At 48.2% G+C, this 132666-nt stretch overlaps 1 protein-coding gene across 1 annotated transcript; it reads left to right on the top strand.

Annotated features, from left to right (window-relative positions):
• Positions 1-11001: 11001 nt before the first annotated feature.
• Positions 11002-82177, top strand: MLYCD (malonyl-CoA decarboxylase). Its single transcript, XM_063945968.1, has 5 exons — positions 11002-11642; positions 23239-23351; positions 28837-28993; positions 32254-32403; positions 81374-82177. The coding sequence occupies exons 1-5, from the start codon at positions 11079-11081 to the stop codon at positions 81905-81907; spliced, it is 1518 nt and encodes a 505-aa protein (XP_063802038.1). The 5' UTR covers positions 11002-11078; the 3' UTR covers positions 81908-82177.
• The last annotated feature ends 50489 nt before the right edge of the window (positions 82178-132666 follow it).

The raw sequence follows: 132666 nt of genomic DNA, 5'->3' as shown, positions 1-132666 counted from the left end.
TCGCTCGCTAGCTGCTTTTAGCAGCATTGCACACGCTAGGCCGCCGCCCTCTGGGAGTGTATCTTTGCTTAGCAGAATAGCAAACGAAAGATTAGCAAATCTGCTACTAAATATTTCTTTGCAGTTTCTGAGTAGCTCCAGACCTACTCCTAGATTGCGATGAGCTCAGTCCGTTTAGTTCCTGGTTTGACGTCACAAACACGCCCTGCGTTCGGCCAGCCACTCCCCCGTCTCTCCAGACACTCCCGCATTTTTCCCTGACACGCCTGCATTTTTTAGCACACTCCCAGAAAACGCTCTGTTACCACCCAGAAACGCCCATTTCCTGTCAATCATTTACCAATCAGCAGTGCGACTGAAAAGCGTTGTACAAACACCAGCAAAACTGCAAAATTTTGTGTTAAAAAACTTAGCGCATGCGCATTTAGCAGCAAAATCGCAGCATAGCGAAAATCGGCAACGAGCGAACAACTCTGAATGACCACCAATGTTCTATATTATTCTCATATGCAGCTAGCCTCCCCCTTATCGCAGCAATAAGGATACTGTTTTTGGTGAAATGTATTAATATTAATCACCGGGACACAGGCAATAAGAGCTCACCCCAGCAATCAGTAGAGATAACGTTATCATATTTGCAATCTTCTGCGTTCTGGCTGCTTTGTATTCGTGGCTGTCCAGCTGCATATGTGCAAAAGGGGACGCAATTCGCACTGGGATCTCTTCTAGCCCACCAGAGAGGGATCGCAAATTTCTTCCCGTCATGGTTGCCCCATTAAAGGTAATGGGCTACCGTCCTCTGAAGACGGCGTTAGCCCATGCATGCATGAACTGTATACACGCTGCAGATCTTGTTAAGTACTGTCAACGTGGAAAACTATAGGGACGGCTGATGGGAGGACTGGCGGCCAGAAAGCAGGAGATAGCTCTGATGTAGCCTAGTAGTACATTTTAGGGAGGCCTTTAAACTTGCAAAAACAGCAGTTTCTGTATATGTAAAGGGCAGAATTAATAAATACGTCCCTTAAGTGTATATATGTCTACTATATGTCAGATGTCAGAACAGCTCTGCTGTTTGAATCTATGGAGGTCATTCAGACCCGATTGCTCGCTGCCGCTTGTCGCAGCGGTCGGGTCGGAACTGCGCATGCACCGGTAGCGCAGTGCGCCGGCGCATGGCAGCTTTCATTGCCTAGCGATCGCCTCTGAGACAGAGGCGGTCGCTGGGCGGGAGGGGGCTGAACGGCGGCGTCAAGCCGCCATTTAGGGGGAGTGGTCCGGCCAACGCAGGTGTGGCCGGACCGTTGGGGGGACGGGCCGCGGCGGCTGCGTGACGTCACATGCAGCCGCTGCGGCCAGCGGCAGCGACAATTAACTCCCGGCCAGCCGCAGGACCTGCGCTGGCCGGGAGTTGCTCCTCAAATACAAAGGAATCGCCGCTGTGCGATGCTTTTGTATTTGTGGGGGGGGGGGGGGGCGGCACTGACATGCGGGGCGGACTAGCCCTGTGCTGGGCGTCCCCCCGCATGTCAGGGAAGATGATCGTAGCTGTGATAAATTTAGCACAGCTACGATCAACTCGGAATGACCCCCTATATTCACTATAAGGAGACATACACACAGGCAAATGCACCGATATACATATCAGGGGTACACACCCACCAACGGGCTCGCAGTAAATTGGCCGTTTGCTCTAACCCCTGTCCTGTTGCCTCTTGAGAGATATCTCTCTGCAGCAGTAAGTCATTTTATGCCCCATAATTGTGCCGTAGTTCATATACTGAACCCTAGTAGTGCCCCAGTTAACATTATGCCCCATAGTAGTGCCCTAGTTTATGTTATGAACCATCGTAGTGCCCTAGTTTACATGATGTTAGGTCTGCCAGTACACATTATGCCACACAGTACCCCCAATTCACATGACATACAGTGTCCCCAGTTCATATTATGCCACATTACAGTGCCCTCCAGTTCATACTGTGCCACATTACAGTGCCCTCCAGTTCATACTGTGCCACATTACAGTGCCCTCCACTTCATATTGTGCGAAATAGCAGTGCCCTCCACTTCATATTATGCCACATTACAGTGCCCTCTAGTTCATATTGTGCCACATTACAGTGCCCTCCAGTTCTTACTGTGCCACATTACAGTGCCCTCCAGTTCATACTGTGCCACATTACAGTGCCCTCCAGTTCATATTGTGCCACATTACAGTGCCCTCCAGTTCATACTGTGCCACATTACAGTGTCCTCCACTACATATTGTGCCACATTACAGTGCCCTCCAGTTCATACTGTGCCACATTACAGTGCCCTCCAGTTCATACTGTGCCACATTACAGTGCCCTCCAGTTCATACTGTGCCACATTACAGTGCCCTCCACTTCATATTGTGCGAAATTACAGTGCCCTCCACTTCCTAGTATGCCACATTAGAGTGCCCTCTACTTCATATTGTGCCACATTACAGTGCCCTCCAGTTCATACTGTGCCACATTACAGTGCCCTCCAGTTCATATTGTGCCACATTACAGTGCCCTCCAGTTCATATTGTGCCACATTACAGTGCCCTCCACTTCATATTGTGCCACATTACAGTGCCCTCCACTTCATATTGTGCCACATTACAGTGTCCTCCTGTTCATATTGTGCCACATTACAATGCCCTCCAGTTCATATTGTGCCACATTATAGAGCCCTCCACTTCATATTGTGCCACATTACAGTGCCCTCCAGTTCTTATTGTGCCACATTACAGTGCCCTCCAGTTCTTATTGTGCCACATTACAGTGCCCTCCAGTTCTTATTGTGCCTCATTACAGTGCCCTCCAGTTCATACTATGCCACATTACAGTGCCCTCCAGTTCTTATTGTGCCACATTACAGTGCCCTCCAGTTCATACTCTGCCACATAGCAGTGCCCTCCAGTTCTTATTGTGCCACATTACAGTGCCCTCCACTTCATATTGTGCCACATTACAGTGCCCTCCAGTTCATACTCTGCCACATTACAGTGCCCTCAACTTCATATTGTGCCACATTACAGTGCCCTCCAGTTCATATTCTGCCACATTACAGTGCCCTCCAGTTCATATTGTGCCACATTATAGTGCCCTCCACTTCATATTGTGCCACATAACAGTGCCCTCCAGTTCTTATTGTGCCACATTACAGTCCCCTCCAGTTCATACTCTGCCACACAACAGTGACCCCCAGTTCCTATTGTGCCACATTACAGTGCCCTCCACTTCATATTGTGCCACATAACAGTGCCCTCCAGTTCTTATTGTGCCACATTACAGTGCCCTCCAGTTCATACTATGCCACATTACAGTGCCCTCCAGTTCATATTGTGCCACATTATAGTGCCCTCCACTTCATATTGTGCCACATAACAGTGCCTCCAGTTCTTATTTTGCCACATTACAGTGCCCTCCAGTTCATACTATGCCACATTACAGTGCCCTCCAGTTCATATTGTACCACATTACAGTGCCCTCCAGTTCACATTGTGCCACATTACAGTGTCCTCCAGTTCATATTGTGCCAAATTACAGTGCCCTCCAGTTCATATTGTGCCACATTACAGTGTCCTCCAGTTCATATTGTGCCACATTACAGTGCCCTCCAGTTCATATTGTGCCACATTACAGTGCCCTCCAGTTCATATTGTGCCACATTACAGTGCCCTCCAGTTCATACTGTGCCACATTACAGTGCCCTCCAGTTCTTACTGTGCCACATTACAGTGCCCTCCAGTTCTTATTGTGCCACATTACAGTGCCCTCCAGTTCATTCTATGCCACATTACAGTGCCCTCCACTTCATATTGTGCCACATTACAGTGCCCTCCAGTTCATACTATGCCACATTACAGTGCCCTCCAGTTCATATTGTGCCACATTACAGTGCCCTCCAGTTCTTACTGTGCCACATTACAGTGCCCTCCACTTCATATTGTGCCACATTACAGTGCCCTCTACTTCATAATGTGCCACATTACAGTGTCCTCCAGTTCATACTGTGCCACATTACAGTGCCCTCCAGTTCATATTGTGCCACATTACAGTGCCCTCCACTTCACATTGTGCCACATTACAGTGCCCTCCAGTTCATACTATGCCACATTACAGTGCCCTCCAGTTCATATTGTGCCACATTACAGTGCCCTCCAGTTCATATTGTGCCACATTACAGTGCCCTCCAGTTCATATTGTGCCACATTACAGTGCACTCCAGTTCTTATTGTGCCACATTACAGTGCCCTCCAGTTCATATTGTGCCACATTACAGTGCCCTCCAGTTCCTACTCTGCCACATAACAGTGCCTCCATTTCATATTATACCACATTAATGTGCCTCCACTTCATATTGTGCCGCATTACAGTGCCTCCATTTCATATTATGCCACATTAAAGTGCCCCCTTACCAATATAACATCCACTACATACTCCTGTCACTGACAATGGCCCTAATTCCGAGTTGATCGCTCGCTAGCTGCTTTTAGCAGCCGTGCAAACGCTAGGCCGCCGCCCTCTGGGAGTGTATCTTAGATTAGCTGAAGTGCGAACGAAAGGTTAGCAGAACTGCTCGAAAATCTTTTCATGCAGTTTCTGAGCAGCTCCAAACCTACTCCTAGCTTGCGATCACTGCAGACTATTTAGTTCCTGCCTTGACGTCACAAACACGCCCTGCGTCCGGCCAGCCACTTCCCCGTTTCCCCAGGCACGCCTGCGTTTTTACCTGACACGCCTGCGTTTTTTAGCACACTCCCGGAAAACGGGCAGTTACCACACAGAAACACCCACTTCCTGTCAAATACTCACCAATCAACAGAGCGACAGGAAAGCGTCGCTCAACCTTGTGTAAAACTGCATAGTTTTGTGTGAAAGTACTTGGCGCGTGCGTACTGCGGCCCATACGCATGCGCAGAAATGCCGATTTTTAGCCTGATCGCTGTGCTGCGAACATCGGCAGCTAGCGATCAACTCGGAATGAGGGCCAATGTACTGTCACACAATCAGGCTGGGCAATGAATCAGACCCAACTGCTTAGCAGGCAAATCGGGGAATTTGGAATGCAACTTTATAGACTGGGTCCAGGCCGCCTAAGCCTCTGTGCCCCATAGCAGTGGTACCCCTTCACCCACTATAGTTAGGCCCATGGTGCCTGTTTGTGTATATTGCCCTCATTCCAAGTTGTTCGCTCGCTAGCCGCTTTTCGCAGCAGTGCACACGCTAAACCGCCGCCCTCTGGGAGTGAATCTTAGCTTAGCAGATTTGCGAACGAAAGATTCGCAAAATTGCGAATAGAAATTTCTTAGCAGTTTCTGAGTAGCTCGACACTTACTCTGCCACTGCGATCAGTTCAGTCAGTTTCGTTCCTGGTTTGACGTCACAAACACACCCAGCGTTCGCCCAGCCACTCCCCCGTTTCTCCAGCCACTCCCGCGTTTTTCCCAGAAACGGCAGCGTTTTTTCACACACTCCCATAAAACGGCCAGTTTCCGCCCAGAAACACCCACTTCCTGTCAATTACACTACGATCACCAGAACGAAGAAAAAAACCTCGTAATGCCGTGAGTAAAATACCAAACTTCTTAGCAAATTTACTTGACGCAGCCGCAGTGCGAACATTGCGCATGCGCAGTTAGCGGAAAATCGCACCGATGCGAAGGAAAAGAACGAGCGAACAACTCGGAATGAGGGCTATTGTCTGATCCGAGCATGTGACACCAGAGTGAAATCTCACCATTTACACTGTGCAAACTGGCGCGGAGTACGTACTCTCCATCAGCCCCATTGTTTGCACGCAGGGCAGTACGGATGGTGTAATGGTTAGCATTACTGCCTCACAGCACTGAGGTCATGGGTTCGATTCCCACCATGGCCCTAACTGTGTGGAGTTTGTATATTCTCCCCGTACTTGCGTGGGTTTCCTCCGGGTACTCCGGTTTCCTCCCACAATCCAAAAAATATACTGGTAGGTTAATTGGCTCCCAACAAAATTAACACTAGTATGAATGTGTCTGTGTACATGTGGTAGGGAATATAGAATGTAAGCTCCACTGGGGCAGGGACTGATGTGAATGGGCAAATATTCTCTGTACAGCGCTGCGGAATATGTGTGCGCTATATAAATAACTGGTAATAAATAAATAAATAAATAAAATGTTGTATGTTATCTATACGTGTCGTGCTGCTCTGCTGTCTGTCATAAAGCCCGTCACTCTTCCAAGACTAAAGAACAGAGACGGCGTCAGGCAGGACGGTATTCTCCTGGATGTATGAGGCCTTTTACTGCAGAGCGACGTATAATAAGGCTATTTAGAAAATGACAGTTGTTTGAGGAGTATACGTGGATCAACTCTCTGCTAAATTGCCTTGGTTATTGGATCTTGTTGACAATTTTGTTTCTACGAAATGTCAGGAGGATAAAAACAAAGGACTCACCGAGCGGATTTACTGGAAATTATAGAAAAATCATTGCAAACAGGCCCGTTGTTCAGATATGAGAAAAAGCATGTTTCAAGGATCACAATATATGTATGAGATAAAAAAAAATTCAGATATCTCAAATGTATTTATTTTCTCTCCAAAGGTAATGGTGAAAGCTATTTGCTATCACGCACTTCGCAATTTGGAGTGGGCGCTGTTACTGTGTATTGTTTTACAGTAATCAGAGTTTTTACAATTATGGTACCTCACACAAATGCTGATATATGTACAATATATAAAACTCCCACGAACCCAGAGATTAAACACACTTTAGGTGCATACACACTTGCCGAGAAAATGAGCGCCGTCGCTCATTTTCACCCTTCCTGGCCGACGCCGCTCATTTTCTCGGCAAGTGTGTATGCCGCCGCCCACCAGCGATACCCGGCCCCTCGTTAACGACACTCGCTGTCGGCCGTGCAGGCAGATCTATTTGGACTGTCGTCCAAGAGCTGCCTGCCCGGCCACAGCGTGACGTCACTGAGCGATATGAACGTCATATCGCTCAGAGTGTATGCCCGGCCGCTGACTGCTCCGGCCCGGGAGGGGGAAACACTAGGCGATGTCACTCGTAGAGCACGTCGCCTAGTGTGTACTCACCTTAAGGGGTATTATACTATAGCCCATTTTTTCAAAGCAGTCTATCATCAGCGACTTTGACCAACAGTTTTAAAACGGCAAAAGGAAATACGCTAAAGCAACTTGTTTGGCATACTGTATATTGGCGCTTTAAAACTATCGGTCAAAACATGGGCGCATTAAGACCCTCATTCCGAGTTGATCGCTCGCTACGGATTTTCGCTGCGCAGCGATTATGGCAGAATGGGGCTAACCTGCGCATGCGTATGCACCGCAATGCGCACGCGCGTCGTACAAGTACAAAGAGCTTTGTGGTTTTGCACAGGTTCTCGCGACACTTTCAGTCGTACTGGTGGACGCAAGGAGATTGACAGGAAGTGGGTGTTTCTAGGTGGCAACTGACCGTTTTCTGGGAGTGTTTTGAAAAACGCAGGCGTTTGCGGGCGTTTGCTGGGCGGGTCAATACCGGGACCTTCGTCGCAGCAATCATCGCACAGAATAAGTAACTACAGGGCTGGTCTTGTTCTGCACAAAATGTGTTTGCTGCCGCTCGGCTGCACAGGCGTTCGCACTCCTGCAAAGCAAAAATACACTCCTCCCGTGGGCGGCGACTATGCGTTTGCACGGCTGCTAAAAGTAGCTAGCGAGCGATCAACTCGGAATGAGGGCCAAAGAGAGGAGGAGGCTTGTGTGCAGTCTCCATCTGGGCCCCTCCTCTCTAGCCGGCAGAGAAATAGACTCTGGGCACTATGGTCACTAAGAGACCCTAGCGCTGTCCCCGAGTCTAGTGCGCATCTGCAGGTCTCCAGGAAAAGGGCGCGGCAGACATTTTCCAAGTGATTTTCCTACTGCTCATGGGTGAAACGCCGGGAAAATGGCCGCTGCACCATATTCCATGTTGTTTCTGAAGTGCTACTGCTACCGACGCTGGACTCCACAGAGTCAGCATCAGAAAAATGGGTGCACCCATTAAAGATACGCCAGTGGGTCAAAACCATTGATGATCGACAGCTTTGAAAAACCGCGGCATTGTAAATATACCCTTGATATTAGATTTATTGTAGCAACATTATAGTCTTCACATTGTATAACATTAGAGATGGAAATCAAAGCTAGGAATCATACAGTATGGGGTGTATTCAACAGATGTCGGATCTTTTCCGACGGAGAGAATCCGACATCTCAGTATTCAATGTCTGATTTGGCCGTTTCCAACAATACCAACCTAACTTTTTTTTAAAGTCGGATTGACATTGTCGGAACCGGGGCCAAAACCTGTCGGATTTGGTCGCGGAATCTGACAAAACACGTGGATCCGCGGCTAATCCGCCGATCCACGTGTTTTCCCCCGAAGTCAGATTTGCCGACTTGTCGGGAAAAAAAGCGGGGGCATTGAATAGGTCAGAACCCCTTCTGACCTAAAAAGTCGGAAACTGACGACTTTCCGACAAGACGGCAGTTTCCGACTTCAATTGAATACCCCGCTATGTTGCAATATCTCAGCCCCCATCTCGCCTGTCGGCAGGATTCTCATGCGGCAGGTGCTGGCATCGCATTTTATAAAACTGGAGATTCTCAAAGCATTACCCTCATTATTATATACTATTGATTTACTTATTTATATGTTTGGATTACTTGGTTCTTTTCGCCAAACTAGCGCAAGTTCTAATTTATCTGATTGGCTATCCAAAACACGTGAGTCAGATAGCCAATAAGAAGCCATTTTAAGATCACAACATAACCGAGTTAATCCGAACGGCTCATCTCTATTCAAAATACATTATTCATAATTAGTGACGCTTCTGCTTTAATGACATTGAAACATTAATAGTGGGCAGGTTTCCTATAGTGACTGTCACGAGTCATCTGCCTAAAATATCTTGTTATGGAGAGGGCAGACTGACCGCGTCGTGTTCTTGTAAACTTTCCTCTAGTGCTGCGTCCTGCCAAGTAGGCTAAAGGCAGTCAGCAGGGTAATCTGTAGCAGCAAAAGCAAACGTACTGACGTAGAAAACATGATGCAAAGTCTAGCACACATATAAATGGTGATATGTACCTTACTGATAACAACTACATTTTCATCATTATTATTAACCTTCTGTTATATGTAATTATCTGTGCCAGCACGGCAGCCAGATGTGTGGGACTGTGTACAAGGGTGATCATTCCGAGTTGACCGCTCGCTAGCAGTTTGTAGCAGCCGTGCAAACGCTAAGCCGCCTCCCACTGGGAATGTATTTTAGCTTAGCAGAAGTGCGAACGAAAGGATCGCAGAGCGGCTACAAAGTTTTTTTGTGCAGTTTTAGAGTAGCTCAAAACCTACTCAGCGCTTGCGATGACTTCAGACTGTTCAGTTCCGGATTTGACGTCACAAACACGCCCTGTGTTCGCCCAGCCATGCCTGCGTTTTTTCGAACACTCCCTGAAAACGTCCAGTTGACACCCAGAAACGCCCACTTCATGTCAATCACTCTGCGGCTAGCAGTGCGACTAACAAGCTTCGCTAGACCTTGTGTGAAACTGCATCGTTCGTTGTAATAGTACGAAGCACGTGCGCATTGCGCCGCATACGCTTGCGCAGAAGTGCCGTTTTTTTTGCCTCATCGCTGCACAGCGAACGAATGCAGCTAGTGATCAACTCGGAAAGAACACCAATATCACGACCGGGCAATAAGAGAGACTATTGATCACCGCTTATAACAGCTATAGAGAATATTTTCTTCGCCAAATTTGCCAATTACAATATTGCCGGGGCAGCTGTGTGCTTCTCAGGTTCCCAGTATTACTGGAGGGCAGTGGTAAGGAGGGCACAGAGAGGGGGTGCCCCAGATTCCCCAGGGGCCCCTGGATTTACCCTATGGGGTCGATTCAATTCGGCAATTTATGAATAGTGCCGGGAATTAGCTCCTGACGCTATTCAATTCAGCTGCTAGTTACCCGCAATTGTCGGGAATTCTTCTCTCATCCCCGGGGGGTGAGAGAAGAAAACCGACAAAAGTGCTGCTGCGCAGCCGGCGCGAGGCTGATTCTGTTGGGAATCAGCATCGCCGCGGGTAGTTAAGTCGGAGAATGCCCGTTCTCCCGACAAAACTACCTGTTAAGTCGGCGAGAACGAGCTTTCGCCAACTTAACTTTAGCTGAATTGAATAGCGACGGGAGCTAATTCCCGGCGCTATTCATAAGTTGCCGAATTGAATCGACCCCTATAAGTGGAAAAAATATATATATTATAATATATTTCAGTGTGGATGGCTTGGTAAATAAGTAGGAGCCCCACATCCAATGAGATTGTTATTGTTAACTGTCTTTGCATTTTGCAATTGTAATGTTAAAATGTATGGTATATAATTGTTTTAACAATTTGTCAGCCCGGTTGACGTAGTGTTCGGCCTTACCGCCTCACAGCTATGAAGTCACAAGCTCAGTTTCTGACTAAGGCCTCTCTGTGTGGAGTTTTCATGTCCTCCTTGTGTTTTCAGTGTGCTCCCTTCGTCCTCTGGGTTATGTATACTGTATGTATAACATATAAACACGGATTAAATAAATAAATATATATATATATATATATATATATATATATATATATATATATACGTATATATATATATATATATATATATATATATATATATATATATATATACGTATATATATATGTGTGTGTGTATATATATATATATATATAAACATAAAAACTCACACACCTATATCTCTAGTACAGATACATAGATATTTGCATGAAAAATATATATTTCTATTCACACACCATATATATTATACTCGCATATGTATAATATAAATGTTTTTTTAATTTAGCTGCCACACTCAACATGGCGGCCTTCCCCGGCCGCTGACGCACAATACACCTTCCCCCGCGATTGGCTGCCCAGCTCATGCCACTGACGTCAGGCGCGTCACCTGACCGCCCTCGACCTCTCGCAGACCCCGGTCCCCAGCTGTCGCTGGGGTAACCCCCCCTGGACCGCGCGCTGCTCTATCATGCGACTGTCGCACCTCCTCCTGCAGCCGCGCGTCCTGCAGCAGGGAATCGCAGCCGTATCGCGCCGCTGCGGGCGGGGACCGTCCTGCCGCCGCTCTCCCGGGTCTCCCGCTAGCCTCCCGTGGAGGAAGGTCAGCAGCTCCTCGCCCACAGCAGCCATGGAGGAGCTCCTGAGCAAGTCCGTGCCCCCTCTGCCGCCCTACGAGACGAAGGAGAAGAGCCCCCCGCCTCCTGAGCTGCAGAGCTTGCACTTCATCCAGTGCTACGGGTCCCTGGAGAAGGGGGAGAGGGCGGTGCTGCTGGGGCAGCTGGCTGCTGAGTTCGGGGTGGACCATGCCCAGGTGGCAGAGCTCAGCAGCAAGCTGGTGCAGGCTCAGCAGAAGAGGGACCTGGGCACTGTGCTGCAGGTGGAGGACAGGCTCAGGTACTACCTCACCCCCCAGTACAAGGTGCTCTTCAGCCATATTAGTAAGCTGGAAGGGGGCATGAAGTTCCTGGTGGACCTCAGAGCTGATCTGGTAGAGAGCGTGGCGGCCAAGCTGGCAGACGTCCCTCACCTTAGGGTAAGATGCCTTGCGTATGTCTAGTTGCGTATTGCATGGGCCGTTCTTGGGTTTGCCCTCTGCAGGTTGGCATTGCCACCGGGTTACTTGATGTATGGGTCCTGATAGAGGTGTCCCAGCTCGGGCCAAGCTGGCAGACGTCCCCCAAGCTTAGGGTAAGATGCCTTGCGTATGTCTAGTTGCATATTGCATGGGACGTTCTTGGGTCTGCAATCTGCAGGCTGGCATTGCCACCGGGTTACTCGATGTATGGGTCCTGATAGAGGTGTCCCGGCTCAGGCCAAGTCGGCAGACGTCCCTCACCTTAAGGTAAGATGCCTGTGCGTATTGCATGGGCCATTCTTGGGTTTGCCCTCTGTAGACTGGCATTGCCACCGGGTTACTTAATGTATGTGTCTGATGGCAGTATCCTGGCTCATGCCATATAGAATGACCATCTGGCAGACGTTCCTCGCCTTAGAGTAAGATGCTTTGCATATGTCTAGTTGCGCATTGCATGGCCCGTTAGTGGGTTTGCCCTCTGCAGACTGGCATTGCCACCGGGTTACTTGATGTATGTGTCTTGATAGTGGCCGTATAGAATGACCATCTGGCAGACGTTCCCCACATTTGGGTAAGATGCCTTGCATATGCCTAGTTGCACATTGCATGGCCCGTTCGTGGGTTTGCCCTCTGCAGGCTGGCATTGCCACTGGGTTACTTGATGTATGTGTCCTGATAGAGGCCGTATAGAACAACCAGCTGGCATCTAGAACCATTGTGTGGACTGCTAACACTTACTTTTATACATATATGACTACTATAGAATAAGCCAGTGGTTCCAGGGCTGGTGCATCGGGGCACATGTAGAGTTGCCCTGGATTGGTGGTCTAGGACCAATTTAAATTACCGCATTTATGGTCGGTGTGCTAGGCAAAACCAGTGCTTGTGGCTTCCCATCATAAAATATGTGGACAAACAGCAGCGAGCTCTGTCCCTCACCACATAACTGAACCCAAAGCTGGGTACACACTGGAGCGATGTGTACCTGGACGATATGGCGGCTGACGTGTCGACACTTCGTATCTGCGGTACACATCAGAACGATATAATAGAGGATCTAACGACACCTCGTTCCCGTCCTTCAATACACTGCAGCATGGCCGACCGGACGCTATCGCATGGGAGCACGCAGAATGGCCGTACGCACTGAGTGATACGTCCGGAATTGAGACATCGGGCTTAGATCGCTCCAGTGTGGACCCCGCTTAACATTGACCTATAAACCAAATTTCCGTAATAATAATTTTTTCTGAATTTCTCAACAGGAATCTTTTGGCTTAGGGGATGCCTTGAAGCAAATTCAGGGACTCTAGGGTGTGGTGAATCAAAAAAGTGTGGGAATAACCGCAATAAGTATTTCAGGGAGAATGTGAAAGCAACACCCGGGTGCGTGACGCTGAAGAGTGCGTGCGCAGTTGTCACGGTGAAAAATAAACCCATGGCTACAGAAAGAGCCCGCACAGATGTAGCCAATAAGTCCCCCCCCTTCCTGCCATTAGCCCACTAACGTGAGATTATTATACAGTAGGTATTAGGGTGGCCAATCCTATATACCTGGATACCTATACCTGGATACCCGGGATTGGCTATTTTACTTTGTCTGCCCGTCCCCGCACCGCCCGCACACATAACTCGCCTAACTGCTAGGGCGGGAGGGTGTAAATCTTCATCCAGCTTTGCGGCGGGTGATGGGCTGGTGACTGCGTAGTGTGACCTCAGAGTCAGAGGTCCTGCTGCGTAGGGGGAGGAGGGAGCCAGGCAGTGTTGAGCGTCCTGAGGACGCACAACGCTGCCTGACATTAAAGGGCCACGTGATCCCGGAATCCCTGGGATTGGAGCTTCCAATCATGGGATTGAATCCTGGCCAATTTGTGGCCTAATTCCCGGGATTGGCCACGCTAGTAGGTATGACTGTGCATGAATCATGAGTCGTGGTACTATTTTCCAACCTCTTAAATCCCCCCCTTTCCTCTCTCACTTCCTCCAGACTTGTGTAATCCGTCACATCCCCCAGTAATTCAGCACATATCCTCGGGCACACAACCACTTGCCATCAGCTGGAGAGTGGCAGCCATTTTCTTGCTTATTCTCCCCACTGATTTCTCCATGGTGGGTGGTGATAACGTCACTGGTCTATGCACACCTGACATCGGGGAGATTGCTGGACTCTTCAGGGAGTTGGGGAGTTCACCACTATTCAGGGAGTTTCCTTGACTGGGGGAGTCGGCCAATTTGCTTTCATAACTGGAGCATAGGGCCCGATTCAGCATAACTCGTAAAAGTGCTGAAATCCCTATTTGGCGATTGCAGCACTTCTGCGCATGTGCGAGGACTTAAACCGTGATCGCAGTCTTAGTCCTGACGGGCGCAGGGCTTTGACGCAGCGTTTTGTAGGGATCGGCACGCTGATCGGTAGCGCGGTACGGACAGCGGAGGCGTGCTATAGAGGTGAGTTGTAGTTTTGCGATTTCTCGCCAAACTACATCTGATGCAGAATCGGGACCATGTTACGAACGTGACCTAGGTACGTCGTGTCTATGAAGTTCCAGGGGGGCTTAAGGGGGGTACTCGCTGAGCGATCGCTGCTTAAAATCTAAGCAATCTTACTAGATTTTAAGCCTGATAGCTCCGTGTGTACCCCCCGCAGCGATAGCGATGCGCAGCCCCGCGCAGCGCTATCGCTGGTGTTAGATTGGCCTGCCGTGCAGGCCTATCTAGCGGGTTGCTCATTTCTCCCGCTGGGTGAAATGAGTGGCCCGCACGCTCGGCACACATCGCGCTGCGCTGAGCGGTGGGAGAGATGTGTGCTGAGCGGTTCGCTCAGCACACATCTCTCCCGCATCGGTCAGTGAGTACTGGCCTTTAGACTATATAGGATCCTTATTTATACAGTATATTAAACACCTTTTATGTGAATGACTGAAGTGTACTCTGTACAGCCCTGAGGAGTATGTGAGCGCTATATACGTAATGGGTAATGATAAAATTATGCCGCTACAGTTTCCATGGCTCTGCCGGGGCTGGGTGGCTTTTACCTTTAGAACGCGGGTATGGACATCTTCAGTGAAACAGGTTGGTGGTCTGATGTGTGTGTGTGTGTGTATATATGGAAGCACCTAATTATTTCCATTATAATTTTCTGTTTAATATTCCAACTGTTTCCGGTTTCATGTGCGTGTTAAATTGTCCATTAAAAAGCTTTTTAACCTGTTGTTCACAGCTTGAGACACTTACTAATGTGCACTTTAGTCTGAGCTGCACTTCACAGCACAGCGGGCGGCTTCCCGTATAGGTGTATAATCCTGATAATAGAGCCGACAACAGTTTCTTTCAATATCAACAATTTATATTCAAACTATAAGTTACGGAATGAGGCAGAAAGAAAAGTTGAAGAACTATGTGACAACTAAGAGGGTCATTCAGACCTGATCGTACGCTAGCTGTTTGGGCAGCGCTGCGATCAGGTCAGAACTGCGCCATGCACCGCAATGTGCAGGCGCGTCGCCCCACAGCGGTGGGGATCGCTGGACAGCAACGGGATGAACGAAGAAAGCGATCGCAAGAAGATTGACGGGAAGAGCCCATTTGTGGGTGTCAACTGATCGTTTTCTAGGAGTGGCCAGAGAACGCCAATACCATGTAGTATGTCCGTTCCATGACGGTGGATAATATTTGTTTTGCTGGTCATACATTTATGACCAGATTTCCCATTCTGCTGACGAATATACGATCCGCCAATCCGCGATCCGTTGGGAAATCATCAAAAATCAGCATTTAAATAATTCCTGACTCCGAACCCCATCAGCTTTTGTTCGGAATTGAGGATTACACACGTGTTCGATGTTTTCGATTCCCCTGACCTCAGGGATCAGTAGAACGGGGAATTGCCCAAATATTCCCCTAATATTTGGGCCCCATTAAACCTATTAAATCTCTAGAGAGTTCTCCATTATGTTCACACTAAAATAACATTAATGGGAGATCTGTTCTATCTGAAAAACTGTCTGCAAGAAAAAATAATTCTATCATCTTCACAATTACTTCTCCCAAATATTTAATTGCTACCATCTGATATCACAGCGCTTGTCGTTTTTCCCCGACATGCCACATTGAGAAGTCCATTATAGCGCACACATAGCTAATATGAAATCTAAATTGGATGCATTGACAGTACCAATGGGGCTAATTGCTGTGGAGTTGTGTTATTCCCACACTATAAGAATACAGTCGGTATACGGCTAGGCGGTTGTGTTATTCCCACACTATAAGAATACAGTCGGCATATGGGTAGGTGTTTGTGTTATTCCCACACTATCTGCTGGGGGCCTCACATTCACACACACATACCCCGACCTGGGGGTCGCCATGGGGGTGGTGTTGGGGTCCTTTTACCTTCTAGTTACTCCTACCAACTCATACCACCAGAACCATTCCTTACATTCTCTACATTTGAGGTCTATGCCATATGCCTCTTCCAACCAGTCCATCTTAGAGTAGCTGTCATTTACCGCCCCCCTGGCATTGCTTCCAAATTCATCGACAACTTTGCTTCCTGGCTTCCTCACTTCCTCTCTTCTGACATTCCCCATTATCCTAGGCGATATCAACATCCCTATTGACATCCCCACACAATCCCCTGCCTCTAAACTCCTTAACCTCACCTCTTCACTTGGTCTCTCCCAGTGGACCTCCTCACCCTCCCATGTGAATGGGAGCTCACTGGATCTGGTCTTCACTCACCGCTGTGATATTTCTGATTTTTCAAACTCCCCATTTCCACTCTCTGACCACCACCTGCTTTCCTTTAATCTGTCTCTCTCGGCTTCCCCATCTCTACCTCCTAAGGCTACCATCACTAAGCGTAACATTGAGGCTATTGACACCACATTCCTTCCCTCCCTGTTTGACTCACTTCTCTCTCCTATTCTCTCTCTCTCATGCCCTGAACAAGCCACTTCCACATACAATGCATCCCTTACTTCTGCTCTTGACTCTGTTGCTCCACCAACCACTATTCACCCTCGCAAATTAACACCTCAACCCTGGCACACCAAATGCACCAGATATCTGCAAAAATGCTCACGTACTGCTGAGCGACACTGGAGGAAATCACGCTCTAAGGCAGACTTCCTCCATTTCAAACTTATGCTCTCATCCTTCAGTGCTGCCCTTTCTCTTGCTAAACAGTCATACTTCAAGAACCTCATCTCCTCCCAGTCTTCCAACCCCCGGCGCCTCTTTGCCACTCTCAACTCATTCCTCTGCCTACCTCCACCTCGTCTCCCTTCCTCACTCTCTGCTCTTGACTTTGCCACTTACTTCACATCCAAAATTGACTCCATACGTCAGGACATCACACCAGACCATCAGTAACCAGCTTTCTCCCATCCCTTACCAACCCTCCCCATCCCTCGCACCTACTCTGACATCTTTCTCCCATGCATCTGGAGAGGAAGTCATGGCCCTCATTCGTTCCTGTCCCCTCACCAACTCCCCACTTGACCCTATCCCCTCCCGACTCCTCTGCTACCTCTCTCCTTCTGCTTGTTCCCATCTTTCCCACCTTCTCCATCTGTCCCGCTCATCAGGCACTGTCCCCTCTGCCTTCAAGCATGCACTCATCTCTCCTATTCTTAAAAAACCTACACTTGATCCAAACACTCTCTCCAACTACCGACCCATCTCTCTCCTCCCTTTTGCCTCCAAACTCCTTGAGCGTATGTCTACAACCGCCTTACTGCCTTTCTTTCCTCACACTCACTGCTTGACCCATTCCAGTCTGGCTTCCGTCCTCTCCACTCCACTGAACTGCCCTTACAAAAGTATGCAATGACCTCCATGCTGCTAAATCTAAGGGACACTACTCTATACTTATTCTACTTGATCTCTCTGCTGCTTTTGACACTGTGGACCATCCTCCCCTACTGTAAATTCTTCACTCCATTGGTCTGCGTGACACTGCCCTCTCTTGGCTGACCTCCTACCTTTCTGACCGTTCTTTCTCTGTCTCCTCTCATAACCCCCCCGCCCCCCTCACTTCCACTAACTAACTGTAGGTGTACCCCAAGGTTCTGTCCTTGGTCCTCTTCTCTTCTCTCTCTCTCTATACATCCTCACTAGGTAAGCTCATTAGTTCTTTTGGTTTCCAATATCATCTCTATGCTGATGACACCCAAATCTATCTTTCCTCTCCAGACCTCTCCCCTACTCTCCTCACTCGTATCTCCAACTGTCTCTCTGCTACCTCTTCCTGGATGTCCCAGCGCTTTCTTAAACTTAACATGTCTAAGACCGAGCTGATCATCTTCCCTCCATCCCGCATAACCTCACCTCCTACAATCTCATTATCTATTGATGGCACTACTATCTCCTCTAGCCCCCAAGTACGCTGTCTTGGAGTAATCCTTGACTCCTCCCTCTCCTTCAAACCACACATTCAGCACCTCTCACAAACCTGCCGTTTTCATCTAAAAAATATTTCCAGGATCAGACCCTTTCTGACCCAGGATGCTACTAATACTCTTATCCACTCACTGGTCATCTCCAGACTGGACTACTGTAATCTGCTCTTGACTGGAATTCCTGACACATACCTCTCTCCAATCCAATCTATCCTCAATGCTGCTGCCCGGCTCATCTTCCTCACCAAACGCACTACGTCCACCTCCCCCCTCCCTCAAGCCCTTCACTGGCTCCCCTTCCCTTTCAGAATCCATTTCAAGCTTCTCACCCTCGCTTACAAAGGCCTCACCCACTCCTCTCCCATCTACATCTGTGACCTTCCCTTTACACTCCCACCCGTCCTCTTCGCTCTGCTAATGCACTCCGACTCTCCTGCCTACGGATTACTTCCTCCCACTCCTACCTCCAAGATTTTTCACGTGCTGCACCACTTCTTTGGAATTCCCTACCTCAGACTCTCCACCTCTCTACAAAACTTCAAACAATCTCTCAAGACCCACTTCTTCACCAAACCCAGCCATATCTCATCCTAAACCTCTGTTCTACACTCTCTATGTACCCCATCTGTGTCACCCCTGTCTGTCTACCCCTCCCCTTTAGAATGTAAGCTCTCACGAGCAGGGCCCTCTTCCCTCATGCGCTTATCCTTTCTTACTTTAATAATCTTCAACTGCACCACATCCAGCAGTCTTCTGCCACCTGATGCTTATTCCAGTGTCATCTGCTGATCTATCTATGTTTATTTACCCTGTACTTGTCCTATATTGTCATCAACTGTAAGTTGCTGTTTTCCTGTTTGATTATTTGTTTATGTACTCTGTAATTGGGTGCTGCGGAACCCTTGTGGCGCCATATAAATAAAGGAGGATAATAATAATAAGAATACAGTCGGTATACGGATAGGCGTTTGTGTTATTCCCACGCTATAAGAATACAGTCGGCATACGGCTTGGCGTTTGTGTTATTCCCACGCTATAAGAATACAGTCGGCATACGGCTTGGCGTTTGTTATTCCCACGCTATAAGAATACAGTTGGCATACGGCTAGGCGTTTGTGTTATTCCCACGCTATAAGAATACAGTCGGCATACGGCTAGGTGTTATTCCCACGCTATAAGAATACAGGCGGCATACAGCTAGGTGTTATTCCCACACTATAAGAATACAGTCGGCATACGGCTAGGTGTTATTCCCACACTATAAGAATACAGTTGGCATACGACTAGGTGTTATTCCCACACTATAAGAATACAGTTGGCATACGGCTAGGCGTCTGTGTTATTCCCACACTATAAGAATATAGTCGGCATACGGCTAGGTGTTATTCCCATGCTATAAGAATACAGTTTGCATACGGCTAGGTGTTATTCCCACACTATAATAATACAGTTGGCATACGGCTAGGTGTTATTCCCACACTATAAGAATACAGTTGGCATACGGCTAGGCGTCTGTGTTATTCCCACGCTATAAGAATACAGTCGCCATACGGCTAGGTGTTATTCCCACACTATAAGAATACAGTTGGCATACGGCTAGGTGTTATTCCCACACTATAAGAATACAGTCGGCATACGGCTAGGTGTTATTCCCACACTATAAGAATACAGGTGGCATATGGCTAGGTGTTTGTGTTATTCCCACGCTATAAGAATACAGTCGGCATACGGCTAGGTGTTATTCCCACACTATAAGAATACAGTTGGCATACGGCTAGTTGTTGTTCCTGCGCTATAAGAATACAGTCGGTATATGGCTAGGTGTTTGTGTTATTCCCACGCTATAAGAATACAGTCGGTATATGGCTAGGTGTTTGTGTTATTCCCACGCTATAAGAATACAGTTGGCATACGGCTAGGTGTTATTCCCTCACTATAAGAATACAGTCGGCATACGGCTAGGTGTTATTCCCACACTATAAGAATACAGTCGGCATACGGCTAGGTGTTATTCCCACACTATAAGAATACAGGTGGCATATGGCTAGGTGTTTGTGTTATTCCCACGCTATAAGAATACAGTCGGCATACGGCTAGGTGTTATTCCCACACTATAAGAATACAGTCGGCATACGGCTAGGTGTTATTCCCACACTATAAGAATACAGGTGGCATATGGCTAGGTGTTTGTGTTATTCCCACGCTATAAGAATACAGTCGGCATACGGCTAGGTGTTATTCCCACACTATAAGAATACAGTCGATGTATGGCTAGGCGTTTGTGTTATTCCCACACTATAAGAATACAGTCGGCATACGGCTAGGCGTTTGTGTTATTCTCACACTATAAGCATACAGTCGGCATACGGCTATTCCCTCACTATAAGAATACAGTTGGCATACGGCTATGTGTTATTCCAACACTATAAGAATACAGTTGGTATACGGCTAGGCGTTATTCCCACACTATAAGAATACAGTTGGCATACGACTAGGTGTTATTCCCACGCTATAAGAATACAGTTGGCATACGGCTAGGTGTTATTCCCACACTATTAAAATACAGTCGGCATATGGCTAGGCGTGTGTGTTGTTCCCACACTATAAGAATACAGTCGGCATACGGCTAGGCGTGTGTGTGTTATTCCCACACTATAAGAATACAGTCGGCATAGGGCTGGGTGTTATTCCCACACTATAAGAATACAGTCGGCATACGGCTAGGCGTGTGTGTTATTCCCACACTATAAGAATACAGTCGGCATAGGGCTAGGTGTTATTCCCACACTATAAGAATACAGTCTGCATACGGCTAGGCGTTTGTGTTATTCCCACACTATAAGAATACAGTCGGCATACGGCTAGGCGTTATTCCCACACTATAAGAATACAGTCTGCATACGGCTAGGCGTTTGTGTTATTCCCACACTATAAGAATACAGTCGGCATACGGCTAGGCGTTATTCCCACACTATAAGAATACAGTCTGCATACGGCTAGGCGTTTGTGTTATTCCCACACTATAAGAATACAGTCGGCATACGGCTAGGCGTTTGTGTTATTCCCACACTATAAGAATACAGTCGGCATACGGCTAGGTGTTTGTGTTATTCCCACACTATAAGAATACAGTCGGCATACGGCTAGGTGTTTGTGTGTCTTTTTCTCTGCGCCTCTGTAATCTCCGTACTGTATTGTTCCCTGGCCATTTACATTCTGACAATGACTACCATTCCCGTATCTCTCCTCAGAACGCAGCCTTTTGATGTGAAAGCACCCTAAGGAACACACAATTAAATCTTTTTTTAATTCAGATTTAATTGAGCCCAGGAATACATAAACTGGAAAGTGAATCATACAGAGACTGACACATTTGCTTAGTTATAGGCGAGGTCGGCCGGAGACGCGTGGGGGCAAGTCAGTGTTGGGGGGGTTTGCCGCTAAAACGTCCTTGCCATAATGAAGCCCATGCACGCTCCAGTTGGGCAGGCTGCATGCAGTAAATGCTGTCCGGCCGTGTCCGCTGCGGCAGCGCACAGTTTTTACCGCAGGTTGTCTTGTAAGTTTTGAGAACCAGCACTACTTTCCTATAGAGATTTGGAGGATCAAATAGTGACAGCTCTACCACAAGTATATACAGTATATACCACCTGCAGTTCACCGTTATGTCCCACCCCTATTGAATAACCATGTGTGTGTGTGTGTGTGTGTGTGTGTAGGTGTGTATATATATATAATATATACATTAGGTGATTTATCGTGCCCTACGGGTGCTTTTCACACAGTCGAAAGGGCTACGCCCCGTTAACCCCTGCGTGCCTCTGAACAGACGCAGGCCGGTAGATAACGGGGGGGGGGGGGAAATGTACAGAAACGTGCGATCGGTAAAGGCTAGGGAGAGGCAGGGTGGTAGCGAGAGGTTAAAGAGAGGCAAGGTGTTTAGAACATACCGTTGATACACAGTGGGCACGGGTAGAAAAGCCGCTTATCCACACAATACCCACAGGTAGCAGAGATGCTTATACACACAGTGCCCACAGGTAGCAGAGGTGCTTATACACACAATGGGCCCAGGTATTAGCGCCACTTATACACACACTGCCTACTGGTAGCAGCACTGCTTATACACACAATGCCCACTGGTATCAGTGTCGTTAATATACACACAATGCCCACTGGTATCAGTGTCGTTAATATACACACAATGCCCACTGGTATCAGTGTCGTTAATATACACACAATGCCCACTGGTATCAGTGTCGTTAATATACACACAATGCCCACTGGTATCAGTGTCGTTAATATACACACAATGCCCACTGGTATCAGTGTCGTTTATATACACACAATGCCCACAGGTGGCAGTGTGGGGGGCCGTGGATGAAGGAGGCAGGGGCATCGTGAGGCGGTGCCACACATGCTGGGTGGCCTTGCCCTGTGATTGGCGGCCCCCAACATGTGAGGACATGGATGCAACGATCTGCGTCCATCTCTTAATTGGGGGGGGGGGGGGGGGGCACACCCACCCTAATTCCAAACACAGTGAGATGTGCTATCATGCTGAGACTTGTATTTCCAGACAGAAAGAGAATGCAGATGCACACAGATTATTATGATTCTTCTTATTAGCAGAGCTTGGTGCTATACAGTGTGCATCTGCATTTCTCTTCTTTCTGTAAGAGACTAACTCCATGCAAGATCACTTTGACACTGAAATCCATTATCTGGTTTCTGTTATGCTCCGCCCGCTGAGTGTATGATGTCATGATGTTGCAATGCATGACGTCATTACATTGCAGTCCATTTTTAGGTGTATTTATAAAAATACACATTAGGGGAAACGTATAATAAGTACAGGCCTACGTTCCTCAGAGCATTCTATCTTTATAGAAATAATTTCATCTATATCTCCATGTCAGTCCTTACAAAAGGGTTGTCTGACATATTGTTCCTTTAGGCATCCGTCATCAGAAGGTGTTTGGCCAAACTGGACAGAGCAAACTGTTTGTTGCTCGGGGAAACGGCTGGTGCACGTTGGGGGCAGTTAGGGCTGCCGGTTTGTGGGGCGAGAAATGATAACCTTTCTATGTATTTCACTTTGCTAAACTAGAGATTTATGTGTGTTAAGGTCCCTGTCTTTTGTGCTCCTGCAGGAGATGAATGGTGTCCTGAGGAACATGCTATCCGAGTGGTTCTCTGTAGGGTTCCTCCACCTGGAGAGAATAACCTGGCAGTCTCCCTGTGAGATTCTACAGAAGATTAGTGAGTAAGTGCTCTGAATCTAGTTGCTTACTTTAACCATCTGCCTCTGCAATAACGCACGGGTCAGGGCTACCGCGTAGACGGAGGTTGTAAGAGACGCCCTGGGCAGCGGCGACTTTAGTAAATCTTCACAACTGACCCTAAGGATGACAATTAAACACAATTTACTTACCGTATATACTCGAGTATAAGTCGACCCGTATATAAGCCGAGGCACCTAATTTTACCCCAAAAACCTGGGAAAACTTATTCACTCGAGTATAAGCCTAGGGTGGGAAATGCAGCTCTAGCCGTACACAGCCCTCAGTGCCAGATATGCCCCCACAGTGCCAGATATGCCCCCACAGTGCCAGATATGCCCCCACAGTGCCAGATATGCCCCCACAGTGCCAGATGTGCCTGATGTGCCCCACAGTGCCTGATGTGCCCCACAGTGCCTGATGTGCCCCACAGTGCCTGATGTGCCTGATATGCCCCACAGTGCCTGATATGCCCCACAGTGCCTGATATGCCCCACAGTGCCTGATATGCCCTACAGTGCCAGATGTGCCTGATATGCCCCACAGTGCCTGATATGCCCCACAGTGCCTGATATGCCCCACAGTGCCTGATATGCCCCACAGTGCCAGATGTGGCTGATATGCCCCACAGTGCCTGATATGCCCCACAGTGCCAGATGTGGCTGATATGCCCCACAGTGCCTGATATGCCCCACAGTGCCTGATATGCCCCACAGTGCCAGATGTGGCTGATATGCCCCACAGTGCCTGATATGCCCCACAGTGCCAGATGTGGCTGATATGCCCCACAGTGCCTGATATGCCCCACAGTGCCTGATATGCCCCACAGTGCCTGATATGCCCCACAGTGCCAGATGTGGCTGATATGCCCCACAGTGCCTGATATGCCCCACAGTGCCAGATGTGGCTGATATGCCCCACAGTGCCTGATATGCCCCACAGTGCCTGATATGCCCCACAGTGCCTGATATGCCCCACAGTGCCTGATATGCCCCACAGTGCCAGATGTGGCTGATATGCCCCACAGTGCCTGATATGCCCCACAGTGCCAGATGTGGCTGATATGCCCCACAGTGCCTGATATGCCCCACAGTGCCAGATGTGGCTGATATGCCCCACAGTGCCAGATGTGCCTGATATGCCCCACAGTGCCTGATATGCCCCACAGTGCTAGATACTTACCTTCCGTCGCTCCCGCGCTGTCTTCTGAATGAGGGACATGGAGAGCACAGCGCGCGGCTCTCCTGTGTCCCTCCTGCATCTCGGGCGGCAGCGGCGTGTGTTAAAGGAAGTGCCGGTACGTGCACTTCCTTTAACACTCAGACGCCGCTGCTGCTGGAGATGCAGGAGGGACACAGGAAAGCCGCGCTCTGCGCTCTCCGTGTCCCTCAACGCTGACTCGATTATAAGCCGAGGTGGCTTTTTCAGCACAAAAAAACGTGCTGAAAAAGTCGGCTTATAATCGAGTATATACGGTAATTTAATATTTCTTTCTAAATTTCTCAATCAGAAAATTTGGCCTAGGGGTGGCGTGAAAATTTTTTTGATACTCTTGGGCGCCGTGATTCAAAAATGTTTGAGAACCACTGATCTAGGCTGTGACCGTTTTACACTTGTACTTTGGCTGCAAGGGCCCACTAAACATGGCGAACCGTCTGACATGATTGATCTTGGTTTCAAGCTTTACACCACCTGTAATTGCTGTTCTGTGCGGGTGTGTAGACTTTTTATTGTCACTCTGGTGTCATTCCGACCTGATCGCTCGCTGCAATCGTCGTTGCCTAGCGATCGCCACTGAGGCGTTTGCCCGCCATTTCGTGGGCGAGGTCCGGCCAACGCAGGCGTGGCCGGACCGAACGGGGGGTGGGCCGCAGCGACTGCGTGACGTCACACGCAGCCGCTGCGGGCCGGGGAGCGACGAGTAGCTCCTGGCCAGCATGCCAAAGCTCTTGAAGTGCAAAGGCATCGCTGCTGTGTGATGCCTTTGCACTTCTGCGGGGGGAAGTATGGCACTGACATGCGGGGTAGACTAGCCCTGTGCTGGGCGTCCCCCCGCATGTCAGTGTGAATGATCGTAGCTGTGCTAAATTTAGCACAGCTACGATCAACTCGGAATCACCCCCTCTATCTGCCCCCCTGCTATCGGCTGACTGAGATTCCCTATCTGAGTAACATTCTCACTTACAGTGCCTGAGACAGAAGGGTGGGCCAGAGGCTGCCACCAGGGAACACTGACCCTGTGACGCATCAGATGACTAGTAATTAAACCCCGTTATGACGGCTGTCTATCTAGAGCAGGCATGTCAAACTCATAGTCATCCAGCTGTTGTGAAACTACAAGTCCCAGCATGCTTTACCAGCTGATCGGTGGAAGGTATGCTGTCAAAGCATGCTGGGACTTGTAGTTTCACAACAGCTGGAGTGCCACGAGTTTGACACGCCAGCTCTAGAGTGTAGCCTGTGTTTTCTATACTCAGTAAGACTTATTCTCCAGCCTTAGCGCGTTCTCCTGGGAATATGACAGTGACGAGTATTCTATCGGTAATTGTAACTGCTGTAGTAATGAGGATAACATTATGACCGTCCATCAAATGATCACGTGCGCAGCCCATCACATCTGGAAAGGTTACACTGACAGACGTGTGCTCCAGATGCCTGTGGAATATAGCCCCCTCCCTCCAAAAAAGAAAGAAAAAGAAATCATGCATTTAATACTTAATTTTTCTTTTCTCCTTTTCAAACCGGGTAAATAGTACGTTGATTTGCCAATGCCATAGGGACTAGTGACATTACGGAGGTGAGAGGCACAAAATGCCTCATACTGTACTTCGTTCAGTTGTGTCACTAGTATCTGGTGGACTTAGTGGCTACCTTTTTTATTGTTATGTAAAAAGGCTACATCATGGGGAAACTGAAGCGGCAGGAGGGTTTGGTCCCTGGGTAAGGGGGAGCTGCAGCCGTTTGGCACTGGGAAACCGGACCTTCTTTGGAGGGGTGTGGGCCCTGGGGGAAGGGGAGCTGCATTGAAAGGGAGGGAACACTGGAAAGGAGAGCTGCAGCGAGGGGGCAGGGCACTGAAAAAGAGCAGCTGCAACAAGGTGTGTGTGCGGCGGGGGGGGGGGGAGCTGGGAAAGGGGAGCTGCAGCATGGTAGGGGCTGGGAAAGGGGAGCTGCAGCGAGGTGGGGGAGCTGCAGCGAGGTGGGGGGCTGGGAAAGGGGTGCTGCAGCATGGTAGGGGCTGGGAAAGGGGAGCTGCAGCGAGGTGGAGCTGGGAAAGGGGAGCTGCAGCGAGGTGGGGGGCTGGGAAAGGGGAGCTGCAGACAGTTGGGGAGCTGGGAAAGGGGAGCTGCAGCGAGGTGGGGGAGCTGCAGCGAGGTGGGGGACTGGGAAAGGGGAGCTGCAGCCAGTTGGGGAGCTGGGAAAGGGGAGCTGCAGCGAGGTGGGGGAGCTGCAGCGAGGTGGGGGACTGGGAAAGGGGAGCTGCAGCCAGTTGGGGAGCTGGGAAAGGGGAGCTGCAGCGAGGTGGGGGACTGGGAAAGGGGAGCTGCAGCCAGTTGGGGAGCTGGGAAAGGGGAGCTGCAGCGAGGTGGGGGGCTGGGAAAGGGGAGCTGCAGCGAGGTGGGGGAGCTGGGAAAGGGGAGCTGCAGCGAGGTGGGGGAGCTGGAAAAGGGGAGCTGCAGCGAGGTGGGCTGGGAAAGGGGAGCTGCAGCGAGGTGGGGGAGCTGGAAAAGGGGAGCTGCAGCGAGGTGGGGGAGCTGGGAAAGATGAGCTGCAGCGAGGTGGGGGAGCTGGGAAAGGGGAGCTGCAGCGAGGTGGGGGAGCTGGGAAAGGGGAGCTGCAGCGAGGTGGGGAGCTGGGAAAGGGAAGCTGCAGCGAGATGGGGTGCTGGGAAAGGGGAGCTGCAGCGAGGTGGGGGTCTGGGAAAGGGAAGCTGCTGGGAAAGGGGAGCTGCAGCTAGGTGGGGAGCTGGGAAAGAGGAGCTGCAGCGAGGTGGGGGAGCTGGGAAAGGGGAGCTGCAGCGAGGTGGGGGAGCTGGGAAAGGGGAGCTGCAGCGAGGTGGGGAGCTGGGACAGGGAAGCTGCAGCGAGGTGGGGAGCTGGGAAAGGGGAGCTGCAGCGAAGTGAGGGAGCTGGGAAAGGGGAGCTGCAGCGAAGTGAGGGAGCTGGGAAAGGGGAGCTGCAGCGAGGTGGGGAGCTGGGAAAGGGGAGCTGCAGCGAGGTGGGGGGCTGGGAAAGGGGAGCTGCAGCGAGGTGGGGGAGCTGGGAAAGGGGAGCTGCAGCGAGGTGGGGGAGCTGCAGCGAGGTGGGGGAGCTGGGAAAGGGGAGCTGCAGCGAGGTGGGGGAGCTGGGAAAGGGGAGCTGCAGCGAGGTGGGGAGCTGGGAAAGGGAAGCTGCAGCGAGGTGGGGAGCTGGGAAAGGGGAGCTGCAGCGAGGTGGGGAGCTGGGAAAGGGGAGCTGCAGCGAAGTGAGGGAGCTGGGAAAGGGGAGCTGCAGCGAGGTGGGGAGCTGGGAAAGGGGAGCTGCAGCGAGGTGGGGGGCTGGGAAAGGGGAGCTGCAGCGAGGTGGGGGAGCTGGGAAAGGGGAGCTGCAGCGAGGTGGGGGAGCTGCAGCGAGGTGGGGGAGCTGGGAAAGGGAAGCTGGGAAAGGGGAGCTGCAGCGAGGTGAGGGAGCTGGGAAAGGGGAGCTGCAGCGAGGTGGGGGGCTGGGAAAAGGGGAGCTGCAGCGAGGTGGGGGAGCTGGGAAAGGGGAGCTGCAACGAGGTGGGTGTCTGGGAAAGGGGAGCTGCAGTGAGGTGGGGGTCTGGGATAGGGGAGCTGCAGCGAGGTGGGGGGCTGGGAAAGGGGAGCTACAGCAAGGTGAGGGAGCTGGGAAAGGGGAGCTGCAGCGAGGTGGGGGAGCTGGGAAAGGGGAGCTGCAGCGAGGTGGGGGAGCTGGGAAAGGGGAGCTGCAGCAAGGTGGGGGGCTGGGAAAGGGGAGCTGCAACGAGGTGGGGGACTGGAAAAGGAGCACTGCAGCGAGGGATGGTGGGCTGGGATCCTGGGAAAGGAGCACTGCAGCGAGGGATGGTGGGCTGGGATCCTGGGAAAGGAGCACTGCAGCGAGGGATGGCGGGTTGGGATCCTGGGAAAGGAGCACTGCAGCGAGGGATGGCGGGCTGGGATCCTGGGAAAGGAGCACTGCAGCGAGGGATGGTGGGCTGGGATCCTGGGAAAGGAGCACTGCAGCGAGGGATGGTGGGCTGGGATCCTGGGAAAGGAGCACTGCAGCGAGGGATGGCGGGCTGGGATCCTGGGAAAGGAGCACTGCAGCGAGGGATGGTGGGCTGGGATCCTGGAAAAGGAGCACTGCAGCGAGGAGGCATCCTCTGTCCTGTTATATTACGGGGAGTTCAGTGGAAATCTTGTTGGCACTGGTTCTGTGGTGTATGTTGTCTTACTGAGCAGAAGGGTAAATGCTGGTGTCTCTGTAGGTACGAGGCGGTGCATCCCGTCAGGAACTGGACAGACATGAAGCGCCGAGTCGGCTCGTACAGGAGGTGCTTCACCTTCACACACAGCGCCATGCCTGGTGAACCCCTCATCGTGCTACATGTGGCTCTGATGCAGCACATCTCAAGCAGTATACAGGTGAGAGAACTCGCAAGTGAGCAGTGTACTTCATATGTACAGCATGGTGGTACAGTGGTTAGTACTACTTCCTTGTAGTGCTCTGTCTGTAGAAGCCTCATCTGAAGATATGATCGCTGGAGTGGGCATGTTCTCCCCGTGTTCTTGTGTTTCCTCTTTGTGTTGTAGTTTCCAACTTGCGCTCCAAAGACATTCTGGTAGGAAGGTAAAAATCTTGAACAAGTTTTCATGCACCTCTCTCATACCATAGGTAATGGAGAGGGGGGGGGGGGGGGGGGGAGTTTTCAGTATAGTGAACTTTGATTGACAGATTAAGGGTACTCCTGTTTATTGGGTAGCCGCCTCTGCGCATCGCCATAGAATCTGATGACTTTGTTTGCGGCATCCTCAGCCTTTGGGGGCCATTCAGTTAGCCACAGGATTTACTTTGGGCTTTTTGCTGCCAGATAAGGTGCCCGGAGTGATTCACATATATCCTGCTGTAAACCCTGCGGCTTATGCGCAGTAAAACTTAAATTACAGGATAAGTGGCCGGAGCTATTCAATAACAGTTTGTGGTTAGCCCTGCGGGTGCACTTATTACAGATTTCTGTTCCCAAACAGAAATCCACGTTAAGAGCACCCTGTGCACTTACTGCAAATTGTAATTGAATAGCTCAGGCCTCTTAACCTGGGAGTTAAAAGCCTGTGGCAAGTCCCGCAGCTAATTGAATTTCTCCCTTTGTGTCCCTGCTTTTCTCTGCACTGAATGTGGCTCCTACCATTGCTGCGCTTACCAGTCATTCCAAATCCCTTTTATTGCCAAGAATGAGAGGGGCGATCGTCATGAGACAGAGAGCGAGGGTGCCAGGGGATGGGGGCCAAATAGTTGATTGCGAGTGGAAGCGCGGCTAAATTCACATCCGCTAAACGTTTGATGTGGGAACGTGGATTGAACCAGTGCAATTATCCGTTCACCTCACTTAGGAACAATTATTTTTTTTAATAAAAAGACACCGGTAACCCTACTTACAGTATTATAAAGGGATGCATGTTTATGTGACGGGCATGGATTTTGCATTTACTGTCAGAATCAGATGCAGTAACGAAAGGGACTAATTGCGTGAAATAAACCAGCGGCACACTCTAATTATAGCGGTGGGATACCTGTGGATAGCGACTGTCACTCAAGCATCTAACTTAATAAGGAGCCTTTGAAAGATAATGAAAGGAAAGTGGCAGTAATTTGCTGAACGGGCACTTCACAACCGGCGCCCCTGGAAGTTTGGAGAGAGCCCACTGTGTGGCCCCCGGCTCTGCAGAAGGAGCCCAGAGAATAACTGCAGTACACAATTGCTTTATAAGAATAGGAGGTCATGACCACTTGCAGAAGAGGACTCCGCTACTGCCGCGTCTGTAATTGCGGGAACAGGAGCAGAAACCGTGTAGACTGTCGCCTTAATGATTGCATAGGAAATTACAGAACTGGGGATAGATCAGACCATGAAACATTTAGGGGTTGCAAATGTACAATAGATATCCTAAATAATGCATATTGGGGTCATTTTCATCACAAGTCTATAGTTCAGCTGGATAACTAGGCAATTATATACCTGGGGATAGATTATCCATACAGTGAGATGTTTAGCATTTGCTAATGTTCTATTGTTATCCAAAACAGGGCGTAAGGCGCTTCATTTCATTGCACGTGTATATAGATTAACTATAGCCATCATTAGGGCCAGCGGAGAAGAGCAACTTTAATCAGAGGTGGACAAATACTAAGGGGCCGGTAAAAATATAGCAACAGGCAATAACAAACGTTTTCCCAGTACCTATCCCCTGCCGGTCAGATCAGAGGGTCCCTGACATTGAATGTAACAGTCAAAGACCAGTAATCTTCTGTTCTACTCCATTTATAATGGATGGTCTGGTCCGTGAGGTCATTAATATAATGTCCTATATATGATTTTCTGTGTACCTATTACTCCTTAGTCTCTGCTGTGTTCCATCAGTTACTGCTTTTAAGATTTTACATTGGCAGTAAATTGTTGGGAGATGGGTGGGTGGGGTTTATATATCCGTGGCACAGATCTGGGACTCGGGGTTGACAGTCTCTAGGTGGACACACATTAGGTCGACACCTATTGGTCGACAGTGAGTAGGGCGACACTGGAAATAGGTAGACATGAAAAAAGGTTGACATTAGGTTATTGTTTTTTGTGTCGTTTTCTTCGTAAAGTGACGGGGAACCCCAATTAGTGCACCGCATCCTCTCGTATGGCTCGCTGCGCTCGGCACAGGTTAACGTTCCTAATTGTAGTCCACGTGGATCGTAAAGTATGTAAAAGTAAAAAAAAAAAAAATGAAAAACTCATGTCGACCTAATTGGTGTGTCCATCTATTTCCAGTGTTGACCTACTCACTGTCGACCAATAGGTGTCGACCTAATGTATGTGTCGACCTAGGCACTGTCGACCCAGAGTCCGGATACCCTGTGGCACAAGAATCCCTCTTGCTGCCTTGATATCATGAAAATGCGTGGATTTAAAGCAACGTGGAGTCCAGGGCGGTGAGGGGGCACAGGGTCTTTAGCGCTGTTCCTATCTATAATAAAAACGTAAATATGTATTTTATATTGAGGTGATATATGTTAGTGCTCAGGCCCATAAGTAAAGACATTCCTGTACTTAGAGGGGTGCCACGTCCAGATTACGCCACTTTGGCAGCTGTTAATGCGCTTTTTACCTTGTGTTTTATAATGTGTTCCCACTGTTACAAGCTTTTCCACGCTGCCATTATAACAGTTTATGCTGGTAAAAGCACAATGCTGTAATACGCATACAAGCTGCATTCATTACACCGCTCTAAGGGCCTGATTCTGATTTGGAAGTAAAGCAAAAAACAAAGTAACTTTGTGTCTGGGACAAACCATGCTGCCATGCAAGGGGACCAAATTCACTTATATGTTTTCTGTGCAGGGTGAATACTGGCTGTTTTTGCATGTAGCCCAAATGTTAGACGGCTTTATTTTTACACTACAGTTTAGATTGCTGTTTGGACACACCCCACCCAAATCTAACTCTCTCTGCACATGTTACATCTGCCCCACCTGCACTGCAGCATGGTGTTGCCTAGGTGCAGTTCCTTGCCTTTTTTTTTCTTTAGCTTTACTTCCAAATCGGAATTGGGCCCTAAAAGCACACATTATACTCCACTCGTTTACCTTTCAGACCCTTATGGTTAGATTTTTACTTACATTTAGGGTTTTTGTTTTCCAGGAGATTGTGAAAGAGAATCCTCCGTCGGAGGCAGAAGATGGAAACAAGGTCAAGTCGGCCATTTTCTACTCCATCAGCCTGACACAGCAAGGCCTGCAGGGAGTGGAGCTCGGCAATTACCTCATAAAGCGGGTCGTGAAGGAGTTGCAGGTAGGTTACATTAATTAACTGTTAACCCTCCCTTTACCGGATTTGGAAGGTCAATATTCCTAAACTGAAAAAAAAGAAACCCTATTATAATATATTTTTAGTGTGTGTGTATATACTGTATAATATACTTGTGACGAAAAAGTAGCAGAGACGTCTCTCTCCAGTGCCGTTCATGGCTGAAGTTCAAGCTTAGCTGCTCCTGGCATCTGCCAGTGCGTGCGTGCCAGCCCCTCTGTAGGCAGAACTCCTGTGCCCATGAAATCCTGCATGGCTGTACAGCTTCTACGTTACACAATGTGCAAGCTCAGAAACCATTGGCTTACGTAATCACCTTCTGCAACCACAAACTGCCATGAAAGCGTACGTCTGTCACAGCGTTTTTCATTTTGAAATAAGCACTGTGGGGTATATTCAGTTAGGCGCGGGGTTTACTGTGTGGGGAAAATCTCTGTGTTACACGCCTGGAGTCATTACATTATTTAGCGTTTACCCCGTGCTGTGCGGTAACCTACAGATTCTGCATATAATTCCGAATACAGATGTATGTTCTGATTAGGAGCAAACTGAGCATGCATTGCACATTACAAGTGATCCTGCGTCATACACGTCTGTCGCTTCACACCGACCGCTGAAAGGTTGTTGCTGGGCGGCAGGGGTGTATATACTCCATACTCATCACTGTCATATAATACTAGATCAGCATCTGATATTCACATAGCACTGCTGAAAGACACAGCTCTCCTTTCTAAAAAGCCGTTTGCCTTTTCTGAAAATTGCACCTGCAAAGGCTCTGAGTTCTTCACTTTATTTGGATATATGACTTGGTCCTGTACAATCATTTTAGGGAGGCTGATGCATTAACCTTTTGTGCCCTGTCTGCCGTCGTGCCCTGTCTGCCGTCCCATTGGCTTTTGATGTACACACTGCTCTGCAATAAGGGCTTTGCTCCGCTGTAGGAATTTGCAGAGACAAACGATCCATACCCCGCTCATTCGGCCCATTTACAGCAAACAATAAATGCTCGTGTGATCTCCTCCCCGTTATTCTGTACACAAAGTGCCATTTATTTGTTTCTCGCAGGCACGTTTCCCAGTACATTTGTGATTCGCTTTTAACAAAATGAGCCAATTCTTGCTGCTTGCATTTGTGCTGCCTAATGCCACCCTGATGTACTACTGCGCGTAGGATATTACCGTAATGTACTGCGCTGCAACACAATCTGCAACGGACACACTGAGGCTGCTGCACATCTGTTTCCTTTCTCTGGGGTTCATACGTGGCTCAACAGGAAAATAAATTCTTACGTTTTCATTTTTGTCCTTTCCAAATGCAGATTCGCAGTTGTTTTGCCCACGGAGACTTTCTTTCTGGGAACCTGCCACTTGTGCTGCTTTATACTTATACCCCCCTTCCACACATACACACACACACACACACACACACACACACACACACACACACACACACACACACACACACACACACACACACACACACACACACTGTCATCCTTTGTCTGCTGGTTGTATGTTCCCACTGTCTCTTGTGTGTCTCCTTCATCCCCCTTGTTATTTATGTCCAGATACAGTACTGTATCTCCCGTCTATTTGCTGGAGCAGCAGTGTTGCCTGTTTAGTACATATGGGAGCAATGACATTATGCAGCTAAGCCCAATAGCATTTGCCAACTCTGTTGTCAATTGGGGGGGAATTTGAGTGGTTTCTTCTTACCCTGTGTACAAAAGAGAATCCCACAAAAATCTATGGAGAGCCCTAGAGCAGGGATGGGGGAACCTTCGGCCCTCCAGCTGTTGTTGAACTACACATACCAGCATGTCTTGCTACAGTTTTGCTATTTGGCCATGCTAAAACTGTTGCAGGGCATGCTGGGATGTGTAGTTCAAAAAAACAGCTGGAGGGCCGAAGGTTCCCCCTACCTGCCCAGGAGCAATACTCCCAATTTAAAGGTCTCCATGATATTGGAATATATACTGTTGCGTTGCAGGTGTAGCATTTATGAGCATAACCTTACTAGAGCTTCTGGCGTACCAACGTACTCAGCAGGCACTGGTAATTCCTGTATGGAGATGTGGCTGTATCTGCCAATTCCTCCATGACAGTCTATAAATCTGCCACAAGGCGACGCCGTCAGCTGCGCTGTGCTGCCAGTGACTGACGTGCTGGGTCTCCTTTCTTTAGGCAGGATGGGAGGATTGGGAGACTTCCCTGAGTATTGATTTGTCACATAATGAAACATCTAAATACGGGTCATATGTGCTGGTCCATATGCCTGGTGCACACTTACCACATTTAATGGGGACAGACCAGTCTCAAGTAAGTTGTGCGGCAGTCATGGGTGTTTGCACAGAAGCGCAAGTTCTTGGGGTATCATCCTCTGTCATCAGCACTTTTCCTGCGAAGTTATGTGTAACCGAAAGCTAAATACAGAACGAGCATAGCTATTACAAGAGGTGGTATATGTTACTTTCTCTTACGTCCTAGAGGATGCTGGGGACTCCGTAAGGACCATGGGGTATAGACGGGCTCCGCAGGAGACATGGGCACTATAAAGAACTTTAGAATGGGTGTGCACTGGCTCCTCCCTCTATGCCCCTCCTCCAGACCTCAGTTAGTTCCTGTGCCCAGAGGAGACTGGGTGCATTACAGGGAGCTCTCCTGAGTTTCTCTGAAAAAAGAATTTTGTTAGGTTTTTTATTTTCAGGGAGCACTGCTGGCAACAGGCTCCCTGCATCGTGGGACTGAGGGGAGAGAATCAGACCTACTTAAGTGATAGGCTCTGCTTCTTAGGCTACTGGACACCATTAGCTCCAGAGGGAGTCGGAACGCAGGTCTCCCCTCGCTGTTCGTCCCAGAGCTGCGCCGCCGTCCATCTCGCAGAGCCGGAAGATAGAAGCCGGGTGAGTATAAGAGGAAAGAAGACTTCAAAGGCGGCAGAAGACTTCAGATCTTCCCTGAGGTAACGCGCAGTGGTAACGCTGCGCGCCATTGCTCCCACACACAACACACACTGCAGGCACGGATGGGTGCAGGGCGCAGGGGGGGCGCCCTGGGCAGCAATATTACACCTCTAGGACTGGCTAGTACATATATAGGCTGCGGAGGCAGTATATATTTAAAATCCCCCGCCAGTATTACAAAATTAAGCGGGACCGAAGCCCGCCGCTGGGGGGGCGGAGCTTGATCCCACAGCACTAACCAGCGCCATTTTCTCCACAGAGCACTGCAGAGAAGCTGGCTCCCCGGACTCTCCCCTGCTGAACACGGTGACACGGGGCAGAAAAGAGGGGGGGGGGGGCATTTGTAAGGTGCAGTGATTGTATTATATACAGATAATTATATATAAAAGCGCTATTTATCTGGGAATTTTGTTTCCAGTGTGAGTTGGCGCTGGGTGTGTGCTGGCATACTCTCTCTCTCTCTCTCTCTCTCTCTCTCTCTCTCTCTCTCCCTCTCTCTCTCTCCAAAGGGCCTTATTGGGGAACTGTCTCCATATAAATACACTGCTCAAAAAAATAAAGGGAACACTAAAATAACACATCCTAGATCTGAATGAATGAAATATTCTTATTAAATACTTTGTTCTTTGCATAGTTGAATGTGCTGACAACAAAATCACACAAAAATTATCAATGGAAATCAAATTTATTAACCTATGGAGGTCTGGATTTGGAGTCACCCTCAAAATTAAAGTGGAAAAACACACTACAGGCTGATCCAACTTTGATGTAATGTCCTTAAAACAAGTCACAATGAGGCTCAGTAGTGTGTGTGGCCTCCACGTGCCTGTATGACCTCCCTACAACCCACACAAGTGGCTCAGGTAGTGCAGCTCATCCAGGATGGCACATCAATGCGAGCTGTGGCAAGAAGGTTTGCTGTGTCTGTCAGCGTAGTGTCCAGAGCATGGAGGCGCTACCAGGAGACGTGGAGGAGGCTGTAGGAGGGCAACAACCCAGCAGCAGGACCGCTACCTCCGCCTTTGTGCAAGGAGGAACAGGAGGAGCACTGCCAGAGCCCTGCAAAATGACCTCCAGCAAGCCACAAATGTGCATGTGTCTACTAAAATGATCAGAAACAGACTCCATGAGGGTGGTATGATGGCCCAACGTCCACAGGTGGGGGTTGTGCTTACAGCCCAACACCGTGCAGGACGTTTGGCATTTGCCAGAGAACACCAAGATTGGAAAATTCGCCACTGACGCCCTGTGCTCTTCACAGATGAAAGCAGGTTCTCACTGAGCACATGTGACAGACGTGACAGAGTCTGGAGACGCCAAGGAGAATGTTCTGCTGCCTGCAACATCCTCCAGCATGACTGGTTTGGCAGTGGGTCAGTAATGATGTGGGGTGGCATTTCTTTGGGGGGCCGCACAGCCCTCCATGTGCTCACCGGAGGTAGCCTGACTGCCGTTAGGTACCGAGATGAGATCCTGAGACCCCTTGTGAGACCATATGCTGGTGCGGTTGGCCCTGGGTTCCTCCTAATGCAAGACAATGTTAGACCTCAAGTGGCTGGAGTGTGTCAGCAGTTCCTGCAAGACGAAGGCATTGATGCTATGGACTGGCCCGCCCATTCCCCAGACCTGAATCCAAGTAAGCACATCTGGGACATCATGTCTCGCTCCATCCACCAATGCCACGTTGCATCACAGACTGTCCAGGAGTTGGCGGATGCTTTAGTCCAGGTCTAGGAGGAGATCCCTCAGGAGACCATCCTCCACCTCATCAGGAGCATGCCCAGGCATTGTAGGGAGGTCATACAGGCACGTGGAGGCCACACACACTACTGAGCCTCATTTTGACTTGTTTTAAGGACATTACATCAAAGTTGGATCAGCCTGTAGTGTGTTTTTCCACTTTAGTTTTGAAGGTAACTCCAAATCCAGACCTCCATGGGTTAATAAATTTGATTTCCATTGATAATTTTTGTGTGATTTTGTTGTCAGCACATTCAACTATGTAAAGAACAAAGTATTTAATAAGAATATTTCATTAATTCAGATCTAGGATGTTATTTTAGTGTTCCCTTTATTTTTTTGAGCAGTGTATATCCCTGTGTGTGTGTGGGTGTCGGTACGAGTGTGTCGGCATGTCCGAAGCGGAAGGCTCATCAAAGGAGGAGGTGGAGCAGATGATTGTGGTGTCTCCGTCGGCAACGCCGACACCTGATTGGTTGGACATGTGGAATGTTTTAAATGCAAATGTGACCTTATTACATAAAAGGATGGACAAAGCAGAGTCCAGGGAAAAAGCAGGGAGTCAATCCATGGCTTTGACTGTGTCACAGGGCCATTCAGGGTCCCAAAAACATCCTCTATCCCAAATAGCAGACACTGATAACGACACGGATTCTGACTCCAGTGTCGACTACGATGATGCAAGGTTACACCCAAGGGTGGCCAAAAGTATTCATTATATGATTATTGCAATAAAAGATGTTTTGCATATCACAGATGACCCCTCTGTCCCTGACACGAGGGTGCACATGTTTAAGGAAAAGAAACCTGAGGTGACCTTTTCCCCATCTCATGAGCTAAACGAGTTATTTGAAAAAGCTTGGGAAACTCCAGATAAAAAAACTGCAGATTCCCAAGAGGATTCTTATGGCGTATCCTTTTCCTGCACGGGACAGGGTACGGTGAGAATCCTCGCCCAGGGTGGACAAGGCTTTAACGCGCTTGTCCAAGAAGGTGGCGCTACCGTCTCCAGACACGGCAGCCCTCAAGGATCCTGCTGATCGCAGACAGGAAACTACCTTAAAATCTATTTATACACAGACGGGTGCTTTACTCAGGCCGGCAATAGCATCGGCATGGGTATGTAGCGCAGTTGCAGCTTGGACAGATACCTTGTCAGCTGACATTGATACCCTAGATAGGGATACCATTTTATTGACCTTAGGTCACATTAAAGACGCAGTCTTATATATGAGAGACACTCAGAGAGACGTTGGGCTGCTAGGTTCGAGAGCCAACGCCATGGCGATTTCGGCTAGGCGAGCCCTGTGGACCCGCCAATGGACAGGTGATGCCGACTTAAAGAGGCATATGGAGGTTTTACCTTACAAGGATGAGGTTTTATTTGGGGAAGGTCTCGCGGACCTGGTTTCCACAGCTACCGCAGGTAAATCTACTTTTTTGCCTTTTGTTCCCCCACAGCAAAAGAAACTCCACAATATCAGATGCAGTCCTTTCGGTCGCATAAGTCCAGAAGAGGTCGGGGCTCATCCTTCCTCGCCAGAGGTAAGGGTAGAGGGAAAAGAACGCCTGCTACGGCTAGTTCCCAGGAGCAGAAGTCCTCCCCGGCTTCCACTAAATCCACCGCATGACGCTGGGGCTCCACTGAGGGAGTCCGCACCGGTGGGGGCTCGTCTTCGGCTCTTCAGCCAGGTCTGGGTTCTGTCAGACGTGGATCCTTGGGCGCTGGAAATTGTGTCCCAAAGCTACAAACTGGAATTTGAAGAGGTGCCTCCTCGCCGATTTTTCAAGTCGGCCTTGCCAGCTTCTCCCCCAGAGAGGGAAATAGTGTTAGCTGCAATTCAAAAGCTGTGTCAACAGCAAGTGATTATCAAGGTTCCCCTAGTCCAACAGGGGAAAGGTTACTATTCAACCCTGTTTGTGGTCCCGAAACCGGATGGCTCGGTCAGACCCATTTTAAATCTAAAATCCCTAAACCTGTACTTGAAAAAGTTCAAATTCAAGATGGAATCGCTCTGGGCAGTGATCTCCAGCCTGGAAGGGGGGGATTTTATCGTGTCACTAGACATAAAGGATGCATACCTTCATGTCCCCATATATCCTCCTCATCAGGAGTACCTGAGATTCGCTGTACAGGACTGTCATTACCAGTTTCAGACGTTGCCGTTTGGGCTTTCCACGGCCCCGAGGATTTTCACCAAGGTGATGGCGGAGATGATGGTGCTCCTGCGCAGGCAGGGAGTCACAATTATCCCGTACTTGGACGATCTTCTGTTAAAAGCGAGATCGAGAGATCAATTGCTGAAAAGCGTGTCGCTCTCCCTGAGAGTGCTACAACAGCACGGTTGGATTCTAAATCTGCCAAAGTCTCAATTGATTCCAACGACTCGTCTATCATTCCTAGGCATGATTCTGGACACGGAACAGAAGAGGGGTTTTCTCCCAATGGGAAAAGCCCAGGACCTCCAGAACATGGTCAGAGACCTGCTAAAACCAAAAAGAGTGTCTGTTCATCAATGCACTCGAGTTCTGGGAAAAATGGTGGCAGCCTACGAGGCCATCCCCTACGGCAGGTTCCATGCGAGGACATTTCAGTGGGACCTTCTGGAGAAGTGGTCCGGGTCCCATCTACAAATACATCAGAAGATAAGCCTGTCCCCCAGGGCCAGGGTGTCTCTCCTGTGGTGGCTGCAGAGTGCTCACCTTCTAGAGGGTCGCAGGTTCGGCATTCAAGACTGGGTTCTGATAACCACGGACGCGAGCCTCCGAGGATGGGGAGCAGTCACACAAGGAAGAAATTTTCAGGGACTATGGTCAAGCCAGAAGGCTTGTCTACACATCAACGTACTGGGATTGAGGGCCATATACAACGGTCTACGACAAGCGGAGAATCTTCTTCGCAACCTACCGGTTCTGATTCAATCAGACAACGTCACAGCCGTGGCTCATGTAAATCGCCAAGGCGGGACAAGTAACAGAGTGGCAATGGCGGAAGCCACCATGATTCTGGACGGAAAATCACGTAAGCGCTCTGTCAGCAGTCTTCATTTCCGGAGTGGACAACTGGGAAGCAGACTTCCTCAGCAGACACGATCTCCATTCAGGAGAGTGGGGACTTCATCAAGAAGTTTTTGCAGAGATAACAAGTCATTGGGGACTTCCTCAAGTAGACATGATGGCGTCACGCCTCAACAAGAAGCTTCGGAGGTATTGTGCCAGGTCAAGGGACCCTCAGGCAGTAGCGGTGGACGCCCTGGTGACACCATGGGTGTTTCAGTCGGTCTATGTGTTCCCTCCTCTTCCTCTCATCTCAAAAATATTGAGAATCATAAGACGAAAAAGAGTACAGACAATACTCATTGTTCCAGATTGGCCTCGAAGGGCCTGGTATTCAGATCTTCAGGAAATGCTGACAGAAGATCCGTGGCCTCTTCCTCTCAGGGAGGACCTGTTGCAGCAGGGGCCCTGCGTGTTCCAAAACTTACCGCGGTTACGTTTGGCGGCATGGCGGTTGAACACCGAATCCTAGCTGGGAAAGGTATTCCGGAAGAAGTCATCCCTACGCTGATAAAGGCTAGGAAGGAGGTGACGGTGAAACATTATCACCGTATCTGGAGGAAGTATGTATCTTGGTGTGAATCCAAGAATGCTCCTACGGAAGATTTCCATCTGGGCCGTTTTCTCCACTTTCTACAGACAGGAGTGGATATGGGCCTGAAGTTAGGCTCCATTAAGGTACAGATTTCGGCCCTATCTATTTTCTTTCAGAAGGAATTGGCTTCTCTCCCAGAAGTCCAGACTTTTGTAAAGGGAGTGCTGCACATCCAGCCTCCTTTTGTGCCCCCAGTGGCACCATGGGACCTTAACGTGGTGTTACGGTTCCTAAACTCTCACTGGTTTGAACCGCTTCAGACGGTTGAATTAAAATTTCTCACTTGGAAGGTGGTCATGTTGTTGGCCTTGGCATCTGCGAGGCGGGTGTCCGAGTTGGCGGCCTTGTCTCACAAGAGCCCCTATCTGATTTTCCATATGGATAGAGCGGAGTTGAGGACTCGTCCTCAATTTTTGCCCAAGGTGGTTTCATCATTTCATATGAACCAACCTATTGTGGTGCCTGTGGCTACGGGTGACTTGGAGGACTCCAAGTCCCTGGATGTAGTCAGGGCCTTAAAAATCTATGTAGCCAGGACGGCTCGGGTTAGGAAAACAGAGGCACTGTTTGTCCTGTATGCAGCCAACAAACTTGGCGCTCCTGCTTCAAAGCAGACTATTGCTCGCTGGATCTGTAACACGATTCAGCAGGCTCATTCTACGGCTGGATTGCCGTTACCAAATTTGGTAAAGGCCCATTCCACTAGGAAGGTGGGCTCTTCTTGGGCGGCTGCCCGAGGCGTCTCAGCTTTACAGCTTTGCCGAGCAGCTACTTGGTCGGGTTCAAACACTTTTGCAAAGTTCTATAAGTTTGATATCCTGGCTGATGAGGACCTTGCGTTTGCTCAGTCGGTGCTGCAGAGTCGTCCGCACTCTCCCGCCTGGTCTGGAGCTTTGGTATAAACCCCATGGTCCTTACGGAGTCCCCAGCATCCTCTAGGATGTAAGAGAAAATAAGATTTTAAACCAACCGGTAAATCTTTTTCTCCTAGTCCGTAGAGGATGCTGGGCGCCCGTCCCAGTGCGGACTGAATCTGCAAGGCTTGTATATAGTTATTGCTTACATAAGAGTTATGTTACAGTTGAAATCAGTCTTTGCCTGATACTGTTTTGTTCATACTGTTAAGTGGTTGCATATATTCCAGGTTATACGGTGTGGATGGTGTGGGCTGGGATGAATCTTGCCCTTGGATTAACAAAAATCCTTTCCTCGTACTGTCCGTCTCCTCTGGGCACAGTTCTCGAACTGAGGTCTGGAGGAGGGGCATAGAGGGAGGAGCCAGTGCACACCCATATCTAAAGTTCTTTATAGTGCCCATGTCTCCTGCGGAGCCCGTCTATACCCCATGGTCCTTACGGAGTCCCCAGCATCCTCTACGGACTAGAAGAAAAAGATTTACCGGTAGGTTTAAAATCTTATTTTTGACAGCGTGTTAAATATTTCTCCATGCAGACCGATGTAATTATTTCCTATTGGTGCCTATTAGCTGCGTTATGTGGGATAATAAACATTCATTAGGCTGCAGCCTGTAAAACGACCGCAAAATTGTGTTTTCTGAGTTTTCAACAGGTGATTTTAGACCTAAACGTTATTTTAAATGCCAAGTCTTATTCCATAATATAGAGCCCACCATAATGATATTATGTGGCATCGTTTCTGAGTGGTGTTGCCCTTTCAGGTGGAGGGGTGAAGGGAACTCAAAAATACACAAAAAAAAAAACTTTTTAAAAAAAATATATAGTCTGCATCAATATTAGTCTCTGTTGCACACGTTTATATCTTTAAGCTTTCCCATTTACCGTCTAGCTACGTGGCGGGAAGGGGTAATTCATGTCGGACGTGTCTCATTCTTCCCACCAGACTGGCAAGGGGCAAGGTTAGAGGGGCAGGAGGAGATCTATTGCAGGCAGGAAATATTACTCTCAAAAACGTTTCACATGAGGATGTCACTCCACACTCGCACAGAGAAACGCGGTGCGGGCAGAGGTCTCGCTGGCATGGCTTTATTTTCTTCACATTTTATTATTTTGATTATTATTTTTTCTCTCCCATACGAACGTAATCGTTGATAAGAGTCTTTCATCAAGTCGCAGACACTCTGTTCTTCCCCCTAATGCTTATCTGCACAGGACACAGGTGTTGCTGAATCAAGATGCCTTGTGAATAGCTTTTATATCTTCACAATAACATGCTTTTCTTCTTTTGAATTCATTTTTTCCAAGAATGATTTGATGCGTTCCATTTTTTATTTTTTATTTTTAATCCTTTTTTTTTATTTTTTATAAAGATATTTATATAATATGGCCTTACACATTGCCTAAGCTCATCCTGTTTTCATATACGGTTCCTGGGCTCCCTCCTAAGTCCTTAGTTGCAGCTCTCATGATCACAATGTAAGTTATGTCTGTTGAGCATCTGTGTAGCACGGTTAGTATTCCTGTCCAAGGTTATCAGTGTGTAGTTTGTATGTTCTCCCCCATGTTTGCATAGGTTTCTTCCGGGGTGCTCCGGTTACCTCCAACTCTCCAAAAACATACTGTTAATTGGCTTCTAACAAAAAAAATAGCCCTAGTGTGAGCGAGTGTTTCCATGTGACAGGGAATATAGATTGTAAGCTCCCCGGGTGCAGGGACTGATGTCTGATGTTCCCTATAAGGCACTGTGTAATATGTGTGCCCTATATAAATCACTGTTAATAAATAAATCTCCTATAGCTCATGACTGATGAGAGATGCGTTGAATGTGTATTTTACCCATTGTTATGGCCCTCTATCCTAATGCGTCACACTAATGACTGAAAGACTGAATGCTAATGACTGAAAGACTTTTAGCGTTTCCAGCTTCAAAAGTAACTTTTAAATGTGGACATTGTTGTTGATGTAACTCTTGCTGTTTGTGGCTTGAGCTTTTAAAGTTACTGCCGTGGCTTTATAGCTTCTACTTTATAGCTATGGATTATATATAATTATAAATACAGTTCATACAAATGAAAGTTTAATGACAGATGTGCACAGATCTTGATCTTTGCAGTTCATTATTTTGCTTATCCACTGATTTGAACGGGGGGGGGGATTATCTCTACCAATCAGTGAACTCTGCACCGTAGAACTTGAAGTCTCCTTTATCAATATTGTGCTTATGAAGCAGTAATATGGAGGCTTTGCAGTTAGAATCGACACTTGCTTGACTGTAAATAAATTTTGCGGCACCCCCTTGAGGTGCAATTGAAATTGAGCATCTGTACCTTGTACAGATGTGTACTCTTACATACTTGCTGCAGTCACGCTAAACAGCACTTCAAGTTGCGTCATGCCGTGGCAGGACTCGGCGCCGAGTGTGTTTTTTTTTGCGTCTTAGATGCAGTGGAATGTAACAGGACGCACATGCAGCTTCTGCTGATTAAAATAATATGCAGCATGCCTGTATTCTGTGTGTGACTGCGGCTGTATCTGCATACAAAATGCTCTGCTACAGTACTTTCCTGGAAAACACTAACGTTTCATTTCAGATGCAGAGAGAGCCACAATTACACACAGAATATAGGCATGCTGCATATTAGCTGCTCGAGTATTATGTTATATTACATTGCGTCTAAGACGCGTTTTCGCAGCAAAAGACGCAAAAAAAAATGCTCTGCTAAGGACTCACACGGCACTCACGCGTTATGTGTAACACGACTTGTAGTGCATAGAGCAAAGTTGTAAGAGGGCACATCTGTATTAGAGGTTTCATTTTACATAAATTTAAGTGCTCTGGGGAACTGTTTTACTTACTACAAGCAATATGTAATTGGTGAAATATTGCAGCTAAAGGATTATTTGCTTTTTGTATTACAGGTTGAGTATCCCATATCCAAATATTCCGAAATACGGAATTTTTTGAGTGAGAGTGAGATAGTGAAATCTTTGTTTTCTGATGGCTCAATGTACACAAACTTTGTTTTATACACAAAGTTATCAAAAATATTGGCTAAAATGACCTTCAGGCTGTGTGTATAAGGTGTATATGTAACATAAATGCATTCTATGCTTAGACTTGGGTCTCATCGACATGATATCTCATTATGGTATGCAATTATTCCAAAATATGGAAAAATCCCATATCCAAAATACTTCTGGTCCCAAGCATTTTGGATAAGGGATACTCAACCTGTATACTTAATGTTTGTTGACTAGGCCAGTGCATTTGTCTGCGTATAATGGCCCTCATTCTAAGTTGATCGCTCGCTAGCTATTTTTTGCAGAGCAGCGATCAGATAGTCGCCGCCCACCGTGGAGTGTATTTTTGCTTTGCAAGTGTGCGAACGCTTGTGCAGGCGAGCGGGACAAAGTTTTTTGCAGTTTGAGTAGCTCTGGACTTAGCCCTTGCGATCACTTCAGCCTGTCCGGTCCCGGAATTGACGTCAGACACCCGCACTGCAAACGCCTGGACACGCCTGCGTTTTCTCTACCACTCCCAGAAAACGGTCAGTTGACACCCATTAACGCCCTCTTCCTGTCAATCTCCTTGCGATCGATTGTGCGAATGGATTCGTCGCTAGAAGCATTGCACAGCAACGATGCTGTTTGTACCCATACGACGCACATGCGCATTGTGGTGCATACTCATGCGCAGTAGTAACCTTATTGCTGCGCTGCGAAAAACGTCAGCGAGCGATCAACTCGGAATGAGGGTGTTAATATGGTCCAGGTAGCTCAGTGAGGACCATTTGTGATACCCCATCCAGCAGGATGGCGAGTTGCTGGAATCTGGCATCTACAGTACTACCTGCTGTCTGAGCTGTCCGGGGTGCTGAAGCATTGCTGCATTGTGACTGTATTTCTCTACATTACCAACAGAATTAGATTTATTTTTAAAGCCCGTCAAATTTAAAAAAAAATACTTTTTGTCCCACTCGTCATGCGATTGACATGCTTTAAATTGTTCCTAAACCGGGCGTATGTCGTCTTCACCCACCGCTGTATAACTGTGTGGCAACAGGGTGTTTGCACACAGGAGTGTCCCTTGGGCATGTAGACTGTGTTGCAACGGATTCTGAGCATCTGCAGAGGTCACGCCATTCTCAGTTGTATTGTATGCACGAAGCGTGTGGTTGATGTAGGTGCCTGATATTAGAGCTGATGGCTGACGGGCGACCCGGCGGCGGGGGGCAGGTGACGGAGGTAGTGAAGTTTCTTCACTCCCCCCGTCACCCAGCTCCATAGCAGTGCATGCTAATATGGACGAGCTTGTCCATATTGGCCTGCATGCATAAGCGACGGGGCACCAACGATGAACGAGCGTGGGGCCGCTCATTGTTCGTCGTTAAGATATGAACGAGTTCTCATTCATTAATGAACAAGAACGTTCATATCGTTCTGTGTTATCTGCCAGTGTGTAGGACCCTTAAGTCATTTTTCTGCTCTTTAGGGTCTCGCTGGATGTACCATAAGAATTTGTACATTGTGAAGTAGCTTTGAACTATGGGCCAGATTCCGACTTGTACACAAACCCAATGGTTTACGTACAAATCCGATGTTTGAAGAACCGCGCACTCCAAACCAGTTCCTGTGTGATCGATTGTAGTCGTCTGCCCCTGCCGCCCCCACCGGGTGCGGGTGAGTCAGACCGTTCCACAAAACAAGGGCGTGTTGAGCTCAGGGTCGGTGTCGTTGGACTTCCTGGACCCGGCAGATTGGTTTCTGACGGCCAGTCTGCGCAAGCTTCTGCTTACACAGACTGCTCGAAGGCTGTCGCAATGGTTTTCCTGCAGACTCTTCTTGCGGCATTAGAATATTTGTGGTATTTGCCGCTGCCTTGCGACTATGCCGTACTAACCACATCACGATTACGCTCTGTATTTCATTTCCACATTAAATATACTAGTTGTTATTTTAATTCCATTTTGAAATGTTCTCCTGTGTAACCGTAATTCCTGTTTTTTTATTTTAGAATATCCCAGCACCTCGGTGTCCCAAACAATAGAATGACTGACGTGTTGTCTGTACTCGGGTGTTGGCTTTGTACCGCTGCGCCGAACATTCTACTTTAGAATTTTCCTGTGTCCAACAACAGTGTGAAACGTTAACTCTTCTTTGGTACGGGGATTGAGCGCAGTAAATCCGTCAGCGAAAGGGTTATTACATTTCCTTTGGTAAAAAGTAATCTAGCGCTGACATTTGCAGTTGTCGGCACCACTAGAACATCAAAGCGCTGCGTCTGCTGTCATTTCTCTCTCGGCTATATAAGTTATTTAGTGTCTGATGTGCGTTCTAGCTTGGTAACTCCCTCTGGTCTGCTGAAGGCTTTATGTGCTAGTGTTTCCCTGCTGAATGCCGCCTTAGCAGCGAGGGCGGAGGGGTTTAACAGGAATAAACAAAGAACTGCACCACGTCTCAGTAAATAGCGCTGGACAATGCCTATCTCTCGCTAGCAGCTGTTACAGTAGCAGATTCGACGGACTCTGCAAGACCCTTTTTGAAGTTGATGAATTTCCATGTGAGATAAATAGTATTTTCTGACTGTTTATAGCTCAGCCCGTTGTAGGACGCATCCATCAGAAGACGCACTCTTATATTTACATCACCATTGGCTGGACGAGCAATGATGTTAATTTGCATGTAGGATAAGTCCTGGTGGTTTTACACCACCGCAAGGTGAGAGATTTGGAAGAAGAAAGCCAGTTACTTGGCACCTTGGTAACACACCATGCTGCGCTGCAGGTGGGGCAGATGTAATATGTGCAGAGGGGGCGTGTCCTAGCTCAGATCTAACCTGCAGTGTGTGAATAAAGCTTGCCCCGCATCTGTAGGCTACATGCAAAAGCAGCCAGTATTTACCCTGCATTCAGAAACAATAAATGTGTTTGTACCCCGTGCTTTACAATATTGGGCCTAATTCAGAACTGATCGCTGCTGTAAAAAATCGCAAGGTGGCCGATTATCGAATGACTGCGCATGCGTTCGGATCGTAATGCGCAAGCGCGAGGCCAGATGGTGAAAAGACATCAGTGTCTTTTTTTGATCTCTAGGAGAACGCAGTCTGATTGACAGGAAGAGGACGTTTAGGGTGGTAACTGGCTGTTTTCTGGGAGTGTCAGAAAAAACACAGGCGTTTTCAGGGCGGGTGTGTGATGTCATCTCCGGCCCCGATCAGCCTGATTTCTATCGCGCTGCAGGAGTAAGTCCTGGGCTACGCACACACTGCACAGACTGGAAAAAACATTTGATGGTGAGTGAGTTGTGAACGGATTTGCAGCTGGACGGCGCTTGCAAAGCTTTTCGCACGGCGCGCGCAGACTTCAACGGGGCGGGTATTCACTCTGTCTGGGCGGTGACTATCCGGTCGCAAATTCGCAAAGGAGCGATCAGGTCTGACTTAGGCCCCATGGATTGTTCCGTGTGTAAACTCAGGATCAGTCTGATGTCCCGCCAGTCTTTTTATTATTATTATTATTATTATTATTATTATTATTATTATATATATTTTTTAAATAATTATTAATAATAAAAAATGGAAGAATTCGTTTTTTCGGTCTCTGGACAATGGCTCTAGTGATTACTCTTCCCAGGCATGTGTAAGCAGATTCTGGTAAAGCCGGTGATTTTTTCCAGCACCCTTTCGGTAACAGAAAGTGACTGGATTGTCCCTGCTGACGGGGTCAAAGTTCCAAGTTACGCCAGTAATTTATGAACTAAAATCTGATGAGTTTTGTTTTTAAGTACATTTAATATTTGTAAAATGTTAAAATATTCGTTAAGTAATGATTATATTGTTTCCCAAGACTCGTTGTTAAAGTTATTAGTGATGAATCTACGGGGGAAACGGAGTCATGTGGTGCCGCGCATCTCTGCGATACTGGTTTGCCCGCACATCGGCTAGTTCTGGCACTGCTGACATCACAAATTTCCCTGTGGTGTGTGAGACAGAACTTGCGATGTAGCTGAAACGGCACCTTGCGGCCATCACTTTGAAGTGAACGGTCCGTGCACCTTGTACAATTGGGATGTAGTTGTGTTGCCTGGGTTTTGATGTACGGCTATATAATTATATTATCCCAGGAAGCCTTGTCAACAATTGTGTTTTGTTGGCTGTAAAGTTGTGTATACTCCTGTGTCTCTCTTCTGCTAGAAGCACCTGCCAAGGTAACCTGCACAAGAAGGTGAGACAGTAGTTGCTTTTAAGACCATGTCCACTCAATGGTGGTCATTCCGAGTTGTTCGCTAGCTGCATTCGTTTGCTGTGCAGCGATGAGGCAAACAAAACGGCATTTCTGCGCATGCTGCGCAATGCGCACGCGCATCGTACAATTGCAACGAACGATGTAGTTTCACACAAGGTCTAGCGAAGCTTTTCAGTCGCACTGCTGGCCGCAGAGTGATTGACATGAAGTGGGCGTTTCTGGGTGTCAACTGACCGTTTTCAGGGAGTGTTCAAAAAAACGCAGGCGTGCCAGGAAAAACGCAGGCGTGGCTGGGCGAACGCAGGGCGTGTTTGTGACGTCAAAACAGTAACTGAACAGTCTGAAGTGATCGCAAGCACTGAGTAGGTTTTGAGCTACTCTAAAACTGCATAAAAAAACTTTGCCTCCGCTCTGCGATCCTTTCGTTCGCACTTCTGCTAAGCTAAAATACACTCCCAGTCGGCGGCGGCATAGCGTTTGCATGGCTGCTAAAAACTGCTAGCGAGCGAACAACTCGGAATGACCACCAATATCTCCAACTGCAGTATTTCCCAGGTGTCTGCAGCTTAGAGGGAGTCTTTCGTACAAGGAAAAATGTGTTCATGGTACACAATCCAGCACCTACCAAACATCATTATCCTCATGTGATGTCTTCAGTGTCTATTTCACTAAACGCAACTCGTGTTGTGAAAGAATATTGTAAAGTACCAACAACTGTGGATCTCATAAGATGACTCGGGAGGTTTATGCCGTGCTTCTTCCAGTTTATATGGAGATGCCTTTGAACTGGTGATCACTGATCCATGTGAGAGAGTGCGCCCTGGACACGCAGGCTGCTTAGCATAATGCAGAACTGACGCTGACGTGAACGCAGAGTGCAAAGTCCACATGCGTCTTTATGCAGAGGTGGCTTCGGGCTTCTTAGGGATTAATTATTCCTCAGCTATGTCACCCATTCATCTGTCTTGTCTCCCGGACATAACCCAACGGTCCATGTGCAGTAACCCTAGGAGTAATCTCCAGGGCCGCTTCCTGAGGGATCACTGCTTTTACTACTTGTGCAGGAGACCTCCATAGGATAACATGTCAAGTAGCCAAACTCGAAAGCATTAAGGTTATTCCAGCCCTTGTCCATTGTTGGGAAGGGAATAGACATGAGCCCGAAGTAACAGGCACGGTGCTTTCTGTGCCGTATTACACCCACATGCTATTTAAGTGTTAATGTATGCTGCTATTTTTATTCCCTGTTACTCTGTTTATACATCAGTAACTTTGCAGTGAATCATTCGCTTCTGTGTGCGCGGCTTCTATCCGGGTGTAATTAAATAGAAAGCCTGAGTACCTTGTCACTAATACCAATCTCCCGTGCGCTGTATAGAGAAATGCCACTTATCACCAAGCTGATGTCTAGATGGTGACAGTCATGGCTGAAGGGCGGAGGTGTCGCTGGGAACAGGTGGCGTATGAAGCAGAGAGCTGATATACGCAGAGTTACAGGGGTAAATGCAATGTAATTCTTTATATAGACTAATTTATTAATAATCAAGCACTACAGTATGTCAGATCACATTTTGGGAGTATTCGTAGTTAAGGGTAACACACCGTTTCTCTGTGAACGGATCCTGAACTTTATCACTAAATATCTATTACTAGGTGATTCATCGCGCCTTACGGGTGCTCTTCACACCGTCGTAAGGGGCTACGCCCCCTTAACCCTTGCACACCCTTGTGGCGTGCAATATTTTTATTATATGGAGTATTACCTCCAATCATAATTGTGTGAGTGGTAAATAATGCACGGACAAAGGGCGTGCAATGGTTAAGGGGTGGAAGCCCCTTGCAATGGCGTGAACAGCGCACGCAGGGCCTGATGAATCACCTAGTAGGTGCTGTGGTCTGGGGAGTGGCGGGTGCGGGGGAGACGCGGATGGAGGAGTGGGCCCGGGGGTGCTGCGGGGAGTGGAGGGTGCGTGGGTGCCGTGGGTGGGGGAGGGGGTCCGGAGCCACCACGCGTGGGGGAGGAGTGGTTGCAGGGGTGCCGCAGGTGGGTGAGGGGCGGGTGCAGTGGTGCCGCAGGTGGGTGAGGGGCGGGTGCAGTGGTGCCGCTGTGGGGGAGGGGCGGGTGCAGTGGTGCCGCGGTGGGGGAGGGCCGAATGCAAGGGTGCTACGGGTGGGGGAGGCTGTCCGGAGCCACCGCGGGTGGTGGAGGGGGTAGTGTGGGGGTGCTGCGGATGGGGCGCGGAGGTACTGTGAGTGGGGGAGGGGCGGGTAATGCTTCTCCTGGAATCAGCTGAGCTGCTGTCCTCCCTTTGGCAGTGGCTCTCCCGGAGACTCGCACAGCAGCCAGTCACTATTGTTAGCGCCGGTGTACCAACGCGCTGCATTACAGGGAAGAAGATGCACTCAATAAACTACAGCTCCCAGCAGCCCTAAGGGCCAGAATGCTTGGGCGCTAAGGGCTGCTGGGAGCTGTAGTTTATTGAGTGCATCTCCTTCCCTTTAATGCGCTTGGACACCGGCGCTAACAATAGTGACTGGCTGGCAGAACTGAGTGACTCGCTGAATCAATGTAAAAGGTAAGAGTGCAGTGTCAGTGACACTGCACACCCACTGCACTGGACAGCACTGTCACCATTTACATTGATTCAGCGTCCAGACATTACCCTCCGCGATATCACCCACTCTATCCGTTACATTCGCCATCTCGGGGCTTCCAGGACGGCAGCCCAGGTGCTGTGTTGCGGAGTCAGGGCCTCTGGGGATCTGGGTGCGGCTGTGGCAGGGAAGCAGTTCTGTGACATCACACGCAGAGGAGGCTCCGGGGCTCAGAGAGTATGCGGTGCAGGGAGGGCTATGAAAGCTTTCCGCTGCGCCGCTTTCATACACATCTATGCCAGTGGCCGCAGCAGCTTTTCCACCTGCGCCACGGCTAGGGAGTGGGGATTGTTGATGGCCCAGGGGGCAGGCGGACTGGCAGCAGGACATAGGACGCTGCAGTAAAAGGTTTTTCCCCCTATATACAGCGCAGAGACTTGCTGCAGATGCAGTGGCATACCCTCCAGCTGCACCTTTTTGGCAGGTACAGTACCTTTTCTCTTACGTCTTAGAGGATGCTGGGGACTCTGTAAGGGCCATGGGGTATAGACGGGCTCCGCAGGAGACATGGGCACTACAAAGAACTTTTAGTATGGGTGTGCACTGGCTCCTCCCTCTATGCCCCTCCTCCAGACCTCAGTTAGATTTTGTGTCCAGAGGAGATAGGGTGCATTACAGGGGAGCTCTCCTGAGTTTCTCTGAATAAAGACTTTTGTTAGGTTTTTTATGTTCAGGGAGCACTGCTGGCAACAGACTCCCTGCATCGTGGGACTGAGGAGAAAGAAGCAGACCTACTTAACTGATAGGCTCTGCTTCTTAGGCTACTGAACACCATTAGCTTCAGAGGGAGTTGGAACGCAGGTCTCACCCTGCCGTTCGTCCCGGAGCTGCGCCGCCGTCCTCCTCGCAGAGCCGGAAGATAGAAGCCGGGTGAGTATGAGAAGAAAAGAAGACTTCAAGGCGGCAGAAGACTTAAGATCTTCACTGAGGTAAGCGCGCAGCGGTAGCCATTGCTCCCACACACTACACACACAGAACAGGCACTGATGGGTGCAGGGCGCAGGGGGGGTGCCCTGGGCAGCAATAAACCTCTGGACTGGCATTTATGGGCTATTAGGCTGCGGAGGCAGTAAATACAGTTATCCCCCGCCATTTTGTGAATATTGAAGTGGGACCGAAGCCCGCCGCTGGTGGGGGCGGAGCTTGATCCCTCAGCACTAACCGCCATTTTCTCCACAGAACGCTGCAGAGAAGCTGGCTCCCCGGACTCTCCCCTGCTGAACTCGGTGACAGAGGGCTGGAAAGAGGGGGGGGGGGGGGCACGCTATCTGGGTTTATTCCAGTGTCAGTTGGCGCTGGGTGTGTGCTGGCATACTCTCTCTCTGTCTCTCCAAAGGGCCTTATTGGGGAATTGTCCCTTTATAGTTATTCCCTGTGTGTGGGGGGGTGTCGGTACGTGCGTGTCGGCATGTCTGTAGCGGAAGGCTCATACAAGGGGGAGGTGGAGCAGATGAGTGGTGTCTCCCCGTCGGCAACGCCGACTCATGATTGGATGGACATGTGGCATATGTTAAATGCAAGTGTGGCCTCATTACATAAGAGACTGGACAAAGCAGAGTCCAGGGAGAAAGCAGGGAGTCAATCCACGGATGAGACTGGGTCACAGGGCCCTTCATGGTCTCAAAAACGTCCCCTATCCCAAATAGTAGACACTGGTACCGACACGGATTCTGACTCCAGTGTTGACTACGATGATGCAAAATTACACCCAAGGGTGGCAAAAAGTATTCACTGTATGATTATCGCAATAAAAGATGTTTTGCATATCACAGATGACCCCTCTGTCCCTGACACGAGGGTGCACATGTTTAAGGGGAAGAAGCCTGAGGTAACCTTTCCCCCATCTCATGAGCTTTACGAGTTATTTGAAAAAGCTTGGGAAACTCCAGATAAAAAACTGCAGATTCCCAAAAGGGTTCTTATGGCGTATCCTTTCCCTGCACAGGACAGGGCACGTTGGGAATCCTCTCCCAGTGTGGACAAGGCTTTAACGCGCCTGTCCAAGAAGGTGGGGCTACCGTCTCCGGACACGGCGGCCCTCAAGGATCCTGCTGATAGCAGACAGGAGACTACTTTAAAGTCTAATTATGTGCATACTGGTGCTTTGCTCAGACCGACAATTGCATCGGCATTTGTATGTAGCGCAGTTGCTGCGTGGACAGATACCTTGTCAGCTGACCTGGATACCCTGGACAGGGATACCATTTTATTAACCTTAGCCCACATTAAAGACGCAGTCTTATATATGAGGGACGCTCAGAGACGTGGGGCTGCTGGGTTCCAGAGCCAATGCCATGGCTATTTCTGCGAGACAAGCTCTATGGACCCGCCGACTCAAAGAAACATATGGAGGTTTTACCTTACAAGGGTGAAGTGTTGTTTGGGGATGTGCTCGCGGACCTGGTTTCCACAGCTACCGCGGGTAAATTTACCTTTTGTTCCCCAACAGCAAAAGAAAACTCCACAGTATCAGATGCAGTCCTTTCGGTCGCATAAGTCCAGAAGAGGTCAGGGCTCCTCCTTCCTTGCCAGAGGTAAGGGTAGAGGAAAGAGAACACCTGCTTCGGCCAGTTCCCAGGAGCAGAAGTCCTCCCCGGCTTCTACAAAATCCACCGCATGACGCTGGGGCTCCCCTAAGGGAGTCCGCACCAGTGGGGGCACGCCTTCGACTTTTCAGCGAGATCTGGGTTCTTTCAGACGTGGATCCTTGGGCGATGGAAATTGTTTCCAAAGGCTACAAACTGGAATTCGAAGAGGTGCCCCCTTGCCGATTTTTTCAAGTCGGCCTTGCCAGCTTCTCCCCCGGAGAGGGAAGTAGTGTTGGCTGCAATTCAAAAGCTGTATCATCAGCAAGTGATTGTCCAGGTTCCCCTGGTCCAACAGGGAAAAGGATATTCTCCAACCCTGTTCGTGGTCCCGAAGCCGGATGGTTCGGTCAGACCCATTTTAAATCTAAAATCCCTAAACCTGTACTTGAAAAAGTTCAAATTCAAGATGGAATCGCTCCGAGCGGTAATATCCAGCCTGGAAGGGAGGGATTTTATGGTGTCACTAGACATAAAGGATGCATACCTTCATGTCCCCATATATCCCCCTCATCAGGAGTACCTGAGATTCGCTGTACAGGACTGCCATTACCAGTTTCAAACGTTGCCGTTTGGGCTTTCCACGGCCCCGAGGATTTCACCAAGGTAATGGCGGAGATGATGGTGATCCTGTGCAGGCAGGGAGTCACAATTATCCCATACTTGGACGATCTCCTGATAAAGGCGAGATCAAGGGATCAATTGCTGAAGAGCGTGTCGCTCTCCCTGAGAGTGCTGCAACAGCACGGTTGGATCCTCAATCTGCCAAAGTCACAATTGGTTCCAACGACTTGACTATCATTCCTAGGCATGATTCTGGACACAGAACAAAAGAGGGGTTTTCTCCCATTGGAAAAAGCTCAGGATCTCCAGAACATGGTCAGAGACCTGTTAAAACCAAAAAGAGTGTCTGTTCATCAATGCACTCGAGTTCTGGGAAAGATGGTGGCAGCCTACGAGGCCATCCCCTTCGGCAGGTTTCATGCGAGGACTTTTCAGTGGGACCTTCTGGACAAGTGGTCCGGGTCCCATCTACAAATACATCAGAAAATAACCCTGTCCCCCAGGGCCAGGGTGTCTCTCCTGTGGTGGCTGCAGAGTGCTCACCTTCTAGAGCAGGTATTCCCAACCACGGTCCTCAAGGCACACCAACAGTGCAGGTTTTAGTGATATCCAGGCTGCAGCACAGATGGTTAAATCAAAATAACTGAGCTACTAATTAAGTCACCTGTGCTCAAGCCTGGATATCACTAAAACCTGCACTGTTGGTGTGCCTTGAGGACCGTGGTTGGGAATGTCTGTTCTAGAGGGTCGCAAGTTCAGCATTCAGGACTGGGTTCTGGTGACCACGGACGCGAGCCTCCGAGGATGGGGAGCAGTCACACAAGGAAGAAATTTTCAGGGACTATGGTCAAGCCAGGAGGCTTGTCTACACATCAACATACTGGAATTGAGGGCCATATACAACGGTCTACGAAAAGCGGAGAATTTTCTTTGTGACCTACCGGTTCTGATTCAATCAGACAACGTCACAGCCATGGCTCATGTAAACCGCCAAGGTGGGACAAGGAGCAGAATGGCGATGGCGGAAGCCACCAGGATTCTTCGCTGGGCGGAAAATCACGTAAGCGCTCTGTCAGCTGTCTTCATTCCGGGAGTGGACAACTGGGAAGCAGACTTCCTCAGCAGACACGATCTCCATCCAGGAGAGTGGGGACTTCATCAAGAAGTTTTTGCAGAGATAACAAATCTCTGGGGAATTCCTCAAATAGACATGATGGCGTCACGCCTCAACAAGAAGCTTCGGAGGTATTGTGCCAGGTCACGGGACCCTCAGGCAGTAGCAGTAGACGCCCTGGTGACACCATGGGTGTTTCAGTCGGTCTATGTGTTTCCTCCTCTTCCTCTCATCACAAAAATATTGAGAATCATAAGACGAAAAAGAGTACAGACTATACTCATTGTTCCAGATTGGCCTCGAAGGGCCTGGTACTCAGATCTTCAGGAAATGCTCACAGAAGATCAGTGGCCTTTTCATCTCAGGGAGGACCCGTTGCAGCAGGGGCCCTGCGTGTTCCAAGACTTACCGCGGTTACGTTTGACGCCATGGCGGTTGAACGCTGAATCCTAGCTGGGAAAGGTATTCCGGAGGAAGTCATCCCTACTCTGATAAAGGCTAGGAAGGAGGTGACGGCAAAACATTATCACCGTATCTGGAGGAAGTATGTATCTTGGTGTGAAGCCAAGAATGCTCTTACGGAAGATTTCCATCTGGGCCGGTTTCTCCACTTTCTACAGACAGGAGTCGATATGGGCCTTAAGTTAGGCTCCGTTAAGGTACAGATTTCGGCCCTATCTATATTCTTTCAGAGGGAATTGGCTTCTCTCCCAGAAGTCCAGACTTTTGTGAAGGGAGTGCTGCACATCCAGCCCCCCTTTGTGCCCCCAGTGGCACCGTGGGACCTTAACGTGGTGTTAAGTTTCCTCACTGGTTTGAGCCTCTTCAAACGGTTGAATTAAAATTTCTCACGTGGAAGGTGGTCATGTTATTGGCCTTGGCATCTGCAAGGCGGGTGTCCGAATTGGCGGCCTTGTCCCACAAGAGCCACTATTTGATTTTCCATGTGGATAGAGCTGAATTGAGGACTTGTCCTCAATTTTTACCTAAGGTGATTTCTTCATTTCATATAAACCAACCTATTGTGGTGCCTGTGGCTACGGGGGACTGGGAGTACTCCAAGTCCCTGGATGTGGTCAGGGCCTTAAAGATTTATGTAGCCAAAACGGCTAGGGTTAGGAAAACAGAAGCACTGTTTGTCCTATATGCAGCCAATAAGGTTGGCGTTCCTGCTTCTAAGCAGACTATTGCTCGCTGGATCTGTAACACGATTCAGCAGGCTCATTCTACGGCTGGATTGCCGTTACCTAACTCAGTAAAGGCCCAGTCCACTAGGAAGGTGGGCTCTTCTTGGGCGGCTGCCCGAGGCGTCTCGGCATTACAGCTTTGCCGAGCAGCTACTTGGTCGGGTTCAAACACTTTTGCAAAATTCTACAAGTTTGATACCCTGGCTGATGAGGACCTCGCGTTTGCTCAGTCGATGCTGCAGAGTCATCCGCACTCTCCCGCCCGATTTGGAGCTTTGGTATAAACCCCATGGTCCTTACTGAGTCCCCAGCATCCTCTAGGACGTAAGAGAAAATAAGATTTTAAACCTACCGGTAAATCTTTTTCTTAGTCCGTAAAGGATGCTGGGCGCCCGTCCCTAGTGCGGACTACTTCTGCGAGACTTGTATATAGTTGTTGCTTACATAAGGGTTATGTTACAGTTGAAATCGGTCTTTGGCTGATACTGTTTTTTGTTCATAATGTTAACTGGTTATGTATATTCCAAGTTATATGATTGGTGTGGGCTGGTATGAATCTTGCCCTTAGATTAACAAAATCCTTTCCTCGTATTGTCCATCTCCTCTGGGCACAGTTCTCTAACTGAGGTCTGGAGGAGGGGCATAGAGGGAGGAGCCAGTGCACACCCATACTGAAAATTCTTTCTAGTGCCCATGTCTCCTGCGGAGCCCGTCTATACCACATGGTCCTTACAGAGTCCCCAGCATCCTCTACGGACTAGGAGAAAAAGATTTACCGGTAGGTTTAAAATCTTATTTTTTTAATGGTCTGTACCGATTTTTGGCTGTCCAAACTTCCATTACAAGTATAGGAAAAGGGGCGTGCCCACATACCTTTACCTGTGGCCACGCCCCTTTTCAAATTTGTAGCAGTTTTTATGTGTAAATTGTTGGAGGCTATGTTGCTGCAGATGCAGCGGGCCTATTCTGGGGTGTGGACCTGGAGCTGCAGCTCCATCAGCCCCATTGTTACTCCTGCTCTGGGAACACACAGCAGCCAAAGGGCAGAGCCTCCCATTGGATGTAATGTGTGTGGGAGGGCGTTTCTCGCCTAATCAGCTGTGGACTGGGTGTGATAGATCTGCTGCTAACCCAATGAGAGCTCCTAGCCACGCCCAGCGTTATACACACAGGCACTCTGGACTATTATATAGGAGATTTCAATTATCACTTTGTCCAGGAGAGGGCGATAAGTCCCAGGCATGATCTTCCTGCTGCAATCACTGTGAAGAGAGCTGCTAAGCAACTTGCTGAATGTGATACAGTTTTGTGAATGATGGGGTCATTTTAAAGTATGGTAATGGTGTATTTTAGTGCCTTCTGGACCTACGCATGGATAATCTCAGATCTTTGCGAATGCGCTTGTCATCTACATTGTTCACAAAATATTTTAAACTCTTCTTTTAAAACCACAACGCCATTCCTTATATTACTTTGGCTCTCCGCTGATTGCTGTAAAAGGATCCCGCCAATCTATTACATCCAGGACCTCTTCCAACCGCCTTGTGACGCTGCCCGTCTCATCCATCGCATGAGAGATGAGGCGGAGGAGTGTAAGCACTTCCAGCCAAGAGCTGGCTTTTACTATTGAGCTGCCGAGTCAGGGCTCCTGCTGCAGTGAGAGAGGGGCGGATGATGATCGGCAGAGGGGGACCCTGCTAAATGCAGCGGTCGGGGGGGGGGGAGCCTTCCCAGGACACAGACTGAGACCAAAGTTAATGTTATAAGAAAATAATATTTAAGGTTTTTATCATTATTCATATTTATAAAATGCCAGTCAAAACACAGCGCTATACAGAGAATATTTAATCATGCATCATTTAGGTTATATTAAATAGCGTGCATATTCCGTAGCACTTTACAGACTACAGAATGTCGGTCATTCACATTGGCGTCTGGCACAGTGGAGCTTGCAATCTATATTCACTACCACATGGACGCGCAAGCAAGCTAAGATTCATTTGCCTTTTGATTAGAAGCTAATTTACCTGCCAGTATATTTTTGGAGAGTGGGATGTACCCAGAGGAAACCCACGCAAACATGGAGAGAACGTACAAACTTCACACATATTTAGCCTTGGTGGTAATTTAACACAAGACCTCAGTGCTGTGGTGCAGGAAGCTAATCATTATGCCACTGTCCTAATTCACAACAGTCCCTGCCCCAGTGACCTTTGTAATCTATAGTCCCTGACATTCAGAGACACCAACGATAGGGTTAATTATTCATCAGAAGCCAATTAAACTGTCTGTATATTTGCAGACTGAGAGGTAACTGGGGGAAACCTGCACATGCAAACTCCACACTGGGCCCTGGTTAGAGTGGGACCCTTAACCTGTGCAATTTGTGGCAGAAATGCTAACCACTGTGCCCCTGTGCTGCCCCTTCTACAATTTCCTGCACAGTTAACCCTGCAATATTACAGCAAGGGCCATGATGTCAGAGGGAGACAGGGCAAGTAGAGACGGTCTTGACTCTGTGCCATTCCTTTTTCAGCCCTTTGCTTGCTTCTCCAAACTAATTTTATCTCCGCGTAATTTCCCTGCATGCCATGGTATATTTTGCAGTCGGCATTTTCTGTGACTTCCCGTTTCCAAATCATTTGGGGGAAGTGGACAAATGCTCCTTCAAGTGGAATTATGTATAAAATGGACCAATCGCAGCTGTGCCACTCAGTAGCAGCGTCAAGTAAACAATTACATCTCATACGTTTCAATGCAAACATTTATGTATCCCGTAATGTAGTACGGGGCTTTCAACGTAAAGTTTAATGGCAGCACCTGCTCGGCGGCTCCGGATCATAAATGACTTGGCACAGATTCCTGTCCGTATTGAGTATCATGGCTACGGATCCAGCTGAACCTAGAGGCTACAGAGCACGTTCCTTTATAAAACTTGCATGGAATTTTTACACATTAAATGTTGCTTAGTCCCAGGGACCCAGCTCACAATTATGCAATTAACGCCTTCCCTGAGTAGTGTCAGACCTAATTAATGTGCATGTAGGTGGATTGGGAGAGCAGCAAACCGCATTGTTTAATCACTGGAGACCTCTATTTGCCTGCAGGGTTTGGGGTTGCGTTCCTGTAGAAACACAATGTCTTACTGTATTTAACCAAGTGTGTTTTTCTCTTGCTTATTACATATGGTGTTTTGTCCTCTCTCGCTGCTTGCTTATCTGTCTTCACTTTCTTTAGCGCTGCTTCTTCTCCCGTATGATCCAGCTTAATGGCGGTATAATGCATTCTCTTCAATTACTATAAAAGCCTCAGTCGCCCTTTTTTCCTGGCAAGTTCCGGCAGTTCTTTTTCTAGCATAGACAATCTAGCGTGTCTTCTGCTTGCGTTCTATTACGGATACAGAGGAGCCCCAAGTTTAAAAGTACAGCTGGCTGATCAATAGTTATGAAGAGGAAATATTGATGAATTTTAAGTAGCGTATTAAGTTCTTGAAGCAACGGCATTAAAAATAAGGTATGCATTACTAGATGGCATGTAGAATTTGGTATTCTTCTGCAATTAAGTTCTCTGCATGGTTAAACCAGTTTTTAAGGCGTTAGTCTGTTTTCATCTGCACACACAGATGACCCCAAATTTAAAGGAGTTGAAGGAGGGGGTGTAAGGCGAGCGACTGTATTCCCTGCTAAAAACAAATCTTGGAAACAGTGCCTATATGAGAGGGTTGTCAGTCAGTGCACGGCTGTCCGGAGGCTGACTAAAAAAATGTTTTCTTGGTATTTGGGTCTGAGAACAGAGTAGCCGAGGAGGGGTGGAAGATGTGTATTATTCCTTCCTTGTTGGGGCTGTGCTGCCTATTGCTGTGATGTACTGTATGGCATTCACTGCAACACTGTGATGTACTGTATGGCGGTCACTGCAACACTGATGTACTGTATGGCGTTCACTGCAACACTGTGATGTACTGTATGGCGGTCACTGCAACACTGTGATGTACTGTATGGCGGTCACTGCAACACTGTGATGTACAGTATGGCGGTCACTGCAACACTGATGTACTGTATGGAGGTCACTGCAACACTGTGATGTACTGTATGGCGGTCACTGCAACGCTGTGATGTACTGTATGGCGGTCACTGCAACACTGTGTGGTACTGTATGGCGGTCACGGCAACACTGTGATGTACTGTATGGCGGTCACGGCTGTGCTGACGCTACTATAGAGGGCCTCTGGCCGTCGACGTCACTTTTGGGGGCGTGCCCAGCACCTCCGTCGGTGCTGGGCTTCCCCCAGCTCTCTCCCAATGTGTGAATGGATGCCGCGCGCATGCGCACGGCATCTTTACACGCTGGGAGGGCAGGAAGCGGGCGGCTGTTCTAGCAGGGCGCCGCAAAAGGGGCAGGGCAGGTTTTGCCTTCTAAAAAACGGGCAGGGCGCGGCGTCCTGCTAAAACAGCCTAGAGTGAACACTATTTATAGTACCCACTCTGGGTTATGTAATTGCTTATTGTTATGCTACACAATAATAGCACATACAAAAATGTATGTGAATTGCAAATATATGCAACTAATATCTCTGAATTCTCTATTATCATGTAGTGTTCATTTATTTATTATCAGTTATTTATATAGTGCACACATATTCCGCAGCGCTTTACAGTGAATATTTGCTCATTCACATCAGTCCCTGCCCCAGTGGAGCTTACAATCTATATTCCCTATCACATGTACACACATTCACACTAGGGTTAGTTTTGTTGGGAGCCAATTAACCTGCCAGTATATTTTTGGATTGTGGGAGGAAACCGGAGTACCCGGAGGAAACCCACGCAAGTACGGGGAGAATATACAAACTCCACACAGTTAGGGCCATGGTAGGAATCAAACCCATGACCTCAGTGCTGTGAGGCAGTAATGCTAACCATTACACCAGGCATGTCCAAACTGCGGCCCTCCAGCTGTTGTGAAACTACACATCCCAGCATGCCCTGACACAGTTTTGCTGTCAGAGAATGCAATAGCTGTGTCAGGGCATGCTGGGATGTGTAGTTTCTCAACAGCTGGAGGGCCGCAGTTTGGACATGCATGCATTACACCATCCATACTGCCATGTCTTATTACTGGTACTACTTGGTGTGCTGGGGGAAACTTTTCTCTAAAGTTCTGTAATTTGTTGAATGTTTTCTTTTTTTATTTTTACTGGCTTCTATGCAGCACAGGAATTTGCTGCCATTTAAAAAAATAAAATAATCTGCTCTCCACATTGTTTATTTAATAAAAAAAAAAAAATATTTAATTTAAAACTGGTGGTTAACACTTGTGGTGAAAACGTTTAAAGTGGAAGTGGTAACCGCAGCAACCATTAGACTAAAGTAAAAGTTAAGTGCAATATGCCATTCCCATTAGCTCCTGCTCGGGGTCTTATTAATGCAGCTGCTAATGAAGGCATGTTTTCTCCTCACTCGCAGTTATTAGTGATTTAATGAAAACAAGTTGGACACTGGAGAAAAGGCAGAGTGTGCGCATACGGTGCCCCTTTGTAAATGGAGCCTAATAATGTAGGCGCAATGAAATAACTAAGTTGATCAGCGTGTGCTTTGTCGAGGCCATTAGAGAAATAGCTTCACTTTTATTCGCCGTAACTATTAGATGATTGTTCAGTGAAATGAGAACTTTCAGCAAGATACATATATTAGGTTAGGGACCATTCAGGCGGCATGGTAAGTGGGATACACAGTGGGGGGTACAGATGTATCCTCATAGCCTGTTATTCGTCTTTCATCCATCTGGGGGACGCTGCGTCTGTACTGATGGGTTAGAGTGTGTGGGAAGGGAGCTTTGGCACAGAACCTATAAAAACAAGCTCCTCCCCCCCTCTAACCCCTCCCATCTCCAGCCTGACTAGCAGATTACCTCCGGATCGGCCAAGTTACATCGTATGCTGTCCTTTTGCATACGATGTATCTTGGGCGATCCCAGTCATGCCTACGTGGTCAGACATGATCGTTAGTGCAGCACGGTCAATCTGGAGGATCAGATCCGATGCTCACGGGAACGCGCATCAGATTGGAAACTCCTCCAAAATGCCCGATTTCATCAGATATATCGGGCCGAATGCAATCAGGCATTATCGTCCTAGTGTATGGGGCCCTTAAGTTTTGTGCCTGGAGAGTGCAGGCACAGTTCCTTACTATAGATTTTACTTAGGTTTTCTTTTCTTTGATTTAATTTTTTTGAACATATCCTAAGTCCCTGGTTACAGGTGACAGGTATATTTTGAGTGGGGAATAGTTAGTAAGTTTCTCTAACATCTTAGAGGATGCTGGGGACTTCGTAAGGACCATGGGGATAGACGGGCTCCGCAGGAGACATGGGCACTTTAAGAAAGAATTTAGTTCCTGGTGTGCACTGGCTCCTCCCTCTCTGCCCCTCCTCCAGACCTCAGTTTGATTCTGTGCCCAGAGGAGATGGGTGCTTTTCAGTGAGCTCTCCTGAGTTTGCTGATAGAAAGTTTTTTGTTAGGTTTTTTATTTTCAGGGAGCTCTGCTGGCAACAGACACTCCCTGCATCGTGGGACTGAGGGGAGAGAAGCAGCCCTACTCTCTGAAGCTAGGTCCTGCTTCTTAGGCTACTGGACACCATTAGCTCCAGAGGGATCGGTATGCAGGATCTCACCCTCGCCATCCGTCCCAGAGCCGCGCCGCCGTCCCCCTCGCAGAGCCGGAAGACTGAAGCCGGGTGAGTATGAGAAGCAAGAAGACTTCACAGGCGGCAGAAGACTTCGTGATCTTCACTGGAGGTAATGCACAGCACTGCAGCTGTGCGCCATTGCTCCACACACCTACACATACTCCGGTCACTGTTAGGGTGCAGGGCGCAGGGGGGGGCGCCCTGGGCAGCATTTGGGACCTCATTCTGGCAAATGATCACATATATACAGCTGGGCACTGTATATATGTAGGAGCCCCCGCCAAAGAAATAAAATTTAAGCGGGACAGAAGCCCGCCGCCGAGGGGGCGGGGCTTCTCCCCCCACCAGCGCCATTTTTTTCTCCACAGCACGCTGAGAGGAAGCTCCCCAGGCTCTCCCCTGCTGATACACGGTAGAAGAGGGTTGAAAAGAGAAGGGGGGGGGGGGGCACATAATTAGCCGCAAAAAAGTATATAAACAGCAGCTACTGGGTTAACATTAAGTTACTGTGTTATTCCTGGGTTATATAGCGCTGGGGTGTGTGCTGGCATACTCTCTCTCTGTCTCTCCAAAGGGCCTCGTGGGGGAACTGTCTTCAGAAAGGACATTCCCTGTGTGTGTGGTGTATCGGTACGCTTGTGTCGACATGTCTGATGTGGAAGGCTATGTGGGAGAGGAGCGGGAGCAAATGAATGTGGTGTCTCCGCCGACGGCGCCGACACCTGATTGGATGGATATGTGAAAGGTTTTAAATGATAATGTAAATTCCTTGCATAAAAGATTAGACAAGGCTGATGCATTGGGACAGTCAGGGTCTCAACCCGTGCCTGATCCTATGTCGCAGGGACCGTCGGGGTCTCATAAGCGCCCACTATCCCAAATTGTTGACACAGATACCGACATGGATTCTGACTCCAGAGGCGATTACGATGATGCAAAGTTACAGCCAAAGTTGGCTAAATCACTCCGATATATGATTATAGCAATTAAGGAGGTTTTGCACATCACAGAGGAAACCCCTGTCCCTGACACAAGGGTTTATATGTATAAGGGAAAGAAACCTGAGGTAACTTTTCCCCCCATACACGAACTGAATGAGTTATGTGAAAAAGCTTGGGAATCTCCAGATAAAAAACTGCAGATTTCCAAACGGATTCTTTCCCGCCAACGGACAGGTTACGATGGGAATCCTCCCCTAGGGTGGACAAAGCTTTAACACGCTTATCCAAAAAGGTAGCCCTGCCGTCCCAGGATACGGCTACCCTCAAGGATGCTGCTGATCGCAAACAGGAGGGTACCCTGAAGTCCATTTATACACATTCAGGTACCTTGCTCAGACCGGCAATCGCGTCGGCCTGGGTCTGTAGTGCAGTAGCGGCATGGACTGATACCTTATCAGAGGAGTTTGATACCCTAGATAGGGATACTGTTTTATTGACCCTGGGGCATATTAAAGACGCTGTCCTTTATATGAGAGATGCTCAAAGAGACATTAGTCTGCTGGGTTCTAGAATAAACGCTATGTCGATTTCTGCCAGAAGGGTCCTGTGGACTCTGCAATGGACAGGTGATGCCGACTCAAAACGGCATATGGAGGTTTTACCTTACAGGGGTGAGGAATTGTTCGGTGAAGGTCTCTCGGACCTGGTCTCCACAGCTACGGCTGGAAAGTCAAATTTTTTGCCATATGTTCCCTCACAGCCTAAGAGAGCACCGCATTATCAAATGCAGTCCTTTAGTTCACAAAGAAACAAGAAAGTCCGAGGTGCGTCCTTTCTTGCCAGAGGGAGGGGCAGAGGAAAGAAGCTACACAATACAGCTAGTTCCCAGGAACAGAAGTCCTCCCCGGCCTCTGCAAAATCCACCGCATGCCGCTGGGGCTCCACTGGCGGAGTCGGGGCCAGTGGGGGCGCGTCTTCGGAATTTCAGCCACATGTGGGTTCACTCCCAGGTGGATCCCTGGGCAATAGAAATTGTGTCTCAGGGTTACAAGCTGGAATTCGAAGAGGTGCCTCCTCGCCGGTTTTTCAAATCGGCCCTACCGTCTTCCCCCCTAGAGAGGGAGATAGTGTTAAATGCAATACAAAAATTGTATCTTCAGCAGGTGGTGGTCGAGGTTCCCCTCCTTCAACAGGGAAGGGGTTGTTATTCGACCATGTTTGTGGTTCCGAAACCGGACGGTTTGGTCAGACCCATATTGAATTTAAAATCTCTGAACCTATACTTGAAGAGGTTCAAGATGGAATCGCTAAGAGCGGTCATCGCCAGCCTGGAAGGGGGGGATTTTATGGTGTCACTGGACATAAAGGATGCGTACCTTCATGTCCCCATTTATCCACCTCATCAGGCGTACCTAAGATTTGCGGTACAGGACTGTCATTACCAATTTCAGACGTTGCTGTTTGGTCTCTCAATGGCTCCGAGGATTTTCACCAAGGTAATGGCGGAAATGATGGTGCTCCTGCGCAAGCAGGGTGTCACAATTATCCCGTACTTGGACGATCTCCTCATAAAAGCGAGATCAAGAGAGCAGTTGCTGAACAGCGTATCTCTTTCACTGAAAGTGTTACAACAACACGGCTGGATTCTCAATATCCCAAAGTCGCAGTTGGTTCCTACGACTCGTCTGCCTTTCTTGGGCATGATTCTGGACACGACCCAGAAAAGGGTTTATCTTCCGATAGAAAAAGCCCAGGAACTTATGACTCTGGTCAGGAACCTTTTGAAATCAAGACAGGTGTCCGTGCATCATTGCACTCGAGTCCTGGGAAAGATGGTGGCCTCATACGAGGCCATTCCCTTTGGCAGGTTCCATGTGAGGACTTTCCAATGGGATCTGTTGGACAAGTGGTCCGGATCACATCTACAGATGCATCGGTTGATCACCCTGTCCCCCAGGGCCAGGGTGTCGCACCTGTGGTGGCTGCAGAGTGCTCACCTTCTCGAGGGCCGCAGATTCGGCATTCAGGATTGGATCCTGGTGACCACGGACGCAAGCCTCCGAGGTTGGGGAGCAGTCACACAGGGAAGAAATTTCCAGGGTCTTTGGTCAAGTCAAGAGACTTGTCTGCACATCAACATCCTGGAACTAAGGGCCATATACAACGCCCTACGTCAAGCGACCAACCAGTTCTGATCCAGTCAGACAACATCACCGCAGTGGCTCGTGTAAACCGCCAAGGCGGCACAAGGAGCAGAGCGGCAATGGCGGAAGCTACCAGGATTCTTCGCTGGGCAGTAGCGGTAGACGCCCTTGTGACACCGTGGGTGTTCCGGTCTGTCTATGTATTTCCTCCTCTTCCTCTCATACCCAAGGTGTTGAGAATAGTAAGAAGAAAAGGAGTGAGAACAATCCTCGTTGTTCCAGATTGGCCACGACGGACCTGGTATCCAGATCTGCAGGAAATGCTCACGGAAGATCCGTGACCTCTTCCTCTAAGGCAGGACCTGTTGCAACAGGGACCCTGTCTATTCCAAGACTTACCGTGGCTGCGTTTGACGGCATGGCGGTTGAACGCCGGATCCTAGCGGAAAAAGGTATTCCGGTTGAGGTTATCCCTACGCTGATAAAGGCTAGGAAGGAAGTAACAGCAAAACATTATCACCGTATATGGCGAAGATATGTTTCTTGGTGTGAGGCCAGGAATGCTCCTACGGAAGAATTCCATCTGGGCCGTTTCCTTCACTTCCTACAAACTGGAGTGGATTTGGGCCTTAAATTAGGCTCCATTAGGGTCCAGATTTCGGCCCTATCCATTTTCTTTCACCTATCCATTTTCTTTCAAAAACAATTGGCTTCTCTCCCAGAAGTTCAGACTTTTGTTAAGGGAGTACTGCATATTCAGCCTCCGTTTGTGACTCCGGTGGCGCCTTGGGACCTTAATGTGGTCTTGGGCTTCCTAAAGTCACACTGGTTTGAACCACTGAAAACGGTGGAGTTGAAATATCTCACTTGGAAGGTGGTCATGTTATTAGCCCTGGCTTTGGCTAGGCGAGTGTCGGAATTAGCGGCTTTATCACATAAAAGCCCCTATCTGGTTTTCCATATGGATAGAGCGGAATTGCGGACACGTCCTCAGTTCCTGCCAAAAGTGGTTTCATCCTTTCATATGAACCAACCTATTGTGGTGCCTGTGGCTACACGGGACTTAGAGGATTCCGAGTCCCTTGATGTGGTCAGGGCTTTGAAAATTTATGTAGCCAGGACGGCTAAAGTCCGAAAAACAGAAGCACTGTTTGTTCTGTATGCAGCCAACAAGCTTGGCGGCACTGCTTCAAAGCAGACTCTTGCTCGCTGGATCTGTATCACGATTCAGCAGGCGCATTCTACGGCAGGATTGCCGTTACCTAAATCGATCAAGGCCCATTCCACTAGGAAGGTGGGCTCGTCTTGGGCGGCGGCCCGAGGGGTCTTGGCACTACAGCTGTGTCGAGCTGCTACTTGGTCAGGTACAAACACCTTTGCAAAATTCTATAAGTTTGATACCCTGGCTGAGGAGGACCTCATGTTTGCTCAATCAGTGCTGCAGAGTCATCCGCACTCTCCCGCCCGTTTGGGAGCTTTGGTATAATCCCCATGGTCCTTACGGAGTCCCCAGCATCCACTAGGACGTTAGAGAAAATAAGATTTTACTTACCGGTAAATCTATTTCTCATAGTCCGTAGAGGATGCTGGGCGCCCGTCCCAAGTGCGGACTTCTTCTGCAATACTTGTATATAGTTATTGCTTCAATAAGGGTTACGTTATTGTTGCATCGGGAGTGAACTGATGCTATGTTATTGTCATACTGTTTACTGGATTGTTATCACAAGTTATACGGTGTGATTGGTGTGACTGGTATGAATCTTGCCCTGGATTAACAAAAATCCTTTCCTCGTACTGTTCATCTCCTCTGGGCACAGTTCTCTAACTGAGGTCTGGAGGAGGGGCATAGAGGGAGGAGCCAGTGCACACCAGGAACTAAATTCTTTCTTAAAGTGCCCATGTCTCCTGCGGAGCCCGTCTCTTCCCCATGGTCCTTACGGAGTCCTCAGCATCCTCTACGGACTACGAGAAATAGATTTACCGGTAAGTAAAATCTTTTTTTTTCCCTGCGCTCTACAGGGGACGTCACCACACTATAATCACTGGGGCTCCCTGTATCCGGACTTGTAATAAAACCGAGGAGGCTACTGTTCAGGTAGGATGCTGGCAGTCACAACCTGTATAACAGTGTTGGGCTGTTAGTTTCTTTCCCCCTTGTGCGTATGTGAGAGGCTGTGTATGCAGCGGGCGCTGTGACTGGTGTTGTGGACTACAGCGCGTGCAGCGAGGGGGGCAATGACCGCTCTTGGACGGAGGCGCTCGGACAGTTCCCCGGACACTACTGCAGAGAGACAGGTGGGACACTACTTCCGCCTGTCTCTAGCGCCAGTCTGCATTTAGTTCCCCTTCCTGAAGGGGACCGTCAGCCGCAGTGTAAACAGAAGGGAAAGCATGGCTTCCCGCCTTCGTCTCCCGTTCAGCACTGTGCCGCCCACCTTATTCTGTGGGGGCGGGAGCCATTTTCTCTACGTTGAAGCACTGCGGGGGATGCTGCGCGCTGGATCACACATACACAACATAGGGGGATTCAGCTTCTCACCCTGTCAGGCGGAGATCATCTTACCGCAAGTACACTGTATTACTATTAACTACCTTTCCTATTACAGTAGGCTACCTAATTTCCTCTGTTAATATACTGGTCCCCCCCTCCCCCCCCCCCCCCTCCCTCCCTCGTTATACAGGTTTTTTTTTAGAGCTGCAGAAGGGTTAAGGAGTTAGTTTGTAGTTTAGTCAGTACTGAGTGCTTCCTTCTTAGGGCACTTGTGATACTTAACACAGCAGTATGGCCAATAAGCCGGACAAATCTGCTAAGGGGAAAGCAGGCTCTGCTGTTTACTTTGCCTGTTCTCAATGCTGATCCAAACTTTCTAAGGGTAGCATGGATCCAGGTTTTCTCTGCACTGCATGCTCTGGGACGCCTATAGTTGAACAGTCTGGTGGGTCTGCAGATCAGGCTATTCCTCTGTGGGCCAGAAATATGGCCAATGCTATTGCGGATTTGCGTTAGTCCCAGTCAGGTACTGATACAAGTCAATCTGCTGAGGAACCACCTTGGGCGAGACATATGGGCAAATGTCTTACGGATATAGCACAGTCTAGTAACAAAATTGTGACTACTTCGGGCTCAGCGGCCACTAAGAGACAGCATCCGCTACCCGCTATCACCTTCCCAGGTGAGGAGTTAGATACGGTCACTACTTTGAAAGAGGGTGAACTGGATTCTGAGTGGGAGGATACTTCCGCTTGGGAGGAAGAATTGTCTACAAGTTCAGGTGTCAGGTTATTGATCGAAGCCATACGTCAAACCTTTAATCTTCAAGATATGGTAGAGGCGTAGACTTCGACGGCCTTTTTCAAATGACAGAAGAGACAAGTAGCTGTCTTTCCTTCATATACACATTTTGCAGATGCCTTGAAAGAACCTTGGCTTAAGCCGGATTCACGCTTTCAGGCTCCTAAAAAATTAAGGTTTCTTTATCCTTTTGCAGAGGAAGACACCAAATTCTGGGAAACGGTTCCGAAGATGGATGCTCCTATTTCTCACCTGGCGAAAGCTACAGTAATTCCTTTGGTACAATCAGTGACGTCAAAAGATTCAACGGATAGAAAGAATGAGGCGATTCTTAAATCCATGTTTGCCTTATCAGGTATTTCTTTGCGTCCAGTCCTCGCTGGTGCCTGGGTCCTTAAAGCCGTAGATGACTGGTTAGCGCGAATTGTGTCTGGTATGCAGTCTGATGACCCATCGGAGGCTATTCAGCTAGCTGAGCAGATTTCTGAGGCTCTCCTCACTTATGTTGGTGAGGCCTTGTTGGATTCGGCCTCACTACAGTCATGTGTTTCTGCTCTAGTGGTTACAGCGAGGTGTTCACTCTGGCCACGTGTTTGAAATGCTGATTCCAAACAGACATTGACAGCCGTTCCGTTTGAAGGAGAATTCCTCTTTTGTCCAGAACTTACAAAGAATATCTCCTATAACACGGGTGGCTTCCAAAAGCTCCTCAAAAGCCAAAACCAACTAAATTTCGGTCCTTTCATACTCAAGGCAGGGGCAGTTTCCAGTCCTTTCGAGCCTTTTCAAGATTTCCACGCAGAGGTGCATACCATGGTAGAGGATCACAGGCACCTCGCAAACCGGCAGTCAAGCCTGCCGCATGATGCGAGGAGGTCTCCGGAGGGATCCTTGGTGGTGTGGGCACGGTTACTACAGTTCAAAGAAGTGTGGTTCCTGTCACAACCGGATCGGTGGGTGACGGGGGTCATAACCTGAGGTTACATTTGGATCTCGAGGAACCTGTCCCAGACCGCTTTTTCATCACTCCTCTCCCATGTGATCCCTCCAGACGACAAGCACTGATTCAGGCAACTTCCACACTCTTACACAATGGAGTAATTCTTTCAGTTCCCAAACTACAACGGGTTCAAGGCTTTTACTCGAGTCTCTTTCTCGAAACAAACCGGACGGTTCGTTTCGACCCATTTTTTATCTAAAATGCCTGAATCCGTATCTCTCCGTCCAGAAATTCAAGATGGAATCGAATCGTTCAATCATCGCGGCCATGGAACCGGAGGAATATTTGGCATCTTTCGACATAAAGGACGTGTACCTCCACGTTCCAATTTGGTCAGGTCATCAACATCTGTTGAGGTACGCAATTGGTCCCTGGCATTTCCAGTTTCAAGCTCTTCCGTTTGGTCTTTCCACGGCCCCTCGAGTATTTACAAAAATATTGGGTCACGTAGTGGCGATCCTCAGATGTCTGGGGGTCAACATTACTCCTTACCTGGACGATTTGTTGCTAAAAGCTTCGTCACAGGAACTTCTTCAATAACACCTACAACTCACCATGGACACTCTCCAATCTTTTGATTGGATTGTGAATTTCCGGAATTCTTCCTTGATCCCCTCTCAGGAGATGGTTTTTCTAGTTCTCCTATTCGACACGAGAAGTCAGAAGGTTTTTCTACAGTACCTCAAGACAAACTTCAGGATCTGCAATCCAGAGTCCGCTCCCTGTTACAGTTGCTGAAGGTCTCAGTTCTCCGATGTATGCAAGTATTGGGCAAGATGGTGGCGACCTTCAAAGCAGTACCGTATGCCAGATTCCATGCTCTGCCCCTTCAGTCTCAGATTTTGGGCTCTTGGAATCAAACGGGTCCACATCTGGACTTGCAATTGTGTCGGCTCAGACTCTGCAGTCTCTCTCCATTGGTGGCTTCACAGTTCGAGTTTAACCAAGGGGGCATCGTTCACTGTTTGGTTTTGGATGATGATCACCATGGACGCTAGCCTAATCGGTTGGGGGGGCAGGGTTTCAATCTCAACACTTCCAGGGACTCTGGAATTGTCCGGAATTGATGTTACCAATCAACATTTTGGAGTTGAGGGCAATTCTTTATGCTCTGATTCAGGTACAAACCAGTGTCCAGGGTCATCCGGTACGCATTCAATCAGACGCCACGGTGGTGGCTTACATAAACAAGGCGGGACTCGCAGCTGGAGAGCCATGAAGGAAGTCGCCCATATTCTCCAGTGGGCGGAACGGTGGATTCTGAATATCTCCGCAGTTCACATTCCAGGTGTGGACAGCTGGGAGGCAGATTTCTTAAGCCGTCACACGATACATCCGGGAGAATGGGAACTTCATCAAGAAGTCTTTCTGACCCTCGTGTCTCCATGGGGAACACCCGACATCAACCTCATGGCGTTTCGTCTCAACCGAAAACTGCCCCGGTACGGCTCACGAACTCAGGATCCTCAAGCAAGGCTGATCGATGCATTGACAGCTCCGTGGCGGTTTCAACTGGGATATGTGTTTCCGCAATTCACCCTGATATTGCGCCTGCTTCAACGCATTCGGAGAGCAGGTCTCCCGGTCATTCTTGTAGCGCCAGACTGGCCTCGTCGTCTGTTGTACTCTCTTCTCCACAGCATGGAGGCCAGGGAACCGTTCTGTCTACCTCTGCGACCTGATCTTCTTCTACAAGGTCCTTGTCACCACCACGATTTAAATCATCTGGCTTTGACGGTATGGTTCTTGAATCCAGCATTTTAAGAGCTAAAGGGTTATCTTGACCAGTGGTAAAAACTATGCTGCAGGCTAGAAAACTGGTCACTTCTCGTATTTATCATAGAGTATGGTGTATCTACATTGCTTGGTGTGAAAAGCGTGGGCTGTCACCGCACCTTTTTCGTTTGCCTCGTCTGTTGTACTTTCTTCAGGATGGTCTGACTAAAGGACTTCGTTTGTCTTCCCTTAAGGGTCAAGTTTCAGCATTGTCGATTCTTTTTAAAAAAAGATTGGCTGTCATTCCGGAGGTCCAGACATTCCTTCAGGGTGTACTCAGGATTCAACCTCAGTTTGTTCCTCCGGTTCCGCCCTGGGATTTAAATTTGGTTCTTAGGGCTCTCCAGAAACCTCTGTTTGAGCCACTAGAAACTGTTGAATTATGTTTCCTTACTCTGAAGGTGTTTTTTCTTTTGGCCATTGCTTTGGCCAGGCGTGTTTCTGAGTTAGCGGCGCTTTCTTGCAGACCATCTTTGTTGGTCTTTCACGATGATCGAGTGGTCCTACGTACGAAGCCTTTCTTCTTACCAAAGGTTGTGTCGGCCTTCCATATGAATCAGGACATAGTGCTTCCAGTGTTTGTTCCAGAGTCTTCTGGAAAGGATTGTCATTTGGTGTTGTTGGATGTGGTTCGAGCCTTGCGCATTTATTTGTCCCGTACAGAGTCTATTCATCATACGGATACCTTGTTAGTTTTGATTGATGCACCCAAACGTGGTTGGCCGGCTTCTAAAAATACAGTGGCACGTTGGGTTACTTCTGCTATTCGGCAAGCCTATGTTTCTTCAGCATTACCTGTTCCTGACTCGTTGAGGGCTCATTCGACTAGAACTGTTGGAGCCTCTTGTGCTGTTCGTGGTGGTGTTTCAGTTGAGCAGTTGTGTAGAGCAGCAACTTGGTCTTCCGTGCATACTTTCACCAAGTTTTACCGGTTTCATACTTTTGGTTTGGAGACTGCCTCTGTTGGGCGTTAAATTTTGTTGTATTCTGTCTGCCTCTTCCGGCTTTGCTAAACGTTAACTGAGGTAATCTGCTAGTCAGGCTGGAGATGGGAGGGTTTAGAGGGGGGAGGAGCTCGTTTTTATAGGTTCTGTGCCAAAGCTCCCTTCCCACACAATCTAACCCATCAGTACAGACTCGGCGTCCCCCAGATGGAATCAGAGAAAGAGATTATACGGTAAGTAAACAAAAAACACTTTTCTCTAACGTCCTAAGTGGATGCTGGGGACTCCGTAAGGACCATGGGGAATAGCGGCTCCGCAGGAGACTGGGCACATCTAAAGAAAGCTTTAGGACTAACTGGTGTGCACTGGCTCCTCCCCCTATGACCCTCCTCCAAGCCTCAGTTAGATTTCTGTGCCCGACGAGAAGGGTGCACACTAGGGGCTCTCCTGAGCTTCTTAGTGAAAGTTTTAGTTTAGGTTTGTTATTTTCAGTAAGTCCTGCTGGCAACAGGCTCACTGCATCGAGGGACTAAGGGGAGAAGAAGCGAACTCACCTGCGTGCAGAGTGGATTGGGCTTCTTGGCTACTGGACATTAGCTCCAGAGGGACGATCACAGGCCCAGCCTGGATGGGTCCCGGAGCCGCGCCGCCGGCCCCCTTACAGAGCCAGAAGAGCGAAGAGGTCCGGAAAAATCGGCGGCAAAAGACGTTCCTGTCTTCAATAAGGTAGCGCACAGCACTGCAGCTGTGCGCCATTGCTCTCAGCACACTTCATACTCCGGTCACTGAGGGTGCAGGGCGCTGGGGGGGGCGCCCTGAGACGCAATAAAACATGATAAAAATACCTTACATGGCAAAAAATACATCACATATAGCTCCTGGGCTATATGGATGCATTTAACCCCTGCCAGAATATACAGAAAAACGGGAGATAAGGCCGCCGGAAAGGGGGCGGAGCCTATCTCCTCAGCACACTGGCGCCATTTTCCCTCACAGCTCAGTTGGAGGGAAGCTCCCTGGCTCTTCCCTGCAGTCACTACACTACAGAAAGGGTTAAAAAAAAGAGAGGGGGGCACTAATTAGGCGCAGTATTAAAACATACAGCAGCTATAAGGGGAAAAACACTTATATAAGGTTATCCCTGTATATATATATATAGCGCTCTGGTGTGTGCTGGCATACTCTCCCTCTGTCTCCCCAAAGGGCTAGTGGGGTCCTGTCCTCTATCAGAGCATTCCCTGTGTGTGTGCTGTGTGTCGGTACGTTTGTGTCGACATGTATGAGGAGAAAAATGATGTGGAGACGGAGCAGAGTGTCTGTAACAGTGATGTCACCACCTAGGGGGTCGACACCTGAGTGGATGTACTGTTGAAAATTACGTGACAGTGTCAGCTCTGTATAAAAAAACAGTGGTTGACATGAGACAGCCGGCTACTCAGCTTGTGCCTGTCCAGACGTCTCATAGGCCGTCAGGGGCTCTAAAGCGCCCGTTACCTCAGATGGCAGATACAGACGCCGACACGGATACTGACGCCTGTGTCGACGGTGAAGAGACAACCGTGATTTCCAGTAGGGCCACACGTTACATGATTGAGACAATGGAAAATGTTTTATACATTTCTGATAATACGAGTACCACCAAAAAGGGGTATTATGTTCGGTGAGGGAAAAACTACCTGTAGTTTTCCTGAATCTGAGAAATAAAATGAGGTGTGTGATGATGCGTGGGTTTCCCCCCGATAACAATTGATAATTTCGTAAAAAGTATTGGTGTATACCCTTTCCCGCCAGAGGTTAGGGTGCGTTGGGAAACACCCCCTAGGGGGGATAAGGCGCTCACACGCTTGTAAGAACAAGGGCTCTACCCTCTCATGAGATGGCCGCCCTTAAGGATCCTGCTGATAGAAAGCAGGAGGGTATCCAAAAATGTATTCACACACATACTGGTGTTATACTGCGACCAGCAATCGCCTCAGCCTGGAGGTGCAGTGCTGGGTTGGCATGGTCGGATTCCCTGACTGGAAATATTGATATCCTAGATAAGGATAGTATATTATTGCCTATAGAGCATTTAAAAGATGCATTTCTATATATGCATGATGCACAGCGGAATATTTGCCGACTGGCATCAAGTATAAGTGCGTTGTCCAATTCTACCAGTAAAATGGTCAGGTGATGCGGATTCCAAACGGCATTTGGAAGTATTGCCTTTGAAAAGGGACATTTGGGGTCGGTCTTTTAGACCTGGTGGCCACGGCAACAACTGGGAAATACACGTTTGTACCCCAGGTCGCCTCTCAAAATAAGACGCCGTATTATCAGGCGCAGTCCTTTGTTGGCAAGCGGACAAAAGGTTCCTCTTTTCTGCTTGTGACAGAGGGAGAGGAAAAAGGCTGAAGAGATTAGCCAGTTCCCAGGAACAGAAACCCTTTCCCGCCTCTGCCAAGCCCTCAGTATGACGCTAGGGCCTTACAAGCTCAGGCACGGTGGGGGCCCGTTCTCAATGAATTTCAGTGCGCAGTGGGCTCACTCGCAAGTAGACCCCTGGATCCTTCAGGTAATATCTCAAGGGTACATATTGGAATTCGAGACGTCTCCCCCTCGCCGTTTCCAAAAGTCGGCTTTACCGACGTCTCCCTCTGACAGGGAAGCAGTTTTGGAAGCCATTCACAAGCTGTATTCCCAGCAGGTGATAATCAAGGTACCCCTCCTGCAACAGGGAACGGGGTATTATTCCACACTATTGTGGTACCGAAGCCAGACGGCTCGGTGAGACCGATTCTAAATCTAAATCTAAAATCTAAAATCTTTGAACACTTACATACAGAGGTTCAAATTCAAGATTGAGTCACTCAGAGCAGTGATTGCGAACCTGGAAGAAGGGGACTACATGATGTCTCGGGACATCAAGGATGCTTACCTTCATGTCAAAATTTACCCTTCTCACCAAGGGTACCTCAGGTTATGGTACAGAACTGTCACTATCAGTTCAGACGCTGCCGTAGGGATGGTCCACGGCACCCCGGGTCTTTACCAAGGTAATGGCCGAAATGATATCCCTTCGAAGGAAGGGAATTTTAGTTATCCCTTACTTGGACGATTCCCTGATAAGGGTAAGATCCAGGGAACAGTTGGAAGTCGGTGTAGCACTATCTCAGGTAGTGTTGCGGCAGCACGATTGGATTCTCAATATTCCAAAATCGCAGCTGGTTCCGACGACTTGTCTTCTGTTTCCTAGGGATGTTCCTGGACACAGTCCAGAAAAAAGGTGTTTCTCCCGGAAGAGAAAGCCAGGGAGTTATCCGAGCTAGTCAGGAACCTCCTAAAACCGAACCAAGTCTCAGTGCATCAATGCACAAGGGTTCTGGGTAAAAATGGTGGCTTCCTATGAAGCAATCCCATTCGTTAGATTCCACGCAAGAACTTTCCAGTGGAACCTACTGGACAAATGGTCCGGGTCGCATTTTCAGATGCATCAGCGGATAACCCTGTCACCAAGGACAAGGGTATCCATCCTGTGGTGGTTGCAGAGTGCTCATCTTCTAGAGGGCCGCAGATTCGGCATTCAGGACTGGGTCCTGGTGACCACGGATGCCAACCTGCGAGGCTGGGGAGCAGTCACACAGGGAAGGAATATCCAGGGCTTAGGGTCAAGCCTGGATACATCACTTCACATAAATATCCTGAAGCTAAGGGCCATTTACAATGCTCTAAGCTCAGCAAGACCTCTGCTTCAAGGTCAGCCGGTGTTGATCCAGTCGGACAACATCATGGCAGTCACCCACGTAAACAGACAGGGTGGCACAAGAAGCAGGAGGGCAATGGCAGAAGCTGCAGGGATTCTTCGCTGGGCGGAAAATCATGTGATAGCACTGTCAACAGTATTCATTCCGGGAGTGGACAACTGGGAAGCAGACTTCCTCAGCACGACCTCCACCCGGGAGAGTGGGGACTTCACCCAGAAGTCGTCCACATGATTAAAAAACTCGACAGGTGTTGCGCCAGGTCAAGAGACCCTCAGGCAATAGTTGAAGACGCTCTGGTAACACCGTGGGTGTACCAGTCAGTGTATGTGTTCCCTCCTCTGCCTCTCATACCCAAGGTACTGAGATTGATAAGATGGAGAGGAGAAAGCACTATATTCGTGGCTCCGGATTGGCCAAGAAGGACTTGGTAACCGGAACTTCAAGAGATGCTCACGGAGGATCCGTGGCCTCTACCTCTAAGAAGGGACCTGCTCCAGCAAGGACCCTGTCTGTTCCAAGACTTACCGCGGCTGCGTTTGACGGCATGCCGGTTGAACACCGGATCCTGAAGGAAAAAAGGCATTCCGGATGAAGTCATCCATATCCTGATCTAAAGCCAGGAAGGATGTAACCGCAAAAACATTATCACCGCAATTGGCGAAAATATGTTGCGTAGTGCGAGGCCAGTAAGGCCCGACGGAGGAAATTCAACTGGGTCGATTCCTACATTTCCTGCAAACAGGAGTGTCTATGGGCCTGAAATTGGGGTCCATTAAGGTTCAGATTTCGGCCCTGTCAATTTTCTTCCAAAAAAGAACTAGCTTCAGTCCCTGAAGTTTAGACGTTTGTAAAAGGGGTACTGCATATACAGCCTCCTTTTGTGCCTCCAGTGGCAATTTGGGATCTCAATGTAGTTTGGGTTCCAAAAGTCACATTGGTTTGAACCACTTAAATCTGTGGAGTTAAAATATCTCACATGGAAAGTGGTCATGCTGTTGGCCCTGGCCTGGGCCAGGCGCGTGTCAGAATTGGCGGCTTTATCCTGTAAAAGCCCTTATCTGATTTTCCATTCGGACAGGGCGGAATTGAGGACTCGTCCTCAGTTTCTCCCTAAGGTGGTTCCAGCGTTTTCACCTGAACCAACCTATTGTGGTGCCTGCGGCTACTAGGGACTTGGAGGAATCCAAGTTGCTGGATGTTGTCAGGGCCCTGAAAATATTTCCAGGACGGCTGGAGTCAGGAAATCTGACTCGCTGTTTATCCTGTATGCACCCAACAAGCTGGGTGCTCCTGCTTCTAAGCAGACTATTGCTCGTTGGATTTGTAGTACAATTCAGCTTGCACATTCTGTGGCAGGCCTGCCACAGCTAAAATCTGTAAAAGCCCGTTCCACAAGGAAAGTGGGCTCATCTTGGGCGGCTGCCCGAGGGGTCTCGGCTTTACAACTTTGCCGAGCAGCTACTTGGTCAGGGGCAAACACGTTTGCTAAATTCTACAAATTTGATACCCTGGCTGAGGAGGACCTGGAGTTCTCTCATTCGGTGCTGCAGAGTCATCCGCACTCTCCCGCCCGTTTGGGAGCTTTGGTATAATCCCCATGGTCCTTACGGAGTCCCCAGCATCCACTTAGGACGTTAGAGAAAATAAGAATTTACTTACCGATAATTCTATTTCTCATAGTCCGTAGTGGATGCTGGGCGCCCATCCCAAGTGCGGATTGTCTGCAATACTTGTACATAGTTATTGTTACAAAAATCGGGTTATTATTGTTGGGAGCCATCTTTTCAGAGGCTCCTCTGTTATCATACTGTTAACTGGGTTCAGATCACAAGTTATACGGTGTGATTGGTGTGGCTGGTATGAGTCTTACCCAGGATTCAAAATCCTTCCTTATTGTGTACGCTCGTCCGGGCACAGTATCCTAACTGAGGCTTGGAGGAGGGTCATAGGGGGAGGAGCCAGTGCACACCAGTTAGTCCTAAGCTTTCTTTAGATGTGCCCAGTCTCCTGCGGAGCCGCTATTCCCCATGGTCCTTACGGAGTCCCCAGCATCCACTACGGACTATGAGAAATAGAATTATCGGTAAGTAAATTCTTATTTTTGCACCCTATTGCACCAGAGTCCTTGCGTGACTTAAAGGCTTGGCCACAGGTAGCGATTCCCGTGGTTGAGTACTTTTTTTCCCAAAGTTTGTGTCTTAATTCAATAATAGTGTACAGTACAGAGTAGCTAAAAGTGTAGCATCTATGTAAGATTAGTATTTTTTTTTTGCAAAGGAAATGGTAATAAAAAGAGCAGGTTAAGCACAATGATGCATGGTGCGAATTACTGCTATAGGACCTCTGTCTGTTGCCTTTTACCCAGATTACTTACTTTCCTGAACTTAATGTGCTAAGAGAAAGTATTTAGGATTAGTCCTCGTCTTTTTTTTTCTCTGTCGCAATGGAATTATTACAAAGTAGCAGATTAAGACATATTAAGAAAAAGCTGCATGGTGCAGTTAAGTCACAAAGTCTGGATATATCTATATAAAAAATAGGAGAAATGAAAGTTAAACAGCGCAACTAATAAGTCTTCTTTGATATGTTTCAGGCTAAATATACCACTAGCCGAGTGCGAGCACCCTTGGTGGAGAATTGTTGATGGAATTGCATTTTGTTAAAATAAAGTCTCTCTAGCCCCATGTGTGTCAGTGTGTAGTGTAACAGGATAGGGGAAACTGGTCAGCACGTGTGTGGTGTAACATGATAAGAGAGACTGGCCAGCACATGTGCTACATTCTCTCTAGCACCATGTGTGTCAGTGTGTGGTGTAACATGATAGGGGGGACTGGCCAGCCCATGTGCTACATTCTCTCTAGCACCATGTGTGTCAGTGTGTGGTGCAACATGATTGGGGAGACTGGCCAGCACATGTGCTACATTCTCTCTAGCCCCATGTGTGTCAGTGTGTGGTGTAACATGATAGGGGAAAACTGGCCAGCACATGTGTGTGGTGTAACATAAGAGAGACTGGCCAGCACATGTGCTACGTTCTCACTAGCTCCATGTGTGTCAGTGTGTGGTGTAACATGATAGGGGGGACTGGCCAGCCCATGTGCTACATTCTCTCTAGCCCCATGTGTGTCAGTGTGTGGTGTAACATGATAGGGGAAACTGTCCAGCACGTGTGTGGTGTAACATGATAAGAGAGACTGGCCAGCACATGTGCTACATTCTCTCTAGCCCCATGTGTGTCAGTGTGTAGTGTAACATGATAGGGGAGACTGGCCAGCACATGTGCTACATTCTCTCTAGCCCCATGTGTATCCGTGTTTGGTGTAACATAAGAGAGACTGGCAAGCACATGTACTACATTCTCATCCGACCCAGGTCCCATTCAAACCATATTGAGAGACACCGCTTGGAGATGTCATCTCAAGTGCCTTCAGTGTAAAGCTTCGGCAGTATCCTGGGTCCAGCCTGTGGTGTAAGCAATGTTTCAAGGAGCTGTGACACGGCTTGAAACCTGTAGTCGGTGACCTGGGCTGGACCCAGGATTGCAGTGTAAAAGGGATATAATTTGGAGGTTCGGTGGTTGGAATGGAACCCAAGGAGCATTGCTGGATTGTGCCTTGGGCTGCATTCCTGTGTAAGGTCATAGTGAACCATTCCACTGTAGTACATGAGTAATATTGGTTTGTGATATCATAAAAGGCAATAAAGCCAACATTTGGAATTTTCTGCAAGTATTTAGATACTACAGAACCACAATTTTACACCCAGATAATATAATAATAATATCAATCATTCTTTTCTTTTCCAGGGCGAGTTTTTCCAAATCTCCGAGTTCTCCAGCTTGTCCCCAATCCCTGGATTTACCAAATGGCTTCTTGGAGCCCTCAGTTCACAAACAAAAGAATTAGGTAGAGCCGAGCTCTTCCTGGAGTCAGAACATAAAGAGATATCCGATCTCATCGGAGCACCGGCTGCTGATGGCCTGAAACGTGTGTTTTCCAGCAACGAATGGATGAAGTCAGAAAGGTTGGTAAAGGCTCTGGAGGCCCCAATGATGAGACTCTGCGCTTGGTACCTGTACGGAGAAAAGCACCGCGGTTTTGCCTTGAACCCCGTAGCAAACTTCCACCTGCAAAATGGGGCTGTCCTGTGGCGGCTGAACTGGATGGCGGACACAAGCCCTCGGGGTGCCGCTGCCTCCTGCGGCATGATGGTGAACTATCGCTACTTCCTGGAGGACACAAGTGCCAACAGTTCTAGGTATCTCAGGATGAAGCACATCGAGGCCTCCGAACAAGTGCTCAATCTGGTGTCTCAGTTCAGAAAAAACAGTAAACTGTAAACGGTAACCGACCGACCTCATCCAGCATTCACCGTTCTCCATTCTGGGGCTGCCGAGCAACCGCTGGTGAACAAACCGGTGCAAATTGATGGCCCACGGGCTAGAGAGACATTAAAGGACGTTATTTTGGACATAATCGCCTGTACAGATAATTTTATTTTGATTGCATTGTAATAGCATTTTGCTTTGTGATAATATATTACCAGCTGTTACATAGTTATACAATAATTTATAACCATATCCAGGCATTAAATTATAACTGCTTGTGCACTAGAGAGTTGGGCATGGTAATTATACAGCCTGCCATCTTGCTTACAATTAGTAATATCATAGAGGCCTTCCAATGTCTCCAGTAGCGTCTATAGCTCCCTTTAGGACAGAGTATGGCTGCCTGGTTTATACCTCATGTATTCCACGCCATGCCTTGGGTTTCTTCCCGGCTTGTGCATACATAGGCCACCCACACAACCCTGCACTAGCCAGTGATACGTCTCCAAACTAGAAGTGCGCTTGCAGAAAAATCTCAATTACTTGTCCCCCCCAAAAAATAAAAATAAACTGAAGGTGCTGTATACATCATGTGAAAAGTAAGCCCCAGTCTCTGCCAGCTCAGAGCTTGTATAAAATGTATGTATGTACAACAGAGATTGCCCTAAAAATACAATCCGCCCTCTTCACTTCTGTATATAATTTCAGTATGCTTCCTCTACAGAAGAAAATTTCCATCTTGCATGGTTCCATAAAACGAAGTGCAATGGCGGTCAAGTACTGAACTCTTATCTTCTGGTGTATACTTCTCCTGTCCTGGCGCCATTCTGCTGCGTGCTTTGGTTGGTGCCGCCAAGATGGGATTTCTCTATCGTCCTAAGTGGATGCTGGGGTTCCTGAAAGGACCATGGGGAATAGCGGCTCCGCAGGAGACAGGGCACAAAAAAGTAAAGCTTTTACCAGATCAGGTGGTGTGCACTGGCTCCTCCCCCTATGACCCTCCTCCAGACTCCAGTTAGATTTTGTGCCCGAACGAGAAGGGTGCAATCTAGGTGGCTCTCCTAAAGAGCTGCTTAGAGAAAGTTTAGCTTAGGTTTTTTACTTTACAGTGAGTCCTGCTGGCAACAGGATCACTGCAACGAGGGACTTAGGGGAGAAGTAGTGAACTCACCTGCGTGCAGAGTGGATTTGCTGCTTGGCTACTGGACACTAGCTCCAGAGGGACGATCACAGGTACAGCCTGGATGGTTACCGGAGCCGCGCCGCCGGCCCCCTTGCAGACGCTGAAGAGAGAAGAGGTCCAAAATCGGCGGCTGAAGACTCCTGAGTCTTCATAAAGGTAGCGCACAGCACTGCAGCTGTGCGCCATTTTCCTCTCAGCACACTTCACACAACAGTCACTGAGGGTGCAGAGCGCTGGGGGGGGCGCTCTGAGAGGCAAATAAAAACCTTGTTAGAGGCAAAAAAATACCTCACATATAGCCCACAGAGGCTATATGGAGATATTTAACCCCTGCCTAACTTCAAAAATAGCGGGAGACGAGGCCGCCGAAAAAGGGGCGGGGCCTATCTCCTCAGCACACAGCGCCATTTTCTCTCACAGAAAAGCTGGAGAGAAGGCTCCCAGGCTCTCCCCTGCACTGCACTACAGAAACAGGGTTAAAACAGAGAGGGGGGGCACTGATTTTGGCGATATTGTATATATATAAAAGATGCTATAAGGGAGAAACACTTATATAAGGTTGTCCCTATATAATTATAGCGTTTTTGGTGTGTGCTGGCAGACTCTCCCTCTGTCTCCCCAAAGGGCTAGTGGGTCCTGTCCTCTGTCAGAGTCGGTACGTGTGTGTCGACATGTATGAGGACGATGTTGGTGAGGAGGCGGAGAAATTGCCTGTAATGGTGATGTCACTCTCTAGGGAGTCGACACCGGAATGGATGGCTTATTTAGAGAATTACGTGAGAATGTCAACACGCTGCAAGGTCGGTTGACGACATGAGACGGCCGACAATCTATTAGGACCGGTCCAGGCGTCTCAGAAACACCGTCAGGGGTTTTAAAAACGCCCATTTACCTCAGTCGGTCGACACAGACACAGACACGGACACTGAATACAGTGTCGACGGTGAATAAACAAACGTATTTCTCATTAGGGCCACACGTTAAGGGCAATGAAGGAGGTGTTACGTGTTTCTGATACTACAAGTACCACAAGAAAGGGTATTATGTGGGAGTGAAAAAACTACCTGTAGTTTTTCCTGAATCAGATAAAATAAAATGAAGTGTGTGATGATGCGTAGGGTTACCCCGATAGCAAATATTGGCGTTATACCCTTTCCCGCCAGAAATTAGGGTACGTTGGGAAACACCCCTTAGGGTGATAAGGCGCTCACACGCTTATCAAGTGGCGTTACCGTCTCCAGATACGGCCGCCCTCAAGGAGCCAGCTGATAGGAAGCTGGAAAAATATCCTAAAAAGTATATACACACATACGGTGGTTATACTGCGACCAGCGATCGCCATCAGCCTGGAGATGCAGTGCTGGGTTGGCTTGGTCGGATTCCCTGACTGAAAATATTTTATTCATGTAGAGCATTTAATAGGATGCATTCTATATATATGTATGTGAGATGCACAGAGGGATATTTGCTCTCTGGCATCAAGATAAGTGCGTTGTCCACATCTCCCAGAAGATGTCAGGGACACGACAGTGGTCAGGTGATACAGATCCCATACGGCAGATGGAAGTATTGCTGTATAAAGGGAAGGAGTTATTTGGGGGTCGGTCCATCGGACCTGGGGACCACAGCAACAGCTGGGAAATCCAACCTTTTTTACCCCAAGTTACATCTCAGCTAAAAAAGACACCGTCTTTTCAGCCTCAATCTTTCCTTTCCCATGAGGGCATGCAGGCAAAAGGCCAGTCATATCTGCCCAGACATAGAGGTAAGGGAAGTAGACTGCAGCAGGCAGCCCTTTCCCAGGAAGAAGCCCTCCACCGCGTCTGCCAAGTCCTCAGCATGACGCTGGGGCCGTGCAAGCGGACTCAAGGTGGGGGGGTAGTCTCAAGAGTCTCAGGGCGCAGTGGGATCACTCGCAAGTTGACCCCTAGATCGTACGAGTATTATCCCAGGGGTAAAGATTGGAGAGTCGAGACATCTTCTCCTCGCAGCTTCCTGAAGTCTGCTTTACCAACGGCTCCCTCCGACAGGGAGGCAGCATTGGAAACAATTCACAAGCTGTATATCCAGCAGGTGATAATCAAAGTACCCCTCCTACGACAAGGAAAAGGGTATTATTTTTCCACACTATATTGTGGTACTGAAGCCAGACGGCTTGGTGACACATAGTCTAAATCTAAAATGTTTTGAACACTTACATAAAAGGTTCAAATCGAGATAAAGTCACTCAGAGCAGTGATAGCGAACCGGAAAAAAGGGGACTATATGGTGTCCCTGGACATCAAGGATTACCTCCATGTCCAAAATTTGTCCTTCTCATCAAGGGTACCTCTGGTTCGTGGTACAGAACTGTCAATATCAGTTTCAGACGATGCCGTTTGAATTATCCACGGCACCCCGGGCCTTTTTACCAAGGTAATGGCCGACAAGATGTTTCTTCAAAGAAAAAAGGCATCTAAATTATCCCTTACTTGCACGACCTAAAAAGGGCAAGTTCCAGAGAACAGTTGGAGGTCGGAAGAGCACTATCTAAAGTAGTTCTTCGACGGCACGACTGGATTCTAAATATTCCAAGAATCGCAGCTGTTTTCCGACGATACGTCTGCTGTTCCTAGGGATGATTCTGGACACGGTTCAGAAAAAGGTTTTTCTTCCCGAGGAAAAAGCCAAGGAGTTATCCGACCTGTCAGGAACCTCCTAAAACCAGGAAAGGTGTCTGTACATCAATGCACAAGAGTCCTGGGAAAAATGGTGGCTTTTTACGAAGCAATTCCATTCGGCAGATTCCATGCAAGAATTTTCCAAAGGGATCTGTTGGACAAATGGTCAGGGTCGCATCCTCAGATGCACCTGCGAATAACCCTGTCGCCAAGGACAAGGGTATATCTTCTGTGGTGGTTGCAAAAGGCTCATCTATTGGAGGGCCGCAGATTCGGCATACAGGATTTGATCCTGGTGACCACGGACGCCAGCCTGAGAGGTTGGGGTGCAGTCACACAAGGAAGAAACTTCCAGGGGGTATGGACGAACCTGGAAAAGTCTATTCACATAAACATTCTGGTACTAAGAGCAATCTAAAATGCTCTAAGCCAGGCGGAACCACTCCTGCAAGGAAAACCGGTGTTGATTCAGTCGGACAACATCACGGCGGTCGCCCATGTAAACAGACAGGGCGGCACAAGAAGCAGGAGTGCAATGGCAGAAGCTGCCAAGATTCTTCGCTGGGCGGAGAATCACGTAATAGCACTGTCAGCAGTGTTCTTCCCGGGCGTGGACAACTGGGAAGCAGACTTCCTCAGCAGACACGATATACACCCGGGAGAGGGGGGTCTTCATCCAGAAGTCTTCCACATGCTAATAAACTGTTGGGAAAGACCAATGGTAGACATGATGGCGTCTCGCCTCAACAAGAAACTGGACAAGTATTGCGCCAGGTCAAGAGATCCACAGGCAATAGCTGTGGACGCACTGGTAACACCTTGGGTGTACAAATCAGTATATGTGTTTCCTCCTCTGCCTCTCATACCAAAGGTATTGAAGATTATACGGTGAGGAGGAGTAAGAAATACTAGTGGCTCCGGATTGGCCAAGAAGGACTTGGTACCCGGAACTTCAAGAGTTGGTCACGGACGACCCGTGCCCTCTACTTCTGAGAAGGGACCTGCTACAACAGGGTCCCTGTCTCTTTCAAGACTTACCGCGGCTGCGTTTGACGGCATGGCGGTTGAACGCCAGATCCTAAAAGGGAAAGGCATTCCAGAAGAAGTCATTCCTACCTTGATTAAGGCAAGGAAGGAAGTCACCGCGAAACATTATCACCGCATTTGGCGAAAATATGTCGCGTGGTGCGAGGATCGGAGTGTTCCGACGGAGGAATTTCAACTGGGTCGTTTCCTACATTTCCTACAATCAGGATTGTCTAGGGGTCTCAAATTGAGATCTATTAAGGTTCAAATTTCGGCCCTGTCAATATTCTTCCAAAAAGAATTGGCCTCAGTTCCTGAGGTACAGACTTTTGTTAAAGGAGTACTGCATATACAGCCTCCTGTGGTGCCTCCGGTGGCACCGTGGGATCTAAATGTAGTTTTAGATTTCCTCAAATCCCATTGGTTTGAACCATTGAAAAAGGTGGATTTTAAATATCTCACATGGAAAGTGACTATGTTACTGGCCCTGGCTTCCGCCAGGAGAGTATCTGAATTGGCGGCTTTATCTTATAAAAGCCCTTATCTAATCTTCCATTCGGATAGGGCAGAACTGAGGACTCGTCCGCATTTTCTCCCTAAGGTGGTATCAGCGTTTCACCTGAACCAACCTATTGTGGTGCCTGCGGCCTCTGGCGACTTGGAGGACTCCAAGTTGTTGGACGTTGTCAGAGCCTTAAAAATATACATTTCAAGGACGGCTGAAGTCAGAAAATCTGACTCGCTGTTGATACTATATGCACCCAACAAGTTGGGTGCCCCTGCTTCTAAGCAGACGATTGCTCGTTGGATTTGTAACACAATTCAACTTGCTCATTCTGTGGCAGGCCTGCCACAGCCTAAATCTGTTAAGGCCCATTCCACAAGGAAGGTGGGCTCATCTTGGGCGGCTGCCCGAGGGGTCTCGGCATTACAATTCTGCCGAGCAGCTACGTGGTCGGGGGAAAACACGTTTGTAAAATTCTACAAATTTGATACCCTGGCAAAAGAGGACTTGGAATTCTCTCATTCGGTGCTGCAGAGTCATCCGCACTCTCCCGCCCGTTTGGGAGCTTTGGTATAATCCCCATGGTCCTTTCAGGAACCCCAGCATCCACTTAGGACGATAGAGAAAATAAGAATTTACTTACCGATAATTCTATTTCTCGGAGTCCGTAGTGGATGCTGGGCGCCCATCCCAAGTGCGGATTATCTGCAATACTGTACATAGTTATTGTTAACAAATTCGGGTTATATTGTTAAGGAGCCATCTTTAAGAGGCTCTTTCTGTTATCATACTGTTAACTGGGTTTAGATCACAAGTTGTACGGTGTGATTGGTGTGGCTGGTATGAGTCTTACCCGGGATTCAAATTGCCTCCCTTATTGTGTACGCTCGTCCGGGCACAGTACCTAACTGGAGTCTGGAGGAGGGTCATAGGGGGAGGAGCCAGTGCACACCACCTGATCTGGTAAAAGCTTTACTTTTTTGTGCCCTGTCTCCTGCGGAGCCGCTATTCCCCATGGTCCTTTCAGGAACCCCAGCATCCACTACGGACTCCGAGAAATAGAATTATCGGTAAGTAAATTCTTATTTTTTACTTTCTACTGCCAACTGCAAGTCTGTAGTAAAAAAGGATTTTAGTATAATTTGTCAACATTCATATTGAAAACGTTGGCTGTGTCATCATGCAGCATATCGACATTGACAACGTCCATATTAATCCTGTCGACACTAGTGAAATGTCCACACATTTAGAATGGCCATAAAACATTCCGGGTGGTCCTGTGGTGACTTACCTGGTCCGGCAGCTCCAGCGGTGTCTTCCAGTTCCGGCAGTAAAACTGATTGTGACTTCCGCCTGTGCCAATTCTAGCATGGAGTATTTCAAACCGTCATGTACCGCAGCCTAACCCTGTTGGCAGTCTGAGACTGTTGGTATATTGACTGCATATCACTAATAAAATTAACCACAGGAAAAGATGTGTCTGATTGCCAAAAACACCTGTAGCGATAATCGTTTCAGAACAACTTGATCTTAACCCACGTAAAGCCTTTCAGAGATATGTTATTCAGCAGGTTTTTTATTTGCGGTTTAACTTTTTTTTTATTATTTGCTTTTTAAACTTTAATATCGACTTATTCTTCCCAGTTTCAATGGCTGGTGTGCTGTGAGATGCCTGACCTTCAAATACGTTGTGTGTATTTGAACTTCAGATAGTGTCAGCTGCTAGCAGGCAAGTGTAAAAGCTGACGAGTGTGTTCAGATTTCAGCCATCAGCGGATACATGAAGGGAACCTCCTATAGCTTTCTGTATTCTCTCCCAATCATTATGCGCAGCTGATCAAAAGGACGTTCATTGCCTGTGATAGATCCACGAACACTACTGACTAGATCAAGTTCTTACTGCTGAAAGACAAGTGCTAATCTCATGCATTAAACCAATGCTCTAATACTCTTTTGTACTACAAAAAGTTATTTTGTCTTTATTGTCAAACTGTTGATTGCATTGTATTAATCTAGTGCACAACAATATAAGAAAAGACTGTTTATGCCACAATAACAGCATATATAGTTTGCCAGTTCAGTCTCACTCGTAGTTATAGGAGGACAATATCTTGTAAAGCAATGAAATCCATGTTTAAAATCTGAACGTATTCAATCACATTTTACAAAAATAATCCCAAATGTACAGTGACGAAGCCTAAGGGGTGTATTCAGTAGATGTCTGATCCTTTCCGACGGAAAGGTTCCAACATCTGAGTATTCAATGAGTGTCGGATTTGGCCTTTCACGACAATGCCAGTCCGACTTTTTTTTAAAGTCAGATTGACATTGTCGGAACTGGGGCCAAAACCTGTCGGATTGGCCGCGGAATCTGACAATATACGTGGATCTGCGGCTAATCCGCCGATCCACGTGCTTTCCGACAAGTCGGAATTGCCGACTTGTCGGAAAGGATTGAATAGGTCGGAAGCCCTTATGACCTAAAAAAGTCGGAAACTGCCGTCTTTCCGACAAGACGGTGGTTTCCGACTTCGATTGAATACCCCCCTAAGTGTTCACAGTAATCGAGTAAACAATGGTGCAAAGATAGATGACGCTAAATTTATCCATTTCACTGAAACATTAGACCTTAATGTCAATGATCTTTTCTTGACTTTGTTGTAGAGGTCAGCGATTGGGGCCAGACATGCAGCTCTGTATGTGTGTGAATGGGGCGGTCTTGCACTGTCATTAATCAGTGGGATATCTGCCGTCGACAAAAACAATCTTTCGCACTTAAGTCTACTCCTGAGTGAACCTTTGTTTGAACGCACCCTACCCAAATCTAACTCTCTTCACATGTTACATCTGCCCCACTTGGACTGCAGCATGGTTTAGCCCAGTTGCTTGCTTTTTTCTTAATTTACAATCCTGAATCAGCCCTATTGTACGGAATATTTTTCTTGTGCTAGTACCATTCTGGTTCCCCAGTATTAGCGTGCACCCCAAATGATGTTGAACTACTAAGAGGGAGGGGAGAGACTGCTCAAAAGACTGCATTACTAAACTGTAGACAGCGAGAAAGCGATTATCTATTTGATAATGTGATATAATATATTGACATATAAAATAAAGTATAATAATTTTTTATATATTAGCCCAGAACACATTCTAGTATCTTTTTGTGGAGATTTGCGTATAACTTGTGTGTTGATTTATAATTTTGTGTCACATTTTCCAAGGAGACAGACAATTGCTTCACTCTATGGAGTCTTTAGGAGTGTCTCCATTTATTCCCTACCTTATTTAGCTATCAGAGCTTGATGCAGAGTCGTTTGCTTTTCAGATGTTCCTGTACTTCATAATGCAAATGCGCTGAAAAATCGGAAAACCCTTAAGGCGCATGCGTTACACTAGGCGCTATTCCGTACGGGAAAGTTGTCGGAATTCGAGAGGCAAATCGATGGCCATTCCTGGCGGTGACTGGGAGGTGGCCTGAAGAGCGCACACTCTAAACGTGAGCATCTAGGGGGTTGCACCTCTGAAGCCTGCTCCTAGTGTGTGTGTGTGTGTGTGTGTGTGTGTGTGTGTGTGTGTGTGTGTGTGTGTTTGAGTGTTGTGGAATTAGACTAAGCTCCAATGGGACAGGACTGATGTGAATGACAAATACGGTCATCTTTGTACAGCACTGTGCCATATTTGGTGCTACAGATGGGTCCACATTTATCTTGACCTTTTAATAGGATTAACTGAGACTGGCCAATCGGACTTAATCCCCTGCTGTAATGACTTAATCCCCTGATGTATTGTTCTCTGTATTGTATTGCAGCTAAGAACAATAGATGAATGGTTTATGCTAATAAATCATGTTGTGCCTAGGCGCAGAAAACTAGTCAAGATAACCGTGGACCCATCTGTATATCAATGATAATAAAAATGTCCGAACTGCTCAATAATTGTGGAAAGTTTGAATCTGAAGTGGCCCGATTACAGTTCTCTGAAGCATGTGTATCGAATCACGCCACTATGGTCAGACCAATACAAAGTAGCAGTAACAGATGATAGGGTCACAGTCCCGTCCCCTGCCGCCACCACTACCCGTTGTCGCAGAAAAGAGAGGTGGCGATGGCTACTGGCAGTCGGCTTCTCCCGGTCTCCGTCAGATGCTGCGTATCCCGGCTTCCTCTGTCCGGTGACATTCTCCTCAATTCACATCCGATACAGACGCTAGGAGAGTTTTCCACACTGTAATCCCTTTTATTACCACTAGGTGAATGATAAAATATGAACGGATTTATATAAAGTACGTGTCACTTTCACAGACGGTATTCCGAAAATTTGGGAACTGTAACGTTACACAAAAAGAACGAGTAACTTTGGACCTTATTCAGCATCAGTTGCAGGTTTGCAAAATGAGCAAAAGTGCAACTGCTTGCGATCGCATGTGGGGGGGCCGCCCAGATTGCAAATGCCTGCCAGCGATGCGATTGCAATTCAATTGTGATTGCAACGCTAAACTAAGGATGCCCTCTTGCCTGGCTGCGAAGGCATGCGCAGGGCGGCCATGTTCTCGTCGTAGCAGCCGTGCTAAAAACATCCCCAGCCCACCCGTTACCTCAGCATCCCTGTCCCCTGCGAACGCATCTCCCTTCCCCCCCCTTTATCTCTCCTGCCCCTTTTTATCTCCCCCTTTTTTCACTTTTTTCTCTCCCTCCCTTGTTCCACCGTTTCCTCTCCCCTCCTGTTTTTCTCACTCCCCCTTTCCCCCCCCCCCCTTTTTTTTCCCTCTCACTCACTCCCCCCCCCCCCCTTATTTCTGTCCCCCTATTTTCACACCAAAACCCGCTTCCGCCTCCCATTTGGTCTACCGCCAGTGTTCAGTTTCCAACAGGTCCAGGCTGCATTGTGGAGGTAGGCAAACCATGGAGTCTCCCTGCTCATTCTGCGCTGGGACCTCCGTCTCTCACTGCAGGGGCACAAAGGGCAGTTTGGTGGTGATCCAGCTTGCAGAAGAGCCCAGCATTGTCTGTATGGGTAATATCACTGTTTTGTTCCATCCTTAGAGGCGGTGGGGGCTCCCGATGATGGGATTGCCCAGTACATACTTGCAGGGCTGCCAAGAGAAATCCTGGGCCCCGGTACAACAGCTTCCTGGGCCCCGGTGGCCTCTCGGAGGGTGTGTGTCCACAGCATGCTGGGGGCATGGCCACACCTCTTTGAGGGCGTGTCTAGCACTCACAGGAGCATGACATGCCTCCCAGCCAGGGCAGTGGAAAGCCTGGCTGGGCCCCAGGTAATTTTCAGGGGGCGTGACCTAATCACAGTAGGCGTGGTCATGCACCCTTAGAAAAAAATACAGATTATTTTTTTTAAGCACTTCCCTGGCCACACTGAAGCACAACACACAGCAGTGCGTGTTGGGCTGAGAAGAAAAGCTGCAGCTGCTGCTTCCAGGTAAGGGGGCGGCGGGACTTGGGGCCCCCACTGGGCCCTTCCATCAGACCTGGGCCCAGGTAATTTGTACCCCCCCCCCCCCCCCCCTCTCTCTCGGCGCCACTGCATACTTGTGCTTTGGTACTATTCTTATTGCTTCATGTCCTGGTCACACAGTCTACTACAATTTTATATAGTGTATTTTATATTTATTATAGAAAAGTAAAAATGTGTTTTGCTTATTGGCCCTCATTCCGAGTTGATCGCTCGCTAGCTACTTTTTGCAGCTGTGCAAACGCATAGTCACCGGCCACGGGGAAGTGTATTTTCGCTTTGCAAGTGTGCGAACGCCTGTGCAGCCGAGCGGTACAAAAACATTTTGTGCAAAACAAGACCAGCCCTGTAGTTACTTATCCTGTGCGATGATCCTAGCGACGGAGGTCCCGGAATTGACGTCAGATACCCGCCCTGCAAACGCCTGGTCACGCCTGCGGTTTTCCTACCACTCCCAGAAAACGGTCCGTTACCACCCAGAAACTCCCACTTCCTGTCAATCTCCTTGCGATCGGCTGTGTGAATGGATTCGTCGCTAGAAGATTTGCACAGCAACGGTGCTGTTTGTACCTGTACGACGCGCGTGCGCATTGTGGAGCATACGCATGCGCGGTTTTTGCCATTTTTTTACCTGATCGCTGCGCTGTGAAAATCGTCAGCGAGCGATCAACTCGGAATGACCCCCATTGTAAGAATGGTTACCTTCTGAGTATTATCACTATGCATAATACCTTGCATAATTTTCGAACAATGGCCCTCATTCCGAGTTGTTCGCTCGCTAGCTGCTTTTAGCAGCATTGCACACGCCAGGCCGCCGCCCTCTGGGAGTGTATCTTCGCTTAGCAGAATAGCGAACGAAAGATTAGCAGAATTGCGAATAGAAAATTCTTAGCAGTTTCTGAGTAGCTCGAGACTTACTCCTACACTGTGATCAGCTCAGCCCGTTTCGTTCCTGGTTTGACGTCACAAACACGCCCTGCGTTCGGCCAGCCACTCCCCCATTTCTCCAGGCACTCCTGCATTTTATGCTGGCACGCCTGCGTTTTTACGCACACTCCCTGAAAACGGTCAGTTTCCGCCCAGAAACACCCACTTCCTGTCAATCACACTCCGATCACTTCAACGATGAAAATTCTTCGTTTGGCCTTGAGTAAATCTACTAAGTTTTGTGCTAAAATACTTAGCGCATGCGCACTGCGTACCATGCGCATTTATGCCTTAATCGCTCCATTGCGAAAATCGGCAACGAGCGAACAACTCGGAATGACCCCCTATGTTTCTTCATTTCAGCGCTTCCCATTGTAGAAAATGACTTCTGTCCCTTTGGTGTAGTGATATATACTTTCCTATACGTGGTTTTTATAAGCCGATCACTAAATGTCAATAAACTACTTGTTTGCAGACAGCGCTTGTAAATTATAACAGCTTGCCTTATATCCCTACTATATTTCCCATCTGCTGCATAAAGCAATGACTGGATACCATGGAGCATTACACAACCCTACTGAGAATACATCATCAGTAAAATCTGTTGTGTTTCACAACCTTTAGTTTGATGTACATGTTTATGTCTATGCTGGTCTGTGTTAAAGGATTTTTATACCAGAGAAAGAAAAAAATCACATTAAATAAACAGCCATCTGTGACTATATAAAACGTGGGCTCAACTTTCAGTAACTTTGCACACTAGCAGTTTTATCTACATCAACCTGGAAGTTAGTTCAGGGACCTTGTAAGCCGGTTGACGAATGAATGTAACTAGAATCCAGAATCCATCCACTGATGATGCCCAGTAAGGCTGAAAACGCCCGCCCGCCCTGGGCAGCATAAATTCCTCTTTTTAAGGCTGGCAAGAGTGGATTGGGGTGCCGGGGCACAAGATCAAAACCCCCGCCAGTATTACATATTAAGAAAATAGCGGGGCTGAAGCGCGCCATTCAGGGGGCGGGGCTTAGCCCTCACAGCTCTCACAAGCGCCATTTTCTCTTCCCAGAAGCTGCAGAGACGCTGGTCCTCTCCTCCAAACACTGCTGTTCAAGTAACAGGGTGCAAAACGGAGGGGGGGGGGGGGGGGTGCACATAATTTGGTGCAGATATAAAAGCGCTGTGGGTCTGGGGCTTTATATTAGAGTTTCAGATCTGGGATTGAGCGCTGGGTTATGAGCTGGCAAACTACCTCTGTGTTTCTCTGACAGGCTTTACTGTGGGTCTGTCCCCTATTTGCCCAGTGTGTCTGTGGGTGTCGGTACACATGTGTCGGCAGGTCTGAGGCTGAGTGCTCTTCCCAGGAGGAGACTGTGGTAGGGACAGAAACGGCTGTGGGGGTGACCCTGTCGGCACCGCCGACTCCTGATTGGGTAAATGTGTTAAATGCCTTGAATGTCTTGAATGCTAATGTGGCTCTTATTAATAAGAGATTAGATAAATCTGAATCTCAGAACCAGACATGGAAGAAATCTGTGGAGGATGTGTTATCACAGGTCCAGACCCCTTCGGGGTCACATAAACGTTCATTTGCTCAGTTGGCAGACACAGATACCGACACGGACAGTGACTCCAGTGTCGACTATAGTGATGCCAAATTAGACCCAAAATTGGCAAAGAACATCCAGTACATGATTGTGGCAATAAAAGACGTGTTACATATCACGGAGGACCCTGCTGTTCCTGATACTAGGGTCTGTATGTTTAAGGGAAAGAAACCTGAGGTAACATTTCCGCCCTCTCATGAACTGAATGCACTTTTTTGAAAAAATGTGTGAAAATCCTGACAAAAAGTTTCTGATTCCCAAAAGGATTCAGGTGGCGTATCCGTTCCCCTCTGGGGATAGAGATAAGTGGGAGTCACCCCCCACTGTGGACAAGGCTCTGTCACGGTTGTCTAAAAAGGTGGCTTTACCGTCTCCTGACACGGCAGCCCCTAAGGATCCTGCAGATCGTAGACAGGAGACTACGTTAAAATCCATTTACGTCACCACAGGTACACTGCTCAGACCAACCATTGCATCGGCGTGGGTGAGTACTGCTATTGAAAAATTGGCAGATAACTTGTCATCTGATATAGATACCCTAGATAGGGATAGCATCCTGTTAACGCTGGGTTATATCAGGGACGCTGCGGCCTACCTAAAGGAGGCGGCGAGAGATATTGGCATTTTGGGATCAAGAGCCAATGCCTTGGCAATTTCAGCTAGACGAGCATTGTGGATTCATCAATGGAATGCTGATGCTGACTCTAAGAAAGCTATGGAGTCTCTCCCATATAAAGGTAGTCTCTTGTTTGGGGAGGGTCTCACTGATTTGGTATCTACGGCTCATGCGGGTAAGTCGTCATTTTTGCCTTATGTTCCTCCACAACAAAAGACAGCTCACCACTTTCAGATGCAGTCCTTTCGGCCAAATAAATACAAAAAAGGCCGAGGTTATTCCTTCCTTGCCAATAGAGGAAGGGGAAAAGGTAAAAGATCTCCGTCCGTGGCCAGTTCCCAGGAGCAGAAGTCCTCCCCGGCTTCTGCCAAATCCACTGCATGACGCTGGGGCTCCTCTGCGGGAGTCCGCACTGGTGGGGGCACATCTCAAGCTCTTCAGTCAATTCTAGGCTCGTTCGGCCCTGGACCCATGGATTTTAGAAATAGTGTCCCAAGGGTACAAACTGGAGTTTCAAGATGTGCCCCCTCACCGATTTTTAAAATCGGCCTTACCAGCTTTTCTTCCGGACAGGAAGGTTGTAAGCGATGCAATACAAAAGTTGTGTCTCTATCAAGTCATTATCAGGGTTCCCCCGTCACAACAGGGAGAAGGCTTTTATTCAAGCCTGTTTGTGGTCCCGAAACCGGACGGTTCGGTCTGACCTATTCTGAACCTAAAGTCCCTCAATCTTTACCTAAGAAAATTCAAATTCAAGATGGAATCTCTCCGAGCAGTGATTTCCAGTCTGGAGGAAGGGGATTTCATGGTGTCGGTCGACATAAAAGATGCCTATTTACACGTCCCCATATATCCTCCGCATCAGGCTTACCTGAGGTTTGCTATTCAGGATTGTCATTACCAATTTCAGACGTTGCCGTTTGGTTTGTCCACGGCTCCGAGGATTTTCACCAAGGTAATGGCGGAAATGATGGTTCTCCTTCGCAAACAAGGAGTCACAATTATCCCTTACTTGGACGATCTCCTGATAAAGGCGAGATCCAAAGACAAGCTGGAGCAGGACATTGCGCTCTCCCTGACAGTTCTATGGCAACATGGTTGGCTCCTAAACTTGCCGAAGTCACAGTTGAACCTGACAAAACGGCTGTCGTTTTTGGGAATGATTCTGGACACGGAATTACAGAGAGTTTTTCTTCCAGCAGAGAAGGCTCTGGAGATTCAGAGTTTGGTCAAACAAATTCTGAAACCAGCGAAAGTATCAATCCATCAATGCACTCGATTGCTGGGGAAGATGGTGGCGGCCTACGAGGCCATTCAGTTTGGCAGATTCCATGCCAGGGTGTTTCAGTGGGACCTATTGGACAAGTGGTCCGGATCCCATCTGCACATGCACCGGAAAATAGTCCTATCCTCCAAGACCAGAATCTCACTCCTGTGGTGGCTGCACAGCTCTCACCTCCTAGAGGGACGCAGGTTCGGGATCCAGGACTGGAACCTAGTGACCACGGATGCAAGTCTCCGAGGCTGGGGAGCAGTCACACAGGGGGAAACCTTCCAGGAGAAATGGTCAAGCCAGGAAGTTTGTCTACACATAAACGTTCTGGAGTTAAGGGCCATTTACAACGGCCTTCTTCAAGCGGAACGTCTTCTTCGCAACCTGCCCGTCCTTATGCAGTCGGACAACATAACAGCAGTTGCACACATAAACCGCCAGGGCGGAACGAAGAGCAGTGCAGCGATGGCAGAGGCCACAAAAGTTCTCCGCTGGGCGGAAAGACTTACAAGCGTTCTGTCAGCAATCTTCATTCCAGGAGTGGACAACTGGGAAGCAGACTTCCTCAGCAGACACGATCTCCATCCAGGAGAGTGGGGTCTTCATCAGGAGATCTTTACAGAAGTGACAAGTCTTTGGGGAATTCCTCAAATAGACATGATGGCGTCTCGCCTCAACAAGAAGCTTCAGAGATATTGTTCTAGGTCGAGAGACCCTCAAGCAATAGCAGTGGACGCTCTAGTGACACCTTGGGTGTTTTGGTCAGTGTACGTGTTTCCTCCACTTCCACTCATTCCAAAAGTAATAAAGATCATAAGAAGAACAAAGGTTCAAGCGATCCTCAATGTTCCAGATTGGCCAAGGAGGGCTTGGTACCAGATCTTCAGGAATTACTCATAAGAGAACCCTGGCATCTTCCTCTATGAGAGGATCTGTTACAGCAGGGACAGTGCGTATATCACAACTTACCGCGGCTACGTTTGACGGCTTGGCGGTTGAACGCCGGATCCTAGCCCAAAAGGGTAGTCCAAGTGAAGTCATTCCCACACTTCTTCAGGCTAGAAAAGAAGTAACTGCAAAACATTATCACCATATTTGGAGAAAATATGTGTCTTGGTGTGAATCCAAGAGGGCTCCTATGGAAGAATTTCAGCTGGGGCGTTTTCTCAATTTTCTGCAAGCACGTGTGGATGCGAGCCTGAAGTTAGGCTCCATAAAAGTACAAATTTCGGCCTTATCAATTTTCTTTTAAATAGAATTGGCCTCCCTTCCAGAAGTTCAGACTTTCGTGAAGGGCGTTTTGCACATCCAACCTCCTTTTGTGCCCCCAGTGGCACCATGGGATCTTAATGTGGTGTTACAGTTCCTTCAATCTCATTGGTTTGAACCTTTACAGAAGGTAGAGGTGAAATTTCTCACTTGGAAAGTGGTCATGTTATTGGACTTAGCATCCGCAAGGCGGGTGTCTGAATTGGCGGCTTTGTCTCACAAGAGTCCGTATTTAATCTTCCATGAAGATAGAGCAGAGTTGAGGACTCGTCAACAATTTCTGCCGAAGGTGGTTTCATCGTTCCACATGAACCAGCCTATTGTGGTGCCGGTGGCTACTGACTCCGTTGCTGAGTCAAAATCTCTAGATGTTGTCAGGGCTTTAAAGATTTATGTCACCAGAACGGCTCCACTTCGGAAAACAGAAGCTCTGTTTGTCCTGTATGCTTCCAACAAGATTGGAAATCCTGCTTCCAAGCAGACTATTGCGCGCTGGATCTGTCATACGATTCAGCAGGCTCATTCTATGGCTGGATTGCCGTTACCGAAATCAGCGAAGGCCCACTCTACCAGAAAGGTGGGCTCATCCTGGGCGGCTGCCCGGGGGGTCTCGGCGTTACAACACTGCCGAGTAGCTACTTGGTCGTGTTCAAACACTTTTGCGAAATTTTACAAATTTGATACCCTGGCTGATGAGGACCTCATATTTGGTCAATCGGTGCTGCAGAGTCATCCGCACTCTACCGCCCGTTCTAGAGCTTTGGTATAAACCCCATGGTTCTTGAAGTGACCCCAGCATCCTCTAGGACATATGAGAAAATAGGATTTTAATACCTGTACCTACCGGTAAATCCTTTTCTCTTAGTCCGTAGAGGATGCTGGGTGCCCGTCCCAGTGCAGACTCTGGGGGTAATTCTGAGTTGATCGTAGCAGGAATTTTGTTAGCAGTTGGGCAAATCCATGTGCACTGCAGGGGAGGCAGATATAACATGTGCAGAGAGAGTTAGATTTGGGCGGGGTGTGTTCAATCTGCAATCTAAATTGCAGTGTAAAAATAAAGCAGCCAGTATTTACCCTGCACAGAAACAAAATAACCCACCCAAATCTAACTCTCTCTGCACATGTTATATCTGCCCCCCTGCAGTGCACATGGTTTTGCCCAACTGCTAAAAAATGTCCTGCTGCGATCAACTTGGAATTACCCCCTCTATCTGCAGTTGTTTGTTATTAGTTATGTTTACACACAGGTTGTGTTTCTGTTATAGTCAGCCTGTTGCTGATATTGTTCATGCCGTTGACTGGTTTTCTGTTAAATGCCATGTTGTACGGTGTGTTTGTGGTGTGAGCTGGTATGTATCCCACCTTAGATTAACTATAAATCCTTTTCCTCGAAATGTCCGTCTCCCTGGGCACAGTTCCTATAACTGGAGTCTGGAGGAGGGGCATAGAGGGAGGAGCCAGTTCACGCCCCTTGAAAGTCTAAAAGTGCCCATGTCTCCTGCGGATCCCGTCTATACCCCCATGGTTCTTGAAGTGTCCCCAGCATCCTCTACGGACTAAGAGAAAAGGATTTACCGGTAGGTATTAAAATCCTATTTTTCCAACCACTCCCAGAAAACGGTCAGTTGACACCCATAAACGCCCTCTTTCTGTCAATCTCCTTGCGAACGGCTGTGCGAATGGAATCGTCGCTAGAAGCATTGCACAGCAACTATGCTGTTTGTACCTGTACGACGCGCGTGTGCATTGCGGTGCATACTCATGCGCAGTAGTAACCTGATCGCTGCGCTGCGAAAAGCGGCAGCATGCGATCAACTCGGAATGAGGGCCAGTGTGTCTAATCTATGAGAAGTGCTAATGTTTATACATATGCATGAAACATTAAAGGGGGTATTCAATTGTTAGGAAAAAGCAGACACCCAACTGACTTTTCAAACAATTGAATTGCCCCTGGTGTGTCTAATCTGTGAGAGGTGCCAATATTTATACATATGCATGAAACATTAAAAGGGGGGGGGGGGTATTCAATTGTTTGAAAAGTTAGTTGGGTGTCGTGTTTTCCGATCTAATAGACAGGAAAAAACAGAAACCCAACTGACTTTTCAAACAATTGAATTGCCCCCAGTGTGTCTGTCAGCTATTTGCACAGTTCTTAGGTGAATGGGTTTTTTCTTTGTTTTTGGGAGGCTCTGTAATAAAACACTTCTTCAATACATTTTAGCTCCGCTCCTTAGCGTGAGTTACTGTAGTACTCCAGTACACCAAAGCGCGCACTCTTTAGGATAGGGTGTTATTGTGCTGTTACAGGTAACGTTAATGTTCACTGTAAAGGTTAAATGCCCACTGCTTTTTCTGTCGCTGCTGCACGTCCCATACAGTTACCACGCCTTCCCCAATAAATGTTATTTTCTTTCAGAGACTGCTCACAGTTTCGTGATAACCGTCGCTGGCTGTACCATTGATCAATCATTAGCCATGGATGGTTAAGGTCTGCGCAGGCGTAGACTTTAGCCAGTGAGCTGCCGATGATCTCCTAACATCAGGTGCCGTCATCGATAGAAGCACCGCTTGCCATCGACCATAGATCATCGATGGTTGCAGTCGGTGGACCTCCGTATTACAGTCCGGCAACTAGCTGCACAATGCTGTCTCTATTAGTGTGTGTCTGGTGGGTTCTGGCTCATGGGCCGGGCTCCGTCTGCTTTGGCCCTTCAGTGCTCTGCTGGGAGGAACAGAAAATATTGGGTAAAGAATCGACAGCGCATAACTATCTTTCCACAGACTGTGGCTGATGGAAGCTCGAGAGGCTGGGATCCGGTCTCTAGGTCGGCACTATATAGGTCGACCACTATTGGTCAACAGTAACTAGGTCGACGGGTCAAAAGGTCAACATGAGTTTTTCACGATTTTTTTCCTTTTTTTGAACCTTTTCATACTTAACGATCCACGTGGACTACGATTGGAACGGTAATCTCGCTCGGCACCTTGCCCGAAGCATGGCGAGCGAACGCGGTGCACTAATTGGGGTTCCCGGTGACTCTACGAAGAAAACTACACAAAAAAATAAATAAATCTCATGTCGATCTTTTGACCTGTCGACCTAGTTACCGTCGACCAATAGTGGTCGACCTAGTTACTATTTACCTTCCATACCACACCCCGAGAGGCTGTCACCGATGTACAACAGCTGTGGCTTCCCAACAGTGGTAAAGCTAGGTCCCATCACCATCAGACCATCAATGTGGATCAGTTATGGTGTCAGAGGATGCAACGTTTCTACACAGCAATGTCCTGTAACGATGTGACAGGAATGTGCGGCGCCTTTTCAACATTTCTCTGACGTCCTAGTGGATGCTGGGAACTCCGTAAGGACCATGGGGTATAGACGGGCTCCGCAGGAGACTGGACACTCTTCAAAGAAAGATTAGGTACTATATCTGGTGTGCACTGGCTCCTCCCTCTATGCCCCTCCTCCAGACCTCAGTTAGTATCTGTGCCCGGCCAGAGCTGGATGCACCCTAGGGGCTCTCCCGAGCTTCCTAGAAAAGAAAGTATTTGTTAGGTTTTTTATTTTCAGTGAGATCTGCTGGCAACAGACTCACTGCTACGTGGGACTGAGGGGAGAGAAGCGAACCTACCTGCTTGCAGCTAGCTTGGGCTTCTAAGGCTACTGGACACCATTAGCTCCAGAGGGATCGAACACAGGCCCAGTCCTCGGTTGTCCGGTCCCGGAGCCGCGCCGCCGTCCCCCTTGCAGAGCCAGAAGAACGAAGAGAAGTTGAAAATCGGCGGCTGAAGACTCCGGTCTTCATTAAGCCATTGCTCCCTTAGCACACCACACACTCCGGTCACTGATGGGCGCTGGGGGGGGGGGGGGGCGCCCTGGGCAGCAATTAAATTACCTTACTTGGCGAAAAGCACATAATACAGTCTGATAAACTGTATATGTGCATTAACCCCCGCCATTAAAGTACATAAAAGGACAGAAGCCCACCGCTGAGGGGGCCGGGCCTTCTTCCTCAGCACACCGGCACTATTTTCTCTTCACAGCTCAGCTGGAAGGAAGCTCCCCAGACTCTCCCCTGCAGTATCCTGGTACACAAAGGGTAAAAAAGAGAGGGGGGGCACATAAATTTAGGCGCAAACTGTGTATATAAGCTGCTATAGAGGAAAAATCACTCAGTATAGTGTACATCCCTGTATTATATAGCGCTGGGGTGTGTGCTGGCATACTCTCTCTCTGTCTCTCCAAAGGGCCTGGTGGGGGAACTGTCTTCAAATAGAGCATCCCCTGTGTGTGTGGTGTGTCGGTACGTGTGTGTCGACATGTCTGAGGTAAAAGGCTCCTCTAAGGAGGTGATAGAGCGGATAAGTGTGTGGGAGGGTGTCTCCGTCAACAACGCCGACACCTGTTTGGATATGTGTAAGTGCTGAGGTAAAATTATTGCACAAAAGGTTAGGGAACAGAAAGGAAATCTACCCTGATCTGTCCCTATGTCACAGAGTCCTTCAGAGTCTCTCTATGTTCACTATCCAAAATAACAAAGTATCGACACTGAGTTTAACTCCACTGTCGACTACGATAATGCAAAGTTACAGCCAAGAGGGCTAAAAGATATTCAATATATGATTATTGGAATAAAAGATGATTTGCATATCACTGATGACTCATCTGTCCCTGACACGAGAGTACACATGTTAAGGGGAAGAATGCTGAGGTAAATTTCCCTCCTCTCATGAGGAAAAAGAGCGGGAATCTCCAGACAAGAGACGGCAGCTTCCCACAAGAGAATTCTCAGGCTGTATCCTTTCCCCACTAGGGCCAGGATGTGTTGAGAATCTTCCCCTTGGGTATCCTGTTTGCACTAGCTATTCTCAGGGATCCTGCAGATAGCGTGCACATTCTAGTATACTACCCAGACCGGCGATTGTGTCGGCATGGGTTTATAGTGCTGTGGCAGCGTGGACAGGTACCTAATCAGCAGAGATTGAGACCCTAGTATGCATATAAATATTTTAAGATGCTGTCTTAAGTGATAGATATATAATTATAAAGCATGCCCAAAGGGACATGAGTATACTGGGTCCTAGAGACAAAAGCTATGTCGATTTCTGCTTGACGTGTCCTGTAGAATATACATTGGACAGATGATGCCGACTTAAGAGGCATATGGAAGGCTGAGGATTGTGTGGAGAAAGGTTCTCGGGCCTGGTCTCCACAGTTATAGCTGGTAATTCTGATATTTTGCCTTATATTCCTGCACAGCCTAGGAAAGCACGACATTATTAAATGCAGCTTTTCGAATAAAGAAACAAGAAAGTCTGAGGTGCGTCCTTTCTTGTCAGAGCCGGGGGCAGAGGAAAGAAGCTGTACAACACAGCTAGTCCCCAGGAACAGAAGTCCTCCCCGGCCTCTACAAAAATCCACCGCATGTCGCTGGGGCTCCACAGGCGGAGCTAGGCCCGGTGGGGACACGCCTTCGTAAGTTCAGCCACAAGTGGGTTCACTCCCTGTTAGATCCCTGGGCAATAGAAATTGTATCGCAGGGATACAGGCTGGACTGTGAGAAGATGCCCCCTCACCGAGACCCGGCGGGCTTCCCCCCAAGAGAGGGAGCCAGTGTTAACTGCAATTCGTAAATTGTATCTTCAACAGGTGGTGGTCAAGGGTCCCCTCCTTCAACAAGAGGGTGTTATTATTCGACCATGTTATAATCCCGAAACCAGACGGTTCGGTTAGACCCATATTGAATTAAAATCCCTGAGCATATACCTGAAAAGGTTCAGGTTCAAGATGGAATCGCTAAGAGCGGTCATTGCATGCCTGAAATGAATCGGGACATAAGGGATGCATACCTTCGTGTCCCCATTTATCCACCTCATCAGGCGTACCTCAGAATTGCGGTACGGGATTGTCATTACCAATTTCACCAAGGTAATGACGGATATGATGGTGCTCCTGCGGAAGCAAGGTGTCACTATTATCACATACTTGGATGATCTCCTCATAAAAGCGAGATCAAGAGAGCAGTTGCTGGACAGCGTATCACCTTCTCTGGAAGTGAAACGGCAACACGACTGGATTCTATATATTCCAAAGTCGCAGTTGGTTCCTACAGCTCATCTGCCTCGCCTAGGCATGATCCTATACACAGACCAGAAGAGGGTTTATCTCCCGATAGAGAGAGCTCAGGAGCTCATGACACTGGTCAGGAATCCATTGAAAACCAAAACAGGTGTCAGTGCATCACTGCACTCGAGTCCTGGGAAGGATGATGGCATCATACGAGGCCATCCCCTTTGGCTGGTTCCATGCAAGGACAATGGAACTTACAGGACAAGTGGTCCGGATCACATCTTCAGATGCATCGGTTAATCACCCTATCCCCCAGGGCCAGGGTGTCTCTCCTGTGGTGGCTGCGGAGTGCTCACCTTCTCGAGGGCCGCAGATTCGGCATTCAGGACTGGGTCCTGGTGACCACGGATGCAAGCCTCCGAGGGTGGGGGGCAGTTACACAGGGAAGAAAATTCCAAGGTTTGTGGTCAAGCCAACAGACTTGCCTTCACATCAATATCCTGGAACTAAGGGCCATATACAACGCCCTAAGTCAAGCGGAGTTCCTGCTTCGCGACCAACCGGTTCTGATCCAGTCAGACCGCAGGGGTTCATGTAAACCGCCAGGGCGGCACAAGGAGCAGGGTGGCGAGGGTAGAAGCCACCAGAATTCTTCGCTGGGCGGAGAATCAAGTAAGCGCACTGTCAGCAGTGTTCATTCCGGGAGTGGACACGACCTCCACCCGGGAAAGTGGTGACTTCATCAGGAAGTCTTCACGCAGTTTTGCAAATTGATGGAAACTGCCTCAGGTGGACTACATGGCGTCCCAGCTCAATAAAAAGATAAAAAAAGGTTTTACGCTGGGTCAAGGGACTCTCAGGCGATAGCTGTGGTCGCACTAGTAACACCGTGGGTGTTCCAGTCGGTCTATATATTCCCTCCTCTTCCTCTCAGACCCAAGGGCTGAGAATTGTAATAAACGGAGGAGTGTGAACAATATTCTTTGCTCCGGATTGGCCAAGAAGGACTCGGTACCTGGAACTGCAAGAAATGCTCTCAGAGGACCCATGGCCTCTGCCTCTCAGTCAGGACATGTTGCAACAGGGACCCTGTCTGATCCAAGACTTACCGCGGCTGCGTTGGACGGCATGGCGGTTGAACGCCGGATCCTAGCGGAAAAGGGCATTCTGGATGCAGTTATTCCTACGCTGATAAAGGCTACGAAAGACGTGACAGCAAGACTTTTTCACTGTATATGGCGAAAATAGGTTGCTTGGTGTGTGGCCGGGAAGGCCCTACAGAGGAATTCCAGGGGGGTCGATTCCTGCACTTCCTACAGTCAGGAGTGACTATGGGCCTAAAATTAGGATCCATAAAGGCCAAGATTTCGGCCCTATCCCTTTTTCTCTCAAAAAGAACTGGCTTCGCTGCCTGAAGTTCGGACGTTGTTACAGGGGTGCTGCATATTCAGCCCCTTTTGTGCCTCCAGTGGCACCTTGGGATCTTAACGTGTGTTGGATTCCTAAAATCCCACTGGTTTGAGCCACTTAAGACCGTGGAGCTAAAATATCTCACGTGGAAAGGGGTCATGCTTTTGGCCTTAGCTTGGACTAGGCGTGTGTCAGAATTGGAGGCTTTGTCATGTAAAAGCCCATATCTGATCTTCCATATGGAAAGGGCAGAATGGAGGACTCATCCCCAATTTCTCCCTAAGGTGGTATCATCGTTTCATTTGAACCAACCTATTGTGGTGCCTGCGGCTACTAGGGACTTGGAGGATTCCAAGTTGCTGTACGTAGTCCGGGCCCTGAAACTTTATGTTTCCAGGACGGCTAGAGTCAGAAAAACTGACTCGCTATTTATCCTGCATGCACCCAACAAGCTGGGTGCTCCTGCTTCAAAGCAGACTATTGCTCGCTGGATCTGTAGCACCATTCAGCTTGCACATTCTGCGGCTGGACTGCCGCATCCTAAATCAGTAAAAGCCCATTCCACGAGGAAGGTGGGCTCTTCTTGGGCGGCTGCCCGAGGGGTCTCGGCTTTACAACTTTGCCGAGCTGCTACTTGGTCGGGTTCAAACACTTTTGCAAAATTCTACAAGTTTGATACCCTGGCTGAGGAGGACCTTGAGTTTGCTCATTCGGTGCTGCAGAGTCATCCGCACTCTCCCGCCCGTTTGGGAGCTTTGGTATAATCCCCATGGTCCTTACGGAGTACCCAGCATCCACTAGGACGTCAGAGAAAATAAGAATTTACTCACCGGTAATTCTATTTCTCGTAGTCCGTAGTGGATGCTGGGAGCCCGTCCCAAGTGCGGACTCTCTGCAATACATGTATATAGTTATTGCTTAACTAAAGGGTTATTGTATGAGCCATCTGTTGAGAGAGGCTCAGTTATTGTTCATACTGTTAACTGGGTATAGTTATCACGAGTTGTACAGTGTGATTGGTGTGGCTGGTATGAGTCTTACCCTGGATTCCAAATCCTTTCCTAGTAATGTCAGCTCTTCCGGGCACAGTTTCCCTAACTGAAGTCTGGAGGAGGGGCATAGAGGGAGGAGCCAGTGCACACCAGATCTAGTACCTAATCTTTCTTTTAAGAGTGCCCAGTCTCCTGCGGAGCCCGTCTATACCCCATGGTCCTTATGGAGTACCCAGCATCCACTACGGACTACGAGAAATAGAATTACCGGTGAGTAAATTCTTATTATTACAAACCTCTCTGAAACCAGTGGTCTCATGACGTGTCATGACTCATGGTAGTCCAGTAGGCATGGTTATGGGTGCAGCGGTCACCTCACTGGCTTCCCCCAAAGGCAGGTAAATCATGGACACCTTAAAGGGGAGGTGTCTTCTATTACTAAATCCCTTAAGCCCTAGGCAGTGACGTTCTCCGAAGGGATCTCTATGTGGGGATGTGGTACCTCAGTGGACTGGGCCTGTTAGAGGTGTATGGGGGGGAGCAGTGGAAGAGCAAAATGATGAGGAAGGGAATTACAATCTGGAAGAAACCAAACTTAAAATGAGAGGTTTAAAAAATTGCGGTCCATGTTTACGGGCATTACTCGATCCTTGCCATGGTAGTAGCCAATTGGATAGAGGCCACTATTACCTGGATCAGCCCTGTAGTGCGCTAGGATGCCGGGCTGCAGGTGTATTGTGTTTCAGCTGTGTTGTGACATTGTACATAACGTTTGTCTTGTGTCCTAATTGTATTTTTTTTAGTACACTTTGGGCCCAATTCAGATGATTCAGAAGAGCCTCTAGCTGCGACGATCAGTGGTTGCCAGCCTGCAACGTTATGCGAATGCCACTACAAGCTGTCCCTGGTGTGCAAGGAATGAGACGACCTCCATCAGCGTCTGTACATGCTGTAATACCTATTGCTGTGCCCTTATATTCCACCATCGCCACTTGCAGCAGCGCTACGGCTGGGGCAGTCTCCATCTTTGCGTGCAGCCACTTTCCCCGGCACACCCATAAGATGGACCATCTCCGCACTAAACACCTCCCTGTCATGACCAGGAACGCACGCTACATTTTCAGTACACTTCTCCCTGCGTGCGCCTGAAGTTAGAACTGCGACTGCATGGACACAGTTGGGCCGCATCTTTGGTGCGAATTAGATGCATGTGCCGTAGTGAACAAAATGACTCCGTAACGTCTAGGGTGGCCAATCCCGGGCCATGATCAATTGCGGGTTACCCAGGATTGGCTGTTTTTCAATGCGTCCTGCCCTGACCAGCCCAGATAACTCACCCTAATCTTGATGGGAGGGAGGGTGGGACACTTGCTGTGAGGTCCAACGGGAGGACGGGCAGTGTAGGGTGACGGTGAGGTTCGGCAGGCGGCACCTCTGACTCAACGTTACGCTGTGCAGTGCGCACAGCCTGGGCGAGGGGGAGCCGGGCAGCATCTGAGCCTCCTGAGGACGCTCAACGCTCCTGAGTGCCAATCCAGAAATCTTCCCGGGATTGGCCGCTCTAGTAACGACCGATAGCTGCGGCGCCTCCGCCTCTGACTCAGCGCCTTTATTTCAGAACAATGTTTTATTTAAACAAAAAGTTTCTCCTTTTGACAAATGTAACCATTGCGCAGCTATAACGACTGCACCCTCTATCAATGCAAATGCAGCAGCTTCTGTTTATGTGTATGTTGGTGGATGGTGTGGGTATGTATACTATCATTACTTAAACTGTAAGTCACCATCATGGGTCTAGGTTGCGGTAAGTACAAAGTACAGACTGTGCCCGGTGGTAAGTAGGTTCATAAAAACAAATAAAAAAGACTCCGGCTATTTGCACACAAAACGGCAGTTGTTACAGTCTTTGCTTATGTTGCGGGTTGAGTCTGTGCGAAGCTCAGAATAGAAAGCGCCCTCTATGATATGGAATAGTATATTTGGGTCTACACATCAGAACGACTGGTAATCCGGCCGATGGTCGGGTCTGTTTCCCTTCACCCCGAACCATGCCAGATTGCCGGTACACGCTAGGAAGATTTAACGAATAATGGAATGATCACTGTTTCGTCATTCAATAATATGCGTGGCACTGCATGTGGCATTGGGCCTAATTCAGACCTGATCGCAGCAGCTAATATGTTAGCTAATGGGCTAAACCATGTGCATTGCAGGTGGAGTAGATGTAACATGTGCAGAGAGAGTTAGATTTGGGTGGGGTGTGTTCAAACTGAAATCTAAATTGCAGTGTAAAAATCAAGCAGCCAGTATTTACCCTGCACAGAAACAATATAACCCACCCAAATCTAACTGTTTCTGCACATGTTACATCTGCCCCCCCTGCAGTGCACATGGTTTTGCCCATTAGCTAACAAATTTGCTGTTGCGATCAGGTCTGAATTAGGCCCACTGTCCAATTGGCCGTGCAGCACAGATGTATTATGAGACCCACAGGAGCACGCAATTGAACTTACACTTCAGACGATATGCACTATTTGTCATCGGCCTGATGTGTACCCACCCGGTGTGATATCCCAGCCATTGTCCAGCCTCTGATGGATTGTGGGTGATTTGTGTGTAGAGTGTGTATTGTTGTAACAACAAGGAGGCTTCAGGACGCAGGGAGCTTAATGAGGCCTCGGAACCCCCCACTTCCAGGAGATGAGCTGTCACTGAAGTCTGATCCAGCCATGATTAATGAGCTGTAATATGATGTGTCTGCTGATTAATCCTGCGTCGTAATGTAGCCCTTATTCCCTGTGGGCATTTGCATACGGTGGCTTTATACTAATTTATACTAATTTGTCCCGATTTCTCCTCCTTTCCCCTGATTATTTATTTGTATTTATTTATTTTTTTCTTAACTAAAATGATATTTCGTGTAATTATTTTCCCTGCGGCAGTGACTTGTGTTGAAGGTGGAACATTTTTTTTGTTCTTTGTCTTCTTTTATGTTGTTTTGCCATTGTTTGTGCCTAATTGGGAGAGTTGCAAATCAAATGAAGTTAGAATAACCTTAGGAGAGTATAAATATTCAGTTTCCAACAAGTAATTACTTAGTTTGCCAAAAAATAATAGTGCCAGTGGTAATATTTCCTCGTACCCACCTTCCTACAAATTTTTCTAAGTACACACTGTTGTTTTCCCCCTTTACTGACATATCTCTGTGCTTTTCAGCAAAGGATTTCAATCATCAGTAGGCTATTTTTATTGCCCTATGACACAACGCTACTCTCTCCAGGGTTCAGTATGAAAAATCGTCAACCAGGAGCCTATCCGTCAGTATACCGTCAGCGGGATCCTGGCCACCAGTATGCCGGCAGAGGGGCAAGCGCAAGAAAGCCCCTTGCGGGCTCACTGCGCTCGCCATGCTGCGGGCACGGTTATATTCTCCTTCTATGGGTCTCGTGGACACCCACAGAGGAAAAAAGGCCTGTGGTGTCGGTATTCCGGCGGCGGCATTGTGACTTCTGGGATCCCGAGTAGCGGTATTGTAACCACTTCGCTCTCTCAATATAGTTCCATTGAAGACTTCCGGATGATGTAAATACAATGTAAGCTAGAAAAAAGAGGTGAAATTAAAGGAACTAAACTGAATGGTAATTTAAGAACTATGGGGGTCTTCCGACCCGATCGCTCGCTGCAGTTTATCGCAGCACAGCGATCGGGTCGGAACTGCGCATGTGTCGGCGCCGCAGTGCACCGGTGCATGCCGGACGGCCGAAGACCATCGTTCCCTAGCGATCGCCTTTGCCTGATTGACAGGCAGAGGTGGTCGCTGGGTTGGAGGAGGCGGCACGGCGGCGTTTGGCCGGCGTTATGGGGGCACGGTCCGGCCAAAGCAGGCGTGGCCGGACCGTGCGGGGGGCGGGCCGCAGCGGCTGCGCGACGTCACACGCAGCCGCTGTGATTAGGGGCAGCGACGATCAACTCCCGGCCAGCCACTGTGCGATGCTTTTGTACTTGTGCGGGTGGGGGCCGGACAGACATGCGGGGCGGGCTAGCCCTGTGCTGGGCGTCCCCCCGCATGTCTGGGAACATGATCGTAGTTTAGCACAGCTACGATCAACTCGGAATGACCCTCTATGTGGGCATTGCAAGTTATCAGCTAATGGGCCGATGATCGGCTCATCGGCCATTTGCACACCTCTGCATCTCTGACATAACCACCCCATGGGTGTGCGCAGGCTATTCATTAGGCGTGTGTGATATAGCCACTCCCACACATAGCCACACCCGCGTTTCCCTTTCTCCTCTTTACATAATACTATTGTAACTTAACACTCTGACTATGGGGTCTATTCACATACCCTCCAACATCGTAGAACAAGAAATCGGTACAAATTAGAAAATGGGGCGTGGCCATGGGTAATGGGGCGTTTCCCCACGGCGATTCCATAGGAGTCTATAGGAATAGGGAGATGCAGAATTTGGTACAAAGTCTCTTTTGGCCGGTACAGACTATTAAAAAAAAAACAGTACTGCACCAACCAAAAAGGTACAGTTACAGGGTATGTATATTCATCATGCCACTTTTTCATACCGTTATACAGAAACTACAGTTACGGCATAATTGTATGTATCCCGGCTATGTAACAGTCTAATGTAGGATTTTTAACGGAACCGTCCTGCAAAAGACTAACTCGCGCTGCAGATCGCAGCCCCCATTATTATGAATGAGGAGCACAGTCTGCGCCCTATGTACCAAACTCCTAAAAGCACGGTGTCCGTTTCTCAGGGGGAGTCTGAAAGAGGTAAAGGACTCTGACGATACCCAGGGGATGTAACGTGCAGGGACTGCAGGTTACAATTAGTACATAGCGGGAATAATCATGGAAAAATAGTTATTCCCGATGCGATGCACATTGAACAAAAATGGTGGCACTACTGTGATTTTTAATACATATGCCCCTATATATCTATGTGGCAGATGTATTAAGCCTGGAGAAGTGATAAACCAGTGATATGTGCAAGGTGATAACGCACCAGCCAATCAGCTCCAATATGTAAATTGACAGGAGCTGATTGTCTGGTGCATTATCACCTTGCTCTTATCACTGTATTATCACTTCTCCAGGCTTAATACATCTGCCCCCTATGTGATTTATAGTACTGTCTGTATTAGTCTGTACTTATATATCTTGATGTCAGTTTTATCTCCTTGTACGGCGCTACAGAACCCTTCTGGCGCCTTAGAACTATAAGATAATAACAACCCAATACGGCGACATCAGTGCCATGATTCCGTGGTAAATCTAATAATACGGATGTGCCGGCTTCCTGTCGCCGGTGCCGGAGGAGCTCTCGGGAGCAGAATCCCTAACTAGGAAATAGATACTTATTGAAAAAAAGACAAAAATATAAGTTTAGAGAGGAAGCAGTGATGTATGAAGTTTAATATCTAGGTGAGTGAAAGGCTTGGGACATCACACACAGCCAATTACCAATGACCTGGATGGCTGCTACGTGACGTCCCTGGTCACAGCTTCCGATTTCTACTTTGTCTGTTGAATACTTCAAGCGTTCTAGACAGAAACGCCACAAATTCATTACGTGTGATACTTCCTTTGTATTTGGGGAAAGAAGGACGCTGCCCTCTCATCAATTCATTCTCATCCCTACGCCTCGTTCCTCTGGCGGTAACCCTTCTTATATAAAGTTACAAGCCACTCGTTGACATCCGCAGATAATTTATTGGGTTCCTGATGAAACCTGCCTGCCTTGCAACTTTCATTTGCCTTAGATCTGCTGTATTTGTAGGAATTAGCTGGAGAATAAAAAAAAAATAAAAAAAAAATGCAAAACTGGTGCCTTCTTTTTTTTTTTTTTTAACTTTTTCCCGGCTGTAATGAGGCTCCCAAATCGTTAGCTAACGAGCCTGGCACAGTAAGACATAACGTAACCTCAGACTTTATACTGTAACCTATTATTTGTGTCCCAGTTTCATGTTCCAACATTTTCTTTGATGCATTTCCACCTTCAGTATGTAAATCGCAGGGGAATAGGTGGAACCTGGTGCAGGACTGTTGGCAGACTTTACCGTCCTATCTGTCAGCGTCCCCCCCCCCCCCCCCCCCCCCCGCCCTCCTTCACCGTATTGCGTTATCAATAAATAATTTGCTGCGCGATATAAAATAAAGTATAAAGAAAATCTGCAGCTCATTGTAACGGCCCTGCAGTTGTGATTAATTCCAGTCCTTTACTTCCTGACACAATGGAGACCGCAAAACCTGCTGACTAGAGACTCCCGCTCTTTGACTGAGGGGTTATTATTTGAGGTTTTGCTTGGTGATATTAAGCTCCGTCCTAAATCAACGTCAACCAGGCTCTGCAGGTGCTGCGGATCTCAGAAACAAATATGCACTGCGAAGAATAACTCGCAATATAACCAAAGGTGCCTCCAAGAAAACTGCAGGCCTCTGGGCCTAGTAGATATGGTTATTGGTGGGAATCAGCTCCACGTTGTGATTAGTCCCAGCCAATTGCAAGGGATGGAGGGGCGGAAAACAGCATAGCAAAATTTACTGGAACACCTGGGGACACTGGAGCTGAGAGGGAGCGGGTACTAATTACCCGGTTCATTGCCCCCCCCCCCCCCCCTCCCCTTCCAGAGTAGATTACCTTCATCTGGGAAGTGGGTCTCTCCATCACAGCCGGTGCCTTCTTCCCAGTGATATCTTCGGGAAGATAGCCCCGCACATTGAGAGCAAAGACTCTGGAGAGTCTTTCCTCTCTAGTGCACATGCACCATCTTCCCAAATGTCACTGGGAAGATGGAGCAGACGGAGGATGGGGAAGGGGTGGGTCCTTTTTGGAGCAAGGAAGGTAGGTAGTGGTTGCACTCCCCATGCCTCCCTTGGATTTGAATGGCACCCCCCATTGAGCGCGCATTTTTAAATATCGTTTATTTTTAGGAAGCGTGGCCACGCCTACCGTGCCAGTACTGGGGCCCGGTGTGGCTCTCTACCGCCCTGCACGGGGATGCTACTCCACCCTCCCAGGTGGCTCAGACACATGCGTAGTGAAGTTCCGGTTTGCTGGGGTTGCCCTAGTCCTGGATGGGGGCCTCTAGAAGTATATCTCGCCCCGGTCCTAGTGCAATAATCGTAGTTCCAGTGCCGGTCATACATTTCAGGATTCATCCTTAAGTCCTAGTAAATGCACTTACTTACTGACCTGATATAATGACCACATATTTGTGCAGGTCAATGAACATTGGAGATTTATGTAAATATCTGAATCCGGCCCATACTGCGCTATGCTTAGTCCTCGCTTATAGCGGCGCATTAGAAGCTTGTCATCAAAATACAAGACTTTGGGGTCTATTTACTAAGCCTTGGAGGGAAGATAAAGTTCCAGCCAATCAGCTCCTATCTGTCATTTTTCAAATCCAGTCTGTGACATAGCAGTTAGGAGCTGATTGGCTGGGACGTTATGTCCGTCGACTTTATCTCCATCCAAGGCTTAGTAAATTGACACCATAGTGTAAAATTGTTGAATGTGATTTTGGCTGTATATGTATGAGCCCTAGTTATTTGTATGAACAAGTTGTACGGATTCGTAACACTTTGGGGTTTATGTATTAAGTTGCAAGATGAAGGAACTGTTGGGATTTCTGCGGGTTTGCAGCAAAAATTGAAAGTGCAGCTATAAGGCAAAAACAGCCGGATAACTGATTGCCGCTTTAAATTTAGCGGTGAACCAACCGAAAATCCCGGAAGTTCCTTTATCTTAAATCCTATTCCATAAACCCCAAAGTGATAGATATCCGTAAAACTCATACAAATAGCGCCCCCTGTCCACGCTAAGTAGGTGATAAAGCTAAATATTTATCGTATATAATACCCTTTATGAGGTCTAAGAACGCTGTACGCTATCTACGTATGAAGTACCGTAAGGGTACGCTCGTTGCGTAACGATCGCTTAGCCGTGGTCGAGACGCTCAAGCGTCACGTTCGCTCACGGCCAAGAGATCACAGGCAGGCACGCTATTGGCTGCCGACTAACGTAATGATTCGCTATTGCGTAGCGGACGCTCGGGACCACGAGGAGATCACCAGCGGCGCTGACGCTCACAATGTTAAACCTTTGTATCTAAACCATAAACAGTGTATTGTGCAATAAAACCCTAGTGTAATGATAGAGTGTAAATGCAACACGGTATAACCTTATTACCTTTAAAGCTGTTCTAGCGTCACCGACGCTCTGAGAATACTTAACACTATAAGAAATACACAGATACCTGGGCTTAGGGTCCAACGCCTAATATATATATATTATGAATGATATACTTGCAAAAGAATTAATACAAATACAAATCATACACTACAATATAACATAGACCACCTAACCAGATAACTACACAGGAAATACAATACAATTACTATTTAAGGGAAAATAAGAGAGAAAGAGGAGAAGAGAGAGAGAGAGAGAGATTGGCTCACAATAACAAGAAGATCAATATAGTTGCGGAGAAAACTTACGCACAAAGGAAACGATCGCATGCGCCTCTGGACATCCAGCTCCCGATTTTCAGCAATGATAACCGTTGAAGAGTGAGAGCTGGATGCGATCGGCCTGTCTATTTATGCCCCACACACAATGCAATTCAATGGTCCCTACAATCTCATTGTTCATTGGACACAGGAATTCGGCTTCGCATTATAACAAAAGGTCATAGGTTGATTCATACAGGTGGGCTGTGACTGCTTCCAACTGTTCAGGTGGGTGGGATACTGGGTTTCCCGCCGCATGACTAAATAAGAACAAATAATAGTAAATGGACATAAACTTCTTATGTCCATAACTATTCGCACGAGCGATTAATCCGCTCCAAACCAACACCGGAATATTGCTATTTAAATACTCTTCCGATGGGTACTAAACACCACTGTATTACTCCTGTCTGACCCTTCGTATCAAACAAAGGGGGATTTCTCTGTTCACGAACATTCTATATTAACCAAACTTTCAGAATCTATCAAAGGGACCATGATCTACAAAATACATTATATAGTGAAAATATGTAATGATTGAGTCGCACGCTACGATCACATAAACTCTACCGTAAATACGCATACCGTGCACCTGCGGGTGCCCGCGACTGTGAGTATGCGCACGTACGGGAGAGCGTACGCATGCGCAGCACGGACCTGTGTGAGGTGCAAATATGGTAGTGTGCATAGAGATATTTTTCTGACTTTGACAGTCCACCCTTTGGCAGTCAACAATAACTGCCACCTTCTAAAACATTTCAAAAGGAGAAAAATATATGTCAGGGGTTAATACATTTACATGGTTGGGTAGGGGAGGAGAGGAGAAGGTAGGAAAAGGGTATGACCTAGTGAGATAGCAGAAGCATGTGTGTATGAATCCGTGCTTGGGGGTCATGTATCATCGTGCCGTACGTGTTTTAAATCAAGCTTCGAGGTATTGCGAAGTATACATTTGAATTCCTTCTTATCCCGTGGTACGGGTCTGTGGATGGGCTGTCAAACTTTACCGAGCTCTTTTCGGCTTTGGTTGTAACAAAATGGGGGAGCACATTTTAGTTGATGATACATGAATGGGGGAGATATGTGATTGCTGATATCTGTGCCTGTATTCCCTATCGACTATGTGTGTCATTACCTGAGGGTTGTAGAAATGAAGAAAAGACATAATTACGGTAAATGCGGTGGTATTCTATGTCAGGTAAATGTACATTCGTCGATTGAGGTCTTGTTTGGTGTCTGTTGAATGCAGTCTTCTTTGTGCTTTTGCCCATAAGGTGCGAGCAAAAGCTGTCAATGTCCATAGATTTACAAAAGTGTTGGGCTAGCGTAATTTTAAAATTTCTAGGGAAACTGGGGATCCATGGCATAGTTCATCAAAAATCTGTGTATCAGGTTGTCAAAACTTCTTCTTTAATCCATCTGTTGTCTGTATATCGGCTCATCAAATTCCTCGTCCAAGTGGGTCTTTTTACCTTGGAGGAAACGGAAAAACAGGTGAAAGAAACGGACCGTAGAAATCGCATTTTCATCACATCATTGTTTCTACATTTGGGTCATAAATCAAGTCCATTGGAATTACAGTTTCCTCACTCCTTAAACTCATTACCTTAGTACGACGATTGCACCTCATTAAAGCCTGACCGCATCTAAATATCAAACCAATTGATATGACAACACCTAAGATACATAGGAGAAACTTCCCAACATCCATTATGACTCCTTGAGCCCAGTCTCCTAAACCAGAGAACCAATTTCGCGGGTTCAACCATGACACCCAACCAGTCAGCTCATTACCTACAGCAGCAAGCGTGAGATTGTGTCTCCTGCGAAATTCCCACTTCAGTTGGAGAATATCGTCCATCTTTTGGTCTATGACCTCGACCGGGTCCTCGGTGCTATTCGTAATATATGTGCAACATTTCACGCCGTATTGTGTTGCCAGTGTGACACAATATCCGCCTGTCACTGCTGTGAGGTAATTAAGAACCATTCTATGCTGTACCAGTTCTGTTTTATAAGCCTGAAGTTCTCTTCCAGTATACCTAAACGTGTCATCATACATTTCAGTGATATTATCTAACAAATTGGCGAGCGCGGATATGTATTTATAATTCAACACTCCTCTAGCGGTGCGAGTGATATCTAACGCGATTAGAAACTGAATCCCGGTGGATTCATGGATCATGTCAGAGGCCGGATGCTCTGTTCTTTCTATCAGGTGCCGTTTAACTACGTGCTCGTAATGGGTGTGAGTATAAGGAGTTTGGGCAACACGGTGTATGTCTTTCATTTTGTCATGTGATACAGTCATTACTTCAGGCAGTACTTTTCCAATATAACACAATCCTTCAGAGTTTGGGGCAAGCCACTTATACGCCTTTCTCCCGCATATGAAATATGCATCATCGGGGAGAACATATGGGACGGAGTAGGACATAACCATATTAGACACCTTCCATGTGAAATCTCCTAACCCTAATTCTTCCATCTGCTTAGTACACGTATCAGGTTGTACGATATGTGCACAGTATCCTGGTGATACCTCTCCAACTCTCGTAATCCTATTTCCTAAGGTATACCTATACCGGAAAGATTTTCCTCTACTGGCTATGTGGCGTATAAGCTCTGTATCTGTAGGCATTCTATCTGCTCTATGCGAAAAGGTCATGGTTTGATTACTCCATGACACTTCCCAATTTCCCGGCTTTCGGGGATTGGAGATGTTAAAACATAATAGGGACCTATCCACATGGTATTGGTGGAGCTTCAAACTAGGAGGGCTGGAGATATTAAACCTCCTGTCCACCGGTCTCCCACCACTTAACTCAAGTACCTCCCCTAACGTTAAAGGAAATGGTACTAGCCCTGATTTGCTATGACCTTGAGGTACTTGAGAGCATACCCAACAATCTGTTTTATTTAACACACTACCCACTAAGGAGTGATAGTCACTCAATGGATGCCGGTCCATATGGATATTAAAACTGGATTGGCATTTCTTTATGCACCCATCCTCAATGACATTGTTACAGAGCCGACAGATACAGTTTTCTTCAGCTAACAATCCTTCACAATTCCTTCTATGGTCAATGCTATCGGATCGTTTTCTGATACTCGCCTTTGCTTGTTGATTATGTTGTTCTTGGAAAACTACGCCTCCATCTCTGTCATCAGAACCCATTCCAGAACCTCTCTCGACCTCCATGGTACTCTCGCCGGAACAGACTGCTCTGGTCAACATCATGGTCAACAGGAAAATCCGGATCACAGTCTCTTGGGGCAAGTTCATCTTGTAGGAGGAAACGGAGAAGAATGAGAAGGGGGAAAAAATAATTTGAGGGAGAGGGGATGGGAAGTTGGAGAAAAACAATAAAAGGGAACAGGGGATCGACAACTGCTTTTGGTCTTGTGATTTTCAATGCTCAGGTGCCGCCTCAGTCCTCCTGGAACAGACACTCCAGTGATACAACCTCTACCGTCTGTTCCTTATCACGGGGCCTCTCTGGATCAGCAACCTTTTTACAGTGGGACGAATGAACCCAAGTCTCTCTCTCAGCAACCTTCAATGCTGTAGTGCTAGTCAATAAGACCTGGTATGGTCCTTCCCATCTGTCAATAAGGCAACCTGAGCGTAGAAAATTCCGTATCATTACATAATCCCCAGGTTCAATGTCATGACAATTACTATCTGGTAAATCAGGAATCACTAACTTCAGATTATCATTTTGATTCCTTAACTGTTTACTCATGTTAATCAAGTATTTTACAGTCACTTCATTGTTACACTTCAAATCATCCTGAGGGTTAATCATAACGTGCGGTTGTCGACCAAACAAGATTTCAAAGGGAGACAGATTAAGAGGGGACCTGGGAGTGGTTCTGATGCTGTACAGTACAATGGGTAAAGCTTCTGGCCATGTCAATCCTGTCTCTGCCATCACTTTACTCAGTTTATTTTTAATAGTGCTGTTCACTCTTTCCACTTTCGCACTCGCCTGTGGACGGTATGGAGTGTGCAGCTTGCTGTCAATTCCCATCAATTTACACATTCCTTGAAAGACATCACCTGTAAAATGGGTACCCCTATCACTTTCGATAATTCTAGGGATACCGTATCTACATACAAATTCCTGCACAATTTTCTTAGCAGTAAACATAGCAGTATTTGTGGCCGCCGGAAATGCTTCGACCCAATTTGAGAAAACATCTATACAAACAAGTACATATTTCAAATTTCGACAAGGGGGTAATTGAATAAAGTCAATCTGTATTACCTGGAAAGGGCCGCCGGCAGGTGGGATATGAGATGGTTCTGTAGGTATTGCCTTTCCGATGTTCTTTCTCAGACAGGTAAGGCATGACATTGCCCTTTTACTCGCATGAGATGAAAATCCTGGGGCACACCAATATGCTCTTACCAACTTGCACATCCCTTCCTTGCCCAGATGAGTCAGCCCGTGAGCTGCCTCAGCTAAACATGGAAGGTATGCTTTGGGGGCCACTGGTTTACCGTGTCCATCCGTCCAGAGTCCTGAGGACTCCTGACCATATCCTTTTGCCTTCCAGACTGCCTTTTCCTGTGTGGAACACAAATTTTGCATCTCACACAACTTCTGTGTGTTGATGGTATTAAATACCATCAGTTGTGTGGTGTCTGTCTGTCTGGGGGTAGCAGCTGCTAATTTAGCAGCTTCGTCTGCTCGGCTGTTACCAAGTGATACTGGGTCTTGGCTATATGTGTGTGCTTTACATTTGATAACAGCCACTCTGTCGGGTTCCTGTATCGCTGTTAGAAGCCTTTTTATGTGAGCTGCATGCGCTACCGGTGTACCAGCTGCCGTCATGAAATTTCTGAGGCGCCATAGGGCTCCGAAATCATGGACTACCCCGAATGCGTATCTAGAATCGGTGTAGATATTGGCTGATTTGCCCTTAGCCAATTCACATGCTGTGGTTAGGGCGACCAGTTCAGCAACCTGGGCTGAGTGAGGTGGGCCTAGCGGTTCCGCTTCTATGGTGCCTTGGTCATCTACGACTGCGTATCCAGTACACAAGTCTCCCGAGTCTGACTGTCTATGACAACTACCGTCCGTGTAGAACGTAAGTTCTACATCTTCCAGTGGGTTGTCACTGATGTCAGGCCTTGCGGTAAAATTTTGGGTCAAATATTCCATACAATCATGTGTGTCTTCCTTTGTATTAAATTCTCCTTCCCCACCACTCTCATCCTCCACCCTTTGTGCCTGTCCAGGCACACCTGGGAGATATGTTGCAGGATTTAATGCACTGCATCTCCTTATGGTGATGTTTACGGGGGCCATTAGTGCCAATTCCCATCTTGTAAACCGCGCTGATGAGACATGTCTGGTTTGGGCAGAATTTAACAAGGCTGACACTGCATGTGGTGTATGAATTGTGAGGTTGTGACCTAGCACGACGTCTTCGCTTTTCGTTACTAGCAATGCTATCGCAGCAACGCTTCGCAAGCATGTGGGGAGGGATCGCGCTACCGTATCTAGCTGAGCGCTGTAATATGCTACCGGCCTGCTGGCATCACCGTGCTTTTGGGTTAGTACGCCTGCCGCGCAACCAGCACTTTCTGTTCCGTATAGTTCAAAGGGTTTCCCATAGTCTGGCATACCTAATGCTGGTGCCTGCGTTAGGCACTGTTTAAGTCTCTCAAATGCTGTCTCAGACTCGTCTGTATGCGAAATCCGATCAGGTTTGTTTGAGGAGACCATCTCCTGCAAGGGTAACGCCAGGATGGAAAACCCTGGGATCCAGTTACGGCAATACCCACACATTCCTAAAAATGTTCTGATCTGTTGCTGGGTTTGTGGCAGAGTCATGTCTCTAATTGCTTGAATTCTATCAGCGGTCAGGTGTCTCAGTCCTTGTGTTAGGCAGTGTCCCAAATATTTTACCTTAGTTTGGCATAATTGCAACTTGTCTTTGGAAACCTTGTGTCCTGTGTCTGAAAGATGAAACAGGAGCTGTTTCGTATCCTTCAGGGATGCTTCCAATGAATCAGAACACAGTAGTAGATCATCCACGTACTGTATTAATACTGATCCACTCACTGGTTGGAAAGACTGTAAACAATCATGCAAAGCCTGAGAAAATATACTTGGGCTATCTATGAATCCTTGTGGTAATCGAGTCCATGTGTATTGGACTCCTCTGTATGTAAATGCAAACAAATATTGACTGTCAGGGTGCAGAGGTACCGAAAAGAAAGCGGAGCAGAGGTCAATAACAGTGAAAAATTTTGCAGTGGGAGGGATTTGCATTAGGATGACAGCTGGATTTGGCACTACGGGGAACTGACTCTCAACTATTTTGTTAATCCCTCTTAGATCCTGCACTAGCCGGTAACCCCTCCCCCCACTCTTTTTAACAGGGAAGATGGGACTATTGGCAGTGCTGGACGTTCTTACCAGAATGCCCTGTTGTAGCAAGCGCTCTATTACTGGGTAAACTCCTAACTCCACCTCTGGCTTCAGAGGGTACTGTGGGATTTTTGGAGCTATCCTACCATCTTTTACTTGTACAACTACCGGAGCTACGTTTGCCATTAATCCAGTGTCCTGTCCATCTTTAGTCCAAAGTGACTCTGGTATCTGAAATGTCATTTCTTCTACTTGGGAGGGAGTCCTATTTGTCATAATGGTATGTGACATTAATTTTGACGGGGAGTCTAACATGTCTCGCACTTCCTGAGCGTGATTCTCAGGTATGTCCAAGAATACACCTTCAGGAGTACAATAAATGACGCACCCCATTTTACACAGTAAGTCTCTTCCCAGGAGATTAGTCGGTGCCGATGCAGCCAGCAAAAAGGAATGCTTGGTATGTAAAGGCCCTACTGTAATCTCGGCTGGTTTGCTAACAGGGTAGTGCTGGACTACTCCCGTTACCCCTATGGCTGGAATTGTCTTACCAGTGGTTCTCATGCCCACTGTCGAATTTATCACTGATTTGGCCGCCCCTGTGTCTAGAAGAAAGTTTAATGATTTACCAGCTACATTGATTGCAATTTCTGGTTCACTTCCAATGCTTGCAATCAATTTTACTGGCTGCAGATTACAGGTATGGCCACACCCCTATTGGGTATGGTGACCTCCCTGAATCCCGCTGGCAGCAACTACTTGTGATGGATTTAATTGGGAGCTACCAGAGGCTTGCCAGTCTCTGTTCGGGGGATATCTTTTTGTTTCCCCTGTATGTGGCTCATAACTCCGTTTCTGCGGACCCTGCTCCCAATGTCGTGTGTCGTGTCGTTGTCTAGGGGGTTGGTATGAGTTTCGTGAATTCTTCATTCTACAATCTCGTGCCATGTGTCCCTGTTTATGACAAGAATAACAAGTAACCACATTTGACTTACCCACAGGGTTTGGTGATATAAACAAAGGCTGCCTTGTGGTCAGGGCCTGTATACTTACTGCCATTAACTTATCACCTTGTTGTTCCCTGTGTCTGGTGATGTTCCTATCGTGATCAATAGCAGCCTCTCTCAAAGTAGCCACAGACAGACCTCGCCAACATGGTTGTGTGGTCTGTACCCTAGTCTTTAATGATTCTTTTAAACCATCCATCAGTACCGATACTGCTACTTCTCGATGGTTTATGTTTGTTTTAATGTCCTCTATGCCTGTGTATTTTGCCATTTCTGATAATGCTCTGTGAAAATACTCTGCAGCTGTTTCTGACTCCTTCTGTTTAATGGAGAATATTTTGTTCCATTTAACTACGGCTGGGAAATACTCCTTTAACTGTAAACTTATTCTTTTTACATTGTCTTTGTTGTACACATCTGTAAGAGGTACATCCTGATCTAATCCACAGTCAGCTAAAAATTGAGCTGCGTCGACATTGGAGGGTAAACATGCTCTCAGCAATATCTGCCAGTCTTTGTTGCTGGGCTCTACAGTGTTACCTAGGTCTCTGATGTATTTTTGGCTGGCAACTAAGTCTTTTCTAGGGTCAGGGAATTCCGACACTATGGTCCTTAATTCCATTCGGGAAAATGGGCTGTACATGGCAATGTTCCTAACAGGAGTGACTCCTGAAGTGTCTGTTTTCCCATTTGGAACTACTATTACCTTAACAGGATTAACTCTAACAACCTCATTCTGTGTAAATTCTACAGGCTGTGGTGAAATAGTTTCAGCATAGTGTATGGTGCCGTACTTACCCGTTGATACGACCTCACCTATCCCTCCGCTAGGGGCCTTTGTTACTAATCTCGGGGGTGGAGCTGTGCCTACTGTGGTCTCTGCTATGGTGGCTGCTAGAGAGAGCGCTGAAATTGTTGCTGATTCGTCCTCTTGATCACACTCCTGAGGAAAGTTCAAAACAGGGTACAACTTGCACGGGTTAATACTTGCATTGGTTAATTGGTTAACATTATCTTTAACATTTACACAGTTGCTAAGTGTTTGTGTGTTACACCTTAGTGCGTCATTCTCCGCAACCAATTTTTCTCCCGATATATATGGTGGCGGTGGGGCCGTGGCTATCAGTTTTCTGATCGAGCCAGATCCCGCCGCCTGAGCCAATCCTCTCTGTATGTCACCCTCCTGTTGCCACAACTGTCAATAATCATAATGCTTGATTCGTCTCTTTGCTGATTTAATGAGACATATCCTTCTCCTTAAATTCGTTAACACTTCTGTGCTGAAGCTACCTACTCTTGGGAATTTCTCCCCGTCATGTATTGTCATTCTCTCCCATTCATCACATAAAGCTTCTGTGTGACTTCCGTATTTCTCACACATTACGTATCTTGCCGACCCGACTGGTCGGTTCACTGAATCAACCCGAACCGAGGTTGATCGCCCCCTACTTGAACAAGTGGCCCCCATAGTTCGAAGGTGTTGCTTTATTCAGCCAACCCTTACGCAAACCAAAATGTTCAAAATAGGCTGACGGTGGCGGTTTACCGAGTACCCCACTCACTCGCCCACGCCGACCAATACGACCTGATCACACTGATATAGTGCTGGCGTACTCGACCCAGGGCCCCTGCGACCTGAACCTCTATTTACTGGAACCTGCGAGGGTGATCCGAAGAACACTTACTCTTTCCAGTAACTATTGGTTGTTGGATAGTTCCTGAGTGAGCAGCGAACCTCCCTTAAAATAAAAAAAATGACACAAATCACGTTAGAATGTACAAATAGCGTTTATGACCTTCGTACACAAATAGTACCGGTCAGGTTTACTAATGCACACAATTACGTGCGGTACAATCGTTCAGTACATAAGCAACTAATCTTATGTACGGAGCGACCAGTGGAATCGAAAATTACGGCTGCGAATTCCTTCAGCCAGAGCTTGTATGGCCTATATGGGTGTTGCACCAACCCTTTCTTGGTGTTGTGCCTGTGGACTGTATAGCGGACTTCCTTGTCTGCTGTACCTAAACCTGCTGGTCTGCTATGACCTCCTGGTCTGTTACAGTATGACCTCCTGGTCTGCTACACTCTAATGCTCAAATTGTATGTTTTAACCAGGGATGCCTCCCTAGCCACCATGTACGTCACTTACACGCATGTACCTCACGAGAACTCGACTTTTCTTGTGGTTCAACCTCAAAAATTGTAAAAACAAACACTCACTCACCACATATACACTTTTGTTTCTATTTCTATTTCTGCGCAGAAATTTTCTTTAGACCAGATGTGTTACAAATTAGGAGAAGGATCTATTAATTTAAATTTCGAATGTTAAAATAGATTTGCGCGATTTATCGCCTTGCGTTATTTACCGCGTTGCGCTATTTATCGCGTTGAAAAAAAATTAACACTTGTGATTTGAGTTACGTGGGCGTACCCGGACGCTCCGCTGCGTGATATACGCTGCGTGCGTCGGCCTTTGGTTTGCGTACGCAAGTCTCAGTCCTTTGTTAGAGACACGTGTACGCAAAGCAAAGATCCACCGTAACACAATTTATACGTTTATCAATGTAGATGATCCTTTATCATCTACCACGCACCACACTGACTTCGCCTTGTCTCTCAGGCAAACCTGTGTGTTTGTCTATACTTTAACTATGTTACCTTTACTCTTAAACTATGAAATAGCGGCAAATCTCTCTTAGCACGTTTATCAACTATAAAACTGGCAAACAGGAGAGTGATATACGAAAATACATAAATGAAAAAAAAAAAGAAATGCAGATATATATGTGTGCGTGCGTGTGTACGCAAGACAGAGAAATAAACAGTTTTAAAAGAGACTAGCGTGTTGTTCTTACCTCCGGTTCCCGGATTCCTTCAGCACCCTTCACTAAGAGAAGCAGACGCTTATCCAAACAGCACTACGAGGAATATGATCTCCCGCCCTTTGCTGCTGGATAATGTCTGCTGAAATTACCTAGTGCAGATATGTGAAGGACAGGACGAGCCCGCAATTGATAAAGCTAAATATTTATCGTATATAATACCCTTTATGAGGTCTAAGAACGCTGTACGCTATCTACGTATGAAGTACCGTAAGGGTACGCTCGTTGCGTAACGATCGCTTAGCCGTGGTCGAGACGCTCAAGCGTCACGTTCGCTCACGGCCAAGAGATCACAGGCAGGCACGCTATTGGCTGCCGACTAACGTAATGATTCGCTATTGCGTAGCGGACGCTCGGGACCACGAGGAGATCACCAGCGGCGCTGACGCTCACAATGTTAAACCTTTGTATCTAAACCATAAACAGTGTATTGTGCAATAAAACCCTAGTGTAATGATAGAGTGTAAATGCAACACAGTATAACCTTATTACCTTTAAAGCTGTTCTAGCGTCACCGACGCTCTGAGAATACTTAACACTATAAGAAATACACAGATACCTGGGCTTAGGGTCCAACGCCTAATATATATATATTATGAATGATATACTTGCAAAAGAATTAATACAAATACAAATCATACACTACAATATAACATAGACTACCTAACCAGATAACTACACAGGAAATACAATACAATTACTATTTAAGGGAAAATAAGAGAGAAAGAGGAGAAGAGAGAGAGAGAGAGATTGGCTCACAATAACAAGAAGATCAATATAGTTGCGGAGAAAACTTACGCACAAAGGAAACGATCGCATGCGCCTCTGGACATCCAGCTCCCGATTTTCAGCAATGATAACCGTTGAAGAGTGAGAGCTGGATGTGATCGGCCTTTCTATTTATGCCCCACACACAATGCAATTCAATGGTCCCTACAATCTCATTGTTCATTGGACACAGGAATTCGGCTTCGCATTATAACAAAAGGTCATAGGTTGATTCATACAGGTGGGCTGTGACTGCTTCCAACTGTTCAGGTGGGTGGGATACTGGGTTTCCCGCCGCATGACTAAATAAGAACAAATAATAGTAAATGGACATAAACTTCTTATGTCCATAACTATTCGCACGAGCGATTAATCCGCTCCAAACCAACACCGGAATATTGCTATTTAAATACTCTTCCGATGGGTACTAAACACCACTGTATTACTCCTGTCTGACCCTTCGTATCAAACAAAGGGGGATTTCTCTGTTCACGAACATTCTATATTAACCAAACTTTCAGAATCTATCAAAGGGACCATGATCTACAAAATACATTATATAGTGAAAATATGTAATGATTGAGTCGCACGCTACGATCACATAAACTCTACCGTAAATACGCATACCGTGCGCCTGCGGGTGCCCGCGACTGTGAGTATGCGCACGTACGGGAGAGCGTACGCATGCGCAGCACGGACCTGTGTGAGGTGCAAATATGGTAGTGTGCATAGAGATATTTTTCTGACTTTGACATAGGGCTCGTACTGTACATAGGGGGTAATTCAGACCTGATCGCAGCAGCAAATTTGCTAACTAATGGGCAAAACCATGTGCAGTGCAGGGGGGGCAGATATAACATGTGCAGAGAGAGTTATATCTCTCTGCACATGTTATATCTGCTCTTCCCCCCCCCTCCCCCCCCAGTGCAGCATGGTATTGCCCAATAGCTAACAAATTTACTGCTACGATCAGGTCTGAATTAGGCCACATGTGCACTGCAGGTGGGGCAGATGTAACATGTGCAGAGAGAGTTAGATTCGGGTGTGGTGTGTTCAAACTGAAATCTAAACTGCAGTGTAAAAATAAAGCAGCCAGTATTTACCCTGCACGGAAACAATATAACCCACCCAAATCTAACTCTCTCTGCACATGTTACATCTGCCCCACCTGCAGTGCACATGGTTTTGCCCATTAGCTAACAACAGCAGTGTAGGCCCCTGGGCTCAGCAATGCACTTGGCCCCCTACCCATCCTCCAGCAGTAGGGGTGGAGGGTGCTATCAGCGGCAGCCAGTGCCGTTTCTAGCGGCGGGCGAGCCGTGCAACCGCACGGGGCGCCCGCCGCGGCACTTTAAGTGTTATTTCCCCCTCTCCTCCCTCTCCCCGAGCGCTCCTGCTCGAGGGGGCGGGGCTTCGGGAAATGACGCGTTTGCGTCGTGACGTCATGACGCAAACGCGCCATTCCACGAAGCCCCGCCCCCCGAGCAGGAGCGCTCGGGGAGAGGGAGGAGAGAAGCCTGGAAGGAGGCGGCGGCGGGGGCGGCCGACGCGAGGGACGTCCGGCGGCGGGATCCGAAGAGCGGAACATGTAAGTATATATACTCTCTCCCCCTTCCTTCCCCCCCACCACTTGACACCTGCCTGCCACACAGGGCCGTTTCTAGACAATTTGGCTCCCAGTGCGAGATTTAAAAATGCGCCCCCCCCCTATTGCTCTAAAAAAAATTGCGCCCCCCCCATATAGCTATAAAAAGAAAAAGTATGCGCGCGCCGGAGGCGCGCGCGCGCTCCCGACAAGGCGTGGCCTCATCTGATATCATCACGCCCACCACAGGGGGGGAAAAATAAAAAAAGTCCCCATTTTACACATTACAGCAGCCAAGTGTCCCCATTTTACACAGTGCGGCAGGCAGGTGTCCCCATTTTACAGAGCGCAGCAGGCAGATATCCCCATTTTACACAGTACGCAGGCAGGTATCCCCATTTTACACAGTGCGGCAGGCAGATATCCCCATTTTACACAGCGCGGCAGGCAGGTATCCCCATTTTACAAAGTGTGGCAGGCAGGTATCCCCATTTTACACAGTGCGGAAGGCAGATATCCCCATTTTACACAGTACGCAGGCAGGTATCCCCATTTTACACAGTGCGGCAGGCAGGTGTCCCCATTTTACACAGTGCGGCAGGCAGGTGTCCCCATTTTACACAGTGCGGCAGGCAGGTGTCCCCATTTTACACAGTGAGGCAGGTGTCCCCATTTTACACAGTGAGGCAGGTGTCCCCATTTTACACAGTGAGGCAGGTGTCCCCATTTTACACAGTGAGGCAGGTGTCCCCATTTTACACAGTGCGGCAGGCAGGCGCCCATTTTACACAGTGCGGCAGGCAGGTGTCCCCATTTTACACAGTGCGGCAGACAGGTGTCCCCATTTTACACAGTGCGGCAGGCAGGTGCCCCCATTTTACACAGTGCGGCAGGCAGGTGTCCCCATTTTACACAGTGCGGCAGATAGGTGTCCCCATTTTACACAGTGCGGCAGGCAGGTGCCCCCATTTTACACAGTGCGGCAGGTGTCCCCATTTTACACAGTGCGGCAGGCAGGCCCCTATTTTACACAGCGTGGCAGGCAGGCCCCCATTTTACACAGCATGGCAGGCAGGTGTCCCCATTTTACACAGTGCAGCAAGCAGGTATCCCCAGTGTGGCAGGCAGGTATCCCCAGTGTGGCAGGCAGGTGTCAAGTGGTGGGGGGGAAGGAAGGGGGAGAGAGTATATATACTTACATGTTCCGCTCTTCGGATCCCGCCGCCGGACGTCCCTCGCGCCGGCCGCCCCCGCCGCCGCCTCCTTCCAGGCTTCTCTCCTCCCTCTCCCCGAGCGCTCCTGCTCGGGGGGCGGGGCTTCGTGGAATGACGCGTTTGCGTCATGACGTCACGACGCAAACGCATCATTTCGCGAAGCCCCGCCCCCTCGAGCAGGAGCGCTCGGGGAGAGGGAGGAGAGGGGGAAATAACACTTAAAGTGCCGCGGCGGGCGCCCCGTGCGGTTGCACGGCTCGCCCGCCGCTAGAAACGGCACTGCTGCCACACTGGGGATACCTGCCTGCCACACTGGGGATACCTGCCTGCCGCACTGTGTAAAATGGGGACACCTGCCTGCCACGCTGTGTAAAATGGGGGCCTGCCTGCCACGCTGTGTAAAATAGGGGCCTGCCTGCCGCACTGTGTAAAATGGGGACACCTGCCTCACTGTGTAAAATGGGGACACCTGCCTGCCGCACTGTGTAAAATGGGGGCACCTGCCTGCCGCACTGTGTAAAATGGGGACACCTGTCTGCCGCACTGTGTAAAATGGGGACACCTGCCTGCCGCACTGTGTAAAATGGGCGCCTGCCTGCCGCACTATGTAAAATGGGGACACCTGCCTCACTGTGTAAAATGGGGACACCTGCCTCACTGTGTAAAATGGGGACACCTGCCTCACTGTGTAAAATGGGGACACCTGCCTCACTGTGTAAAATGGGGACACCTGCCTGCCGCACTGTGTAAAATGGGGACACCTGCCTGCCGCACTGTGTAAAATGGGGACACCTGCCTGCCGCACTGTGTAAAATGGGGATACCTGCCTGCGTACTGTGTAAAATGGGGATATCTGCCTTCCGCACTGTGTAAAATGGGGATACCTGCCTGCCACACTTTGTAAAATGGGGATACCTGCCTGCCGCGCTGTGTAAAATGGGGATATCTGCCTGCCGCACTGTGTAAAATGGGGATACCTGCCTGCGTACTGTGTAAAATGGGGATATCTGCCTGCTGCGCTCTGTAAAATGGGGACACCTGCCTGCCGCACTGTGTAAAATGGGGACACTTGGCTGCTGTAATGTGTAAAATGGGGACTTTTTTTATTTTTTCCCCCCTGTGGTGGGCGTGATAATATCAGATGAGGCCACGCCTTGTCGGGAGCGCGCGCGCCTCAGGCGCGCGCATACTTTTTCTTTTTATAGCTATATGGGGGGGGCACAATTTTTTTTTATAGCAATAGGGGGGGGGGCGCATTTTTAAATCTCGCACTGGGAGCCAAATTGTCTACAAACGGCCCTGGCGGCAGCTTTAATGTCCCGTGGGCGGTAGGGGGTGTTCTATCTTCCGCTCAGCAGTAAGGATCCAGAGCGGTCATTTCTGCTAATTACTCCTTTACTGCACAGATGGGGCCATTGGACTGAATGAAGGGGCCCTGGTACATGACTTCCAGGGTGGTAGGGGGTGTTTAATACGTACCATTTTCTGGTGGGAGGGCAGCTTGCTTGACTGCGGATATCTCAGGTTCCTGGAAACAGATTTCTTAGCTTTCAATGGGGAAAAACACTAGAGAGTCCCACCTTTCTGGAGGTACTGGGGACACCTTTCAGGCAGTGACGTGCGGTGAGGTCAGTGGCTGGGGAGGTACTGGCAGCTATCACCCCCCCCCCCCCTTCTCCCATAGAGGAAAAAAAAAAGTGTCGTCCCCCACACATCTCTTAAACCAGCACCAGGCAGAACCAGCCAGGGGGGGTAATGCCATAGCAGGGGAGACACTCAGTGTGGGGTTCCCCTGCCATAGCATTAATCACCCCCCAAACAAGTCAGCCCAGGGCTGGAGTTCCTCGGAAAGTGGGGACCCCAAAAAATAAAAATGGGGTCCCCCCTCCCGAGCAACAACCAGCACCGGGCTGATAGCCCAGTGCTATGCCCCGCACCCCTGGTGGCGGTGGGTGCAGGGCTCATTGTTAATATTGTTCTTTACAGGTGGCCTACAGGTCCCAGCAAGCCTGCCCCAGCATGCTGGCACTTGGAGAACCACAAGTGCCAGCATGCCCAAACACACTGTCTCAAAAAAAAGTTTTATTAGACAGGGTCTTCACCTGGGAGGCGGCGGCCTTTAAGCTCTTTTGCATGGCCGCCGCCCATCCAGGACTTCCACGGCATCTTCATTCTTCAGGAGCTCTTCTCTGCTCCTCCTCCGCCGTCGGACTGATGCCGCTGCCTCACGCTGACCTATATAAGTCAGCCGGAGGAGGCGGGGTGATGACGCGGCGAGCCGTGATTGGCTCGCGGTGGCCATCTTGAATTTCAAAAATGACGCTGAGGCGCCATTTTTGAAACTGGTACCGCTCCGCTGCCAAACTCTGCAGAATCAATCCAGGTATACTATCGCGTCCCACCGCCCGCACCACCGCCGTATCCCGCCGCCCGCACCTCCGCCACCACCGATGCCCACACAGTGATGACAGCGGATCCAGTGATGGATCCGCTGGCCAATCACTGTGGCCTCACTGACAGGGGACGTGCTTTCATGGGTTGAAAGCACGTCCCTGTATGAAAGCGGCACCTCTAATGGTGCCACTTTCCCATGCAATTTCAATGGTCTTTTCCTGCCCATGGCTTGGCCGCCCCCGCCCCCCGCTCCCATAGCTTTTCCCATTCACACCGGGAGGCACCACGATCGGTGCCTCCCATACACATCCTAACATTAGAAAGGATTAGATAAATATAAAGGAGATACTTATGACAAAGAATACCTGTCATAAGTATCTTCTATGTATTATTTTAATCATTAATGACAGGGGAGGCACTGCCTCCTACCTCCCCTGACTGCACGTCCCTGACTTCAGGAAGTACTGGGGACACCTTTCAGGAGGTACTGGGGACACTTGTCAGGAGGTACTGGGGACACCTTTCAGGAGGTACTGGGGACACCTTTCAGGAGATACTGGGGACACTTGTCAGGAGGTACTGGGGACACCTTTCAGAAGGTACTGGGGACACCTTTCAGGAGGTACTGGGGACACCTTTCAGGAGGTACTGGGGACACCTTTCAGAAGGTACTGGGGACACTTTTCAGGAGGTACTGGGGACTGCTTTCAGGAGGTACTGGGGACACCTTTCAGAAGGTACTGAGGACACCTTTCAGGAGGTACTGGGGACACCTTTCAGGAGGTACTGAGGACACCTTTCAGGAGGTACTGGGGACACCTTTCAGGAGGTACTGGGGACACCTTTCAGAAGGTACTGGGGACACCTTTCAGGGGGTACTGGGGACACCTTTCAGGAGGTACTGGGGACACTTGTCAGGAGGTACTGGGGACACCTTTCAGAAGGTACTGGGGACACCTTTCAGGAGGTACTGGGGACACCTGT

This window comes from Pseudophryne corroboree, chromosome 11, assembly GCF_028390025.1.
Source record: "Pseudophryne corroboree isolate aPseCor3 chromosome 11, aPseCor3.hap2, whole genome shotgun sequence".
NCBI lineage: Eukaryota > Metazoa > Chordata > Amphibia > Anura > Myobatrachidae > Pseudophryne > Pseudophryne corroboree.
This window is presented reverse-complemented; position numbering and strand designations above follow the sequence as displayed.

What these genes read in the sequence shown, in the direction of transcription:
- MLYCD (XM_063945968.1), top strand. Translation starts at nt 11,079, where the DNA reads ATGCGACTGTCGCACCTCCTCCTGCAGCCGCGCGTCCTGCAGCAGGGA. An exon ending in CAGACGTCCCTCACCTTAGG is followed by an intron (nt 11,643 to 23,238) that starts GTAAGATGCCTT and finishes GTGCTCCTGCAG; the next exon opens with GAGATGAATGGTGTCCTGAG. An exon ending in ATTCTACAGAAGATTAGTGA is followed by an intron (nt 23,352 to 28,836) that starts GTAAGTGCTCTG and finishes GTGTCTCTGTAG; the next exon opens with GTACGAGGCGGTGCATCCCG.